At 38.9% G+C, this 144179-nt stretch overlaps 1 long non-coding RNA gene across 1 annotated transcript; it reads right to left on the reverse strand.

Annotated features, from left to right (window-relative positions):
- Positions 1 to 52000: 52000 nt before the first annotated feature.
- On the reverse strand, positions 52001 to 99979 carry LOC133260233 (uncharacterized). Its single transcript, XR_009740697.1, has 3 exons — positions 99847 to 99979; positions 89246 to 89373; positions 52001 to 52595 (listed from the first exon to the last, which is right to left on the reverse strand). It is a non-coding gene; the product is annotated as an uncharacterized LOC133260233 (long non-coding RNA).
- Between the last annotated feature and the right edge of the window lie 44200 nt (positions 99980 to 144179).

Here is a 144179-nt window from a genome sequence, read left to right on the forward strand (position 1 = left end):
TTAGAGATCTTGAGCTATTCAGGTTATCTATTTTTCTTTAGTGAGTTGTTTGAGAATTTCAGAGTTGTGTGTCCATTTCATCTGAGTTGTCAAATTTATTGGTATTGTATTCATAGCAACTTAATGTCAATGGACACATTATTATTCTTTTACTTTTTATAATATTTATAATTTTTATTGATCTTAAAGAACTAGCTTTTGGTCTAGTTGATTTTTTTCTATTGCATTTTTGTTTTCAACTTTATTGATTTTGGCTCTTATTTACATTATTTCCTTCTGCTTTGAGTTGAATTATCTCTTCTCTTTCTAGTTTACTAAAGTAGAAACTTAGATTATTGACTTAAGACCTTTCTTCCTTTTTAGTATAAGTATCCCTATAAGTTTTTCTCCAAACACTGCCTTAGTTTCATTCTACAAATTTTGCCTTCAAATAATATTCCCACTTCCCTTCTTATTTATACTGTTGTCATATATTTTCTTTCTACATATGCTTTAAATACCACAATACATTGCTTTATTTTTGGCTCATACAGTTAATTAATTCTTAAAGTGATTAAAAATGTGGAAACAATTTATTTTATAAATTTACCCATGTAGTTATCATTTTTGGTGATCTTATTCCCAAGTTAATATCCTAAGTTCGATCTGATGTAATTTTCTTCTGCCTGAAATACTTCTTTTAACATTTGTGTAGATAGAAATCTGATGACAATGAATTGTCTCAGCTTCAGTTTGTCAAAAATGTCTCCCTTTTTGAAAGAAAATTTTGCTGAGTGAAGAAACCTGAACAATTTTTGTGTGTTTTTGTTTTCCTTTCACCACATCAAAGACATTTTCCCATTATTTTCTGGCTTGCATGGTTTCTGATGAATAGTCTACTGTCATTTTATTTTTGTTGCTTGTACATAATGTGTCCTTTTTCTCTGTCTTAAGATCTTTTTCTTTAGCACTGGTTTTCATCAATTTTTTTTTTTTGTATGAAATGCCTTCCTATACTTTTTCTTAAAAAATGATTATTCTATTTGGAATTATTTGAGCGTTCTGAATCTATACATGTATAGTTATCATCAAATGAAAAAAAATTCCTCCATCATTGTTCTGTCTGTGTTCTCCTCTTTTTATGGGACTCCAGTTACACATTTGGAGAAGGAAATGGCAACCCACTCCAGCGTTCTTGCCTGGAGAATCCCAAGGACAGGGGAGCCTGGTGGGCAGCCGTCTATGGGGTCGCACAGAGTCGGAGACGACAGAAGTGACTTAGCAGCAGCAGCAGCAGCAGCAGCAGCAATTACACATTATCGGAGAAGGCAATGGCACCTCACTCCAGTACTCTTGCCTGGAAAATCCCATGGATGGAGGAACCTGGTAGGCTACAGTCCATGGGGTCACGAAGAGTCGGACAGGACTGAGCGACTTCACTTTCACTTTTCACTTTCATGAATTGGAGAAGGAAATGGCAACCCATTCCAGTGTTCTTGCCTAGAGAATCCCAGGGATGGGGGAGCCTGGTGAGCTGCCGTCTAGGGACACACAAAGTCGGAAGGACTGAAGCGACTTAGCAGCAGCAGTTACACATTATATTAGGCTGTTTGATATCTTATCTATATGCTTTCTTCATTTTTCCAGTCTTTTATTTTCTCTGTGCTTTATTTTCATGTTCACTGAGAAAATTTTTTTCTGCAGCATTTAACCTGCTGCCATTCTCATCCAATGTAATTTTTGTTTCAGATATTGTATATTTCATTTCTAGTCCACTTGTATTCTTATGTATGGTCTGTTTTTCTTCTCATGATTCTGTTTGTCTCAACCTATCTGAACACATGGACATGAATACTTATAATAACTGTCTTAATGACTTTTTCTGCTATTTTCATCATCTGTGTTATTTTTGTTTTTTGTAATTGATTCATTTTTCTCCCAGTTGTGACTCAAAATTTTTATGCTTCTTTGCATCCTTGGCATGATATTATAGAATGCTGGATTTTTTTGTGTCCTCCTTTAAGTAGTGCTATGTTTTATTTTAGCATGCAGCAAAATTTCTTGGAATTAGTTGAATATTTTCAATGACTGCTTTTAAGATATTTTAGAGTGGATCCAGAGTTAGCTTTAGTCTAATCCTAACTTAGCGCCACTCTTAAGGTGATGTTTTTCTGGAACTCTACACAATGCCACATTTATTTCAACATCTTTCTGCTCTGACTGTTGGAAATGCAAACCATCTCTAGTTTTAAAAGTTCCAGAAATTCTCCTGCCTACTGTTGTTCAATGTTGTTGTTTTTTTTTCCTAGCTTGAATAATTTCTTCTCTCATATGTTTAAATCAGAACTGAGCCCAAAACTTGAGAAGACCTCTGCATATCACTAGCGCTTTCTCTTTCTCTATGAGCAGACTCTTCCTCTCTAATATTCTGCAGACTGCAGCTCCCTGACTTCCCTCACCTCTAATATATTTCTCATTCATTGATCAAGCTCAGTGTGGGTGCTCCTTGTCTGCAATGCAGCCTGGAAACTATCTTTAGACAGCAAGCTGGTCCAGTCATAGAGACTGTTTTCTTTCTCTTCTTAGGAACACATTTCTGTTTTATATTTCCCCCAGTGTCTAAGCTGACATGGTCTCCTTCAGTGTCTGACACCGAGGACTTTGAGCCTCTGAATGCATGTAGGGCTTTAGGGGGCTTCCCTGATGGCTGAAACAGTAAAGAATACACGTGCAACTCAGGAGACACTGGAAACTTGGGTTCCATCCCTGGATCAGGAAGATTCCCCTGGAGGAGGAAATGGCAACCCACTCCAGTATTCTTACCTGGAGAATTTCAAGGACAGAGGAGCCTCTCAATCTACAGTCCATGGGGTCACAAAGAGTTGGACATGGCTGAAATGATTGAGCACACACAGTGTCCAAAAATTACAGTGTAAAAGATATTGAGTGGTGGTGAAGATGTGGAGAAAAAGGAACCCTTGCCCATTTTGGTGTGAATGTAAATTGGTACAGCCATTATGAAAAAAAGTATGAGGTTTCTCAAAAAAATAAAAATATTTTCTCTGGCATTTGTGACAACATAGGTGAAACTAGAGACATGATACTAAGTGAAATAAAGCAAAACACAGAAAGACAAATACCACATGATCTCATTTTTATGAGGAATCTAAAAATATTGAACACAGAGAAACAGAGAATAGAGAGAATAAAATGATAGTTACCAAGTTCTGGGAGCTGGGGTAGGTGGGATGGAAATGGGGAGATGTTGATCAAAGGGTACAAACTTTCAGTTGTAAGATGGATGTCTAATGGTGATGATAGTTAATAATAATGTATTATACACTTGAAATTAGCTCAGAAGATAGATCTCAAGTATTCTCACCACACATACACACACACATCCACATGCATTCCACAAAAGGGTAACTACATGAGGTGATGGGTAGTGAATTCGATTGATAGTGGTAACTATTTCAGAGTTTATATGAACATCAAATCATCACAAATATATACAATTTTTATTTGTCAAGCGTATTTTAGTAAATCTAGGAATAAATTAAGAAAAAGTAAGTACTTAAAAATGTCATTGCTTTGTGTATTTTGTCCAGATCTGTAACTGTTAAAGATGGGGAGTAAAATTTGTCCCTATTAATGCCTCTTGGCCAGAAGTGCAAGCCCCCAAATTATAAATATTTAAAAAGAAAAATAATCATTACAGATGCTATGATTATTTGCTGGAAAAACTTTAGGAGAAAACAAACAGAAAATGCTTTTAAAGCTAACAAGTGAGGTCATTATAGAGGCCAATTATAAAATAAATTTATAAAACTCAATTTTAAATTGTAATTTTTAGAGACTCCATCCCAGTACCTACAAAAATGCAGAATCACTACATGTAAAGTTAAGAAATATGGAGCAAAAGTATGAAGAAAAATATTAAATTTTCCTGAAAAATATTAAGTTAGGGAATATCATATTTCCAGCTGACAAAACCAATAGTATAAAATAAATTTTCTCTCCAAACAGCTCTACAAATTTTATTTAGCACTCAAAATAACAAAGACAAACAATCATCTTGGGTGACACTACAATGCCACATGGTAATGTTTTATATTCTTTCTGAAAAAATCTCTCAGAAAATAGAAATAAAATAATATTGCTTTACATGATAAACATATATCTCAAAACAACCACTATATGGTAGTAATGACAAACAATAAAAGTATGGCCATTAGTATCAGGGAAAAAAACTGGGATTCTGACTATTGCCATTATTTATCATTGTTCTTTTAGCTCTAACCAATGTTATTAGATTAAGAGTTGGGAAAGACCCTATAGGTTTAAATGAGAATTTAGACACTGGAAAGGAAAAGATAAATAACATAATTTACTGATGATATAAGAAAATTACTTCTTTAAAAAGGGTAATCAACTATAACATTGAACAGAGTATAAGCTAATGTATAAAAGTAACAAATCAATTGCATACGAAAATATAATTATTTTAATTCAACAAGAAGGAAAAGTGAATTATATATATTATATTTACAGATATACAGTTCTAACATAAATAAGGACATATATAGTTCTAATATAAGAACTATAAATAAGGCCAAGGCAATAATCATCACAAAAGTCAAGTTACTGATCATCATTGAGGACGAAGTGTCATGATAGGAAAGGGGCACATAATAGGTTTCTGGAACACTGAGAAATTTATGTCTTGACCTCAGTGGTGACTAAAAGAGAGAACACTTTATAAATAGTAGCTATGATTTCTGTAACTTTTTTAATGAATGTTTCACTTTTCAATGCAAAATTAAATATACATATATGGGCTTCCCTGGTGGCTCAGTGGTAAAGAATTCACTTGCCATTGCAGGTGATGCAGGAGACATGGGTTCAATCCTTGGATCATGAAGATCCCCTGGAAAAGGAAATGGCAACCCACTCCAGTATTCTTGCCTGGGAAATCCCATGGACAGAGGAGCCCGATGGGCTACAGTCCATGAAGTCCCAAAGAGTCAGACATAACTGAGCGACTGAGCATGCATGCATATGTATGTATATCTGTATGTATATATACAGAAAAGAAAACCTCATTTATAATAACAACATACACAAAAATCATAAGAATAAACAACAGTAAATGTGCAAAATATCTTTGTAAATGATGTAAACATATCATGAGAATTATGAAAGAAGCCTTGAATAAAATTCTTTTTTTTACATGAGGAAGCTCGATATAATGGAGCTAAAGATTTTCACTAAGTTTATAAATTTCATGTACAGTCTCTGAAAATCTTAATGGATTTATTGGAATGAGGCAAAAGTATTCCAAAATGTATATGGTAGGCTAAATATTGTAGAGACACACTCTATCTGCTATTAATATTTATTTTTAAACAGTATTGAGAGAACATATATATACATATATATAGAATATATATTATAAACATATAGTACAAGAAAATATTTCAAATTGATAGAGGAATTATAAAGGCTATAATGGATTTGAGAAAATGCAAGAAAAAGAAAAACTCTAAATGAGTTAATGACTGACCTCCAGTTTAAAAGAAAACACGATAAGAAAAATTTTAAAACAGCTCAATAATTTTAGGGTAAATAAAAATCCTATAACAGAAAGGACATCAAGAAAGATTTGTAGATTTTTCTCCATATATATTTTAAAATTTAGCTCAGTAAAATCACCATAGTCAAAATTAAAAGTCAAGTAGCATCATGTAGCAGACAAATGTTAATATCCTCTAACATTTAAAGAACTCTTCATTAAAAGAAAGATGAAGAGACTACTAAAAAATGGACAGAGTACATCAGAGGGCAACCTACAATTGAAGAAATAATAGTCAATAAATATTAAAGGATAATCAATCTCACTGAATCTAAGAGGCATGATTTATAATACCTTTCACTTATTTTGTTGGTAGAGATTTAAAATATGATTATATCTAGTGTTGCCTAGAGTATAGAGAAATGGGTATTTGTATATACTGCTAACAAAGACAGGTATTTGTATTTGTAAGAAACAATTTGACTGTATGCAGAATTTTTTGCCAAATAATTCCATTTTAAGAGAATAATATTAAGGAAATAATTGACAAGTGACCAAGACTCTATATAAGGGTGCTCATCACAGCATCATTGTATAATAACAAGAAGATAAGAAATATTCAACATTTGGGAGATTGTTGACTATAAATATTCAACAATAGGGAAATTGTGAAATACACACAATAGAATATCATTTTCTCATTAAACATTCTTAGTGAAATATACTGTTGGTGAAAAATAGCATGCAGTGTATAGTCCAATTTATTTTTTAAAATCATATGTATTTATGCATTATAAATTTTCAGAAGGCTAAGCAGCAAGATTTTAACATAGTTATCTCTATATGGCAGCATTTTTAGTGATATTTTCTTCTTTATAATTTTTCATTTACTATAAAAATTATTAGAAAATACAAATATAAAAAAAAATACTTTTCACCTACTATGCTGACAAAAGGTTTTTAAAATGTGAATTCAGTGTTGGTGGGAGAATGCATAGATATGCTGTGGCAAATGCTACTTGTGGAATTATAGATTGATAATTTTCAGAAAAGCAATTTCCACATGTATTGAAAACAGTATTGAAACTTATAGCAAAAAGTTGTATTGATAGGTTGGTTAAATAATATAATAGTCATACAGTGAAATTCTATGGAGCAGTTAAAAATCATGCTGCATATTTACCCTGAAACATGGTAGAATATCCATGGCACATGTGAGAAAGTGAAGTGTTAGTCATTCAGTTGTGTCCGACCCTTTGAGACCTCATAGACTGTAATCTACCAGGATCCTCTGTCCATGGAATTTTCCAGGCAAGAATACTGGAGTGGGTTGCCATCCCCTTCTCCAGGGGATCGTCCCAACCCAGGGATCGAGCCTGAGTCTCCGGCATTGCAGGCAGATTCTTTACTGTCTGAGCCACCAAGGAAGTCCCACATGTGAGAAAAGTCATGCATAAAAGAACACATTTATGGAATTTATTATTAAATATCTATCAGTATCAAGACTATTTTAATCATTATCTCTAGGTTGTGGATACAGATGGCTTTAGGTTTAATTTTTCATGTTCATACTGTGAAAATGAAATATATATAATAAAAAATTAACTAAATGTGAAGATCTTATTGTCTCCAATATCAACTCTGTTCTACTAACAGCAGAAGTCTTGAGTTCAGAATGACATCCAACTCACAAGATAGAACTTATTTCACTTGCTCTGTTTAATCAGTGTTAAGAAAGAGAACAGAAAAGGAAGAAAGTATGGCATGCAAAGCAGAGCAAGCAAAGAGGTCTGGTGACTTCCAGGCAGAGTTTTTATGTCTTGGTCATTCAGCACTCAAGTTGTCTGTGTTCACAATAGACAAGGTTCATTGTATGTGGATAATAAGTCAGAGAGCACATGGGCTCTGGAGTCTCTTTGGATTTTATACCTACTTAGCTATGTAGCTCCCTCAAAGGTGCAGAACTTGCATCCACTCTCTAGTGTGGCTCCAGCTTATCTGTCCTGGGCATGCATGTGTGCTAAGTTACTTCAGTCGTGTCCAACTCTTTACGACCATACGGACTATAGCCCACCAGGCTCCTCTGTCCACGGGATTCTCCAGGCAATAATATTGGAGTTGGTTGCTATGCCCTTGTCCAAGGGATATTCCCAACCCAGGGATTGAACCCCGCATCTCTTATGTCTCCTAGCATTGACAAGTGTGTTCTTTACCGTTAGCACCACCCGGGAAGCCCTAAATACTGGGTACTTGGTGCTAAATACTCATCTGGACCAAATATACAGGTATTTCTTCTGATACCGAACCCTCAATTAAATGCTCATTCATCTTAGATCCAACAAAGAGAAGCACCTAACAATTACTTGAGTTAACGTTTTAAGGGAGGTTCAAGCCCTCCTGTGTCCCTGAAGTTAGGGGAAGAGCCACAGCACCAACGGCCTGCCCTTCCCTTCTGATACATCATCAAATCATTTGAAAAATCAGATTTCACTCTTTCCCACACACTGCCCATGTCATGCATTTCAATATGTGCTTAGATTTTGCAGCTAGCCTCATGCGGACAGAATAATTTCATATTGTTCTCTCTCCCAAGAAGACTTTTCCATCCTATAATTAGCATGAACATCTGTCTTAAATCTAACCTCCTCTAAACCCACCTCACCAAAAAGATCACTTCTTACTCCATGTTCCCATCCTTCCATGTTTACACTTTATGTTAGAGGTTAATTCACATTTCCATGCCAGCATCGTCACACACTCGGGCAAACAGCTCTACCAATGTTTATTTTATAAATAAGGAAAGACAGTAGCAAAAATAATTCCATAAATGCAAGAAATAATCACTATAAATAGTGATTTCACGAGGATGTTGAAGGTTTTTTATGTTATTTCATGAACATACACACACATAAGTGTTCTTACACTCCTCTTCCCTCTGTTTTAATTATGAGTTCTCAAAAAAATGCAGTAACTGTGAAAGATACACTAGCTTTTAGGTCTTCAGCTTCACTTAAGCTAAGGGACATAATAAAAAATATAAAACAAAACAAAAACACCGTTGGCTTCTAGTCTTAGGCTGTGGTTTTGCAGTCATTGTTTGGCCAATATTTCTACTTTGATAGGAGTGAGGATTGCAAGATTAGGTCCAGAGAGAGAATATATTTAGCTGAGGTCTGGAGAATCACTTAATGAAGCAGACAGTGGAGGAATCAGGAAGATTTTGTGTTGTTATTTGGTTGGCTTTTTTTTTTTTTTTTTGCCTTTGGCAAACATTCTTGTAATAGTAATAGTAATGCCATGTCTCCAAAAGAAATTCATGATTATGGTTCACATTAGTTTGTATTAGCATCTGTAGATGACAGGTCCCTGCCTGCCAGTGCTCATACACTCATATAGTAGCAGCTGAGAGAAATCTTCTCAATATTTGTTACTTAGTGATACTGCCTCTGGCAGGGTAGAAGCAAGTCTCTCTCAGGGGAAATTGCTGATGTTACTATTTTAATTTGCAAACCACATTTCTCTGGATGATGATGAGATTGCAAATAACCTCGACAAAACAGACCCTAGTTTAACAAGCTGAAAAAATACAAACAAGAAAAGCAAGTGAAAATATTTTTAGCTTTTCTCTCTAATGACATAATTGAACATCAACTCTTCCAAAAGCATTTTGCAAGGGTAATATCATAGACACAGGCACTGATTTAAAATAGCATCTAAGGGTGAGTCCTAATCCATCCACTCTTTTGTTTAACCTCTTGCCACCCAAGACTGAAAGGTAAGTACAAAGGTGGATGATATTTAAGCATGATGAAGAAATATACATTTTAAAGAATAATCCAGTTCTAATAAATGTTTCATATGACACAGCTTATTTATGATGTCTGTTGACTGGAAGATGTAAGAGTGTTGAAACGTTTTACTTTTAGAATAAGAAGCAGTTTATGCATGAATTTTTATGTGTATTTTACATGCATATTATGTATCTGTATTATATCCACAAAATGCATATTCTACCAAAACCAATTAAACCATAATATGAAATAGTCCCATTTAAAGGAATGAAAAGCGTATCAAAAGATTGTTAAGTAAAAAAAAAAAGGCTGTTAAGTCCATCTGTCTAGACTTTAGATTGAATAATCTTTGAGATAATATAACTAGAAAATGTGCCTAACTCAAATAAGAAACAATACAATATGAAGTAATAGTTACAGAAACAAAATACTCCCCATTAAAGCTTTGAGTTACGCAAATTGTCATAATACACCTACAGTAAGTCCCCTACGTATGAACCTTCAAGTTAGGAGCTTGAAGGAGATGCACATATGCATTTACAAGTCCAGTCACATGTTGGTTCACATGTCTGAGGTACATTGGCGTATGCACGCATTCTCCAAAAGTGGTTGTGTTTTTGTGTACTTTACTGTATAGTCCTATACAGGATACAGTAGTACAGTATCTTTATTTCAGGGCTTCCTGGGTAGCTCAGCTGGTAAAGAATCCTCCTGCAATGCAGGAGACCCTGGTTTGATTCCTGGGTCAGAAAGATCCACTGGAGAAGGGATAGGCTACCCACTCCGGTATTCTTGGGCTTTCCTGGTGGCTCAGTTGATAAATAATTCACCTGCAATGTGGGAGACCTGGGTTGGGAAGATCCTCTGGAGGAGGGCATGACAACCCACTCCAGTATTCTTGCCTGGAGAATCCCATGCAGAGAGGAGCCTGGCAGGCTACAGTCCATAAGGCCACAAAGAGTCAGACTTGACTGAAGCGACTTAGCATGTTTGCAGCCCCCATTCGTGGACAACTTCCATCCCAATGACAAAGTAGCGTGTCTGCCACTGAAAACTACTTTCCAACCTACAGGCCAGGGAGTTAAAGTGATCTTTAAGAAATATTATTTACATCACACTTTTCGTTAGGCAGTAAATGTGAGTGATGAATCAGAAAGAATCTTGTGACAATTTTGGAAGGACTATAACATCTACAAGGCCATAACAAATGTCACTTTGCTTGGCATGAAGTTACAGCCATCACCATGAAAGAGGTTTGGAAGAAACTTGACTGCAGTTTGTTCACAATTTTCATGGATTTGAGAAGATGGACGAGGAGTCCAAAGAGACCTTCAGCAACTTAGTGGCTCTCAGCTAGAAGCTGGAGCTAAATCTACAAGAGGACAACTTCACAGAACTCCTTGACAAGCACATAAGGAGCTTATTAATGAAGACCTGATGGAATTGGAGGCCCATAGAAACAAGGAAAAAAGACAAGAGGAAGAAGAACTAACTGAATAACCCAAGAGAGTTCTTGATGCAGGTCATGGCAAGTGGATTTTCTTTATTTGAGGAGGCACTGTTAGATTTTGAGGCAGGGGACCCAAACATAGAATGGTACACGAAACTTGCAGCAGCCTTTAAGAATGCAATCTGGTGCTACTGTGTAATCTATGATGAGAAAAAAAAAAAAAGATCTTCTATCTAGACATCACTGGATCATTGTTTTCAAGAGGGTAGATAGAATAGACTTCAGCAAGGAAGGAACCAGAAAATGTGCCATCATGTCAGTCATGGCTGAAATTGCAGCTTGTCCTCCGCTTCCTATTGCTGACAATCCTTCCACTCTACCATCTCTCACCTCCTCTTTCTTCTCCAGTCAGTAGCTCTTCTTACCTATTTACTCAGTGCCAGCCCCTCCATGTTAGCTGTTGTATAGCTCTACTGTACTTTTCATGGTTCTGTACTATAAGATTAAAAATGCTTGGTTTTTGTTTTCTATATATTATTTGTGTGAAAAGTATTATAAACCTTTTTATAGTATAGTACTATATAGCTGATTGTGTTAGTTGTGTATGTAGGCTAATTTTGTTGGACTTACAAACAAATTGGACTTACGAACATGCTCTTGGAACAGAACTCATTCACATGTAGGAGACTTGCCTCAAATTTTATTATTGTAAATGCATACATACATACAAACACGTGGAATTGAATCTGCAATTTTTATATTTCAGAAGTCACTCATCATAATTCATTTTTGGTGAATTTAAGATACAGGCATGAAATAACTGCTTAATACAACTTGGCATTTACTTATGCTCATCATAGAAGCAAAACAATTAAAGACACCATTCCTCTATATTCACACCTCAACAGCCTGTGGTGAAGTTTGAGAGCCTGCTGTCTATCTGGGAATATGCATTTGATCAATTTTGTCTTGGTAAAGCAGATTGTTTCCCTACTGAGAAGAAACATTTACTACAGATACCTGTGTAGTATTTACTTGACTTATCTTAATCAGAAGTGCCCTGTCCATTATGGTTGGTTCTTCTTGGCTCTGTTTTGGGAAGAAACATTTCTCAGGTAGGAACGTCTGCCTTTTCCCAGATTCCCTTCCTGGTCTGGGCATATGTTCAGGTGAAAATTGCTTAGTTTCTTTTAGTCTTCTATAGTTATCCAACTCTTCAAATGCAACACTCTCCTGTCCTTTTCCCAGCCATCTATACCTACTATTCACTTCTTTCCAACTTATAAATTGGGTCCTCCTGGTATATCCAAAAATTTTCATTTATTTGATCAAATGACATGGATTTTCTCATTTTCTTTAGCTGAGTTTTTACTGTGGACTTGGAAGAGAAAGGAGGAAAGATGGCTGGTGTGTCTATGCATGTGTGTGCATGTTGGTGGCTATGAAAATGACTCAATGCAAAATTATGAAAGCTGTCAATCTTTCTTGCCTGAAATGTCTTACCCCATTCAGGCATTTTCTGGGAACTAGATTCCTCATTCCCCTTGGCTATTTGGTCTTACCACAAGGTCCCCATATCTAGGATAGCCTTCTTCAGATGACAGAGCCACACACTTTCATAGAAATTCTATTGTATTTTTTTGTTTAGAAATTTTACTAACTGAAGCAGAATAGCAAGGAGATATTTGTACGAAGGAATTTCCTTCCTCTATTTGCACGTGCTTGACTCTGAATGTTGTCTGGGAACAAAGAGGCGATCCAGGGTTTGAATGAACAGAAAGCCTAATCTTCCATTCTCTCTATTTTCTCTTGTATACCAACAAGCTCATCAATTAAATTAAATCCAGCTAAAACTGTTACTGAGCCTATAGTTCAGTCCCCAAGGAACTCGGTGTGAAAGGACTGGTAAAGACTAGAAAGTGCTAGTATGAGTTCCCCAGCAGGCCTGCAGAGACCTGTCCTGTGTGCAAGGAGTAGAAAGAAACTTCAGTCCATCTCCAGATTGGGTATTCAGGAGGAAAAGCAGCCAGTTCTTTTCTTAACCTCCCAAAATTGTGAGTACATCAAACACACAGCCTATACAGAAGCATTAAGTTAAAAATTGCTCCTGGATGACACCAAAGTTAATATAACGGAGGAAAGAGAGCACAGGTATGCATATTTACCACCCAAGGAATTTATAAACCCTTATGAAAGTTTCATGGAGAGTGAGACTCTTGGGAATTTCTATGTAAAAGCTCAGAATGTTAAACCTCTACATAGAGAAAAGGGTAGTGTTAAAAATGATTCTTCTCAATGAAAAAATACTTCAAAATGGGACTTCCCTGATGGTCCAGTGGTTAAGACTCCATGCTCCCAATGCAGGGAGCCTAGCCTTGACCCCACAAGCCCCAACAAAAGATTAAGATCCTGCTTGCTGCAACTAAGATCTGGCACAGGCAAATTTGTGTGTGTTATGGTAAATTTTAAGAAATACTAAAAAAAAAAAAAAAAGACAAACAGGTCTTTGGAGTCAAAGTGGTTTGAATCTCATGTTCACCACTTCTGGTTGTTTGACCTTAGATAAGGTAGCGTTAATCACTCAGTCTTGTCTGACTCATTGTGACCCCGTGGTCCATAGCCCACTAGGCTTCTCTGTCTATGGGATTCTCCAGGCAAGAATATTGGAGTGGGTTACCATTTCCTTCTCCAGGGAGGAAACCTGGGTCTCCTGCATTGCAGGCAGATTCTTTACCATCTGAGCCATTTATTTATATTTATATATATTTACTTTACTTCTGAGGTACCTATATATATAGATAATTCAAAGATATAAATAGAAGCCTGGATAATATTTAAAAGCACTATCTATTCTTGAAATAATATTGCAAAATAGAGGCATCTGAAGGAGGTATCTGAAGAAGATAGAAGCTGTGGTAGGAAGAGTAGGGAAGAAAAAAAAACACAATAGAAAAGCAACTTACTACCCCTCTACATTTTATAAAGGAAAGGTAGAAGATGAAGAATTCAAGCCATGAATGTTGGAGTCAACAGAGAAATGTCAGCAGCAAAGGGGAGCTCCAATTATTTGAGGCAAAACCTGGCTCAGAGAAAGTTCTCACAGATGTGCCAGAATTTGTTGCCCTGTCTCCATCTCCCTGAGAGTTAACCTCAAGTCCGGTTTTCCATCCATTGTCAGTCAGGATCCAATCCAGAGAGGGAACCACTCAAGCTATTTTAATCAGGGCCAGCTCCATGGACAAGTAACCAATGCACCCATACAGAGCCCCCACTCAAAAGGGTCACACACATTGGAGTTCAGTGCTCTGTTGTCACTATATTGAAGTGCTTAATAACTTTATAATTGAATTTGTGTTTTGTAAATGACATCCAGTGGATAACAGAGCAAGTTCCAAGGGCTCAGAGCATCAGCTCACACATGGTCCCACATCCTGCCATCTCCCAAGCCTGACTCCCCCTCCCTCACTCTGCTGCCCCAGACCATGTCTGGCCCTCCTCTCCCTACCACTGCCTGGTGACTGCTCCCACTCTTCACCCCCAGCCCGGGCCTGGCATAGGAGCCAAAATTTCAGGGTTGGACACAAGTATCCCACAAACTTAGGAAGCCAGGTATGGTGGCAGGCATCCCCTCCCTAGGCTGGCCACCCCTGTCTGGATGGAGTGAGCCTCTAACCCACTGTCGTCTGGGTACTGAGTGTGTTCCCAATACTGAAGTTTAAAATTCCTTGAAGCTGCCCATCTTCCAGGATGTGACACATTAGTTCATGGGCTCGCAAGCAGGGATGTCCAGGAGCCGTCATGTCCAGTCTTCCGTGTAGCAGGGCAGGTCCAGAGTTTCTGCATTCACCCTGTGAGCATCCCCTTGTCTGAAAGCTCTCCCTAAGCTGGCTCTCTACCTGGAAATATCTCTTCCTCCGCCAGTCTTCCTGAGTATTACTTGCATTGGTTCCTTCTGGCCAGCTCAAAGCACTCTCCAGGAATGAGCCACAAAACACAAATTGGACAATGTTGGGGATTCCACATTTTAATAAATGGCCTAATATTTATAGTTGAAATTGGCATTTTACACTATAAAGATACATGGTAAAATTCATATTAATATTTTAAAATTTGAATTGTATTTTTACCTAGAATGACAATAGGAAAAAACAAAACAAAACAGCATGACAAGTTTAGAGAGCCTGAAGAAGAAAGAAAAAATTTCTTATATATACTTTAATGGCACTTTTCCTCTGCCTTTTAAAAAAAATACTGATTGGAATATAGTTGCTTTACAGTGTTAGTTTCTGCTGTAGAGAAGAGTGAGCCAGCTCTGTATCCCCTCTTTTTGGATTTCCTTCCAATGTAGGGCACCACAGAGTATTGAGTAGCAAGAGTCCCCTCTGCCATACAGTAAGTTCTCATTAGTTATCTATTTTATACATAGTAGTGTACGTATCGGAGAAGGCACTGGTGACCCACTCCAGTACTCTTGCCTGGAAAATCCCATGGATGGAGGAGTCTAGTAGGCTGAAGTCCATGGGGTCGCTAAGAGTCAGACACGACTGAGCAACTTCACTTTCACTTTTCCCTTTCGTGCATTGGAGAAGGAAATGGCAACCCACTCCAGTGTTCTTGCCTGGAGAATCCCAGGGACGGCAGAGCCTGGTGGGCTGCCATCTATGGGGTCGCACAGAGTCGGATACTACTGCAGTGACTTAGCAGCAGTAGCAGTGTACATATGTCAAATCCATTCCTCAATACATTTCACCCCTTTCCCCCCTTGGTACATTTGTTTTCTACATATATGGCTCTATATCTGCTTTACAAATAGGTTTATGTCTATTGTTTTTCTAGATTCCACATATTAGTGATAATATACATTTGTTTCTCTATTTCTGACTTACTTCACTGGTTGAGAGTCTCCAGGTCTATCCATGTCTCTGCAAATGGTACAATTCTGTTCCTTTTTATGGCTGGGTAATATCCATTTTGTATAAGTGCCACATCTTCTTTATCCATTCCTCTGTTGATGGACATTTAGATTGCTTCCATGGCCTACCTATTGTAAATAGCCAACTGGTGCTGGTGACCCTAAGGGCATGGTTTCATGAGTGTTAAGAAAACTGAATAGGGAATCAAGAGCTGCAGCGGAGTGAACAGCAGCTGCTGAGGGAAGCAGCATTGCTATAGTGATGCTGACAAGAACAGGGAGTAACAGAAATGAGCAAGTCTAGTCTTCTTCCTGGAGTTTTCCAGCCTCCGTTTAGCACCCCCAATTGGGAAGTGTTTAAGGGCAACCACTGGGAAAGCAGAAATGTAATTTGCAGCAAGGAAGTGTGAATAAGCATCAAGAAGCAGAGACCGGAAGGGTGAGATGATGCTATCACACCAGCTCAGCATCTTCCACAGATTATAACTTCTGGAACTTCTTTGACAAAACTGTGTTTCATGGTACCATCGCATCCTCACATCTGCACTTCTTCTTAGACTATCCTTGTTTCCACTTGTACCTTAGGGGGCACCAACCTTGCTCAACTTTTTTTTTTTTTAATATTCTTCTTCTTTTAAAAACTTACTTGTTTTAGGCCACACCATGTGGGATTATTTCTCCAACCAGGGATCAAATCCATGTCCTCTGAACTGTGAAGGTGGAGTCTTAACCATTGATTGGAATGCCAGGAGAGTTGCCCTTCCTCAGTTTTAAGATGTATCTCTCCTCAGTCCCCAGGATGACAAGGTGTGATAAATAAATGAAATGAAACAGAAACAAAAGAAAAACTCACGAGTGAAAATCTTAGATGTGAAAGGGGAAAGCAATGATAGTAGGAAGGAGTTTAACTTATAATTACTAAGCTTATTTTTTCATCTCTGTTTTTCTTCCTGAATAACCTACTCTTGATTTCATACCCATAAATACAGTTTCTTGTAATTTGTAATACTGTAATTGCAGTTTCCAGCTTGAATATGGTCATTGCTAAAATCCACAAAGCAAATCGAGAAGTTCCTTGGAAAACTTCTTAATTGAACATTCTTAAGTAATTGAAGAGAAACTGGGCCCATATGGTATTGATAAACTCTATTTCCTACACTTGTGGAACTTGCAATATAGCAGGAAATTTATAAATAAAAATAGAAAGGGATTTTAGTTAGTAGAGACTTGACACCCTAAAGGAGGCCAGAACAATATTTTAAATTGTCTTTCATCTTGCCGATTCAAAACTAATCACTTGAAACAAGAAAAGCGTGAGGAGGTTATGTACCTGAACCAAGAAATGCCTCAGTTCATCTCAATTTGTCCCTAAAGGCCAATTAATTCCAAGTTTCCTGCAACTGGCATTTTAACTTCAAAAATGTACCTCAACAGCACCTGCTTAATAAAACGCTGTGAGATGATACTCAGGTTTATTCTGCTCCTTGGTGTCAGTTCTTTTCTGAAGTCAATAGCACTTTCCATCTTCAAAGTTGGCTATGCACACAGTCACATTACCCTTCTTTTCCAAAATGTGTCACGGCTCATGCTGCATCTCAAATGGTTAAATTAAACTCTGTTTCCTGTGTCAGACTGGAGAAGATAAGACAATGCTCACTGGGGGAAAAAGAAAAACGACCCGCCTGAACCACACGTCAGCTTCTATTGGTGTTTGTGGGGGCTGCACAAACAGGAGATGAATCCAAGCTGTGCCATTTCCTGAGAAATTAGCTTCATTATCATTCAGACATTCTACCAAGGGTCAAATACAACAATCAATTTTTCAGTGTATTTTTTCATAAAAGAATTTCTCCAAAATAACATTTTATTATATCTTATTATTTCCAAAGATCTTATATAAATTAAAATCTAGGGTTATAAGTGAGATATCAATTAACATAAGAATCAATTTAAGGCTTATTTAAATAGCTAACTGTTACAATTTTTGCATAATGAAGTGGCCTCTGGGCTTGAAGTCCTAATCATGTCTAATTAATTTAAAGGATGTTACTTTTTATTATCATTGAAATTTCTGACAGGTGATAAAACATTTAGGGTTGCCATCACAAACTTTTTACATCAGCTCTACCATAGGTTGGCAAGTTATAGATCATCATTTGAAAATGACTATTTAGAGAAAAAAAAACCTCAGCTACATTTGTAAAGTTATAACACAGAACTGCTATTTTACCCATGTAAAAGAAAGCAATTCTATTCACTAAATAATAAAAGAGTGGACTTCTTATTTTCATAATCTTAATAGTTATAATCAACCTTCATGAGGAAGAGTCCATTTCAATTTTAGAAAATAATCTTCCTAACCTTTTGAGTTTATATAGTACCTATATTGACAAAAACATTGATATATGTTCCATTGTTGATATTTTTTAAAAGTCTTGAACTTTTGAGGCTGAGAGAGCAAATAAATCTAAGTGCAAGGAGATTAGCTAAAGGATTCCTTTACAATAGAATGTTAAAATTATCTACCATTAAACTATATTCATTGTGAAGTAAGCCAGACAGAGGAGAAATATCATATGTCATATCCTATATGCAGAATCTAAAAAGAAAGGATTTGAATGGACTTATCTACAAAACAGAAACAGATTAATAGACTTAGAGAATGAACTTACAGTTGCCAGGGAGGAATAAAGAAACAGGGTGTTTGGGATGGCCATGTGCACACTGTTATATTTAAAATGGATAACCAACAAGGACCTATTCAACTCTGTTCAATGTTGTGTAGCATCCCAGATGGGAGGGGAATTGTGGGGAGAATGGATACATGTGTATGTTTGGCTGAGTCCTTTTGCTGTCCCCTTGAAATTATCACAACATTGTTAATTTTCTATACTCCAGTATAAAATAAAAAGTGTAAAGAAAAAGAAAGGAAAATATATATATACTCAGTAAGGTAAAATAATGTGAAGGAAATTATTTTTCAGAGACTACAGCTTCCGTGGTCATAGAAAAACCAAACCCAAGACACAGAGCTCATAGATAAGTCTAAAGCAGACATAGGTAACATATAATTCAAGTAAAGAGAGAAAGTGGAAGACTCCAGCCAGCATAACCCCAAGATCTGTTCTACTGGGCTGTTCTTTTAAGGGGAAATAAAAGAATTATTTTAGAAATCCTCAAGAAAGATTCATGTAAGTTAAGTACAATCAAAACAGAGTCAACAGTGAGTAGCTGTGATCTGAAGGCTAGTTTGCTGGGCAGGACTTGTCAGGATGAGGATAAAGGTGGAGGAAAGGAGCTGAAGAAAGCTCTGCAGAGAGGCACCATGACAAAGAGACTCAAACATGAACCTGGGCTCTGGCTATCGAACTTTGTCAGGTGATTCTACCTGTCTGTGCCCCATTTTTCCTATTGGAAGAGATAACTGATGATCACACCTACTCAGGTAGAATTAAACATGTTAAATGTTTAAAGCACTTTAGAAGAGTGTCAGGTACATAGTAAGTGGTTCATACATACTTACTCTAATTGATATCTTAGGTTAATCCTTTCACTCTAGCCCAAGAACTTCTGGAGCTCCCAACTTGAAACCTGTAGTAAAAATACGCTCTAAAACAAGAGACAAAAATTTTTTGACATCGGGGTCAAATGTGATCTGTCTAGGTTCAGGCAAAGTCTATTTTGATATCAGAAAGATAATAGAAATTTATGGTGATCACAAAGCAAAAACCCTTCACTGAAAGTGACAAGGCTGCTGATGCCTCACTTATTATTATGGTAAGCTTTAAGAGATACTAAAAAAACACAGGTCTTTGGAGTCAAAGTAGTTTGAATCCTATGTTCACCACTTCTGGTTGTTTGACCCTAAACAAGGCTGTTACCTTTCTTTTTTTTTTTTTTTTATCCAAGGCTGTTACCTTTCTGATGTTCTATTTCATCATCCATAAAACAGGGACAACAATTCCTAATTCATATAGCTCTTGTGAGTAATTCTCGACACAACATCCCAGGTGGCCATGACAGTTCAACTGTGTTTGTCAAGCTAAGCAACTTCCTTACCAGCCCATGACCAGAACAGAGGAGACTGAAGTGAGGACTCCAAGTAGTCAGTGGAGGTAAGACCAAAACCACGTGGCTGTGAACCATTCTATGGCCCCTTCTCTCTGGTTTTATCTGCATTCCTGTGACCTCCAGAACACTTACAGGCTTGCAGGATTGGTCAGTGGACCACATGACTGCTCAGCAAAGGTGAAAGTAGGTACAAGAATCAGGCCTAGGCTCATGATACAGGCTGACCAAGGCTTCAGAGAAGGAAGTACTCCTTCTTTCGAACCCATCCAGAAATGCTAATTGACTCTCAGTGGTGGTGCCAACCCTACATTAGTTCAGGAAATCAATGTTTCCCACGTAGACTATGGCAATAATATCCTAAACCTAAATCTTGGGATGGAACCCAAGCATGAATGTTTTTCTTTAAAGCTTTCAGATGATTGTTGTGTGCAGACAAGTTTGAGAACCGGTGTTCTAAATATTTCTTTGACTCTAAATTTAGTATCCCTGTGGCCCATTCTTATAATTATCCAAAAATAATGAAACTCACCTGCAAAATATTCTTTCAAAATCTTCCCATTGCCTACTGCAGCATTCTCAAAGTATAGACTGCAGAACAAAAGAATAACTTAGGTTGCTTGTTAAAATCCAGACTGCAGTCCCTCTCCTACTGCAGAGTAGAGGATGAGGGAATAATATACATTTTCAGTAGTCATAACAAATGATGTTCATGAATCTTGAATTTGAGAACCACTGATCTCCAGGACAAAGACCAAGTCCTATAGAATGGTGGATAGGCATTTCATATTATGGTCCTTGCCCGGCCTTCCAGATCCTACATTGTTGAATCTTTACTTTGCTCTCTTCCCAACACCCTATGCTCCAACAATTCCAAATTTGCCTCTCTATATGTTGTCCCCTCTACCAAGAATAGTGTTAGGTAAATCATTTAACCACTCTGAGCCTGTTTCCTCATCTGTAAAATGGGGATTGTACTATGTATCCTTGGGTCTGTTTGAAGATTAGCTGAAATAATATATTTGAAAACGTCCAGCTCTGGGCCTGGTCCAAAGTTAATGCTCAATACTCATTCATTCACTAATTCCAGGACCTATAAATTCAGAGTGTCTAGGCAAAGCTGTGACTAAATAATGCTGAAGAAGTATTGCCGGTGGAGCTACTGCCTGAACTCAGAAATGACAATCCTACTACACTAGAGTAAGCATATTTACAACATGAAAAAATGCGGGAGAGAAGCTGCCGTACTCTCAGGATTTCACAGGCCACCCATCAAATGTACTAAAAAATAAAATAATCCCTCAAAAAAATGCGATGCCTGATCTCCTTAGCTCCAAGGCAGCTTATTCAAGAGTGAAGTTTTAAGAACTGAATAAATAACTGCCCATATTAAACACTAGGTTAAATTCAGTCCCTGGCCTAAAGGTCCTTGCAATCTAAAGGAAGCAGCATACAAAGACAGACACTTGCGCAAGGAGGAATTTATAAAGTTATTTTTAAAGTTCTGCTATTTTCTCACACAATCCACTATTTTTTGCTTGATAAATGGAAGGAGAAAAAAATGGCAAAGGGAAAATTCCTCCTGGTCCCTATTGATGCCAAATACTTATTTAGTTTTCATCTGACACTTATTAATTTGTAATTATATCTATTGTTTTATATGCACCAAATAAGCACCAACTTTCTCACCACCAACAGTGTTGCTGATGCTGCTGTTGATGTGAGGGCTGACAGTTTTGAGCATTGATTAGATAATGGGCATTTAACTGATGCTTTAAATGTGATATATAATTTATAGACCATCAGTCAGAGATAGATTTCTCCATTTTTTTCAGATGAGAAAAGGGAAATGAAGGTAAGCTATCAGACTTTTCCTCATTTCCTCTATTATCCCTGCAGATCAAAGATCTAAAGTCATAAGTCCCAAGATTTTAACCACAACAAAATCCGTCACCTCTGGCAATATTGTTTTAATTATCTCCTTAACAGCAAAACAAGTTTAAGAAGAGACAACCACTTATCAACATGAGTAAATTTCTTTCTTAACAAGTGGTGACCCAACATAGATCTGCCCACTAATTTCATTGGCTATAGTAACACAGTTCTAATGTTGGAAAAAATCCTAAAAGTCTTCCAAAAGCTCATCAGATAGTCTGGAAAAAATTTTGTTCCCATTACTCCTTTGGGTGTATTCTAATATTTTGTTGAGATGTTGGTTAAGAGCTGCTCGAGAACAAGAGTTTGTGGCAACTGATAGCAACTTAGTTTTTCCCCTTAAAAGCTGATTAATAATTATATGTAAAATTTAAAAATTCTGCAGTCCCTTTTATAGCAAGAATATAGAATCTTGTCTTGTTTATCTTTGTTTAAGATACTGTACTGTGAAGTTCAAGGTGACTGTGATATGGCATTTTAAGTAGCTTAAAATTTTCATTAATAGCAGATAAATAAATCTTTATACAACTAATCATGCCTAATGTGAAAACTTTTATACTGATGCTTAAGACAATTTCTCATGTTACCAAAAAGAAAGCAATTATTTTTTCCCAGAAAAGGAATGTCTAAAATTATATAGAATAACAAAAGAACACCTGTGGAACACACATAGAAGAAATAAAATCGGATTTTACTTCTAAAATATTGGTATGATTGTGTCTTGCAAAGGTGATGAAAAGCATAAAAAGCATTCTAGGAATAAAGGACAGAATATCTTAGGCTCGTTTTGATGATGCAAGGCATAAAACTAGAAACAGCATATGGGAACAGGAAGTGAATGAACAGCACTGCTGTATTCAGAGGTTGATGGCTTCCGTTTGGTAGGAATGTTGCTGGGAAAACTCAACCATTAGATTTGTATTTCGACCAGATAATTCATTATATTTGTAAACCAGGCATTTATTCATGTGTCCTACATAAAGGAACAGGCAAAAGCATAAACCTAAAGGGAACACCCAATTTCATAACTCAGACTCATAATGCGGAGAAGGCAATGGCACCCCACTCCAGTACTCTTGCCTGGAAAATCCCATGGACGGAGGAGCCTGGTGGGCTGCAGTCCATGGGGTCGTGAAGAGTCGGACATGACTGAGCAACTTCACTTTCACTTTTCACTTTCATGCGTTGGAGAAGGAAATGGCAACCCACTCCAGTGTTCTTGCCTGGAGAATCCCAGGGATGGACGAGCCTGGTGGGCTGCCGTCTAAGGGGTCTCATAGAGTCGGACACAACTAAGCGACTTAGCAGCATCAGACTCATAATGTGGAGAAGAAAATGGCAAGCCACTCCAGTACTCTTGCCTGGAGAATTCCATGGACAGAAGAGCCTGGCAGTCTGTAGTCCATGGGATTGCAAAGAGTCGGACACGACTGACTAACACATACAGACTCAAAATGAAACACAACAAATTAAACTTGCAAATTTCCCAAATTATCATGCTAAGAATTAGCACTTAATTTACCCTCAAGGACATGACTGCCATGGTCTCCTTATTATCTATTTCTTTAGACAAAAGAACAGAAATACCAGCAACAGAAAAAATCAAGAATTCCTCAGTTAAGACAAAGTGTAAATGTTAGTCGCTCCATTGTGTTCGACACTTTGGAACCCCATCAACTGTAGCCCATCAGGCTCCTCTGTCCATGGAATTCTCCAGGCGAGAATACTGGAGTGTCTTGCCATTTCCTTCTCCAGGGCATCTTCCCAGCCTAGGGATCGAACTTTAGTCTCCTGCATTGCAGGTGGATTCTTTACCCTCTGAGCCACCAGGGAAGCCCTCAATTAAGACAAGCTTACATTAAAACAAATAAAACACAAAAGAAAAAGGAAAGATATAATCTCATACTCAGTTCCTCCTATCTGATTATTTTAATTTCTTACCTGGTTAAAGTTCATATTACATGAATTTAGGCATTTTTTATGTGGTCATACAATACACACCACAAACACGGAAAAAGTTTTTGATTTCTTTTTGGGTGTGCTACTTTGTTAAATATCTACTTCTTTTATCATTTGGAAGATTATAATTACTTAAAGAAGCTACATTCTTATTATGAGGTTAGTTACTGAGCATAATAAAATTTATATCATTTTAGAAAAGTATGGACCTTGAGTCAGTGAGCCTTTAACCTAGGCTGATGTTGGAGGAGCACACAGGACAGAGTCTAGATGCCATCGCCTTCCATCGCCTTCCATCCATGTCAGAATATTCACCTCTGTGTATAGTTTCCACCATGATTTATAATCTGAATTCTATATTTTTGTAGAAGCCCTTTTAAATTACACATTTGTAGTCCATCATTTTTAGTCATCTTTTCCCCACTTGTTCTAGAACTTCCTGGTGTACTCAAAAGTCCCATATATTTTTAACTTTTTAATCGTTCAAATATGAACAGTTATAAACGTTCATAGTTTAGAAACAACGTATCCACACATAAACACTATTTTAATTGTTAAAATCAATAAAAATTAAACATATCCAATTATACTTATTCTTATACTATTATCTAACTTTTTATACTCTATATTCTCTTTTGCATAAGAATCATTAAGGATCCATGACCTTTCACAGATTCAACTTGTTCCAATTAACCATAATAATGACATTAATAGTTACATTTACTATTTTATATTCAATTTTTCCACAATCTGACTAGTAGGAATCCATTTAAGTTAACAACTTTGTCTTTTCAGTACTGCCCTGATGCTTAAAGACTATCCTTGTTCTCATCCACTTAGTTCCTTTGTGAGTTCAGTTCAGTTCAGTTCAGTCGCTCAGTCGTGCCCGACTCTTTGTGAACCCATGAATTGCAGCGCGCCAGGCATCAATTATTTGTGAAACCCCACTTAAATGATGATAAAGGTATCAAAAGGGCAAAAAGTCCACAACAGAAAAGAATATGAGAAATGATGAGACATGTTAACAAAATGTTGAAACTGGGAAGCAGATACACTCAATCTCTCTTAGAAACTAAGTCTGCATTTGCAGAGGGGTGATGGTTTTGAACTATGGTGTTGGAGAAGACTCTTGAGAGTCCCTTGGGCTGCAAGGAAATCCAACCAGTCCATTCTGAAGGAGATCAGCCCTGGGATTTCTTTGGAAGAAATGATGCTAAAGCTGAAACTCCAGTACTTTGGCCACCTCATGCGAAGAGTTGACTCATTGGAAAAGACTCTGATGCTGGGAGGGATTTGGGGCAGGAGAAGAAGGAGATGACAGAGGGTGAGATGGCTGGATGGCATCACTGACTCAATGGACGTGAGTCTAAGTGAATTCGGGAGTTGGTGATGGACAGGGAGGCCTGGCGCGCTGCAATTCATGGGGTCGCAAAGAGTCGGGCATGACTGAGCGACTGAACTGAACTGAACTGAACTGAGGGTGCTGTGGAGCCAAAAAATAAGCCAACTCATTGCTCAGAGCCTTGAAAAATGGAACTTAGAGACACATTATGTTTCAAGAAGATGTCTGTTGGACTAACAGGCAGCTTGATTGAAATTTTGCATCTTAAGCATTTAGAGTCCTAGATACCCTCTTCACTGCACTGAGCAGCATTGCTGTCCACTTAGTTGTAGACAACTGACCAAATATTTAATCTCTTAAACAAGAGGGAGCAGGGCACAAATATTAGAACTAAGGGAGCCATCAGGAAAACAGAGGCCAAGTCAATGTTTATATCCTAATGTGTAAGAACACTAGCCTCTTCTTTCTTTGTCCAGGGAGAGATACTTCTAATCCTCAGGCAAGGGATAAAGGGGTTCTTTCCTGAGGAAAAGAATCTGCCTAAAAGGAAAAACAACAACTTATGATAACTGCTCCATAACTTTATAATAAACCCACTGCCTAACATCCTCATATCGGGTTAGTGCCTTTGTGCTTCATACTTTAACATGAGCAGACACTGATGGATCACCAGGCTTCTGAGAAAGAGACAAAAACAAACAAATAAGGCAAAAAAGAAAAAGAAAAGTGGAGGGTTCAAATAAGCGGAAGAAAACTTTAAAGGAAATAATTCAATACTGGGTTGGCCAAAATGTTCATTTGGGCTTTTCCATATGGTGCAACCCTAATGAACATTGCGGACAACACAGTAGTTTCAAAGATAAGATATGGCATTCCTGAAAGAAAATAGGAAGTCATTAAAAATAAGAAACCCTCAGAAATTCTGAAAGAGGTCTTTGAAATTAAAAGAAAAAGTGATATCAGAAATAAAATGTTAATAGAATAGTTGAAAGATAAAGTTAGAAAAATCTCTTACAAAGTAGAACAAAAATCCAAAATAATTAAAAAATAAGAAAGAAAAGATTTCTAAAAGAATATCTGAGTAATGAAAGTTCAGAAAAACAAGTGGGAGAAAGTTATCAAAGAACAGAGGAAAGGATTTCCTGAAACTAAAGACTTTGAGCCATATTTTCATGAAATGTCAAGACACTTGAAATTTTATCAATGAAATTTCAAGGATAAAGAGAACTTATAAGCTTTTAGTAAGAAAAAAACTTTAAAATAGTTTCTAATGGGAAAAAAATCATAGAAAAAGTATTAATTAAAATGATATCAGACATTCAATAGCAGTACTGGCAATTAGAAGACAACACAAAAACACTTTAACATTTCTGAGGGAGTGTTTTTATATCCTGGAATTCTCATTCCATCAGATTTCTAATTCGTAAAAATTTTTAGAAAATTGCAGATGATAAAAATCTAAAATATGAACTACTTGCCGTAGACATAATTTTGGGGGAAACTATTGGAGGATATCCTCCACAAAAACAAGAGGGAAAAGGAACAGAGTTATACAAGAAAACAAACGCGCCCACAGCATACTATATGACTTGGCTGTCATATGTAAATTATTTCATATACATTATTTTGATATGTGTTCTATGTGTGATAACACTGAATATTGTGTTAACTGAAAATTTTATGTGACTATCATAAGAAAGGGATGGGGAAAGGGTGAATGGAGCAGAAAAAAGAGAATTAAATCTAAGGTTCTCTAGCAGGAAGTCTAAACTAACACTAAAAAAAAAAAAATCAAGAAATAGTCTTGCTAGCATATTATTCAGAAATATGGAGTAAATTTTGAAAGGAAGGATGAAGAAAACCAAAATTGGTGACATCTTGGCTGAAGAATCAGAGTTAAGAGTGTTACTACTATTTTTTATTAAAGTGAAAGTCACTCAGCCGTGTCTGACTCTTTGAGACCCCATGGACTGTACATTCTCCAGGCCAGCATACTGAAGTGGGTCACCTTTTCCTTCTCCAGGGCATCTTCCAGGGATCGATCCCAGGTCTCCCATACTGCAGGCGGATTCTTTACCAGCTGAGACTCCAGAATACTGGAGTGAGTAGCCTATCCCTTCTCCAGCAGATCTTCCTGACCAATTAATTGAACCAGGGTCTCCTGCATTGCAGGCAAATTCTTTACTAACTGAGCTATCAGGAAAGGTTCTGCAGAAAAATTCACAAATTATTGCCCATTTAAAAAATTATTTTAACAGTGAAAGGATAGAAAAAAGAACATCCTTAACTACATGAAAGGTTTTTACTAAAGGTATGTTCAACATTTTGCTACATTCTCATTAAAGTTATAGAAACTATGTTAGCTCTTTCCCTTTCCTTAACATTATACTGGAGTTTATATTCAATCATGAAATAAGAAAAAGAAATAATTGACATAGAGTTTGATAAAGAAGTGATAATCTTCCATCATTTATAAATTATGCCATATCCATGTACACAAATGCAAGAGAAACTCGGTAAATATTTAAAATAAATGCTGGAGTACATCATTATTCCAAGACAAAACATCAGTATGCTGAGGATTTTTCTGTCTCAGGGCCTTCATATTTGCCATTCCCTTAGCCAGGAAACAGAGAAGGCAATGGCACCCCACTCCAGTACTCTTGCCTGGAAAATCCCTCGGACAGAGGAGCCTGGTGGGCTGCAGTCCATGGGGTCCCTAAGAGTTGGACACGACTGAGCGACTAAGTCTTCCTCGAAGATATTTGAACAGCTTCCTTCCTCACTATATTCATGTTCTTTCCCCTTGTTGTTATATTATTTTTATTCATAGCATTTATGGATACCCACTAATATAAGACATCTTTCCCCACTGGGTTGAAAGCTTCTATTTGTGAGAAACTCTAAATTTTTTTTAAAACGTATAAGGATATTATTATGCATTATTTTAAATAGTATAAACTTGGAAATAGCTTAGTTGTCCATTCAGGGGTTAATAAATAATTAAATCTGATATTAATGCATTAGATTATTATTCAACAATTAGATACTCAATAGAGACATAAAACCCATAAATTGAATAGCAAACAGAGCATCATGGTATCACACAAATGACGAAATTTAAAAACATATATGCAGTCAGCCCAACAGAATGTATTCATGGTAAAGGCTAACATTATGGGGTGTATATATATACACTGTCCTCTTGTGAGGAGGAGGGAGGGGGTCTAAAGAGAAGAGTATGAAGGATTTCAACACTGTCTCTGTTTTGTTTTAGTTTCTAAAGATGTTCTGAATCAAATATGACTAAATGCCAATGGCTATTCATTCTGGGTGGCACTTACACAGGTCTTATATAGTGCCCATTTGTTTGACTTGGGTTTGGTTTGATTTAGAGGATTTCTTTTGGTTTGTTTGATTTTGCTTTCAAAATTAAGTAAAGGAAAAAGCAGAATAACAATGACAGAACCTTATTCTCAAGAACAAGAGTAGTAAAAAAAGGTACACGAGGCAAAGAAGATGGACATTACAGAGGAGAACTGTTTTGGCAGATAAAAACCAACAGAGACCTGGAGTAAGATACAAATGTTCAAGAACCATTTGGAGACAATTTCTGCTACAACTCCCTTGTAATTAGCAGAATCGTATCACATTATCTCCATCCAACAAAACATGGCAGAATGGGGAGCTCTGGACCTTAGTTTTTAGGAATTGACCTTGAGATTCTAAACAGAGGGCACACTATAAAAAGTAAACTTCAATTGTAAACTGTTTTGTGGTTAAAAGCATGGGCTTCATAGGCCCAAAGCCCACAGCATGAATCCAAGCTACGCTCCTTCATGGCCGAGCGACTTTGAGATGGCTCTTGCCCTCTCTAGGCCTTTGTTTCATCATGTAATAATAATGTTAGTGTTGGAACTTGTCATCATTCCTTTATTATATGGGTATAATACTATTTTCCACACTATTGCATTGCTGTGAAAGTTAGACTTGATCATGATTATGTAGCACAAGATCTTGCTCAAAGATAATAGCTCAATATTAGCAGTTATTGTTATTATTTCACTGCATTTAGTGAAACCTTTGTCCCTTCTTTTTTCACTGTAGCATATTTGATTTTCATGTAATCTGAGGACATGACATTAAGCAGGCAATGTTCTTGGAAATACCTTTTGGCCATTTAAATATAGCATTAATTTGCATATGCTCATTTGTACATGTATGTAAGTAGTGGTTGGGAATGCCTGCTCAGAATTCCTATTCCTAGGAATATCTCTTCATAATCACAAATGTGCAATCAATCCATACGATTATAGAAGGAGCTGCTCTATTGGAACAAGGTGGCGCCACCCCTCCATGGCAACAGCTGACTGGACAATCAAAGCAGAACAAGGCAGAGTGGAAAAGAGAGGTGACTGAAGGAGAACTCAGAGAACAGAGAAAGAATCCAAATTAGATTAACTTTAGGTTCCTGGCCTCAATGTATATGTTAGTTTTTGTTGCCATATTATGTTTGAATTCTATGTGAAACCCCAAATTCCTTACACTAATTCATGTTTTCCAAAACTTGCTCAAAACCTCCAGTTGTGTTTCTGTTAGTTATCACTCCAAAAGTTCTCGTGGATACGTGACTACAATACAGACAAATATAGCTACTTTCCCACTTACCCAAGACTGGCAAGTAGTAAAGAGATTTTATTCAGTTGTCCTATTTGTTCAGTTCAGTTCATTTCAGTTCAGTCGCTCAGTGGTGTCTGACTCTTTGCGACCCCATGAACTTCAGCACGCCAGCCCTCCCTGTTCATCACCAACTCCCGAAGTCCACCCAAACCATGTCCATTGAGTCAGTGATGCCATCCAACCATCTCATCTTCTGTCATTCCCTTCTCCTCCTGCCCTCAATCTTTCCCAGCATCAGGGTCTTTTCCAACGAGTCAGCTCTTCGCATGAGGTGGCCAGAGTATTGGAGTTTCAGCTTCAAAATCAGTCCTTCCAATGAATACCCAGGACTGATCTCCTTTAAGATGGACTGGTTGGATCTCCTTGAAGTCAGATTTGTAAAATGATATAATTTATTTGCAAAGCAATATCATGCACACATCTCATCAGTTTAAAAATAATCACCACAAATCTGAAGATGGGGAGCTTTAGAAGATTTAGAAAATAACCAACTGAGTGAGGCATATGTCTGCAGATCTTCACCTTACCCATCTCTCTTTATGTAGACATCATAAAAGCACTTACATAAAATAAGACAGATTTCCTCTAGATTGGGAAAAAGGTAACAGAGAAATGACATGACTTGGCCTTAATACAGTTAAATAATACAAGGAGACAGAATGCAAATGAATAGATTTTGTGTTTGGAATAGATATGCTTCTAATTGTGTTCACTTATTATCATAGAAATGACATGTTTTCAGTTTTAGTTATATGCCACCACAGTTAATAATTGAAACACAAACACACGAAACAGTAATTTAGTGGCACACTTTGTAATTACAAAAGTATAGTAAGGGTTTGTTTTGTAAACATATGTGAAACTCCTTTGTACATGGTGTAATTAACATGAACAGAAAAATATAAGAAAATCTAAAAAAAAAAAATATATATATATAAGAAAATCTTAAAGAATAACTTCAGCTGTAGTCTAAAGCAATGGTCAAAATAAAATCATGTAAAGCTTCATGGGGCCAAGGACTTTCAAAAGCTCTTTCTTGGAACATAAATTTGTTAAAGCTCTTAAAAATAGTAGTATGCTTTGAAATATACAAGTAACATTTATTTTAGAAATAAAAGCTATGATTCTATATTTTAAGCAATGGTCTTTAGTGAAAATGAAACTCACTCAGTCATGTTGGACTCTTTGTGATCCCATGGACTGTATTCTCTGGGCCAGAATACTGGAGTGGGTAGCCTTTCCCTTTTCCAGGGGATCTTTCCAACTCAAGGATCAAACCCAGGTCTCCCACATTGCAGGTGGATTCTTTACCAGCTGAGCCACAAGTTAAGCCCAAGAACACTGGAGTGGGTAGCCTATCCTTTCTCTAGTGGATCTTCCTGATCCAGGAATTGAACCAGGGTATCCTGCATTGCAGGTGGATTCTTTACCAACTGAGCTCTCAGGGAAGCCCCCTGGCTTCTCTAATAAGTTGGCAATGCAAGATAGTGGCTAAGTCAGACCCTGGTTTTAAATTCTTGATCTGCCTTTAACTATATGATGATGCTTAAGGCCTTCACTGTCTATGAGCCTCAGTTTCCTCATCTATAAAGTAAAGATAAACATCTTTTAAAAACCAGTTACATTGGTTCCCACAAATATATTAGACACTGAATAAATAATACTTACAGGTCATATATGCCCCTTCTGAATATCTATATTAGTAGGCTAGAGGAAATAGATTGTTTTATATAATTAACTTAGAATTGTAACATATTCTGGTGCCAAATATGGATTAGTTTTTGTCCTTGTGAATTCAAGTAGTCAGAGGGCCTAGGTTGTAAAATGTAACTCTCCTGGGCTCTATGCTAAGCACCTTACAGATCATCGCACTGAATTTTCAAAACAACTGCACCAAATAACTATTCTTTTCCCCATTTTACAGACTAAAAGTAAGATTCAGACACACTCAATATCTTCAGTTCAGTTCAGTCGCTCAGTCGTGTCCGACTGTTTGCGACCCCATGAACCACAGTACGCTAGGCCTTCCTGTCCATCACCAACTCCCGGAGTCCACCCAAACCCATGTCCATTGAGTCAGTGATGCCATCCAGCCATCTCATCCTCTGTTGTCCCCTTCTCCTCCTGCCCTCAATCTTTCCCAGCATCAGGGTCTTTTCAAATGAGTCAGCTCTTCGCATGAGGTGGCCAAAGTATTGGAGTTTCAGCTTCAGCATCAGTCTTTCCAATAAATATTCAGGATTGATTTCCTTTAGAATAGACTGGTTGGATCTCCTTGCAGTCCAAGGGACTCTCAAGAGTCTTCTCCAACACCACAGTTCAAAAGCATCAATTCTTCGGCGCTCAACCTTCTTCACAGTCCAACTCTCACATCCATACATGACCACAGGAAAAACCATAGCCTTGACTAGACGAACCTTTGTTGGCAAAGTAATGTCTCTGCTTTTTAATATGCTGTCTAGGTTGGTCATAGCTTTTCTTCCAAGGAGTAAGCATATTTTAATTTCATGGCTGCAATCACCATCTGCAGTGATTTTGGACCCCAGAAAAATAAAGTCAGCCACTGCTTCCACTGTTTCCCCATCTTATCTGCCATGAAGTGATGGGACCAGATGCCATGATCTTAGTTTTCTGAATGTTGAGCTTTAAGCCAACTTTTTCACTCTCCACTTTCACTTTCATCAAGAGGCTCTTTAGCTCTTCTTCATTTCTGCCATAAGGGTGGTGTCATCTGCATATCTGAGGTGACTGATATTTCCTCCATTAATCTTGATTCCAGGTTGTGCTTCCTCCAGCCCGTGCTTCCTCCAGCCCAGCGTTTCTCATGATGTACTCTGCATATAAGTTAAATATGCAGGGTCAAAATATACAGCCTTGACGTACTCCTTTTCCTATTTGAAACCAGTCTGTTGTTCCATTTCCAGTTCTAACTGTTGCTTCCTGACCTGCATACACGATATCTTACCCATAATCAAACATAGAAACTCATGAAGGGGAACATGAAACTAGGTAAGTCAAAACCCCAATTATAAACATTGATTCTGTCCTTTAAATGCTAGCTTTAATCACTTCAATAGGTTGTTCATGTCCCAGGTCATTCAAAAACATATTTATTCTCATGTAAAATAATATGACCTGGAATAATATTTGCCCTAAAATAATAATAGAGAGAGGTTCAAGGGAATCATAGGAATTTGAATACAAAAAAAAAAAGCCCAGAATTTAGTATTTGGAGTTGCCCTCTCAGTGGCCCAAAGAGTATGACATCCAGTTTCTAAACAACAAACCTAAGTAAGCTCTACAGCATCCCAGGTTTATAGCTCAGAAGGTAGAGGATGGGATGTGATTCAGGTAGGCCAGCAACTCACTGGTCTGCCCTCGCAGATTTAGACTCTTCGCTATTCCTGGTCCAGCCCATTGATCCTCAAAAGCCAGCCTCAGAAACAGCATGTGAATCAAGATAACCTCAGCCTGGGAACCATAAGTGGGTTATCTCATCATAAGAACACAGAGAAAAGGAAAATCATCAAGAAAGGAAGACGATTTTTCAGCTAATCCAAGCAGAGCACATCATTATTTTTTGACAGAGATGAATATTAGCAAAGGAATATTTGGGGACCCTGAAAAACCCTTCATTTTCTTCAGTGGGCACATGCACACATCTTAATGCAAAAAGCACAGAAATCCCTATCTCCCAGCTCTCCATTTCTGAACAGGCTCAACAAAGGGTGCACTCGGATGAAACATCAGTTAGCTTTTTTCTTTCACTGGGAATGTGCTTATTAACTGTTGTTCAAATAGTTTGTAGACATAACAGCCCTGGGAATGAATGTGGCTTTGTATTTACAAGGTAGTCATTTGTTGTTATTTATAGTTCTTTTAATTTTCACCTTTTTACATTTAAATTTCCTTCCAAAGGTTATGATTAAAATAGGCACTATTTAAGAGAGGAAAAACTCCCTTTAATGTGCATTTTTTACACAAAGATTTTTCAAGCTTCAGAAAGAATCCAGGGGTGCCCAATTTGTTCCTTTGTCAATTTTATGGACATTCATAATTTGTTTTCCAAGAAAAACAATCATGGTGTCATTATGCAAAACTATGACAGAGCCTCTTTTAGCAGAGGTCATCATTTTAAACAGATGTTCTTCCTTTCATCTGCTGGCTAAATTGCTCCAAATAAGAGAAGTAAAGGGAATTAACATTTATTTAAAGTGTTAACAGTACAGGACTCTCTGCTGGCTAATAGATGTTCATTTTCATATGTAATTCTCAGACTTCTAACGTCAGTACTATGGGTTGTTGCACAGCAAAATGGTTAAGGGGATAACTTTAATGTTGCACACATTTGGCTTTGCATCCCAGCGTTATGACTTATCAGCTGTATAAACTTGATTAAACTTTTTATATCAAATTTGCTACATTATTTTTAAACACATAGAGAAAATGCCAGTACACATGGTGAAGGCGTACTATAAAAATTAAATGATAAAATGTAAGCAGAGCTCTTAACACAGTGTCTAACTTTTTTTTTTTTTAATATTACCACTTTTCACTTCTCAGAGGGACAAAGTGAGGCATAAGATTCCACCCAGCAAGTCAAGTAAGGAACCGTGTGGCTTGAAACTGGGCCTTTTTTTACTCCAAAAGTTAATCCCTTTTTTCACTATACCACAATAGCATAAGTGGTGACCAAATGAGATTTTGGGGAAATATGATAGAGAAGAACAATATTTTTCAGACTAGGGAGATTAAATTGGATCTTTTTTTTTTAGGAATTACCATGCCAAGTGCACGATATTTTCAACAGGAGATCATTAACAACTCTAGGAATTATTCATACAGTCATGTCTCTAAAGATGCTTGAGTATTCCCAAAAAAGACCCATACCACTGGTGGATAGCCTCTCTGAAAGAGTCAAGGACAGAAATAACAGCCCCCTTGAGAGCCCCCACAAAGCATTCATCCCATTCTAATGGAGGAGAAAATATCTCATCCTTTACCAACTCAGTATCAGTCATAGAAACGGTTGATAATAGTCAGTATTCCTGCAGTATTCCAACTAGCTAAAGGGGATAAAGAAACCAAATCCAGTAAAGATAGTATTGTCACTCATGATCCATGTACAATCCATGTCAAGTAACCATCATGTGTCTCCTGTTTCTGTTCCTCTCAACCATTATTAGGGCCAAAAAGCATGCAGCAAGGAAAACTACAAAAAGATCACTGGGAATTAACAGACACATTTATGAAATATCTAACATTGCCTATTGATTGGCTAAAGGAAAGAAAATTTATTTTTAGAATTGAAATACAGACATTTAGAAAACAATCACGTTAGAAATCATCATTTTTCAAGACGAGAATTGGACCGTCCACATCAAAGCTCAACCATCCGTGTTCAACGTAGGTCCACACACACCAACAGCACCCTCTACTGTCCAGCAACATGGCAAAAAGAGCATTGGTCACATTTTCTGAAGCCACAAGTAATTTACAGTTTTCAAAAGAAAACCTTTTGTCAAGCAATGAAATTCAATGATACTGTGGCTTCCCAGGTGGCACTAGTGGTAAAGAACCCACTGCCAATGCAGGAGATGCAAGAGATGCAGATTCCATCCCTGGGTTGGGAGGACTCCCTGGAGGAGGAAATGGCACCCACTCCAGTATTCTTGCCTGGAAAGTTCCATGGGCATAGGAGCCCTGGGCTACAGTCCATCCGGTTGCAAAAGAGAGGGACATGACTGAGCACAGTTGACAAAGCGCAATAAAGCAAAATTGTTACCAATTGGTAACTAACAAACCATTCCAAAGAGAGATGTTTCAAACTGAAGAGAAGCAAAGTGAAGCGGGAGGGGAGCTGATTACCCTCGATGATCCCTGTCTCCTGGTATGCACATTCTTGTGCCATTTCTTCACACACTGCACCAGGCAGGTCTGTGTGATCCACAGAACACAGGAGAAGTGATGATTTTTCATATCCTTTATAGGATTATAAATGACCCTGGCTTCCATTTCCTTTGTAACCTCCCTCAATCATTCCCTCTCTCTCTCTGACACACATGCACGCATCCTCCCCACTCTCTCAATACTTGCTCAGAGAAAAGCCATATGTGGGGAGTTCTATGGAGGGTCCTACACGATGAAGAACTGAAGTCTTGTGCAAACAGCCACATGAATGAACTTGGAAGGAGATCCTCTAACCCCAGACAAGATTTCAGATGACTGCAGTCCCCAAGGACCACTTAACTGCAGCCTCCTGAGAAAGCTTGAGCCGGAAGTAGGAGGTTAAGACTCTCTCAGAAATTATGTGAATTGATAAGCTCTTAAGGAGACCCTCCAAAGTGTTAAGATTGGGGATAACTTGTTACATAACAACAATGAATTTCCTTTGTTCATTGGGCTTCCCAGGTGGCTCTAGGGATTAAAAACCTGCCTGCAATGCAGGAGACTAAAGAGATGTGGTTTCAGTTCCTGTGTGGGGAAGAGTCCTTGGAGGAGAGCATGGCAATCCACTCCAGTATTCTTGCCTGGAAAATCCCATGGACAGAGGAGCCTGATGGGCTACAGTCCATAGCGTCACAAGGAATGGGACATGGCTGAAGCGACTGAGCATGCACACAACAATTAACTAATACAAGAGAGGAAAGCAAGATGAACAATAAAAGGAGATATGGTATTAGGATAATCAAGTTAAGACTGGAGAACATGAGGATTATTTGTTTCCCATTCCATTTATATGCTTTTTTAATTTGGATTTACTACCCTCCCTGCTCTCACATTGTATATTCTGATCTAAATGACAATATTTGTACCAAATGCTTTCTATCCCAGCCTTTCATTACAGTGGGACAAGCAACTATAAAGAATAACAACAAGAATGTTACTTATTGAAGAGAAGTGTTTATGCACGTTTGCATGTATGTATATGTACACATTTATACTCAGACATCAGAGAAGGCAGTGGCACCCCACTCCAGTACTCTTGCCTGGAAAATCCCATGGACGGAGGAGCCTGGTGGGCTGCAGTCCACGGGGTCGCTACGAGTCGGACACGACTGAGCAACTTCACTTTCACTTTTCACTTTCATGCATTGGAGAAGGAAATGGCAACCCACTCCAGTGTTCTTGCCTGGAGAATCCCAGGGATGGTGGAGCCTGGTGGGCTGCGGTCTCTGGGGTCACACAGAGTCAGACACGACTGAAGCGACTTAGCAGCAGCAGCATACTCAGACATATGTATATGTACAGGCATATGTGTATGTGTTCTACTCAAGTTTAGAAATGTAAAATAAAATTAATTTCACAACATGAAACTTTATTGTAAATTGCTCCACAGAACTTAGCAAACTTTGAGTCCAATTAGAAATCCCTGTTTAAACATATATTTCATCTCTGTGAAATGTAAATTTCTTAAATGAATTGAATGCGGGAAAAAAAGAGATGATAATAAGGCAGTGTATATAGATGGTCACCTAGAGAGTCATCTTTCATTAAGGATGAAAAGCCATGAGAACCTTGGTCTAGAAGTCCTAAGTCTTGGGCATCAATCCTCAATTATTATCATTACAGCCTTTGGGCAACAGTGTACTCATGGTTCAAATATGAACATTAAATAAAATAATTGTTGAAAGTCCATCCAAGTCAAGGTCTACGAATTTTTATGAAGGAGAGGAAAGTGAGACTACAATCTAGAAAATTAGCAAGGAAAAAATATATATCCCTTACTCCTCTGCAAGAAATTTATTCTCTTTTGAAGAAAGAAATTGTCCTGTCGCTTTAATGGACATTTTGTGTTATAAGAAATTTAAGAAGAAAAACACCAATACAGTATACTAACGCATATATATGGAATTTAGAAAGATGGTAACGATAACCCTGTATGTGAGACAGCAAAAAAAGACACAGATGTAAAGAACAGTCTTTTGGACTGTGTGGGAGAAGGCGAGCGTGGGATGATTTGAGAGAATAACATTGAAACATGTATATTATCATATGTGGAACAGATCGCCAGTCCAGGTTTGATGCATGAGACATGGTGCTTGGGCTGCTACACTGGGATGACCCAGAAGGAAGGGATGGGGAGGGAGGTAGGAGGGGGGCTCAGGATGGGGGACACATGTACACCCATAGCTGATTCATGTCAATGTATGGCAAAAACCACTACAATATTGTAAACTAATTAGCCTCCAATTAAAATAAATAAATTAATTAAAAAAAAGAAATTTAAGGCTAGTACTCTTTTTATCTCCTCATTGCACTGTTGGGTGTAGGGTTTCTCTGTGTGCTCAGCCACCCAATGTCCTACGGTGAATATATAAGAAGTATAAGGCAAGTTTCCTTTACTCAATGAAACCTTGATCTCATTTGGAAGCCACACCTCCAGGAAGTAGTCAAAGAACACATCAGATGGTATGTAATTTATTGCCTTAATTCAAAAGAAAAGGAGGTCATCGTTAGATCAGTGGTAACAACATCCTAGAAAAAGACAACTCAGGTAGCCTCTGAAAAATGAGTTGAACTTAGAGGGGAAATGGAGAAAGAGGTTATTTCAGGTTAACATAGCTTCACATCACCTCACATTCCTGTCTATGAGAGGTAAAGTCTCTGTGGAATCAAGAGAGTCAAGTTCCTCCGTCACTTTATACAGAAATATTAGAGCATTTTCTGATTGTCAAGCATTGTAGTTGATGGTCCTTTACCTCATTGTTCTCCATAATTCCTAGTTCATTTTTATTTTTTTCTACTATTTTATTTTTATTAATATTATTAATCCTACTACTGATAATAGCATCCATCGCCATGTATTAATCACCTACAATATGCTTTATACGTTTGCTTCATTTAATTCCCCCCAAATAACCTTGTAAATTTTACTATCCTCATTTCACAAATGAGAAAACTGAGATGCAAAATCATTAAACATCTTGCCCCAAGTTACAAAATCAGTAATTTCACATTGTTGTCTGATATCATAACTCATGCCCCTTCCACTACGTTAAAACACCTCCCGGTCTTAAGGTTCACTTAACTATGCTCCCTTTTTCTCTTCCTATCTTCTGTTTCCATCATCCCCATCGTGCAGAGCACCAACAGGCAAAGATACAGTCTGGAGAGGAGAGAGAGAGTTTGAGCAGGGAAACAAAACTCTTGCTCAAAACCGTCACCGTTGCTGGCTTTAAAATGGCAGCCAGAATAGAAGCTGGTAAGAATGAATAAAAGAGGGAACTTATTTCCAGGTTTTAAGGTGGAGTTACAAACAGACGTCAGCCTCGGATTTCCTCACAATGGTTAATTACGAGAGGGAAATGCTGGCAGAACTGAAGGGCTAGACGACCTTTACCTCCACCCATGGGGCCCGGACTCTTCATGGGAGTGAAGGTGAAACAAGGCATTCTGTGTCAGACTCCCTGCACTGTAGGGGCTGTGAATGGGGCAGCCTTCCATAATTGGGATTTCCTTAAAAATATTGAACATTTTTTTCACCATTAAACACTATCTTCAAAATCCTAGGGCAATGTTCCAAGAGCTTTGATTCACCCTGAAATGATTTGGTTCTCAGAATGTTTCAATTTCTGGATTTAGCAACTCTGAGCTGTGGTGCAGAAAAACATATTTTGAAAAATCCTTGAAGCTAAGGGCTCAGAAGAGCCAAGTAGCCAGCTAGAAATTGCAGAATATTTCATTTCATTTTCTGTTTCAGCATCAGGATTTCTACATGACGGGTATCCAAACAAATACTGAACAACAACAACAAAAAAACATTTTACAAATTAATATCAGGATTCAACCTTTTGACATATTTATAATTTTTAACAGATAATGAAGCTGCTGCTGATGTGTACTGATCATCAATTCCTGTATGAACTATATGATCATATATGGCATTGATATATATGATCAATATGGCGTTCTCATGGTGCATATAAGCCAGTCTGGAGCAGTCTCTGGCACATACCAAAGACTCCATAAATGTTGGTTGTCATTTTTATTATTAATATAAGGAAATAATTTTATAATCTTTGCTTGCATGAGAGAAACATATATTTGGTTGAAGAAGTGAACAAATCTGATTTTGAAGAAATCTAACTTGGGGAGCCAGTTTCTATTTCTGTAACTGACAAATTGGTTTGACCTTATTCACTTCCTTTTTTTTTTTAATTTGGAATTCACTTCCAACTCAAATTTGTCTTTTCTACTTTGCCATCAATTTATTATGATTATGATATTATCTCTGCTGCAGCTGCTGTCGCTTCAGTCGTGTCCGACTCTGTGCGACCCCATAGATGACAGCCCACCAGGCTCCCCTGTCCCTGGGATTCTCCAGGCAAGAACACTGGAGTGGGTTGCCATTTCCTTCTCCAATGCCTGAAACTGAAAAGTGAAAGTGAAGTCGCTCAGTCGTGTCCAACTCTTAGCAACCCCATGGACTGTAGCCTACCAGGCTCCACCGCCCATGGAATTTTCCAGGCAAGAGTACTAGAGTGGGGTGCCATTGCCTTCTCTGGTGGTATTATCTCTAACAGTTACTAAAACAGCTCTCTTAAAAGGTATCAAAAACTTACTACCTGCAAATCTAATATGCTATAGAATGTAGTACTTAGTCATAGAATATAGGCATTAGAAAATGCAGCATTCATGCTTCCTTCTCATTTCACTCACAAATAATAAAAACCCACCATTAACACACCACTACTCTCTGATTGGTGTGAAATATCTTTTGGGTTTGCCTCAATTCACTTTCTCCAATCTATTTCCTCCTTTTAAAGATCACTTTCTCAGTCCTAGTTAGACTCCTCTTTATCTCTCACCCAAACAATTAAGGTTGTTGCCCAACCTATGCCCAGTCTCTTTTCCTTTCAATCCATCTTGAGGATTATCATCAACATTATTTTCTAAAACAGAGCAAACCAGTGTAACTCCTTTGCTGGAAAAGCTTCCATCAGGTCTCTTCCACGTGCTCCATTATGTCCCATTTGCTCCATCTGTTATTTAAATTCCTTCACAGCACAGCCTTTACTTGCATTTCTAGACTGAACTCCATCTACAACAATTTTTCTCACTGTTCTTAGAATGTGAATTTACTTGATTATCCTAACATCTTGGTGGTTGGTTGGTTTTAATCTGTTAGGGATGACTTGCCTTCTTTCCCCAATTCCCCTCCACCATTCAATGTGTGTTAGTTTAGCTTCAGCTCCAACCCTTCCTCTTTCCAGAAGTCTTTCCAAATTTTTTTCTCCCTCATTCTCTTTCTTGTTCTCCCCAGTCCTTAGCTCCCATAACACTTTATATATTACTACAATGTCAGCTTAGGAATAATGTTAATATGCTTGAATTTGAGATCACATTATGATTGCCTAGAAGGGAAGAACCCCAGTGCATTCCATTCACAGCACTCAACATTGTATCTAGCACTGCCTATGAAATTACTGAGTAGATAACTCCTGAACACTTAATTGAAATAACATTATTCTTTTGAACTTGAAAGTCAAAAATGACTGTAATGCTGGTCAGGGAACCTGCTTGTTGTGTCCCCATTGTTTGAATTCCCAGAAGTGAGCACACTACCTGCCAAATAATAGCCAAAGAGTTGTTGAATAAATGACTGATGGAATGAATGAACAGATGAATAATTAAAGTGGGAAACTAAAATGAATCATTGAATAATTTTAAATCAACAAGAATCATCTCAATTGCATAGTTGAATGTACCTCCTGAATCAGGATTCAATGATTTTCCCAAAAAAGTCTCATTAAGAAAATGATGCTAAAAGGAAGACTCAGAGTGGTTTGTTTGTGCTGGTAACCACACTGGAAAATCCTGAACATCAGTTGGCAACTTAACAATTAAAGCAATGAAGGATATTGTAGTCTTCCCTAGGTGGTTGAAACCTGGGTCTCTCAGGAAACAAAAGCATGTATTGAGGGACAGTTTCAGAAACCAATATTTGGCATCACTTTGTTGAAAGAAGAAGAAGCTCATCCAGCTGTTCTCCTCAGAAAGAAGACCTTTGAGAATAAGTTGAGAGCAAGAATAGAGTATGCAGCCGTATCAATGCACCATATATACACCTCCTGGCAGCCTTCCCCAAAGCACCTAGTGTAATGTTCAGCACAGAAAGAGATAAAAAACGCTGTTGATTATTTGCCTAGCCCAGTTCTATGTGGCCAAGAAAGGTGGGCAGCCATTGGAAAGGATTCAAAAATGTCATTCACTGCCTGAAACTGTAGAACTGATTCCCCTGAGAAATACAGATGTTCAGTCCACAGCTGCCCGCATTTTATGATGGGGAAGGGATGAATCACTTCTCACATTTCTGTCTTTTGTTTCTTTCTATTTACTAAAACCATTTCAGTCCACTCAAATGTTTACGATTTGGAAGATTGGCAGATACTTCAAAAAGTTATTCCCTTGGTGACATTCACCAACTTTGGCACAAAAGTTTTGAGATAGAAAAAAATTAAGAGAATCATTACAAAGATATGTCAGTATGAAATGAATGAAAAAAAAAAGATGGTGAACAACAAACACGGGAAAAGCAAATATTTTTGTCATTCTTTTGCACACATAGTATGTAGTACAATAAAGCATGTAGTTCCCAAAGTTAATATTTTATTCTCCCTCATTTTTCAACTCCTTGAAAGTAGTATATGCATGGGCTGGTGCACCAATGCCTTAGAGCATGTAGCTAAAGGAGTTTTCTCTAATGCCTCACCATTCTATATTCTAAACAATATTTTACTTAATTTCCTCCTGACAATAAAAGTTTGTTTCCTACTATTTCCTCCTTTTTCTTGCCTTTTAAAAACAGAGCTACAGATAAAGTAAGAGGATGATAATAGTCCAGCCAAATAGCAACACTGAACAAAATCAGGGTCACAGTCATAAATAAATCTTCCCCTTAACATACTCACTGTTAATACTTATTAATGATGAACAAAGTCAATGAGCTTAGCTATAAATGCTCCCTCAGATCCAGCAGCTCTACAGATTCTCAAAAAACCTATCATTTCTTCCTAAGACATTTCCTTCTCTCTTTATCCTTTCCCACGGTTGTTACCCGGAATTTTTTTCCTTTCCTCAAATGAAAATTTCATCTTTCAGAAATAAAGCAATGGGAGACCTGACAGTATTTTAATTTTGATCTGCCCAGTTTTATATCCAGATGATATATACTCAAGAATAGAATTTTGAGATTCGTTGCCTCTCTAAATGAGGTGTTAGCTTAGATTTACATTTCCAGGGATTTTTCTTTGTTGCTGTCATATTACTGAGATAGATGATCACTCTAGCAACAAAGGTATAATCACCAGAGAAGAAAGATCAATGTGATTCAGAGAAATTTGGGGAAACTTCATGTTTCACAAAAGCGATAGGATTTGAGCTAGATCTGAAGAGTAAAACTGGGAGTAATGGGATCTGGTGTTCACGTAAGAGTGATACACGGTGAGGCTGAGTTTCCCATTATGGTTTAAGATGAAGAGATATGGGAAGATGCCAGGGAGGACAGTAAAAGCATAAAGATAAAACCATTTACATCTGGGATGGCAAAATAGATTTCACACTTCTGTCAACTTAAGTCAGTTCAAATAGCTGCCAAGAACCAATATCTGGTCTCAATAAAGAACTGGGCTGTGATCGTTTAACATCAGTGGTGCATATGGGAAGAGAACACAGCATGCCACCTACCACTGACATTTGTCATTCATATTGGATGGATCTATTGAGGTCGTTGATGTTGTTGTTCAGTCACTAAGTCATGTCTGACTCTGCAACCCCATGGACTGCAGCACACTGGGCTTCCCTGTCCTTCACTACCTCCTGGAGTTGCTCAAACTCACATCCATTGAGTTGGTGATGCTATCTAACCATCCATTCCTCTGCTGCCTCTTCTCCTTTTGCCTTCAGTCTTTCCCAGCTTCAGGGTCTTCTCCAATGAGTTGACTCTTCACATCAGGTGGCTAAAGGATAGGAACATCAGCTTCAGCATTAGCCCTTCCATTGAATATTCAAGGTTCATTTCCTTTAGGATAAAATTGTTTGATCCCCATGCTGTTCAAGGGACTCACAAGAGTCTTCTCCAGCACCACTGTTCGAAAGCATCAATTATTTGGCACTCAGCCTTCTTTACAGTCCAATTCTCACATCTGTGCATGACTACTGGAAAAACCATAGCTTTGACTATATGGACTTTTGTTAGCAAACTGATGTCTCTGTTTTTTAATATGCTGTCTAGATTTGTCATAGCCTTCCTTCCAAGGAGCAAATATCTTTTTATTTCATGACTGCAGTCACCATCCACAGTGATTTTGGAGCCCAAGAAAAGAAAAGCTGTCACTGCTCCCACCTTTCCCACTTCTATTTGCCATGAAGTGATGGAACTTGATGTCATGATCTTAATTTTTTTAATGTCGAGTTTCAAGCCAGTTTTTTTTTTTTTTTCACTCTCCTCTTTCACTCTCATCAGGAGGCTTTTAAGTTAACCAGGCTTTAATATCTTGGTAAGAATAATCTTAAAAAAATTAAACTTGATTCCTTGTAAGGCATTTGTTAATTTTATTTGATTATTAAAGGCAAGAATTAGTCAAAGATAACTTTTGGTGGAGGGTAAAGAACCCTTAACAAGAGCCTATACAAAATGACCCCTGTCATACTAGAAAAGTCGTTCTTGTAGAACATTCGTGAAAAAAGATAAAAAATTTGTGGAGAGAGGGCACAGACTGGCATACTCTGTTAAAATATTCATGTTGATAAACATTCATTTGTTTAGATTTAATATAAAGCATAGAAAATAGATTGTAGAAATAGGAAGGAAGCTGTGCCCCTAAGGTAAAATGCAGTTTTATAGTTATGAAAATTTAATTTGACTGCGTTCCCAATAATTGCTCATATTTGTAGCAGCAGCATGCCAGCAAGATAACGGTCAATCAAACGGACATCACCCTGTAAATGCTCTTTAAAAGCCTGTGCTGTGTTTCCTGGTGGGAGAATGGCAATGCTTCCAATTGTTAAAAGATGCCCAGCTGAAAAGCAGAATAAGAAATTGGACAGTAGGAAATCTTTATATATTGCCATTTCCCTCCCTCTCTCAAATTAAATTCCCGTTGGGAGCTGGAACAATTTTTTTTCTTCCTGAAAATGGAAAATCTGTCACATCATAAACCAAACCCTGAACATAGAATGTGTGAGGTTCTCTTTTTAAAATTCTGTTTGTGGTCAAGAAAAATTAGGATATGTTACGAATATGGGCTGGGCAAATATTTCTCTCATAGGTGAGTAAAGGACAGTATTAGATCCCTCAATGTATGAAAAATCCCCCTGGATCCTGGTGGAAGAACAGCAACAGAAAGCTTCCTCTCTGTCTCTGTCGCCCTCCATGCCTCGTCCAATTCCTCTCTTCCTTTTGTTCTCTTCCTCATTCCCTATTTCCCACACTCTTCATGACCGTTGAGAAAACGCCATTAATAACGGGTACAAAGAATCGTGCTCGGTGCATGGAGATAAACTAGGGATGACAAAATATCAACTTCCTGCTGCTCAATTGAAAGCCCTATCTGTACAACTGGTAATTACTTTTAATTTAATTAGGACTCCTGGTATTGTTTCTATCTCATAGATTACATTATAACGTGTAATGTGTTAAAGCAACAAGACAAATTGAGGCGAGAAAACACAGAAAATATTACCTTTTTTTGTCTATAAATAATACAACGGTTTAATTCTTCAAAAAGCCCTCTAGTAGCTTTACTATGGGCTAATTATTATTTTCCATAGTCCTTTGGCTTGAGCAAGCAAAAATCTTATATAATCTAGTAAAAAACTACATCTTGCGAGCCTTTGAAAAGAATTTTTGAACTCTACACTTCCTCCTTGCGTCTCTCAGGCAGAGCAAATAAATGATTTATGCTGTTGCCTGCTAACACAAAGTTCATATGACTGGAAAGAACAATCCTGGGTGCTGGAGAGACACCATGACATTGACTCTTAAATGTGGGGGCATGAGAGTGGCTCTGGAGAGGCACTGTATTTAGGCAGAAACACTGTGAGAAAAACAAGGAAGCCCAGCTGAGATCTTTGCTGACTCAAAGGTATATGAGGGCTCCATTTCTTTGTGAAAGATATATATTTTGGGTTTCTATATGGAAGTCAGTCACAAATTGTAAAGTACTAAATGACCCTCTATATAGTTAAATTGTATAATAAAGAGCATTGATTAAGACTCTGAAGATTCCTCTTTCCAAATTGTTAAACTACAGAACAGAGAGTGAAGGGAGGTGAGAGAGACAGAGAAACACAAAGCTATAAAGCCATAGAGAGAGAAAATATGGAGGCCTGTATGCAAGGGGAAGATGCCTCAGTTAGAAGAAGTTTCCCCATGCTGAACTTGCAATTGCTATCCAATTAAATGAAACAATCTGAATGAGTGGCAAGGTAAAATATGATTGTAAACTCCTCTAATAATATTTTATCTTTTCATCTTGTAAATTAGACATGGAGATTTATAAGGTGGATTTACTGGCTTAGCAAATACTTACCTGCAAATTTCACAGCACACAGAACACAAACAGACCTCCCATTCAAAAGGCTGCCCTTTTCTAAAATTATAGGTACATGTTTACAGATAATTTTAGAATTCAGATGATTTAATAATTTTAATTCAGAAGAGTAAAAAAAATTTAATTTAGATGGTTTAAAAATCATTTTGTACAATAACCTCACTTTAAATATGGTGAAACCAAATTCCCCAAAAGGAAATTAGAATATATATCCCAGTAATGCAGAACACTCTGAGGACTAAAATTCTCATTTTCAATCTAGAGATTTATTTTTCCCCCTACACAACATTGTCATCATGCACTGCAGAAAGTACAATTCAAACTAGTGAACTTCAGAGGCTTAGAAAAATTTTGAAAAATTAAATAATACCTATTTTTAGTCCTAATTTCCCTGCTATTCCAAGACATTAAAAACACTTAAGTTCACCTAGATGGCTGAGCTGATTATCAGAGTGTCTGGGTTTCTAGAACAGTGCCTCTGGCAGCCTTGTGTCCACAGTCTGGTACAGAAAGGACAGCTGTTGCCCTATTTGCAGCCCAAGAAAATAGCACTGGCAGTTGCTGCAAGATAGAAAAGTTTTGGCAAAATGGCAGGGTTCTCTTGCAAAAATAGCAAACCATCATCTGGGTAAATTCAGGAAAGTTTATGACTTCTGCCAAAGTGAAATTGTGCAGTGCTGATGGCAATACTGTGTTGGGATAGAGATCTAGATAAAGGTCAATTTAGATTTAAAGAAGATATGGAGAGTGTTGGGTGTTCACAATTGGAAACAATTCCTTAGGCCAGCTATGACATTTCTTCCATCAAACATTCAAATAATTCTTGTTAAAATAGACAACTCTAAAAAGTAATCTTTGCAAGTATAATAATATTTTCAAATAAAGTCACATCAGATCAGATCAGATCAGATCAGTCGCTCAGTTGTGTCCTACTCTTTGTGACCCCATGAATCGCAGCACGCCAGGCCTCCCTGTCCATCACCAACTCCCAGAGTTCACTCAGACTCACGTCCATCGAGTCAGTGATGTCATCCAGCCATCTCATCCTCTGTCATCCCCTTCTTCTCCTGCCCCCAATCCCTCCCAGCATCAGAGTCCTTTCCAATGAGTCAACTCTTCGCATGAGGTGACAAAGTACTGGAGTTTCAGCTTCAGCATCATTCCTTCCAAAGAAATCCCAGGGCAGATGTCCTTCAGAATGGACTGGTTGGATCTCCTTGCAGTCCAAGGGACTCTCAAGAGTCTTCTCCAACACCACAGTTCTAAAGCATCAATTCTTCAGTGCTCAGCTAGACACATACTTCTGGGCAAAGTTACATGCTGTTTTCTCAAGAGATAGGAAGGGAAGTGAGAGGAAAGGTAATGGGGAAGAGTGGCGGTTCAGTCACATATGACTGTGGCTTTTGATGTGTAGCATGGTATATGGATTGATGCCCTACAGATCTGTGGATCAAATAAATGCATGTCCCCATGATGCAGTCAGGCAGCAAAGTTGAGTAAGTAATACTGGGTGGGGAACAGGGGGGAGGAGGGTAATTATTAATTTAAAAAATTGGTTCCATAACTGGGAAAGGAGAGTCTCATAGAATATGATTCTAATAAAATCCCACAAAGCTTTATGGAACTAGAACATAACGTTGAAATACATCCTAATTTCTTCCTGTGAGATTGTGTACAAGTCATGCTAAGAATGAAAATGAAACTCTCGTAAGTTTCTTGCTAGTAGTTAGAAAGTCAGTGAGGTTTTTACCTCGCATGCACTAGGAAAAGAGCGAAATAGGTTTTCCCACCCAAAAATAAAGAGTAATATCAACCCTGGAGCAAAGCAGAGATGAGTAAAGTCACTCCAAGGAGAAAAGTGATTCACAAGTCAGGAAGACTGGACCGTATCCTGCTTGAATAAACAAGAATATCTGAAAAATAAAATATCAACTAATAAGGATTCAGTCAGCAAAGAGCACATACAAGAGGAGAATCACAGAGCAAACATTGGCTGTGCCTACTTAAGCACCGTCCAAAAGAAAGGGAGCTTTGGATGTCAGTGGGTCCTCTCCAGATGGTAACGGAAGGCCATCTCGAGCATGGGGATGAATACATGGAGTTAAAAATCGAAAGATTCAACAGATTTCAGATCCCATTTGCAGTAAACTGCTTACTCTGAAATGGATGCAACAGAAAGCCTTTTCTTTCTTTTTTTTCCTTTTTTCTATTTTAACTTTTTATTATGAAAACTTTCAAACTTACATAAAAGGGAGAAACTAGTATTGATATATGATGACCACCCGACCGCAACAGATTTTATAACTGTTTTATCATTTTTGTCATCACCAACACCTATTCCTCCTCCAATTGCAAAAATGCTTTTTCTTGATTTTTTAAATTTTAGTTTATTGTTGTTCAGTCGCTCTGTCACGTCTGACTCTTTGTGACTCCATGGACTGCAGCACCCCAGGCTTCCCTGTCCTTCACTCTCTCCCAGAGCTTTCTCAAATTCATGTCCATTGATTCGGTGATGCCATCCAACCATCTCATCCTCTGTTGTCCCCTTCTCTTGCCTTCAATCCTTCCCAGCCTCAGGGTCTTTTCCAATGAATCGGTTCTTCATATCAGGTGGCCAGAGTATTGAAGCTGCAGCTTCAGCATCAGTCCTTCCAATGAATAGTCAGGTGTGATCTCCTTTAGAATGGACTGGATTGATCTCCTTGCAGTCCAAGGGACTCTCAACAGTCTTTTCCAGCACCACAGTTCGAAGGCATCAGTTCTTCAGCTCTCAGTTTAACACTATATCTTCATCTTATTTTTCTACCCTCACCAAGTTACCTTTTGATACTCATTAGATCTGTCTTGAATGATAAACTATCCTGATATATGAAATCAAGTCTTCCCATTTGTGTGACCATTTTATTTCTTCCATTTTCTCTTTGGTCCTCATTGATCTGCTTGCTGTATGAGTGTAAGGAACTATGTGAAAGCAAGACCTACAATGGGAAAATGTGGGAGGGAAATGACAGTTTGATCTACTAAAAGTTGTGCTCTGTGGCAGTAGCCCAACCTTGTTCGTGCGTGGCTGCATGCTCAATCGCTTCAGTCGTGTCCGACTCTGTGCAACCCTACAGACTGTAGCCCGATAGGCTCTTCTGTTCATGGGATTCTCCAGGCAAGAATACTGGAGTGGATTGCCATTCCCTCCTCCAGGGGATCTTCCAGACCCAGGGATCCAACTCATGTCTCTTATATCTTCTGCATTGGCAGGTAGGGTTCTTTACCACTATCACCACCTGGGAAACCCACCTTGTCAATATATCATCACAATAATTTATATTCAAGAATCTACCATGGCTCCCTATCACCTAACATAGATGATTAGAATCTTAGTGCTGAAAATTACTTGTAATGATCTAGTAGGAACCCACTACTCAACAGAGAAACAAATTGAGGCTTAGAGAAGTGAAGTCCTTTGTCTACAATAAAGCTTTTCTCAGTCTAGAAACATAGATCAGTGTTCTTTCAGCACCGGATACTGCTGCCTTCAAAGCCTGTTTTCTGGAGTAGAACCTGAGCCAAAGTTGTGGCAAATGGGGGAGACCTAGAGAGGAGTCTTTGTATGAGATTTTAGAGGGTCACTTTGACCTTGGCTTCCAAGTCAGAAGAAAACATTTATCTTTTCTTCAGGAAACCAAAGATGCCTCTTTCCTGGGATATGTCTAATCCAAGAAGACACCCCCTCTGAAGTCAGCCCCTCACTACAACCTGCATTCATTGGATTAGTTGCCCCTAGAAACTGAGTTCAAACTTGACTATGAAACAGCACTCTGAACCAGGCAGGTGAAGCCCGGCATCTGAAGGTGACCAATTATTGCAGAGACAGGGACTGATGCATGAGCATCATATGCAGAGGCATATTTTGAGAGAAATTCAGCATGGCTGAAGCAGTAAATAATCCACCTGCAAATGCAGGAGACACAGGAGATGCAGGTTGAATCTCTGAGTCAGGAAGATTCCCTGGAGGAGGAAATGGCAATCCACTCTGTAGTCTTGCCTGAAAAATCTCATGGAGTCGGACAGGCTACAATCCATAGGGTTGCAAAGAGTCAGACATGACTAAGCACACGTGCAGCATCTTTATGGGAAAAATTAGATTTGGAGGAAAAAAACTCATCTCCTGGGGCTTAAAGCAAACGTTTTAATAAATGTGATAACTGGAACCACTGCCAAGCCTTATTTAGGAATAGGATGAACTCAAGAGTACCACCTATATGAGAAAATACAGGACCCAAAGAGATTCACTAAAAGAGTGGGATGGAATCTACCAACCAAAGGAGGAAGATGTGGATGAGGCTTTTAAACCAAACTAATAGATTGGTCTTGGGAGAGAGTATCATATAATAGAATCACAGTGCATTGCTATACATGGGTTGGCTTTAGGAAGATGACATACTTTAAGGAAAACCAAATTTCAAGCCAGAGTAATATTTAGGAATATACTGTAGATTTACCAAAATGGACATCAGTTTGTATGCAGGACTTCCAGAAATATCTGTAGTTGATGTTAAACCTCTCAGTTGGGTCTGCAACACATATGCTGAAAAGCATATGTCCCAGATTCACTCCTCATTGGATGGATATCATTGATAAGAAGCTACTAACATTCCCTGTTGCAAAGGCTGGTGCTCAGCATTCCACTGATGCTTCGTTATGGCACAGTTCTAAAGAGCCTGCAATAAGCAACAGGGAACCCCTAGCATGGCTGGGAGTCATCCTGCACCTCGGGTCACTCTTCTGCCTTCAAAGAATACTCACTCCCAAATCCACAGCTTCTTTCTCTGACCTCAGCTTCTCAACAGCAAGCACCATCTTTCCTGCTAGTCTGTATACTTTATCTGTTCTTCACTGGCCTAAATTATTTCTTCTTGATTTTATTAAATGTAGTAGTTAAATGAAAAAAATGTCATCTTTGTCATTGAATTAGTATACCCATATTAAATCCAAATAAGCTTATTAAAACTTGTCTCAAATCCTCTTTAAAAAAATATACTTCAATTTGGTAAATTGGAAAAATGCACAATATCTTAGAGTCTTATTTGTTTTCAATGAAAATGGAATGTAGACAAAACTGGAGGGGGAAAGGATCTTTAAGTCATATGGAAAATAACAGATTTTTCTTTTATTCTTTCAGTACAAAAAGATGAATAGGGCATTATTCCTGCCCTTCAGAAACATACAGTCTAATAATGAAGGGAGGGAAAAAGATTAAAAGCAGCCATAAAATTAAATATTTTGTACCTTAATTGAGTTGCTCATCATCTCTTACCAGTCAAACAAGAATAATGGCTGCTTCACTGAGTTGTTGCTAGGATTAAGGAAAATTATAGATTTGAAAATGCATGTGCCCGGCACATAGTAGATACTCAGAAAATAAGCTTTAAATACGTAAGAGGTCAAGTGTTTACTACAGTGTGATTTACCAGGGGCAATGCTAGAAGTTAAAAAAGAAGCAGGTGTATTTCCAAGTATGTTTTAGAAATTTAACTGAGACGCTTCCCTTAAATATTCATTTTGTCACCTTGTTTATTACAGCTTTCACTAGTCCTGAAGTAGTCATGAGATTAGAAATGCACTACCTTGTCTTAATTCTCTGGAACAGGTTTCATAAATGTAGAGACATATTACTTGGATAATTCTGCTACCTCACATTTCTATAAGTACATTTATAAAACTTAATTAGGAACAATATATACAGTTTGGCAGGTAGTTACTGAAACAGCTCTATAGTTTTGTGAAATATATTAGATTTGGTACACAAATAATGTAATCATTTAATGGGTCAATTTCAATTACACTTTTCTGCTCGGCACACTGGAAATCGATTTCTTTAACATGGGGACATTAGTCTTTTTCATATTCCTGCATGTATTTCAGTCCCATGAATGGAACTGAAACTAAATTTAATAAATCTTTTCTTCATTTCCAGCCAAATGTCCTCCATTTGATGGATATTAATGACAAAGCAGTTTATAACTCTCACACATGTTAAAAACTTAGGACAAAATACTTTGTTGTACATTCACAATATTTGAAAGGACTTTGAGATCCTTTGGAATACAGTTTGGAGGATGAATCAATTAAATACTTTGGTGAATCATTAAATACTGTGATAACATGTCTTAAAGGAGGGCCACGTAAGTCCGTGAGCGTCGCTCATGGATGTGAGATGAGAGCCACGTATGCTACGGCAGGCGGTTTTCCTTCGTTTCCAGCGTTCACTCCTTTGGTGGTGTGGAGGTGGCGGCGTCTTCATAATGGATCGATGCACAGCAGCACACAGGGTCTTAGGTGAATGAGCAATGATCGCTGTGAAAAAGAAAGAGAGATTTTGTTTTTTCCATTCAATTTCAACTTTTCTAAAACCAGGACACTATTCTTTCTTTCCTGCCATTGGGAGTAGGCCTTTGGATACAAATGTAATAGCTTAAAAACAGGCTACTTCATGGACTAAGTATGTGCCACTGTGTAAGTTCCACTGAGGGCCATGTTCCCAGTCACCTTTTTTAGAACACACTGGGAAGGATGCATTACTCAAGGTTCCCCATTTAACAAAAGAAAAGAAAAAAAATTGTTTACTCTGGCTTTTATTTTTCATCTTTATGAATGTGTGTGTAAGAAAAAGAAAGACTGTTTTTCCTCTCAGTCATACTCTGACATTGGAGGTAAATGTTCGTGAAAAAGCCTTGGTCCAACCCCAGGAAATCATTTGGGGGTAATTACCACTTGGCACTAAAGCGGCATTTAACAAGCTTGCCTTTTTCTGCTGAGAGATGAAATAGTCAAGCATAGCTTTCATTGAATGCCAAACTGGACTTTCCTGATTGAGAAGGTTTTTTACATTGGTCTTGGTTCAGATTAGTTGAGGTGGCAATTCAGGAGATAAGAAAAGAGACTTGGTAATTTAACAGAGTTGAGAATATTAATTCAACAATCCCAAACTGCTATTTTGCATACTTCGTGTGCTTGCCATTATATAGGAATGCCTACTCTCTCTGAAGCAGACTAAATACAACATTGAAACTAAGAAAGTTAACACATATCAATTAACTACATGTATTGGCATTTAAAGATGTCAGATACAGATGCATTTACACACACATACATGTCCTGTCTTACATGCGTGTGTGCTGTGCTGTGCTTAGCTGCTCAGTTGTGTCTGACTTCTTGTGACCCCATGGTCTGTAGCCCACCAGGCTCCGCTGTCCATGGGATTCTCCACAATACTGGAGTGGGTTGCCATGCCCTCCTCCAGAGGATCTTCCCAACCCAGGGATCGAAGCCAGGTCTTCCATATTGCAGGCGGTTTCTTTACTGTCTGAGCCACGGTGGTTTGAATTGGGAAGATTCCCTGGAGGAGGGCATGGCAACTTGCATACTGTACACTAATTTGAATACCTGAGTGTTTAGACAATTGGATTTCCCCCCAAATTAGCCTTTCAGGATACTTTTTTTTGCTATTTTGGGATGTGGCTCTTAGGATAGATAATAATAAAATAGAAATTGAGCTGAACATGTGAAAAAAAAAAAAGCAAAGAATCCTTAAATGTGGCAGGAAAAAGTAGAGTCAAAGGCCAAGGAAAGAAAATAGAAGTGGAGAGTAGATGGAAACCTGCAAAGGAAGGAAAGGTGATGGGAGGCGGCAGGAAGCGAACCAGTCAAGGTTACATGGTTTTCAAATGGACACAAAGCTCCAAAGAAATCCTGAGATTGTGTATTTCAGCAATTTTCAATCATGAGAATGGGAGGGACTGAGCCTTTGTAATATGAAGTATTCAAAATCAGATGCAGTTTAACAAGGACAATACCGTCCTTTGCTTGGTATTTATTTGCCAGGGAGAGGCTTCATAAACAACCAGGAACAATGTGTGACAGAGAAAGATCTGTGCTTATGCAAGCGCACATGCTTGTGTCTATGAGGAAATTGTTGTATCCTAGAGATTTCCTTCTTTGCATCCACAGCACCCCTCCCTTCCTATCTTCTGCATCCCAGCCAGATATGTGCCTTTTCCTTTTCCTGCTTTTTGAAAAACCAAGTTTGGGCAGCACAGCTAGTCAGTAAGCATTAATGGGTTAAGAGGGTTGGAAACTCATTTGATTTCATAGTTGACTGTTTGCATGACTACAGGTTAAGCTGTGATTAGATTTCCATTTACAGCTCCCTCATTTTCAGGCATTTAAAAATAACTCAGCCCTAAAAGTTCCCTCTAAATTGATTGAACTGAAGCTTGCCAATGAGTCATAGATAACCCTCAACCTCAAAAACACAAACAAAAAAGCAATACCAAAGTTGGGGGAAGGGTGTATATCAACCCAAAGCTAATTTTTTCCCAAGCTTTCTTATTCTGGAAAAAAAAAAAAAAAGAATCATTCTGGGAAGGCAAGCTAATAAATTTTTGTCACTTCTGTATAACTGTTTTTAAGTTATTTTCCAATCACCCAAAAAAAGGTAAAACATTCTGCCCTTGCAAAAGACAACATACACACCACACACACACACACACACACACACACATACACTTCTGTCTGCATATAAATAGATAAGAATTCAATGGCCTCTTGGAGGTTGTGTGAGACACATATTCAAAGTCAAAATGGGTATTTTGTGATGATCTGGTCTCTGAGGAAAAACCAAGTTTACAAGCCCTGATAAAATATCTTTTTCCTCCTTTCAGCCTTAAATTCAAGGCTATTCAAGACTCTTGCCAACTTGCCAATTCACTGCTGTAGAATTACCTAAGAGTGTAATTTTTTTTTTTTTTAAAGCATTCAGAAAGTGACATGGAAGTTCAGCAGGAGACCCCTGCTGGTGGTGTCTCCTTAGACCTCCAGCACAATGCAGCGATTTTTTGTTCTACCCAGGATCTTTAGAAGAGGAACTGGTCTCTTGACCCATCCTACGGCTTTCAGATTCCAATTTCCTAAAGCACTGCAGCCTCTTATTATTACATTTGAAAGATTTAAAGTATTACTTTTGCTCATGCCAAGGAATGCAATGAAAAAAAAAAAAAAAGGAATGCAATGAGGCTTTCAATAAAGTTAAGAACAATGTAAGCCACCACTGTTTACACTCATTTTTTTTTGCATATGCTGGTATTTCTGTCATTTGGGAAGGTCATGTGTTAAGTAATTTTCTGTTGTAATGAAGGGGTTGCTGCTGCTGCTGCTGCCTAAGTTGCTTCAGTTGTGTCCAACTCTGTGCGACTCTATGGATGGCAGCCCACCAGGCTCCTCTGTCCATGGGATTCCCTAGGCAAGAATACTGGAGTGGGTTGCCATTTCCTTCTCCAATGAAGGGATTAATCCTTACCAAAAATAAGATGAATAAACCTGAGAATAGTAGAAAACAATAATACAGGGATTTAGTCTGGTAAAATTTTATTAATTGGGCTTCCACTAACACATAATTTGTGATATTCTGTTCTGGGCCAGATTATAAATTAAGAAAATTCTTTCTATGCATGGGACTTCCCTGGTGGTCCAATGGTTAAATTCTGACCTCCAAATGCAGGGGCCCAAGTGTGATCCCTGGTTAGGCAACTAAGTTCTACATGCTACCGCTAGGAGTTTGCATTCCACAGCTGAAAAAAATCCCACACGCCACACCAAAGACCCAGTGCTCCCAAATAAGTAAATATTTTTAAAAAAGAAAAAAAAATCTTGCTATACAAATTACAAAAGAAACGAAGACTGGACTGGGGGAGAGGGATTCAGATCAGATCAGTCGCTAGTCGTGTCCGACTCTTTGCAACCCCATGAATCGCAGCATGCCAGGCCTCCCTGTCCATCACCAACTCCCGGAGTTCACTCAGACTCATGTCCATCAAGTCAGTGATGCCATCCAGCCATCTCATCCTCTGTTGTCCCCTTCTCCTCCTGCCCTCAATCCCTCCCAGCATCAGAGTCTTTTCCAGTGAGTCAACTCTTCACATGAGGTGGCCAAAGTACTGGAGTTTCAGCTTTAGCATCATTCCTTCCAAAGAAATCCCAGGGCTGATGTCCTTCAGAATGGACTGGTTGGATCTCCTTGCAGTCCAAGGGACTCTCAAGAGTCTTCTCCAACACCACAGTTCAAAAGCATCAATTCTTCGGCACTCAGCCTTCTTCACAGTTTAAAAACTCTCACATCCATACATGACCACTGGAAAAACCATAGCCTTGACTAGACGGACCTTTGTTGGCAAAGTAATGTCTCTGCTTTTGAATATGCTATCTAGGTTGGTCATAACTTTCCTTCCAAGGAATAAGCGTCTTTTAATTTCATGGCTGCAGTCATCATCTGCAGTGATTTTGGAGCCCCCCAAAATAAAGCCTGACACTGTTTCCACTGTTTCCCCATCTATTTCCCATGAAGTGGTGGGACCAGATGCCATGATCTTAGTTTTCTGAATGTTGAGCTTTAAGCCAACTTTTTCACTCTCCTCTTTCACTTTCATCAAGAGGCTTTTGAGTTCCTCTTCACTTTCTGCCATAAGGGTGGTGTCATCTGCATATCTGAGGTTATTGATATTTCTCCTGGCAATCTTGATTCCAGTTTGTGTTTCTTCCAGTTCAGCGTTTTTCATGATGTACTCTGCATAGAAGTTAAATAAGCAGGGTGACAATATACAGCCTTGATGAAATCCTTTTCCTATCTGGAACCAGTCTGTTGTTCCATGTCCAGTTCTAACTGTTGCTTCCTGACCTGCATACAAATTTATCAAGAGGCAGATCAAGTGGTCTGGTATTCCCATATCTTTTCAGAATTTTCCACAGTTTATTGTGATCCACACAGTCAAAGGCTTTGGCATAGTCAATAAAGCAGAAATAGATGTTTTTCTGGAACTCTCTTGCTTTTTCTATGATCCAGCGGATGTTGGCAATTTGATCTCTGGTTCCTCTGCCTTTTCTAAAACTAGCTTGAACATCAGGAAGTTCACAGTTCACATATTGGATTATTGGAGTACAAAGCATACTAAGCCTACCTGTGAAACTTGTGAAAACATAAAGCCTCTAAAATCAACAGTCTTCAAAACATTTGTTACATTTTACATGTGCCCTAAAGGGGCACATACTTTAGAATCTACTGAAACAGATAACGTGCTGGCGACTTTAACAGCAAGCATCCAGGCAAAACCAGCTTACCTGGTGGCTCCGTGGTAAAGAATCTGCTTGCAATGCAGGAGACCGAAGTTCAGTCCCTGGATCGGGAAGATGCCCTAGAGGAGGAAATAGCAACCCTCTCCAGTATTCTTGCCTGGAGAATTCCATGGACCGAAGAGCCTAGCAGCTTATATAGCCCATGAGGTTGCAGAGAGTCAGACGTGACTGAGCGACTAACACACACATGATAGCAGTTAGTTTGGGTATTAAATAGAAAACAATAATATGGGATTTAAACATATATGGAACATTAAATCTATGCACATATATGCCTATGTACACACATTCACACAGAGACATAAAGTGAATGCTCTCGAAGCTGTCTAGCAGCTGTAGAAATTATTAGGTGCTTCTCTGCAGCTTTGGCTTCCAGCAGAGTACAAATAAACCATGATCACTTTCAGGAGATGCTGCATTTGATCAGCTCTCAGTCCGCTAAGAACAAAAAATTCATTACTGAAAACAAGTCCCTTTATGAAATTGTTTGCCTGGCCACTGGTTTAGTCCAACCTCTATATTGACCAAGGAGTGGCATGCCATAGTCAGTAAAATAAGTTTGACAGTGCAGGCTCATAGTCTCCTTCCAACCTCTCCTACGTTGTCTGTGACTGTTTACATGTAAATTTGAAGACAAGTATGTTTTAGAAAGGAAAGGATCTACTTGCTTATTTTTACAGTTGCACATATCAGGTTCTTTTTCATTTTTAGATCTAACATTTTAGGCTGTCTCATTTAACAAGTTAAAACATTACTATGATTAGTTATGTTATTTCAAGTTTTTTTTGATATTTTTCCTTAGATAAACTATTTATTACATTGTATTATTTATTCCTCTAACCTTAAAAATGAAACAAATTTCTAACATGTTACCATTTTAAAAACTCCCAATCAGTCAATATATCTAGCTGGCTTACAAGCTCATAGTAAGAAACTCATAATAAGAAAAGTGACAGCTACAATTTCTTAAACATTTACCTTGAGCCAATGCCATTATGAAAGTGAAAGAGGAGAGTGAAAAAGTTGGCTTAAAGCTCAACATTCAGAAAACGAAGATCATGGCATCTGGTCCCGTCACTTCATGGGAAATAGATGGGGAAAGAGTGGAAACAGTGGCTGACTTTATTTTGGGCGGGGCAGCGGGGGTGGTCCAAAATCACTGCAGATGGTGATTGCAGCCATGAAATTAAAAGATGCTTACTCCTTGGAAGGAAAGTTATGACCAACCTAGACAGCATATTCAAAAGCAGAGATATTACTTTGCCAACAAAGGTCCATCTAGTCAAGGCTATGGTTTTTCCAATAGTCATGTATGGATGTGAGAGTTGGATGATAAAGAAAGCTGAGTGCCAAAGAATTGATGCTTTTGAACCGTGGTGTTGGAGAAGACTCTTGAAAGTCCCTTGGACTGCAAGGAGATCCAACCAGTCCATCCTAAAGGAGATCAGTCCTGGGTGTTAGTTGGAAGGAGTGATGTTGAAGCTGGAACTCCAAAACTTTGGCCACCTGATGCGAAGAGCTGACTTATTTGAAAAGACTCTGATGCTGGGAAAGATTGAGGGCAGGAGGAGAAGGGGATGACAGAGGATAAGATGGTTGGATGGCATCACCGAATCAATGGACTTGGGTTTGGGTGGACTCTGGGAGTTGGTGATGGACAGGGAGGCCTGGCATGCTGCAATCCATGGGGTCTCAGAGTCGGACACAACTGAGCGACTGAACTGAACTGAAGGCCATTATAAGAACCTGATATTGCCTGGAGAATTCCATGGACAGAGGCACCTAGCAGGCTATAGCCCATGAGGTTGCAGAGTCAGATACAACTGAGCAACTAACACACACATGATAGCAGTTAGTTTGGGTATTAAATAGAAAACAATAATATGGGATTTAAATGCATATAATATGTAACATTAAATATATGCAGGCATATATGTACAGGCATATATGTATGCCCGTTTCATAGATGAGGATGTTCACATTCAAATAACTAGTTATTGGCAAGTGCAATGTGAGAGCTCTGATCTGCAACACTGCAGAGGCCACATGCTTCCCAATGTGACAGATTCAGTCACTGTCTTCAAATCGCTCTCCCTGCTCTTCCTAAAGGGGGAATAGGATTGACTTCAGGACTCATGGTCTACCATTGCCTTTCAATTATCTAGGATCTATTTTCCAATTTCTAAGTTACCCGTGCTTCTTATTGACCTTTCTCTTTCATACTATTTGCTTTTCATATATCCAAAGGCTTATTAGTAAGTTTCCTAGGTGGGGAAATGCAGAAGTTAGAAACCAGTGAATATTCTTATTCAAAATTCTGAAGGAATTCTAATGTAGAAGTAAGGTCTAAAGTGAGCTCTGAGTGTGGCCTTTGGATTTCTGCCCTTGGTTCCTCCTTCGATTAAGTATGAATTTCTGCCATATATAGTTGTTGATTTAGCCCAAACGCACACATGCAATTTACTATATGTTAGACATTATTGTAAAAACTTTATAAACATTAACTTATTTAATCCTAACAACCCCAAATGGTGGGTAACTATTATTGCTCTCATTTTACACATGAGGAAACAAAGCTAGAAAAGAATAGGTGGCTTGGCCCATGTTACACATCCATTATCTGGTGGAGCTGGAATTCACATTCAGGCATTCTGGCTCCAGAGTCAGACTCGTTTTTAACTCAGGCAGAAAACTGCTGGTTGCTAATTCATTGACATCACTTCTTCTCAGGATATGTAATTCATGGACCCTCTTGGCTTTGGAATGAGGGTCCATGGGGATGGTGTTTTCTCCATCAAGTGGTGATATGTTTGAGTAATATTTTTAGCTCATATCCACTGTCCTTAAAAGTGGAAAAACACAGCAAAAATAATGTTATTTTCCAAATGTGCTTGTGCCATTTTTCAGGATATGCTGCCTACGAGTGGAGAAACATGCCTGACTTCATAGCTTCAACACATTTTTTTCTGGCTTTGGTGTTTCTCCACTATGCTTGTGAAAATTCAGGTTTATAGCTTCATCATTTGATGGAGATTGCCTTATTCATCTTTTGTTTCTAGTACCTAGCACAGTTCTTGGCTTGTAGTAGAAGCTCAATAAATATTGATTTGAAATAATGAAAGAAATTACATGAAAACCCAAGAAAGGTTATCGTTCTTAAACCTACTCTTCTGGTTTTTCATATGAAGTGAATTAATATCTCTCATTCACCAGAAATTAAATTCTATAATGTTTAATGAATCAGAAGGTATACCACATCTTGCCAAATTCTTGTACCGTTTTTCTCCTGTCCCTGAAATTTTCATTATTGCTGACATTTTACCTATGCTAATATTCTCAACAAAGAAAAACAGAATAGCCAAGCTGTTGTTAATAGCCTTTAAAGTGAATCAATTTATTGTCATAGCAACCAAAATTTACAAGACAGATCAATTTTAAAAAAGATTTAAATTCAAACTAGGAAGTGATTGTTCCTAGTGAAAAAGAGGTAAACTCTTCCATTTTTCAAAAAGTTACAATGATAGACTTCTCCTGCCTAGGACCAATTTTCCCAGGTAAAGAACACAAACTATCCAGTCGAGGTTACATATGGGAGTTAAGGAAATGTAAGGTTACATATGGGAGTTAAGGAAATGTAAAGACATAATAATGATACCCAAGTTCCAGCAAATCGGCAGCTATAGGTCCCTATACCCACTTAACTCCCATTCATCCGCTAACTCACAAATCATCCTACAAATTCCAGAAAAGCCCTTCCTGGCCTCTACCCCTCCCTGGATTAAGGAGGAGCCCCTTGTGAAATACTGAGCATGTCTTTGTTCCTACTAATTAATTTGTTATCAAATATTTATTTTTTTTGTCATTATTTGATTAATGATTGTGTGTCTTCTAAGATGGGTTCCATGAGCTCAGCGAGTGCTTCTGTCCTTATTCTCATTGTGTTCCCAGAGAATATCAGGAGATCTAAAACAGAAAATGCTCAAAGAATACTCAGCAACATTCATACAACATATGCAGTAAGAACTTGGCCGATTTTTTTCTCATGTTTCCTTAGAATTAAAAACATAAAGGGCAAAATGTTAAAGTGCAATAGAGGTGACTCCACAGCCAGCTGAAGTACTATGGTCCAGATACATAACCTCAAGCATAGGATGAGAAACTTTATCCCAAGATGGAATTCAGATTCCTAAAGGTAATGTAACCTCTCGGCTGGCCTTGTAGTAAGAAGTGATGGCCTCACTATCCTCTAGAAAGCAGTCAGTCCATACACGGGAAATTCCCATGCATGACACACTCCCATCTGCCTGTACCAGAGTTTGAATAATAACTACCAGTCACTCCAGACTTTTCTCCCCCACTTAAGAAAGCCTTTTCCAACTATGTGAGTGTGAATGACTTTATTATAAGAGAGAGCCTTGGATCTGATTTAATTTATAAGAAAACATAAATCATTCATAAACATCACTGCTTTCTAGAAAAAAATCATTCATGGGGCACCCAACACAATGGATAGTATTAGACAAATGTGTTAACAAAATTTGGTGGAGATTGGCAGCCCTGAGGTGAGCTCTCGGAAAACCCATAGGAAAAGTCAAATGTTCTTCAGAAAGCAGCTGAGGTCTGCTTCAAACAACTACCCAAGTACATGTCTGTGCGCCAAATTTCCTTTCTCCCAGCAGAAAATAACTTCCTTTTGGAAGGTTACACAATCAACAGGAAGTCAGGAAAATTAGGTTCAGAAAAGTAAGGACTTCAGTTAGACCTCTTTAGGGACCAAAATGAAAAAAAGAAAGTGATTTAACTGTATCATTATTTATTTTTTCATCTCATCTTGCTTAAAATTCAAAGCTTAGACAAAGTCCAGTGGCTTGGCTTGGGTCACATGCTCATAGAGGTTAGAGGTGGGAAGGTAGCCTGAATTCTAGTGTGTGAGAAAAAATTCCCAAATGGAAATCAGATTAATGCTGCCAGAAGAGATATGTGAATACTGCTGTTCATCACTGGAAATTCCAAGTTTAGGCTCAGCCAAATAAAAGAACAGCTGTTCTCCAAGGAGAGATCCAAACAGTGCTTCCCCATATTTACTCTCATCATGTACCTTTTCTCTCACCTCAACTGAGTTGATCAACGAAGGAGGTATCTAAAACTCACTCTGCTATTTCAGCCATGATCACAGTTTCTCAGGGGCTTCCCAGGTGGCGCTACTAGTAAAGAATCTGCCTGCCAATACAGGAGACACAAGTGACGTGGGTTCAATCCCTGGGTTGGGAAGATCCACCTGGCATAGAAAGTGGCAACCACTCCAGTATTCTTGCCTGGAAAATCGCATGGACAGAGGAGTCTGGTGGGCTACAGGCCATGGGGTCATGAGAGTCAGACATGACTGAGTGACTGAGTACTCCCAGTTCTAGTACTTTAACCCCACTCATGAGCACCTGTATGCTGGCTAGTTTTCAGTGTATTTCCTCTTGTTACACTTCCCTCAACAATCCTCTCTGCAGGAAAGATTTCTCAGAATCATGAACTGATGCTCTCTGGTTATTCTGAATATGCACACAGTGGTCAGATTTCTTCAACAGCTCTTCTCTAGTCTGTCAGGATGCCCAGGAACTGACTGGAATGAAGATTACGACTACAGTATTTCACACGTACCTGCACCTCCTCCAGAGATGATATCTAATGGCTAATAATTTTTAACCTCAACATTTTATGAGGCAGACATTGCCAATTGCATGCCATCAACAATAAAATCCCTTAATGGTGCTTCCATGCCTGCTATAAGACTTCCTGTTGAACCAACCTGAATAAATTAGTTTCAAATCCAACTCTCCATAACAGCATGAGTTATATCCAATTAAATCCAATCTTGTTAGATTTCAGTCTAATAACTTCAGCCTATTATTCTATTGGGTGGTTTTCCCTTTGATCCTGACTCTATCATCCTTTGTACTAAAGCTGTCTTCTACTCTCTTGTTACCTGAAAACTTGATCAGCATTCTTTGGTAATAAGGGTTTCCCTGATAGCTCAGTTGGTAAAGAATCCACCTGCATGCAGGAGACCCCGGTTTGATTCTTGGGTCGGGAAGATCCGCTGGAGAAGGGATAGGCTACCCACTCCAGTATTCTTGGGATTCCCTTGTGGCTCAGCCGGTAAAGACTCAGCTGGTAAAGAATCGGCCTGAAATGCAGGAGACCTGGGTTCAATCCCTGGGTTGGGAAGATCCCATAGAGAAGGGAAAGGCTACCCACTCCAGTATTCTGGCCTGGAGAATTCCATGGACTGTATAGTCCACAGGATCGCAAAAAGTCGCAAAGGACTGAGCAACTTTGACTTCACTTCACTTCACTTTGATAATCAAGTTGACTTAGGACAAGCCAAAGAGGAAAACCCAATTGAGCCACTGCAGACCTCTCCTCAGGCTGAAATTATTCCCCTGGATCCTCTGCTCTGAATACAGCCCTTCCATCAATGTCAGCTCCTCAAGCCGTATTATCATATTTCCTCACTTTGTCCACCAGAATATCATAAGAGATATGCTAGAGTTTCCCTGATCATTTCCTATGTTTCATAATCATGTTAGAAAATCACAACAATAAGAGGAAGGATGTGAGGTTGCTTTGGTGTGATTTCTAAATGATCACTGATTCTGTTTCTAAATTATCATAAATAATACATTTAATAACCTATTCCACTGTTTCCCTAGGCACTGAACAAACATACTGACCTTTAATACATGGAATCTGAATTCTTCCCTTTTGGAAACTTGGAAAAAGTGCTATACCAATTCTTCTATTTTTCCCTATCCTTTAATATTCAACAAGAACTCCTGCAATGCTTAGGATGAATTCATTAAAACCAAAAGAGTTGACTGTTAAAACATCTTGGCATATGTTTGGCATTGCATTGTTTGTTTAACCTCCTCTTTGCTAGGGTTGCTCTATTATTTTTGGTGCAAAGAGTACTTACTGTTCTTGACAGAGAGATAGAACTAAAATAGTGCTGCTCTATCCACTTCATCAGTTATCCTAATGCAAACTGTCCTATAGAGAAAATTTGCTCCTTCTCAATGCTTTTCCTCTGAATATAGTGTAGAAACCCTTTAATTAATGTGACTCAGCTGTAGTAGTTGATGGATTAAATGTGTGTGTTTTACACTTAAAACTCTCTAGTGTACATCGTTTCACCATTTCTTCATTGCTAGTAAAGGCTTATTCTTTGAGTATGAATGCCCTGTTTGGATTTCTGCACAACTTTTGTGCATATACGTACCTCTAAAACATAGGCTACAATCTTCACTTTTGTTTGCTTAAAGTGAAATAAAAATTTAGAGAACTGGTAAAAGCATCTGAACGCAGTAATCTTCCAAATTTCACATTTTTCTCAATCTGTTATAATGTAATTTCTAATTATTATTTTTAGCTATTCATCTTTATAGAATCTATAAAATATTTAATTTTTTATTAATTAAAAAAAAACCTTTCCCAGTCATTTCATGAGTTTGCACAATGCTCAACTACCACAGCGTATAAAACTGACATAAACTGAAGAGAAACACAATTGAGGCTTGGGATAGACGCAGCTCCAATAGCAGGTTTTGCCTGGTACTCATAGTCCTAGAAAGAGCCTCGAAACCATGAGCCTTCAATGGCTTGCAGTCTTTATCAGGGATGTTTTAAAAACAGGATGGAGAGTGTCTGTTAATCTGACATGCCATTAGGCAAAGGTCAGTTAGGAGAGTTTATTCTATAACTTTTAGAAACTCCTTTTGATGACTCGTAGCAGTTTTGACAAACCTCGGCCTCTTAGAGCTTTGTTCTATATTATAAGAGAATTCTCACACACTGTTGTTTTCCTTCTGGGCTGTGGTTGCTCCTTTCTCCTATGAATGCTTAAAGACTGAGAATTTCCTATAGCAATCATCTCATCTTCCTTAAAAATGTCCTCTTAAACCCTCCTGTTTGTCATAACATGGATGAACCTTGAAGGCAGTATGCTTAGTGAGATAAATCAGACAGAGAAAGACAAATTCTGCATGATCTTATACATGGAATCTTACAAAAAAAAAAAAAACTTATAGAAAAAGAGATCAGCCATGTGGTTACCAGAAGGGGTGAGGGGAAGGGGCACTGGAGGAAGGTGGTCCCAAAATGCAACTTCCAGTTATAAGATAAATACTAAGGAATTAATGTACAACATGATGATGATATTTAATGCTGCTGTATAATATATAGGAAAGTTGTTAAGAGAGCAAATTCTTAAGAGTTCTCATCACAAGGAGAAAAATATTTTTCTTTTCTTTCTTTCCTTTTTTAATATTGTATCTATATGAAAGTGATAGTGTTAGTTGCACAGTCCTATCCAACTCTGAGACCACATGCACTTCAGCCTGCCAGGCGCCTCTGTCCATGGAATTCTCTAGGCAAGAATACTGGAGTAGATTGCCATTCCCTTCTCCAGGACATCTTCCTGACCCAGGGAATGAACTCTGGTTTCCTGCATTGCAGGCAGATTCTTTACCATCTGAGCCAGATGGATATTAGCTGACCCTGTTGTGATGATCATTTCACAATATATGTAAATTACATCATCACACTGTACACATTAAGCTTATACAGCAATGTATGTGTCAACTCTCAATGAAACTGAGTGAAAAAGGTATCCTGTTTACTATAGCAGCAGATTTCCATTATTGGTCAATTTAACTCTATTCAATGAAACTACTGTTTCACTATGTGAAAGTCACTGAGACTCTTTTTTTTTTTTTTTTGCCACTTTCCTTTCAGGTTAGGCTATGGTAACATGCTTTCATTTCTTGTTACTAATTTATTTATTTTTTCTAATTTACCATCCCTAATGGCTCAGATGGTAAAGAATCTGCCTGCAATGCAGGAGACCCAGGTTTGAACCCTGGGTTGGAAAGATCCCCTGGAGGAAGGCATGGCAACGCACTCCAGTACTACTGCCTGGAGAATTCCATGGACAGAGGAGCCTGGCAGGCTACAGTCCATAGGGTCACACAGAGTCGGACATGACTGAAGTGATTAAGCAGCAACAGCAACCATCCTAAAATCGGATATATACCTGGCTTCCTCTTCTTTTGTTTTTTTCCCCCTTGGTATAGAATCCATCTGGTTATTAGTGTCAGAACTCTTTAACTGGTTTAAATAAAAAAAAGATAAGTGAGTGATCGTGCCTCTGTGTGTGTGTGTGTGTGTGTATGTGTGTGTGTGTATGTGTGTGTGTGCATGTGTGTGTGTGTGCGTGCGTGTGTGTGTGTGTGTATGTGTGGTGTGGTGCTTCTAGGAAGATCTCTTTCCTCCTGTAGCTGGAAATCCAGGGAATTTAATCCAGACTTTCACAGTGTCACAGTGTCATCAGGCCTCTGGCTCCCCCTCCCTACAATTTCCGTGGCTTTGACCTCATCATTGATGAGTCAGGTTGTGTCCTAAGGCTGGCTCCCTTCATGAAACTAAAAATCAGTTGGGTATTTACTATCTAATATGTCTCTCTCCCTTTAGGTAACCTGCACAAGCACAGGGGCTGCATCTTGTTATTACACCTCACCATGCCTGACATCTACCATGGGGTCTGGCACAGGGCAGGTACTCAACAGACACATGCTGAAGGAATAGTGATTGCCTGCCGTTAGCCATTCACTGAACTGGGTGCTTTGTACTTTCACCGCCAAAACATGTATGAAGGTAAGACGTGAGAGTTTAAGGGTGTCACTTTTTTCTTTCTCTGAAATAAACTGTATCTGCTCCAAGTCTCCAACCTCTGGGCTGAAGAGGATTTCCATCTTAGTCATCAGGGCACTGCCACAGTTTTTTTTGTACCAGGCAAATCTACTGAACACGTGCAGTACCAGAAAACTGGATGAGAAGCAACTGCTTTTACCCATAATTACTGCAGTCCTCATATTTTTTGGTCCATGTCATGTGTCACACAGGTGAATATTTGCCGATGTTCTCTGACTTAATCACCAACATTCTAGATGGACTCTCAGAGGTCTGCCTGCCTGACTGTTGACTCCATTTCTCAGATGATCCTCTGATGCTCTTTGTGCCTCTGGCCTTTGTGATACCACCCTCCGTCCCCAGACTGGAGAAACAGACCCCCACCCCTGCCCCCTGCCACGGGGGTTACCACTCTACTGCCAGCACTCAAAGAACTTCCCTACGCTTCTGGGACAAACCATATAATTCCCCTCAATGAGCATTCTTGGATGGCAGTGGGCACAGGCGATGTTAATACAGCTATTCCTTTATTTTTGATAACTCATTCTTATATTTCATGAGCATGCACTTTGTATAAGATGGTTCTCAAAATAAAAAGTAACAAGCAGGAAAGTTGGCAACTTTAACCCCTATCCTGCAGGTTCATGTCAGAGTCTTCATCAGTCTTGAACACATTCTCCACATTCAAGTTCAGAACAAAATATGAAGTGGTCCCCTGACCTTATTTGCTGGCTTTTACACCTTTTTCCTGTCTTCACTACAGGAAGCAATACCAAGTACACCTACTTAATTAGCTGAGGATACAAAAGCTTCTCAAGAGGGCTCTTCACTCAAAATGTATGCCAACACTAACACACTTCTAATCCCAATGGGCAGAATTTGACTGATATCTTGGCTGCCCCATGTTGTGCTTTTCTCCTAGTCCAGTTGTTATTAAAAATTTTTATTGTCAATTTTGTATTGTTCCTCCAATAATGTACCAATATCAACTGCCAGTATGATATCACTACAGACAACAGAAGAATCCTGTCTGTTCAGTTACAGTTCTAGCCACAAAGAGATTGGACCCTTCTTTTTCAAGAAAGACATTAGCATGATCACTTCTCCCATAGCAGCATTCCCTAAATCCAAAACAAATATTATACCTTTAAGTCAAAATAGGTAGTATACAAAACCAAGGACAAATGATAGTGATATGCTATGCTATGCTAAGTCACTTCAGTCGTGTCCGACTCTGTGCGACCCCATAGACGGCAACCCACCAGGCTCCCCCGTCCCTGGGATTCTGCAGGCAAGAACACTGGAGTGGGTTGCCATTTCCTTCTCCAATGCATGAAAGTGAAAAGTGAAAGTGAAGTCGCTCAGTCGTGTCTGACTCCTAGCGACCCCATGGATTGCAGCCTAACAGGCTCCTCCATCCATGGGATTTTCCAAGCAAGAGTACTGGAGTGGGGTGCCATTGCCTTCTCCGAGTGATAGTGAATCTTTTTTAAAAATGAATTAGGGAAATAAAGAGTCTTTGCTGTTTTTATCGTCTTGACAGGTTTACAAAGCTAATGAGACCTGGGGGAGTGTACGCCAATCTGGTCAACCCAGGTCAGTCTAGACAGCTGTGTGAATCGTCTAAGCACTTGTACTCAAACCACCTACACCACCTAAATGAGCTGGATAATCAATGCAAGCTCAGGTCCAGTTAGTGACAGCCTTGGCTGACTTGCATCCTGGAAACAAAAAAGAAAGGAAACATAATGATGCTCAAGTTCACAAAATTGGTTTGGACTACTCACAGACATTCTTTGAGATTGGCAATGCTTTCTTCCCCTGATGCTGGAAAAAGCTCTAAGAAAAGCTTTCCCACATTATCCTGGTCCTTATGGCCTAGAAAAATATGCAGAGGAAGACAAAATAGGTAAATAATATTTTTAAGTTCATCCAAACTTTGAAATTCCCAATCAATCTACTTTTGAGCTAAAGAAATAACTGGTCACTCATATGATCGATTATTGTTTTCTCAGCTCTGGTTCCATGCACATAAATATGTTTGTATTTTTAAACACGGAGCAATCCTTTGGGGTGGATTCTAGCAACTTGGGTAATACTTTGTATCCAAGGTTTCTATTAAAGTTGGGTAAGTACCATTGCAAAGGAAAGAGCCTTCCCTGTGTGCTCCTGCTAAGACCTTCAGTCCTCTTAGATAAGATGCCTGCCTTCACTAACTCTCTTCTTCTCCCTTGCAGGTTTAGAAAGGTATGAATAGTCTTCATCCTGTCTTTAAAACCCATTCAAAATTGCCTTGCATAAAGTAAGGCAACTACATTTGAAGTTTAAAATAAGACAATCCTTCCAGGGAAAATCAGTCAGTTATCAGTAGAGTTCCATGCAGCTCATTGGAAATTCAGAATTTGGAACACAAATTTAGAATATTGAACATGGCATTATTCATTGCCTGGCACAGAGTCATACAAGGCAGTTAGCCAAACAAGCTATCTCTCTACTTACAGGTGAAACAACGGTTTGGAGAATCTTAAAAATTTGAAAACATTCATAAATCAAAATAGGAGGTTTTCTAAGAGGGAAGTTAACACTGTGCCAAGTTAAGCAAACTAAAGAAGAAAACAAGTTGGCCGTTAAAATGGTTTTCATGACAGATACTTACACTTCCTCACACAATATCAATTAGTGTCTTTAGAACAGACTTCCCAAAGATGATATTTCAATCAGTGTATTTTCTGAATGTAAAGAGCTTTCGTTCATTGTTTCAGATGGCAGAAAATAGGACGATGGGTAGCACTGTTGACAATGGTAGAGCTGGGGTTTCCTGTGTATCTAAATGCCTGAGCTGATGTGGATGGAGGAGCCTGGTGGGCTGCAGTCCATGGGGTCACGAAGAGTCGGACAGGACTGAGCGACTTCACTTTCACTTTTCACTTTCATGCATTGGAGAAGGAAATGGCAACCCACTCCAGTGTTCTTGCCTGGAGAATCCCAGGGACGGCGGAGCCTGGTGGGCTGCGGTCTCTGGGGTCACACAGGGTCAGACACGACTGAAGCGACTTAGCAGTAGCAGCAGCAGATATAAAAATTACAGCACTTCTAGAACCTCAAATGAAAACTTTTCCCTACCGATCAACAACTTGTTCATGTGTATGTGTTCTCAGCTTACACGTGTACTTCCCTCTTCACCTGAAAGAACTTTGTCTTTCAAAGATCAGCGAGATTTGTCCTTGTTTTCTAAGGTCTGGTTTGCTCGAGCGTGTGTGTTAGTCACTCAGTCGTGTCCGACTCTTGGTGACCCCATGGACTGTAGCCTGCCAGGCTCCTCTATCCATGGGATTCTCCAGGCAAGAATACTGGAGTGGGTTGCCATTCCTTTCTTCACGGGATCTTCCTGACCCAGGCATCGAACCCAGGTCTCGGGCATTGCAGTCAGATTCTTTTACCATCTGAGCTACCAGGGAAGCCTATCTGTGCTCTGTTCTTACCAACTTGTTATGAGGCTAAATAAAAAAAACTTCTCTTCTAAAGGAGAGAAAAATGGAAAACAAATTCTTTACTGAGCCAGATACTGAGTTCTCTTTTGTTGTTGAAAATCTAAGCAAGTGAATTGAGCCAAGGGACCTAAACGGATCTACAGACTTGAGGAAGAAAGGTAACCAGGGTTGTAACAGAGAAGCTTCCTGGACTGGGTTTTGGGGAGAATTTTAAAAGTCTGATGTTTGAAAAGCTCCCTAACTGCAGAATTAAGGAAGAGAGAAGAACACAATGAAGATGTATAGATGCATCATGAATTGAACCCCTTCAATGTGTGAAAGATGCAAGTAAAAAGCAAAGTCTGGTGTTTATCTGTTTCTTTGATGTTACTTTATGAAGTCTTTATGTAATTACTTTATGTAATACAGTGCACTGGTTACATCTACACTACAAGCTCATTCAGTTCAGTTCAGTTCAGTTCAGTCGCTCAGTCGTGTCCAACTCTTTGCAACCCCATGAATCGCAGCACGCCAGGGCTCCCTGTCCATCACCATCTCCCGGAGTTCACCCAGACTCACGTCCATCGAGTCGGTGATGCCATCCAGCCATCTCATCCTCTGTCGTCCCCTTCTCCTCCTGCCCCCAATCCCTCCCAGCATCAGAGTCTTTTCCAATGAGTCAACTCTTTGCATGAGGAGGCCAAAGTACTGGAGTTTCAGCTTTAGCATCATTCCTTCCAAAGAAATCCCAGGGCTGATCTCCTTCAGAATGGACTGGTTGGATCTCCTTGCAGCTCATTCACTCATGTCCAAAAAGCATGTGCTCATTACAGGCCCTCAGTAAATTGTTGTTTAGTTGCTAAGTCATGTCTGACTCTTTGCGACCCCGTGGACTGCAGCATGCCAGGCTTCCCTGTCCTTCAACATCTCCCAGAGTTTGCTCAAACTCATGTCCATCGAGTCGGTGATGCCATCCAACCAGTTATCTATGGAATAAAAGCATAAAAATCCTCCTTAAGTGGCAATAACACCAACTATGACCAGGTTGTAAGGCTTGGAATTGCATTTGAGTTCATTATGTGAACACACCTCTTGACGTGGGTTTTGACTAAGAGCAGCAGTCACAGTCAGAATTTTGTCAGTAAACTTCGACGGCTGCTGCTGAAAAGCCTAAAGTCATTTTTATCCCTGCTCCTTTCCTTATATGTGACCGTGTGACCTATTCATTTGTATATTTCTCTGTGGAATCTGTTAGGATTTGTTCTTTATCTCTGCTGTTCTGAATGTCATAAATGGTCCTGGACATTTTATATTTTTATGCGTCCCTGCTATGGTAGGCATTTCACTTGGTAAAACTTTTAAGGCCAGAAATGGGTATCTTTTGATTCTGGAAAAGTTCCTTGTACATTTATTTAATGATTTATTTCCCACTATTTCCTTTGTTTACTTCTGTAGTAACTTCTGGTTTTTTGAATATTAGAACTACTAAACTGATCTTTTTTGTTCCTTTTTCCTATACATTTGTATATTTCACTTTTTATTACTTCTTCTGGAAGATTTGCTCAAGTATATTATTCAACCCTTATGTTGAAGTTTAATATCTATTTTATATTTGCTTTAAATTTCCCAAAACTTTTTTATTCTCTAATACTAAATCATTTTTTATGCTTCTTACTGAATTTTTCCTGCTTATAGCATCCTGGTTTCATTTTCATGAATATACTATCTTCTCTTATCTCTCCGGATAATAAGCTTCTCTGAGATTTCTTTAGCTCCCTGTATGGTCTCTTTATCCCCTGGCTTCCTTTTTCCTGTTTGTTTTGGTCGTAGTCTATTACATTAGAATCTTATCTCAAAAATCAGGTACTCTTTTGGGTCCCCTTAAACAGCAGCAAAGTAGTAAAATGCTGTTTGGAATCAGTGTTCATGGGTGGGATTTGTCAGATAGTGGGTTTTGGTAAAGGAAATTGGACAGAGGTCATTCACCAGACTGCAAGTGTTCTGGGGAAGTCTTAAATATCCCTTCTTATAAATCTACAGTTTGCAGACACTAGGCCCTCTATTGTGTATCTCCTGAAATCGAAGCTCCGGTCTTCAGCTTGGGTGGAGGAGGGAGAAGAAGGGATTTCAACACCTCATTGAAATAAAGCAGGCAAGGCCACCAGTACTGGCCTCATCTATAACTCCTGAGTCTCAGGGATTTATAATGTGAGCAGCATGCTATCCCTTTGGGGCATTCCATGCTACCCCTCCAAGCACTTAGCTGTCAACTTGTTCTGTTCAGCACCTTCTCTTGCCATTTACTTAACTGCCTTCCACTTTCTAACTTTTTTGACATGAACCATCTATGCTCACCTCCTCTCACAATCTCTTTCCCTCGTGTTTTTATGGCTTTCCTGCCATTTAATGTGGTTTGTAGAGAAAGTGTGACTACACACGTGGTCAGTGGCTGTGTTAACCTGGAAATTTGTGGTAGCTTTCAAACAATTTTGCCTTCTAACAACGTAATGGCTGCAAAGAGATATGAGGGTTCAGAGTCAAGAGGGATGCAGCCTTGTGTGTGAGAGAAGTCCAGATGTGGTCAAGTTAATTTCTGTAGCTCTAATTGATATTGATATTGATATTAATAACAATGACCTTTAGAGATGCTGATGAAGATGTGATTGAGGAAATGTTTGCAGAAATGTTACACAAACGGTAAACTCTGTTCCTCCTCCTCATCACCCTCATGGGTAGAAATTAAATTTGTATCGACTCTCTGGTCATTCCAAGCTAAAACTTTTTTATGACTTTTGTCACCAGGCATCAAACTTCTAGTGGCAAAGATAATAACATTCATGTAGCCAAGGAAAAAAATTGTTGTTGTCGTTCAGCCACTAAGTCATGTCCAACTCTTTGCAACCCCATGGACTGCAGCATGCCAGGCTTCCCTGTCCTTCACTATCTTCCAGACTTTGCTCAGATTCATGTCCATGATGGAGTCCATGATGATATCTAACCATCTCATTCTCTGCCACCCGCTTCTTTTGCCTTCAGTCTTTCCCAGCATTGGAGTCTTTTCCAATGAGTTGGCTCTTCGCATCAGGTAGTCAAAATATTGGAGCTTCAGCTTCAGCATCAGTCCTCCCAATGAATATTCAGGGTTGATTTCCTTTAGGATGGATTGGTTTGATCTCCTTGCAGTCCACTATATCAGAATCTGAGTTTTGTTTTGTTTTGTTTTTAATACATCAATTTAATATGGTAAATACGCATACAAACTTACACTATTCCCATTATACAAATAATTTAGAAGCAAATTTTTTAGCAATTGAGTTGACAGTTCCACAGGTCATTACTTAGTAACTGAAATGAATGTTTCAGGGTCCTAGGCACAACATGGCAGCCAAAAGCATTCAGGTGATGGTCTGTGCGTCCCTCACTCCTCTGTGATGGGCTTAAGTGGAACTGTCTTCTGCCATGGAATCTGAGTTTTTAATTTTCTGTATCCCACTTCTCACCTCCCAGGGGATAATGAGCCCTGAGAGGGCAATGATTGAGTCTATACTCTTTAGTGCTGTATTTTACCACTTAGTACAGAGCCTAGAAGGTGAAATGTACTTAACAAGTAGTTGTTAACAATGAGAATCAATGAATGAAGTCTTGTAGGAAGCCAACTCCTTTGGGTGAGTTTTACATGTGCAGAAAATAAACGAGGGTAGAATACTCAATTAGCTTCTGACAGAAACACAGTCATTATAAGGAACAAAGGCAGATCTAACAGTTCTAACGTGGAATCAGAAGGGTAGGTTCTAAGGACCCTGTTCTGGATTTCCTGATCATGTGATACTGGGCAAGTCAATTAAATCCTCTGAGCTTCATTCACCAAATAGGTTGGTGCAAAAATCAAATGGGATAATGTACATGCAAGCATTCTGTAAACTGGATATCCCTGTAAAGAGTTACTATAAAAGATTTCTCCCCAGACCATAACAATCCGGAAATAGAGTTGGGATATTAGTTTAATAAGCCTGTCATTCTCCAGGGGGTGTTTCATGAACTGTTGCCATTCCCACCATGCTAAGTGCCTGTTAGATTCCTTGTTGATGACGAATACATTGTGTGAGTGGGGAGAGTTGGGGGGGTTGGGTGGTGGGGACAGGAAGTAGAGGCCATTTGTGCTTCACTTTGCCCCCAAATTCCTAGAGGACAAATAAAATTGAAATTCTCAGAAAAGCTTTAGAACTGCCAAAAGTACATAAAGTCAGCTACAGAAACTATAAAGCATAAGTAATGATTCTACTCATTTTGGCAATGGTGTTAGGAGAAGAGAAACCTCAAATTGCTTAATAAGATAGGGAAAAAAGAAATACAAATAGTTTCATCTTATTTAGAGGCCAACTACTGCCTCCTCCCACCAATCAATTTGGTTGGTTGATTTATTATTAATTAAATAATTTATTGGTTCAACCAATAATCATAGATATATACCACTTAATATGTTCAGGGCCTTGTGGCTATACTGGCAAGCAAAAGGGAGCAAAATGTTTCATCTCATAACTCACAGCCTGGGGGACACACACTGGGCTACCCTTATGTTTCAACTTCCAGTTTGGACCAACCCTAATATCTGAACTGGAGACAGTCTTTCTTCATTAAAGAAGACACCAATGGGAGATGGTGTCCTTTCTATAGAGAAATATTAGACATTTATCAGAACACATATTCAGTTTGGAATACCATTTCTGAAAAAGAATGAGTTCTGGAAGGAAGGATATAAGTAGTTAAATTTTAAAAGACATAAAGAAAAATTGGGACTTCCCTGGTGACTCAGACAGGAATGCATCTGCCTACAATGTGGGAGACCCATTCGATCCCTCAGTTGGGAAGATCCCCTGGAGAAGGAAATGGCAAACCACTCAAGTACTCTTGCCTGGAAAATCCCACGGACGGAGAATCCTGGTAGGCTACAGTCCATGGGGTCTCAAAGAGTTGGACACGACTGAGCGACTTCACTTTCACTTTCACTTCAGAGAAAAATTAAATCACTTTTAAAACCTAAACAGCAGAAATCAAAGTTTGATTTCATTTCTACATTCAGTAAAAGGTTTCTTGTAGGAAATAACCTTGAATAATGTAGGAGAATCGTAGTCCTAACCTAAGAAAGACCTTCCTGACTCTGGATGATAAAGGACTGGACTGGGAAACTGAGGAACCTAGAGACTCTCACTTCTACGAGATCCACAGATTAAACATCAAGTTGCTTCATTGCAGAAGCATAAGTAAAACCATCTCTCCTGGTGCGTTTCAGCTTTGTAGATAAGTGAGAGGCCAATTAAAATAGATGGCTACTAATTCCGTATAGAGAAAATAGCATAGAGAAAATGTATTTGTTTGGGTTCTATTGCAAAAGCCAGACCAGCTCCTATAAATCACTTCAACATTAGGGGACCCTTTTTATGCATCAGGCACTGTACTAGGTGATGGAAACCTGCAAAGATTCTTCTATTTTCAGTAAATGTTTAATTTACTGGGGAGATAGAGCCCATAAATAGTCACTTTCAAATACCCCTTCCTATGCACTAGGTATTTTGTTAAGTATTTTAAATGACTGATTTTATTTAATTTTTATAACAGTTCTTCTGCTGCTGCTGCTGCTAAGTCACTTCAGTCGTGTACAACTCTTTGTGACCCCATAGACGGCAGCCCACCAGGCCCCTCCGTCCCTGGGATTCTCCAGGCAAGAATACTGGAGTGGATTGCCATTTCCTCCTCCAATGCATGAAAGTGAAAAGTGAAAGTGAAGTCGCTCAGTCGTGTCTGACTGTTAGCGACCCCATGGACTGCAGCCCACCAGGCTCCTCCGTCCATGGGATTTTCCAGGCAAGAGTACTAGGAGGTATCTATTACCATCTGCAGGCACGACATTCCAGAACCTTTGAGAAGTTAACTAAGTCACCAAGGATTCAGAGCAAGTCATGGAGCCAGGATTCAAACCAGGTCGATCTGATCCAAAGCCTGTATGCTCTTGATTATTACTCCCCACTTTGTGCTACATTCCAAAACAAACATGATGGTGATGATGATAGTAAAAACCATGGCAATCACAAATGAAAGTAACCATGATAGTAACAATGGGTGTAATGATAATAAAACAATGCTTATTGTAAGAACGGTATAAACAAAATTATTTAGGGATTAGAGAAAATGGAGAAATTAATTTCCATTGGAGATAACTAGAAATCTTAGACAGAGGCCATTTTAGAAAGACAATTGTCAACCAGTAAAGGCATCCCCACTTTTGTGACAGAACAGTCATTTCCAAGGAGGTCCCTAACCAACCCACATTCCTTAGCCCTCTGGCATGACTAGTTCTCCTCGGTGGAATCTGAGTAAAAGTGATGTGGGTCCCTCCGTTACCAAGGCAGTTGTGTTTTTCCCACATTCTCTTTCTTCGTGCTGATTGGGATATCTATACAAATGTTATTGTTGCTGTTTAGTCGTTAGGTTGTGTTTGACTCTTTTGTGACCCCATTGACTGTAGCCTGTCAGGCTCCTCTGTCCATGGGGATTCTCTGGGCAAGAATACTGGAGTGGGTTGCCATGCCCTACTCCAGGGGATCTTCCCAACCCAGGGATCGAACCTATGTCTCCTGCACTGGCAGGTGGATTCTTTACTGCTGAGCCACCAGGGGAAGCCCACCTATACAAATGATGCATAGGCAAAATGTAAAAATTTATTCTGTTAAGCCACTGACATTTTAGGGGCTTACTTGTTGAAGCCATTGACATTACACTGAATAATATAGAAATTATTCTGAGCAAGGAGTAGAAAATAAGCAATATCATAGAGGCATGGTGTGTGCAGGAAGAGTGAATAATTCAGTTCTTTGGACGATGGATATCGAGAGAAGGAGAATGGCTGGAAAGGTCATTTAGGACTGTGAATACCAGGCACGAAGTTCCAGCTCTCAGCAGTGGAGATCCCCTGAGATGAGGCAGGTGACAAGTGAATCCTATCTCATTTAAAGCTAATGAAATGTTTGTAGTTCCCATTAGAAATATGAGCAGAAAGAAGTTCGGATCATGGAAGGTTAATTGCTCTCCTCTGTTAAACAAATAAGACTATGTTTGGTTTTAGGTGGAATATACACACTCCCAAAGTCACACATATGCATACACACATGCATGCCTGCAAAGCACAGACGTGCACACACAGGCCAGTGAATACATAAACACACATACATGTATTCACACACATGTGCACACACATATTCACACGTGTGAATTCACACACTCACCATTTTTCTCCTCAAGCAGTGTCAGATGTTTTCTAAATAATCTCCTAACTGTAAGTTCACATAGTTCCCTCTTCATTTCTAGAACTGCATGTTTGGACTCCTGGCTTACATATTTTTGTGAGGAAGAAAAACGTCAGTTTATAAAACCAAAGTGCATGGCTGAATACTTGTGTTCTCATTGCCTCTGTGGTCTCCCTTTCCTCTTCTTTGCCTCGTGGGAGTAAATCAGAAATGGAAAGGGCGCAACTCAAGAAAAGAGAGAAAGCATATCTTTCTCATTTCTCTGTCTCCTTGTCTTCTTATTCTTTAAACACTTTCTTCTCTGGGTCTCCACAAACTCTCCTCAGGTGGGTTCAGAAGGTCCCGAGAGCTGCCAACACTTCTCCTTCAGTAAGAAACTTGTGCAAAAGGCTGGCTGCTTCCCAGAGGGATGTGACAGATGGCAGGATCACCGTGCCGAGCTCGGATGGTTCACCCAGGTGGAGAGGCATCAGGGAGCTGGAAGCACAGCTCTGGAAATTATTCCTGGCCTGCTTCAGCTCCTCATATTAACAATTCCACACCCTTCTAAGCTGTGAATTTTGGAAGTTGTAGAGCCCAGAGGCATGTTTTTTTTTTTTTCTTTAAAAAAGCAAGTTTGTTTGATTTTCCAAAGCCACCATGTCACTGGGGATATTGTCTTTACTGCATTGTACTCGGCTTCCCTGGTGACTCAGTCAGTAAAGAATCTACCTGCAATGTAGGAGGGTTTGATACTTGGGTCGGGAAGATCCCTTGGAGAGGGAAATGGCAACCCACTCCAGTATTCTTGCCTGGGAAATCTCGAGGACAAAGGAGCCTTGTGTGTTCCAGTCCATGGGGCTGCAAGAGTCAGACACAACTTAAGCGACTAAACCACCACACTATTTAGTAGTATTCACTGATGGCTAATTCAGCCTAATTTTCCCTCCTGGGTGTGATGCTGACTAACTAATGGTAATCCCAGAATAACCTCAACCAGCTTATTAAAGAGGCTCCTCAGTGCAGTCAAAAGCTAAGAGGCCTTATGGGATAACATGTCTGGTGTGTAGCCTGCGGAAATCGAGGCTCTGCAACTGGCCTGATGGAGAAGTGGCCAGTGTGGAGTGCTCAGAAACGGCAGCTTAGCTAGAGGTAACAAACATTTCCCCTATAGGACACACTGTTTGTGGTTTTTCCTTCCTCCCCAGGGCCACGAGGAATGCCAAGCAGGCAGCTTTACTCTCAGATACCATCACTGGATGAGAAAGCCTGACAAGGCAGAGGCTGAAGCTCCACCTCTAAACTTTACCTTCAAATAACAGGAAAAAGTAGCAAATGCCAACCCCCTTATCGCCATAGGGTTAATTAGGCTAACGTTAGCAAGTTGTTAGATTGAAGATGTTTATTGCCAGAAAGCAGGAATTCTGTTTATCTGTTGCTTTCATGTTAGTAAGATGCTGACTATCATAGTTTTGCTGTGTCCAATGGTTGTGGCCTGTTCCTTTGTCACCAAAGGAACATCAGCAGAAAAACAAGGGACTAATGCTCTCAGGGGAGCATCTGGAAGCTGTGTCAAGGTGATGAGCACCTGTGTTAAATTTCAGAAATTGGTACTTGGAGAAGTTCCACAACAGAGCCCTGATGTGCTTTTTTCCCCAAAATTGAAGTGACCTTGAGCTTAAACAGTGTACTGTATAGACGTGAGTAGATTTTAGTAATATATGTTCCAAGACACCTGGCAATGTTGGAGCACAGTTCACAGACTTGGAAAAGTTCTGTTTATGTTAGACGCTTTAATGCTCAGCTAAGTGGCCTCCAAGGGGATCAAACCCACAACTTTGGCAGCAGTATAACTGTATCCTGCCTAAAAGACTTTCATTTTTTTTTTTTCTGCATAGATGGACCTGGAGAACTTGATAAACTACAGATACCAAGGCCTCCCTGCAGAGTCTCTGATTTAGCAAGTCTGAAATGGGGAGTAAGAATCTGCATCTTAATAAGCTCCCCAGGAGACTCTGATGCAGTAGTCTAGAAACCAAACTCCAGAAATGGAGTTAATTGAGCCAAATGCCAATTTGAAAGTTTGCACTCTCCTTTGAAGTTATAGAGAGGACAACATGGTAACTGTCATCATGGAATCTTATTTGCTATGATGAGAGTGAGAAAGAGAAAAAAAGTAGGAAAATGACAAAGAGAGAAATCAGGGATGTTTTATGTTGGGTTCCCTGGAGGCCGAGGCTGACACAAAATTCTTGTGCAGGTGAAAGGGGTGAAGGACACAGGCTAGGAGGAGAAGGAGCTAATCAGAGAATGAATGTCTGCTGGAGTCCAGCTTCAGCCGGACCCCACAGGGAGCTCTAGAGCATGAATCACACACACAGTTTGAGGTCAGGCATCAGTTTTTTGTAACTTCATACCAGTTTTTGTCTTTGGCTAGTGGAAACAGTGTCAGACTTTATTTTTCTGGGCTCCAAAATCACTACAGATGGTGACTGCAGCCATGAAATTAAAAGACGCTTACTCCTTGGAAGGAAAGTTATGACCAACCTAGATAGCATATTCAAAAGCAGAGACATTACTTTGCCAACAAAAGTTCATCTAGTCAAGGCTTTGGTTTTTCCTGTGGTCATGTATGGATGTGAGAGTTGGACTGTGAAGAAGGCTGAGCGCCGAAGAATTGATGCTTTTGAACTGTGGTGTTGGAGAAGACTCTTGAGAGTCCCTTGGACTGCAAGGAGATCCAACCAGTCCATTCCGAAGGAGATCAGCCCTGGGATTTCTTTGGAAGGAATGATGCTAAAGCTGAAACTCCAGTACTTTGGCCACCTCATGTGAAGAGTTGACTCATTGGAAAAGACTCTGATGCTGGGAGGGATTAGGGGCAGGAGGAGAAGGGGATGACAGAGGATGAAATGGCTGGATGGCATCACTGACTCGATGGATGTGAGTCTCAGTGAACTCCGGGAGTTGGTGAGGGACAGGGAGGCCTGGTGTGCTGCGATTCATGAGGTCGCAAAGAGTCAGGCAGGACTAAGCGACTGATCTGATCTGTGGGCCAAAGATGTGGGGCTTAAGCTCCCAGGCACCTCTGTTTGGGGTGGTTCCTTCCAGCAGGGAATAATATTCTGGAGAAAGAAGCAGCTGTGAATTACTCAGGCAATACTTCCAGTATGCGGGGGAAGGATGCACCAGCCCAAGATAGGACATTTTGGTGGAGCACCAACAGCATCAGATCCAGGGAATAACAGAAGTAGGGGAAAGGGAGAGAGAGTGGCAAACACTTCTCAGCTAAGAATGGCCCAAACAAACAGAAGTTCTACTGTTCAGGCAAAAACTCACATGGCACCAACAAATCAACAAGTGACTTTCTGTGGGATGTTTCACTGAGCGCTCACTGTTTTAGCATTCTTGAGCACCTGCAGATTAGAGGCTAATGTCTAGATAGCTGTTTCTAGAGTAATCTGTATTCATGAGATTTGAGGGCACGAAGTTACGAGAGGAGATAAGACTACACACCAAATCATAGAATCCTAGAGTTCAACAGTTGAGCAGTTCAACTATTCCTCTCCAAAGCACAAGTCATCATACTCAACTTGGTATCATCTATAAATCTATTAGTAGTAAACACACATTTTCACCATAATTAAATGGAAAGGCAGTGTATCAGTCAAGACCACTGATTTAATCAAAATTTCAAAACCCTTTGTGTTGGATAAAGCACCACTAGCATAAGTTGGTTCAAGTCACATTTTCCATCTTACCCCAAATTCCATGCATTATTTTGTCCAATAAATGCCTTCTGAAATTAAATATGCCTTTACTATGTCATTTCACTATCATTCCAATTGCTTCATTTGAGAAGGATATTAATTGGATAGTATCACTGATAGTATTAGTTAATAGCAAATGAGTCAACATTTGCTCCAAGTATCAATGTCTCTTAAAATAAATAAGTATTAATGAACCCTAGATATGATCACTTCTTTCAAAAACATTGTCAGGGTTTGATGGTATTTTACTGAAAAAAAAATTTTTTAGAAATTCCACCATTTACACCTTTTAAAAAGCATGTCATATACCCATCTGTAGTGCTTTGGTAAGTCTCTCAATCACCATGACTTCTAAAAGGGCACTATGGTGTTCTCTGTGTGATCTCCCAGTACTCTACAATTTAATTTATCTTTACTCACATAAAGCTAATAAATGTTTCTTTACAATTCATTTGCTCATCTAACGTGGGCCTCTATATCCTTTTAATGATCTTTGTTCTGACTTGTCAAATTTGATGATGGTCTTCCTTGCTGGTAAATATATAATCAAAGCAGGGTCAAAATAATTTTTCTATTACCTTGGGCATATATCTATCAGAGCATTCACAGATACACTTATCTTTTTCTTATTCTCCTTACTCTCCAGAGGGAAACAAGGCCTTTGGGTTATAAGAAACTGTTACTGAAGCTTATTTTTCACCTTGGACTTTAGCCTTCCTGATATTCTTTTCCAGATCCACTCTGCTCCTGTGCATCTGGGCCAAGGCCTCCCTCCATTTTTGAAGATACCCTTGTACTAGATGACTTTATCAGAGAGCTTCTTTTTGGCTGCATTTGTTAACTTTAGGTATCACATTTCTGTTTCTTACTTACACTCATTTGTGTTGTTACAAATTCTACTTTTCCAAGAATCCTCTCGAGCCATGTGAACTTTTGACTTTCCTGACCATGGAACGAGGCTTGCCCTTGTTATAAACTCTAGGCAAGGTATTTCCTAAAGCCTCAGATACAGTATAGAGTGTCTCCTGTGATTTTTTTTATTTAGTATCTCAAATGATTTGACTACTTCCTACAAAAGTCCCTATCATGTCTCTATCACAAACAGTTCTTTCATAATTTTGTCCAGAATATTGTTTTCTTTCCTTGTTTCTTCATCTTTCTGAGCTGTCAGCAAGTCTAGAACTTATCAGATGCCCTGCCTTGGGTAGAATAAGACTTCAGCAGACATTCCGACGGTTGTATTTTCCCTTCTCTTCAAGGCCAGTTTTGTAATCTGCGTTCGGAAACCTTTATCCATATCCTCTGTCTGGTCTGTTGGTCTGCAGAATACTTCAAGAATAATATCACTTCTAATTCTCTTTTATCTTATCCTCCCTGAGAGGAAAATTTGCAATGTCCATTCTTTGTACAGAAGGGAAAAGAACTTTTTGAGTCATAGCTGTCACCTGGGTTTCCATGTGCTGTTGAAAGTTTGAATGCTCAAAAGAGAGGGAACTCAAAGGCCAATAAAACATATATTTTTTGACAAAAGAGCAAAAAGATCACTTGTCATTTTCTCTTGAAAGTTCCCCATACCAATGGCAATCTCTGTCCCACGTTGTAGTAAAACATACATTTACTGAATGAAAGTAGGATTAATTGAAGTATTATGTAGGGGAAAACAGAGAGTTGTAAAAAACAGGAGCTTTGAGGTCCTGAGCAGAATTGATGTTGATTCCCAGCTTGCAGTGCCTACACTGTATGTCCTTAAAAATTTCTCTAAGTCTTAGACGTTATCTATTTAATGGATTTATTATTAGTACCTATCTCAGAGGATGACTGCGAAAATTATTTTTAAAAGGCTGACCACAGTATCTGGATTTCAATAAATGTATTTATTTAATAAAAAAACAATTAACAACTGCTTAATATGTGCCAAGAAATAATCTATATATTGTTATTACAACAGTATTAAAGGGTATTGTAAAATTCTTGACCTCACCAGGAGGGAGTCAGAGGCAAACTACAAACTACATATACAATTGTATATGTATATGTATATATATGTATATATATATAAAATATATATAAATTATATATTATATATATTATAATTATAAATCATATAATTTAATTATATTAATTAAATAATATATTAATTAATTATTAAATAGCATATTGTTTATTTATTAAATTATATAATTATAAATTATATAAATTATGCCCAACAATAAATGCAATGAAGTACACAAAAATACATTTAAAAAAGAATCAGAAATAAACTACGCTTATGTGGGGTGGGTGGGGGACAGCTACTTTAGCTAGAATGATCAGCAAAGGTTTTTAGGCTTCTCTAAAGAGGTGATATTTTGATTGAGCCAAAATGGTGAGTAAGCATCAGCATTAGAGAAATCTGGGAGAAAAGTATTCTAGACAGAAGGATGAGCAAGTATCTATAATAGTAAACTACTTCTCGGTACGTGTGTTTCCCTTAAGTAGATTTTGGCCAAGTGTTTGACGTGATTTTATTTATCTGTTTGGGCATTACCAATTTTCATTTCAAAATGAGCAGATTCCTCTTGATCATCCTCTGCCATGCCATTCAATAAATCACAAATATTTTAAGCTTTTACAAAGTGCAAGTTGATGTTTTACACACCCATGTTTTATCACCAAGAGATGGGGGCCGAATGCCATGTAGATGAATTTGACTCTGGAAAGCATGTCCCTTCAATTATCTGTTAAATGCCTCATTTTACACCCAACCTGCTGACAAAAATGAGAAAGCAAACAAATGAGATGAGTTGCAGTGAGGATACAGGAAGCCAAGAGAGCAGAGGATCTAATTGGAAGAGCACAGGAGAATGTTTAAAATAAGTTTCAGAATAGCGATAAGGATGAAGATGATGTTATCTCTTGGATAGAAGAAGCTATTAAAATACACCAGAGTGTTTTCAATCACTTAATCAGAAAGTCCTTTTCCTGAGAACTGTCTTTTGTCCGTGTGCCATGAACAAACATAAATATTTTGGATTTCCTGCATCCTTCACCCTGATAATGGGCTCTTAACTGTAAGCTCTTCCCACCTCAAAGAAAAAGCGAAAAACAATGATAAAACATGAAAGATATAATGTCTTTTTCAGAAGAATTATTGTATCTCACAAATGGTTTTTAGTGTTATTCCTTTCTAGCTTTTGCTTTTTTTAAATAGGAGATTTTACATTTCTTTTACATATAACAGAGGATGCATCCTGGATTTAGAGCATAACACACAAGGTGAACATGTACATAAGAGCTGAACTTAGGGAAAAGGTAAGTTTTTTGAAAATTTTATGTGAATTGCTTTTCAGATGACATATAATTGTAACATTTCATTTGTATTTAAATTTTCATCTCACATTTAATATTTGAAAAAATCTTAAAGAAATAATTTCATAAGATATTGATATAAAATGTTCATTTAAGGCTTAAATATTATTAAATTCTTAACATCAATATATGTAACTATGTCTACATGTTTTTTAACAAAATAATTTATGTTGAAATCAAGATACCAGAAAAACCCTATGTTAACAGGGCTATTTAGGAAAAAATTTAAACTATGGATTTTTTAAAATGATAATTAAAACAAATAATTTGACAGAAAGCTCTTTTGTTGTTATGGGAATAAAGTTTCATGAGATGTTTACACACTTATGAGATTTTAAATAGCATTTTCTGGATCCAAATAGAGATGTGTCAATCATTTGAATCATAATAAACCAGAAGTTCTCTTTTGTGTTAAACAAATAAACCAAGTGAAATTCTACTTGGGTAAAGGGTGAAATTAAGTTGAAGTGACCGTATTCATGAATAAAATCACTATGAGGTACAATTAAATGCATTTTTGCTGCTATTATAAATGACAAATTTTCCCATTATATCTATATTTTAATTTATAATTGGAAATTGAAATCCTAGTACTCCAATTGATCCCATCCCGAGTTTTGCTTTGAAGTCTGACCTCAGAATTTGCGCAATAATATCAAGTAGATGATAAAATTTCAGGGGAAATTGTGTAATAATAGCACTCCTGTAGAACTCCTTACTCACACAGCCCTGAGTCGTGTATACCAACCTGGCTGTGCTTTCCATAAGGATATAATACCCCTATCTATTTGAACCTCATGTTACCAAGGCACTAAAATACAAATCTGGTTTAATTAAACAGCCAAGTCCAACAGAAAGGATCCAATCAATATGAATAATATTCCTGCTTCTCTCTCCAAAACAAAATAGACTGCTTGAATGTTTTATGTCCAAGCACAGTAAGCCAGTGAGTGCTGGGTTCTGAGTCAGATGATAAGTCAAGGGTTAAAAAGGACAAAGTTATTATTCGCTTAAGAGGAAAACTGCTATCTGCTTGCTTGCTGACTACGTGTGCTCTTGGGTAAGATGCACTTTTCTTATAATAAGATGAGCAATGGATTTATCTGGATAGACCCTTAGAGGAATCTGATGGTCTCATTAGTAAGGTGGCTTCCTGGCCATCAACACTGCCTCCCTTTACTAAGGAAGCCCCTGCTAATCAAAAGTGCTTCTGGAGAACAACAACAGGATTTGGCACTAAATTTCGAGATAATGATGGTCAAGTAGGGCTCGATTTCTCCTCTGCGGTGCTTTTATTCTCTTTATTGATTCCTACAAAATAAAGATGGCCGGGCCTGTTACTGAATCTGAAATAACTGGAACTGGTGTTATTTACATATGATTTCATTTTTTGCAGAAGTTGGGGAGTGGGTGGAGAAGGGGTGGCCAGCAAGGGGAGAAGTGTCCTTTGAACAGCTAGCTGCCTTTGGAAGAAATGTTCCAGTAGAGAACTGCCTCCAGCATTTGTCTAAAATAAAGAAATAAAGAAATGCGGCGTCGGGTGAATCACATCAAAATCTCAAGACAATTCCAAGATGAACCAACTCGGAGAGTAAATGACCTCTTCATCTGGGTGATAAAGTTCCAGCCAAAATATTCTCTGGGCCCGAGACGTGATTCATTAGAAATATGTGCATGGTGGGGCGCCCTTCTCTCTATCTGGCAGAGTCCGGTCTGCACACTGATAAGAAGCAAATGCAAATGTCCTGATAAGAACTGAATGCAAATATTTATGATATGATATTCCCAGGGAATTATGTGCAGATAAAACAAAGTGTATTATTTTCCTGCTTCCCTTTCAGGTTTGCCAAAATGCCCTTTTTCGCTTTTGGAATTTGCATTTCTTCAAAATTGATTCGGCTTGCGTATTATGTTAAGCTATTTGTTTGCTAAGGATGGTAATTAGTTACTGTAATTACAGCAATGACAGTTGCTAAATTGTTTTTAAAGCATTACAGTGGGCCTGTGCCAGAAGATTGCAGTATTTTTTTGGATTTAAGCAGAGGCTGGAAAAACTCCCACTCTAGGGCCAGCATGGGATTTTCAACTACAAAGCTGCTTTTCCTGATTGAAATTTTTTTAAAAAGTCATTAATTTGCATTGATTGCAAGTGCTAACTTTACATGTAGGTTTATTCACATATCACAGAAATATTAGTGATAGTGGACTTTGGTGTGAAAGAGACATGGGGGACACCCATCGTAAATAAAAGTGAAAGCTGATAGCAGAGGAGAAATGGTATATTACTTGGAGCCTGTTAATTAAACTTTTTAGCCTGTTTTTAGATAAATTAAAAACAATTAAAAATGTTTCTCTGAAAGTCATTCCCAAACTTTTCTGAGTGCTCCTGGTTAAAATGAGTAATTTGGAAAAAAATAATTTGGCCATACACTGTTCTTGACATGTGGAAAGTAAAAGGAAAAAGAAAAGGAGAAAGGTTATTTACCCAAATACTTCTTACAGATTTAGTTTAAATGAAAATCATTGATGAGGAGAGACTTGAGCTGTAGTGCATGTCTAAGATGGTTCAGATGATTGATGTTTTATATCAACATCCCCTAAAGACAGAGGTTAAAAGCCAAGAATGTGGTTCTCTCTGCTGCGTTGTCCTAATGCATACATGTATGCATGCTAAGTCACTTTAGTCGTGTCCAACTCTTTGCAACCCTATGAACTATATAGCCCACTAGACTCCTCTCTGGCCATGGGGTTCTCCAAGCAAGAATACTGGAGTGGGTTGCCATGCCCTCCTCGAGGGGCTCTTCCTGACCGAGGGATTGAACCCTTGTCTCAGTCATTTCCTGCTTTACTAGGCGGGTTCTTTACCACTAGCGCCACCTGGGAAGCCCATTGTCATAATACTACCTCCTAAAGTCTAGAAAATTCACGTGAGCTCATAGTCTGTCCCCTGCCAATTGAAGTCAAAATAGTCCAAAGCATGACTGCACACTCGAAGGTTTCAGGGTTTTATACTCATATATTCCCACTCACAAATGTTACATAAATAATAAATTCTATATTTTAAATGTTTACCTTCCTCTACTGGAGAAATAACAATAATAATAGCAACCAACATTTCTTGAGATCTTTGCACATTCCAGGCACCATGCCAAGCCCTGTAAGTACATTCTCTCAACAACTTATGGGGCATTATTATTACCACTTCCAGTTTACAGGAAGAGATTCTGAGACTTAGAGATGTTAGAACTTACCAAAGTCACACTTCTGGTAAAAATCGAACATGGAATCCAGTCCCCAGGCAGCTTCCATCCACGGCCTGCTCTTAATTTGAGAGGATGTGACTTTGTATTTGAATGTAAATAAATAAATAGTATTTGAAAGCCATGACCCCCTCCTTTAATCAAAAACTAAACTGAAAGCTGAAGCGCCTAGTGTCGGACATCAGAAATCGAATTCTCATCTCAAAGCTTTTTGTCCTGACATTTTATCCTTATTATAAGTATAAATATGATTTCCTTGAAAATGACTCCATAAGTACTAATACTTGATGAGAAGTTTGAAGTTTTACACAAGAAATAGTCTCCTAGGAATTGACTACTTTTGCTCCGAAAAAGATTCAATGACTTAGTTTGTATATTTATCATTATTTAAGAACTATAAATCCCAGTTTGTGTAATGTGGTTCTTATATTTACATGAATACAGATGAAATTGATAAATAGGCATTTTATGGCATTTTGAAATTGTTTTGAACATTATCTTACGCTGTGCATATTTATGTATGGTTCTCATTCTCATTACAGAATGAGAACCATACATAAGTATGTATGTACATTCTCAGCTGTTTCACACATGACCCCAGGTATATATCCCCAGTGTGGGATGCACATATCTCACTTGGATACACACATGTGAAAGCATAGATCAATACAACTTATGCAAGTGATGTCTCCAATTAACACATTCAACAATCCCTGTTTATGAAGTCATTCCTGATATATTTTACCTCCTCCAAGCTATACATTATTTCTTCAATTTTCCAACCACATGACACTAAATTTTAGCCCTTATAGCACTGATTCTTATATGAACCTGGTTCACTGTATATCTATCTATCTCCTCCAGTAACCTAGAGGCTCTCTGAAGGTTGAGTCTTTTGTATCTCCTGCATCTAGCACAAAGCTTGTTACATAGTAAATACCCAAAAAGACTTACAGAATGAGGAAATTCCCTCATGGTCCAGTGGTTATGACTTGATGTTCTCACTGCCAGGTGGTTACGACTTGATGTTCTCACTGCCAGGCCTGGGTTTGATCCCTGGTCGAGGAATTATTAATGAGATCCTGCAAGGCACGTGATGTAGCCAAAAAAGAAAGAAAAAAAAAAAAAACCCAAGAAGAAAACTATGAATAAGCACTGAACCCATTCAAACAAATAAAAAATTCAGTGGACAGTCTTGATATCTCTCCCATGGGCCTACAGAGCAGTGAGGATACCTCTGCTTCAGACTGGGGCTTAGTTGGGTCTGCATACTTGTCTCAATTTGAGTCCAGGCTAGGTTGTTCAGCAGTAAAGAATCCGCCGACAATGCAGGAGACACAGGAGACGGGGGTTTGATCCCTGGGCTGGGAAGATCCCCCTGGAGGAGGGCATGGCAACTCACTCCAGTATTCTGGCCTGGAAAATCCCAGACTGAGAAGCCTGGCAGCCTACAGTCCATGGGGTCAAAGAGTCAGACACAAGGGAAGTGGCTGAGCACACATGCACAGGAGCACAGCCACCCAGGGCAAGTTTTTCTCATGTAAGTGTCAGAAGATGCCAGATGGGTAAATGGAAATATGTGATGTCTTTTAAGGCTTAGACTCAGAACCTGTACCTTTCATTTTTATCCACATTTCAGTCTCCAAAGCAAGTGAAGAGCCAAGCTCAAAACCAGTGTGGGGGCCAAATACACTCTTCCCATGGAGGTGTGGAAGGTAGATGGTGGAAGAGGAATAAATAATATACAAACAACAAGCATCAAATATTCATATAGTAAAAGGATTCCCTTTCTTTAATTTTAAGAAATCTAAAACATCTAAAAGAGATGAAGAAGATGGATAATTGCCTCATTATCAAGACCCTGGAAACCATTTCATGATTTCCATTGCTAATTATATTTTAATTCAATAGTGACATGAATTTTCTTTGCCGATTCATCATTAACATTATGAGCTACAGCTTGGTGCTTTTCTCATTTTATCTTTTGTATGCCTAGAGAAGTAATCAAACCTCTTCTTCCATACCTGAGGACTATTAGTCAATCGTCTGCTAGGTTCTCTCCTCCAGGCTGACATTTCTTTCAACTCCCCCTCTATATTTCACTTGCCAAATCATATCCCACTTTTGGGGCTCTTCTTTGGGACTCTCCCCAATCCATTTTGAGCCAAAAGCTATATCCAAATCTCTTCTTACTATCGATCAATCAAAACTGGAAAGGGAATCTAATTTCCTTAGAGAAAGATATTGGCAAATTTCCAGCTGAAGAGAAACACACGGTTCACACCCCGACTCCCACATTTTCCTAACCCCCACTCCAATCTGCAAACATATCAGAGTCAATTTGACTAAACTGTATTGGATCAAAGAGGAGCTCCAAAGAGTGTGAAGTCAGGCTTCAAATATCAGCTAAGCTCAGTTTGGTTACAGAAAGGAAAACATCCCTCCTGGAGTGAGACATCTTTCTTGTCCAGACGTTCAAAGAGTGTTATTCATTACGAAGTTTATGGTACCCACACAGGGAGCAGAGTTCATTACTTCAGAATTCCTGCCTGGTTTACAAGGAAGGTCTCCTGTTAGCTGCCTCATGCTTTCCATGGCAGATTCAGCCTCAAAAAATCTAAAATAGATCATTGGACACTCTCTAGCTGGCCTTGTTCATATGGTGACTGTAAACATTTTCCCTAGAGCCTGAAACTTTCAAGATTTTCATTTAAGTTTTAAAATTAGAAGGGTAATTTCTTTTGCATTCTAGAAAGTAAGATTTAGGGTCACACTTTTTTTCATTTACTTTACCTGTTTAACCAAAGTCTACTAACAAAGTCTCTACTATAGAGAGATGACATGTTAATATTAATGTACAGAAAAATCATACTTTGTAACCTAATTTAGTATAATTCATAGTGAGCTGCAACTAAATGAGAGGGCATCCCAAATTCTAACTTATATCACTCATTTACATATTTAAGTTCAAAATCACAACATAAGGACCACAGGGCATATTAGTCAAGATTCTCCAGAGAAACAGAATCAATAGGATATGTAAATATATATAGAGAGAGATTCATTTTGAGGAACTGAATCATGCAATTGTGAGAGCTTGGAAGCCTGAAATCTGTAGGGTAGACTAGCAGGCTGGAGACCAGATGATGTTGCAGTTCAGACCCAATGGTGGTCTAGAGGCAAAATCTTCTCCCTTACTCAGGAGATTTGAGTCTTTTTTCTAAGGATATGGACTTCTCATGTCTTGGAGAGTAATCTGCTTTACTCAAAGTCTACTGATCTAAGTGTTAATCCCTTCTAAAAATAAACAATAATTTCACAGCTAAATCTAGACTGGTTTTTGACTAAATATTTTGGTACCTTGGCCTAGACTCATAAAATTAACCATCACACATGGGTTATAATTATCTTTGCTCCATCACTTACTTGATCAATAAGGACCTACTGAAGATTTACTACATACTTGGCAGTATTCAGGATTCCCGGGCACATTGCAAAGTCCATGATTCTGAATTATTGTTCAAATGTATTGATTTTAGGGCTTCTTGGGTGGCACTAGAGGTAAAGAACCTGACTGCCAATGCAGGAGACACAGGAGATGAGGGTTCTATCCCAGCATCGGGAAGATCCTCTGGAAGAGGGCATGACAAATCAATCCAGTATTCTTGCCTGGAAAATCCCATAAACAGAGGAGCTTGGTGGGCTACAGTTCATAGAGTCACAAAGATTCAGACATGACTGAAAGCACCTTAGCACACTGATTTTCAGGAACATCAGGAAATGACTTGGAATCATATCTAAATTTGGTCTTTCCTGAAACCTAAAATAAATTAGCACAAACTAAAAAATTAGTTCTTACCAAACACAAACCTCCTGGCACTTTGATCTTGAACTTCTTAGCCTCCAGAACAATTAATGTTTATTATTTAAGACACCCAATCTATGGTATTCTTCTTTTAGCAATCTGAACAGACTAGGACACTATGGGTATGTATATATGTATGTATGTGAATTTGATAAAATGTTCAACTGAAATTTACCGAAGGACTGCTATGTTTGAGATACTTTTTAGGCACTGACAGCCTAGTGGTAGAGCAAAAATCATAGTCTTAGTTCTCATGAAATTAATAGTCTAATATGGGAGAAAGGAAATAATATTTATATTATATTTAAAATTCTGATAAGGCATCTGAGAGAGGAGGAGTAAATGCTAAAAATGTCTTTAGCAGGGAAAGCTAATTTAGCCAAGTTAGAATAGACTTCCCTGGAAAAGCAATATATTGATTCTGTCTTGAAATTTAAAGAACAACTGTCAGATGGGGCTACTCTGTTGGCTCAGATGGTAAAGGCATTTCTGTAATGCAGGAGACCTGGGTTCAATCCCTGGGTTGAGAAGATCCCATGGAGGCAGGCATGGCAATCCATTCCATTATTCTTGCCTGGAGAATCCCCATGGACAGAGGAGCCTGGCAGGCTACAGTCCATGAAGTCACAAAGAATTGGACAAGACTGAGCGACTAAACACAACACAAGAAAGTCTGGAGATAGTGTATTCCAGGCGGTGGGAACAGCATATGAAAAACACATTTGAGAGACATACAGAAGTCTAGTGTATCCTCAAAAGACACTTTAGGTAGCAGTAATAATTTTAGTGCACAAGTCCAGGATTTTAGATAGGTGAGTAACACGATAGTATTTGCATTCTTGAGTGACCATTCTAGCTGCTGTATAAGGAATGATCTGACAGAAGCAAAGATGTACACTGGGAGGTCAGAGAGGGCAATATTGTAGCAGTTTAGATCAAAAATGGCGGAGCAACAGAAATAGAGAAAATAAAGGAATACACATGAGATGTATGTTGTTGGTCAAATTCACTAAAAATAGGTCATTTTTTAGTGAGGACATAATGTGGATGAATGTGCTAAGTTTGGCTTTCTGGATTCTGGCATAAACAGCTAAGAGAATACAGGATGAGGATCAATACTAAAGATATGGGTTCGGTTTTTTGAAAAAAGTGTTGAGATGTCTGTGAGACATCCTAGATGAAATGAGCAATCATTAGATTCACAGTTCTGGAGGTAGTTAAGACATATGAGTTACAATTACAAATTTAAAAGTCATCAGATAATATGTGAAGGCATGAGAAAGAATGCACTCATGCTGAGTAAAGAGAAAGAAAGGTCCAGGGAAATCTCCATGAAATTTAGGTCTAAAAGGAAGACTTTTAGATAGGAAGGGGAAAAAAAGAAAAAGCAAGAGTGTAGCAACATAGAAGCCAAGAGAAGAGTGTTTCAGAAGGAGGAGTGGGCAAGCATATCAAATGATGGTAGGGAGCCAAGTAGTGGTAGTAGATGACTTGCTGTGTCACTACATACTCCTTCCAGGACTGAGCCTCTCATTCCTCCAGCTTCTGGGAGGTTGGGCAGCAAAAAAATTTCAGCTGACCCCTCCCTGAGAATTGACTTCACCCGTAGGAGAATTACGGGCTTCCCAGGTGTTTGAGTGGTATAGAATCTGCCTGCCAAGCAGGAGACGCTCGTTCGATCCCTGACTCTGGAAGATCCCCTGGAGAAGAATATGGCAGCCTGCTGCAGTATTCTTTCCTGGGAAATCTCATGGAACAAATGTGTTTTCTTTACATGCTTAAGAAAGTCAAGCAGCTTTATTTCCCTTAGATAATTTAATCTTTATAATACTGAAAGCTTATTTAAGGACATATGTTCTCACTGCATGCAACAACTATATCTAGGGTAAATGTGCTCAGATAGTTGGTTTTCTTTTTCAAAAAATACAAATATAGTTGGTTTGGGGCTTTGTAGTTTTCTTTCTTCTTCATTTATTGAATGTATAGAACCTTATTATATATGACTCATAGTGCTTTTGCTTCTCCAAGAAAAAAGAACAATTATAACTGATATCCAGTATGAATGAGGTGACTATGTTAAGCACTTTGCATATATTTCAGTAATTAATGGACAAAAATTCTGTGTGGTCTTTTGCCTATTATTTCTGCCCATTATCTATGCATAAGGGTGTTGTATGAATTGAAAAGACCAGATCCTTACTTTCCCGGACATATCTCAGCATGGCCATGCAACCAAGGCTTAGTCACCTGGCTTCTCCTGCCTGGAACTCCAGGTTTGGAGTGTGTGATCAAAGAAGCCATTCAACCTAGAGATCATGCAAAGAGTGGAAGGGGCACCCTGGCCAGACTACTCCCACAGAGGACTTAGTTGTGCTCCTCCTCCAGCATAACATGGCTCTGGCCCAATTTCTGAGCTCAGTTCTCCAGATTTCTCATGAATTCTATGAACTCTCCTATAAATATACTCCTTTTTGCCTAACTTTGGAACAAAAAAAACCCTAACCAGTAAGCAGTTACAACTATTACCTATATTTTACACATGAGGAAAATTAAAGCTCAGAGAAGTATTAATAAATTGATATGCAGATATTTTCAGATTCAAAGCCAATGATCTTAGCCAATTTTCTATGATGGCTCCCTTATTTACTTATTTATTGTGTTTGATTCTTTGATTCTTTATCACTTAGACTCATTCTTATCGGCTCCACTTTGAAAAGCAAAATGTTAATACAAAAGCTACAAATATAAAATATATACATAACAGACCATCTTCCCCTGTAAATCTATTGAAACTGGTATTTACTGTCATTAAATAATCATGTACTCAATAGTTATTTTCATTGGGTTTAAATTTCTAAATGGAAGTGACATTATCTTATTGAATTAATGTAGAAATTTGGATCTTACAAAATATAAAATAAAACAAACCGAGCAAAAACATTCATGCCACACTAGTCCTATTTCTTAACATAGTTTTTCAAGAACCATGATTAGCTTCTGCTACATCATGCGGGAGTATACACACTGCCAGGAAAAGTCTCTGCTTTCTCTCTTTCTTGTGAACATTTGCAGCCCTAAATAGAAAAGCTGAGTGACTTAGGGCACAGGTGGTGTATTCATCTCCAATCCCTGTATAAGGTCATGGCTTTGGAAAGGAAGAAAGCGGACCAGCTGGACATGCGGATGGTGCTGAATTTCAGAATCTGCTCTCAGCACCTGGCTTCTAGTATGAGAACGATGAGCTCCAGGCAATGGATTCAGTGCCCTGTCTTCTGAAGATAGCGAAGGATGACTGGCAGCTGCCTAGCTGAACTGACCGAGATAACTCTGATCAGAAGGGGCAAAGGAGAAAAATTCACTGATAACACTCTAAAACTACTATCATGCATGCATGCTAAGTCACCACAGTCATGTCCGACTCTTTGAGACCCTGTGGACTGTAGCCCACCAGGCTCCTCTGTCCATGGGATTTTCCAGGATCCCTGGAATGGGATACTGGATTGGGTTGCCATTTCCTACTCAGGGGATCTTCCTGACCCAGGGATTGAACCAGTGTTTCTTACATCACCTGCATTGGCAAGCAAGTTCTTTACCGCTAGTACCACCTGGGAAGCCCTAAAACTACTATCATGCAGGTCAAAACTTTGTAGAGAAAATGCAATAATATTAGAAAGGCTACAAGTCCATTTTTAAGAGAATAATTCAGAAAAGGAGATGTGGAGCAATATTTAGATTTCATATACCTTTTATCAAATTTACAAAAATGAGCTAGGCCACAGAATCTGTCAATAAATTTAAAAGGATTGAAATCATACAAAGTAAGTTTTCTGACTACAGTGGGTTGAAATTAGAAATCAACAACAGAAGGAAATTTGGATATCTGCAAATATTTGCAAATTAAACAACAGATTTTTAAATAACCCATAGGTCAAAGAAGAAATTACAAGGGAAATTAGTAAGTATTTTGATCTGTATGAAAATAAATTTACAGAGAATGAATAATAAAGTGAACTTGAAATATTAATAAAATAATATCACAGAAAATAGCTGACTTGCTTTGAGTATTTGCTGTATGTCTGGCATTCTGCATACATTTTCTTTGATTCTCCCCACAACCCAAAGAGGTAGGTATTAATATCCTCACCCTTCCTCTAAAGATGTGGACAATGAAACTTAGGAAATGGTGGGATAAGGCTTCAACTCAGGTCTGTCTGACACCCAAATCTTGCTTCAATCACTAAATTATGCTGCCAACACAAGATTAATGTGGGCTATAGTAGTTGCTTAATTTTAACCTAGTAATTAACTGAAAATATACAAGAGGAAGTGGCATTTTGTTTCAAGAGTTACCTTTGCATTTAGAAATCCATGTTCTTGAGCATGTAGGGTATGCTGAAGAGCATTCAGTGAAAATAAGAGGAGGTAGACAGAGGAGCCTGGGGAACTACATACAGTCCATAGAGTCACACAGAGTCAGGCATGACTGAAGTGACTTAGTACGCAAACACTCGCACACACAGAGGCATTTTATGGACATGTGTTTTGCGCTGCTCAACTGGAGGGAAGATGGGCAATTTGGTAAGAGTCTATTTAAAGCTCTCACAAAGTAAGTTATGGAAACATTTATTGAATAATCACAGTTCTTGGAATACAAAGAAGAATAAAGCTGATTCTGTGCCCAGAAGGTGCTGACAATTTGCTAGAATTAGATGATGAAGATGAAAATACTAATGATTTAAGTAGGGTCCCCCAGGAAACAGACCCTGGGATATAGATTGGAGTATAGGCAGTTTATGGAGAGTGCTCTCAATAGTGAAGGCAACAGGATTGGTGTCAAGTTCGTCCTGTCACTATGACTTGTATAAAAGATGGGGATGATAAAATTTAGGAGGCCACAGGCTAAGAAAGCTGTGGAATAAGGTTTCAATTCAGCTCTGATGGATACCCAAATCTTGTTTTCAGTCACTGCACAGATAAACATATATCCTCTGTATAGGATACACAACGATTGATACGTTTCACCTTTTGTAACTTTTCATTCCATTTCACTAAATGTTAGCAATTTCTTTTTACAGGAAACCTGAATCTGTCCCTAGCTTTAAACCACTGGTCTTTGTACTACCTTCAGAAGGTCTGTAGAATTTAAAGCCTCTTTCTTCTGTATCACAGAGTTTCAATTATTTGAAGCTATCCTTCAGGTCTTTCCTAGATTGCATCTGACTGAAGATGACAATTCTGTTTTGCCTTTCCACATATCAACTGCTTTCCAGACCTGCCACCCTTCTGATTCTCTTGCTGGTTAAGAACATGGATGATATCCAGATACATGTTTCAGGGTGAGTCAATCATGAAGGGTTCAGCCTGCAATGTTACTAGCCCACCAAGAGGCAGCAGGTCCTGTAGACAAACCTTGGGAGGAACCCTAGACTGTAAGATACAACTGTGTTCAGATAACTTAGAAACAGGCAAGATCTAGAGTGACGTTTTAAACTATCAATTAAACAAGTGGTTGACAAATGCCATGGACAGAGGAGTCTGGAATTTTCCAGGCAAGAATACTGAAGTGAGCTGCCATTTCCTACTCCAGGGGATCTTCCCAACCAGAGCTCAACAGAGGAGCCTAGCGAGCTAAAGTCTATAGGGCCGCAAAGATTTGGAGATGACTGAGTGTGTGCACACATGCGTGCATGCACACACACACACACACACACACACACACACACACAGAGGGAGGTGAGCTGATATAAAGTATCAGGGGAATCCTGATAGACTAGAAGAAGGAAGCTTTAAATTCTATAGACCTTCAAAGTGTTCACACCAAAAAAAAAAAAATCAACATGAAAGATTATCTCTGCAATTGAATATGGTTCCTACATTATAAAAGTCAGAAAACCAATTAAGAGTAAGTTTACTTGTGAGCACTAAGTAACTAGTATTTTATCCTATTCAAAGAATTTATAAGCTACAACCATTGAAAAAATACATGTAGCAATGCAAACATATTTTTTTAAACACCATATTAGGTCAGAATAGAATCCATCCAATACACTTTTCTATCTTTGGAACGGCTCCTTGGAAAATGCATTTTTAGAAATGAAGGTTTTATAAAGCTCAGTTTCAACAGCACTGATAAAAGAAACAAATTTGTTATAACAAAGACAGACTATGGAAGGCAAAAGAATCTGGTGAAGGCTCTATAAATTCATATGTCAACTGAATTTTTATTCTATTTATATTACAATTGGAGCCTGAATATATGAACAGTTAAATGTGAAATTCCCCAAACTGTGTATGATTTTTAATACTTTCTGCTAAATTAATCATCTCTAGTTACAACTTCTTCCCTAAACTCTAGACTTGTATCTTCAGTTAGCTATTGAACATTTCCACTTAGATGTTTCATAAACATCAGAACTCACTGAAGTCAAGGATAATGATCATGTGGTTTCCATGTCTGAACTCAACCATCTTCCTGTGATTTTTCTGTGAATGGTCCCACTATACCCGAAAGTCAAAAATGTTCCCTATTTCCCACATTCTCAGCAACAATTAAAGATCTGACATCCTTATTATTGTCTTATTGAATCCTATTCTCTTTATTCTCACTGCTACCACTTTGATTCAAGCCCTTATTTTCCACATCTGTATTATATCTATAACTGCAACAGTCTCCTCTTGCTCTTCCTTCCTTATTTCTGGTCCAGTGTTTTTCCTTCCAGACTGAGGTTTTAAGCTTCCAATATGTTTTAAACTTTGAGTACTCCTTAGCCTCCTTCAATGGCTTTTACTGCTCACAAAATAAAGTTCGCTTCCTCAAGACATCACCCACTGGCCCCTATTTTCCAGTGATATTTGCTACCTCTCCACTTTATTATCTACAGTGCAACTATTCTAGAGTATATGTGTTCCTGGAAATATCTTTCTTCAAATATTTGTTTCTTTTAATGGAGTATACTTTATCCTCTTCTTTTACCTGCATAGTTTGGGTTTATCCTTTAAGGCTGACTCAGCTTAAGTCCCAACTGGCAAAGAAGACTACTGATGCATTTTGTAGACCAATAATATAGTACTATCACTATTTCAACTTTAGCTTCTTTTAAAGGTGCTTAGGGGAAGGACAGGAGGGAGGCTCCAGGGAGAGGGGATATATGTATGCATATAGCTGATTCACCATGTTGTACAGCAGAAACCAACACAACACTGTAAAGCAATTATACTCTGATAATAAAATTAAAATCAATCAATAAATAATTTTTAAAAAGCTGTCTAATCCCCTCCGTCTCCAAGATAGGCAGCATTATCTCAACAAGGAAGTCCGATTTTTGCAAAGACAGCAATAACTGTTCATTCCCAGTAGCTTCTATTTTCTGCTCTGCAAAAATACCAAGGCAGTGAATTATTAAGGGCTTTCCTCTCATGCAGGAGAGGAAATTATAAAGAATATTATATATCAAAGAATTTTCCTTCATAGTGGCATTAATGCAAAAAACGGAAAAGAGGACATGGGATTTGAGTAAAAGAAATTGTAATGAACAGCTTTGGTATGTTTTCCTGGCATATAAATCAATGCCTTCTTCTGTTCTCTTTAATTACCCCCACCTACATCACCAAAGGGATGAGATTCTAGTAGCCATGTGTGTAGGGCATTACCTCATCTCTTGGTTGATTACTTCAAAAGTGGGAATCTTACCAGAGTGGAGCCAATTGAGATCTCTTCCCTAAGAATCTGCAATTGAGATGGAGACTTAATCTGTAACTCATGAACTCAAGGAGTTGTAGAACAGCTGTATTTTCAGAACACAGGTCTGGAACTCAGACAAAGCTGGCCTGAGAAACAGGTTATAAAAAATGAAGCAAACACACAGAAAAAGAGAGAGAGAGAGAAATATTGTCTTAGCTGACCAATGCTTTCCTGTTTTCATTTTCATTTTTAAAGACCTGAACAACTTTCATGACTTTAGGTTCTACATATTTATAATAATACCTCTACGTTTTGTTTATTTCTGTTGCCTGCAACCAAAAGAGCCTTAAATAATAAGAAAATAATTGGGTATAGTTTCAGATCTTATAAGCTTCAACCACTTTCATTCTTTAATAAACATTTTTGAGTGTCTTCTACGTGTCCAGTGCTATGCTGGGTACACAAAGATAAACTCATAATCATCCTGCAACAAATCTCTCAGTCAGAGCCTCAGTTTCCTCTTCTGTTTCATAAGGAGATAAATGATGATAACAGTAATATCAGACTCAGGAGGGGTTCCAGTCAAATCAAATATATGAAAGAACTTTATAAACTATAAATGAATGGGTTTTCTTTACATTCATTATAATATATTTTGGTTTTCTCCCTTTTTTATCATGTTTGTCATCTCTAGGATGAGACTGTTCCCAGTTTGATTTTTGTCTCCAAAATCTGTTCTTACTAATAAAGGCATATGCTAGCGTATTTCCAAGTTGACTCCAGATCATAAAGCTTCTTTACTATAAGTATGAGGGACTCCTCAGAGGTCAGGGACACAAAGATCATCAAGGTGGACCACAGACGAAAGTTGCCAAAATCAGTTTCATTTAGTTTCAGGTAAGCTGGCTAAGCTCTCCTTGTCGATAATCAAGCAGATAACCCTTTCCTGTTTTCCAGGTCCTGTCCTACCTTAAAATCCAAAGTCACCCCAGCACTGAGTGACAAGATTCTCTGAGAGCAATTCAGCCACTTACACCTCAAAATTTCTCTACTATTTATTCCCTTCTTCCTTCTTCTTTACTATTTGCTTTAGTATGCATGGGGCTTATCACCATCATTTTCATAAATTTTGTAGCATGTTTTATTCAAGTAATGAAAAGCATGGGGTTTTACTTATGTCAGGTAATTGTCTATATTTAGCACAGGGATGGTTAAGGTGATAGTTAATGTTAGGGTGACAGTTTTATAACTCTGTTCTGTGATTGGTTAATGAAAAGTATGAAGACCTCACTGAGTCGAGGCTTACTGAAGAAGTTCTCAAAGAGTTTCAACTTCTAACAGCATTGGATGAGTCTAAATCTTTGTAAAAATGTAACTATATGGTACTTATACAGTAAAATTACTAATAGACACCCCATAATCCTTGTCCATTTTTCAAATATCACCCTATAAATCAATAATAATCAAAAAGCAAATCAAGGGTTTACTAGGCTGCTAAGCAACTTACTTACTAATGGCCTAGTCCTCTCCTATGGAGGTTATCGGTCTTCACTTTTCTTTCAAGTCTTACGACTTTTATCTGTGGAATACATTTTAGCCACAGCATTAACAAAAAACATATAGAAGACTCATATAGATTTCAGATTACTAATCAACACACATAATTCATCACTAAGTACTAACCTAGGCTATCTTCTTAATGTACAACTTAGTTAAAACAAGAAGGACTATATAGTGTACATTAACTCCAAAGGCTTACTACATCTCCAGAGAAGGATGGTTGTACACAATTTATTAACAGTAGGTTTCTGAGTCCCAAATGGCGTGTTACTGATTATAAAACAATTTGACTGTGATCATTCTGTTGCAGTGCTTAAAGCAATGCACATTAACAGAAGAGGAATTCTTTTTCTTTCTAGTAGAGTTAAACAGTACAAATGTAAACACTGAAAATTCCCCAGGCTGATGCAAAGTAAATATCACACTGGGTAAAGATTCTCCATATGGAACTTTGATGTGCAGGGAAAACTTAAGTGCCACCATGTGACACGTTTGCTTTCTGGAGAATACATCAGAAGGCAGGGTAAGGCATAGTGTTGAGTGAAAAATCTCTCATCCTATTTACTCTGAAAGTACACAACCCCACTGGTTTATACTGCATGAGAGAGATCTCTTAAGGCAAAGAAAGGGTAAATCACCTTCAAATAAAAATGATTCTGTAAAACTTGACCATTGTTTTCTAGAGACTTGGGATATTATATTTGGGATACCATGGACTGACACACGTCAGACTTTCCTGCCCTTCACCATCTCTTGGAGTCTGCTCAAACTCATGTCCATTGAGTTGGCAATTATATGACCATAAATCTCTGTCCAGCACCAAACAGAAAATCAGCAGAGCCATTTTTCTCCTATGGAGTTTCCTGTTGATCCTAATCTCCAGGAATCTCCTCTGTCATTGGCCCTGCTAGAACCCTGGGTTCCCTGAGATGCTGCAAGGACCGTCAGAGAAAGTGGATCAGGGCAGATGCCAGGTTTCTCACTTGCCCTTCAAATAAAAAATCTCGACTTTTATTTTCCAAGAATTTGCAGTCTGTTTTCCAAGAATGATTCCTCTGCCAAGTAAGTTGGAAGCCTGTTGCTCTAAGCAAAATAGCTGATTGACCCAAAATATCAGACCCAATATATGCCCCTTTATCTGGGACCTCTAAAGATGTGACCAGGAAAGGAAACCCTATTAACACTTGCCCATCCAGCTACTTCTTCCCTGGTAGCTGAGCTGATGATGAATCCTCCTGCGATGCAGGAGACCCCAGTTCAATTCCTGGGTTGGAAAGATCTGCTGAAGATGGGATAGGCTACCCACTCCAGTACTCTAGGGTTTCCAGGGTGACTCAGACAGTAAAGAATCCGCCTGCAATTCAGGAGACCTGGGTTCGATCCCTGGGTTCAGAAGATCCCCTGGAGGAGGGCATGGCAACCCACACCAGTATTCTGGCCTGAAGAATCCCATGGACAGAGGAGTCTAGCAGGCTATAGTTCATAGGGTGCAAAGATTCAGACGTGACTAAGCGACTTTCACTTTCACCCAACTACTGCACCAATTATGCATCAACATATGTCTAAAATTTCAGTCCTCCACAAGATTATAGCACTTCACTTTTATGGCTTTAGTTTATTTTAATACATGCCTTTAAAAATAACTTGAAAATGAGAACATCTTTCTGCATGTGAAAAATAATGTGAAAAAATATTATATTTAATATTTTGTGTTTTATATCCCTATCTACTTCCAAAATGATTATGGAGCAGATGATCAGAAAATGGGGAATTAGCTTAAACACTTCAAGTCTTTCTCCCCCATTGAAAAAAAGAAAAACTAATGGCAGAGGAAATACATATTTTAAAAATGTGAAGCACTCAAGAAGGACTTGTTTGATTATGAGATGGGTGATGCTCAAGTATAAAATAGTTGAATGATTTTCCAAGCTTATAATAATAATAACATACCATTATTAAAAACTGAGTTACATGATATCAAACAGTATTGAAGATATGCTAGAGGGGGAAATTCTCTGAGAAAAAGCAGATGTTCCTTCAACTGTTTTAGCTATTAATATTGGCATCTAGGCGTGCCCACATTTTGATCACATGAAGTATTAGTTTTATCAAAATTCTATCTTGAGTGAGGGATGTCTTCTAATCATGTCTTTGTTCACTGGAATAGCTACATCTGGTTCCTTCTCACCCCAGCTTGCCCAGGTGTGGGGATATTCCTCTCCTGTTCCTACCACCTCCCTTTTCGTCCAGAACCTTGAACACTGGTCTGAGACTAATGAAGGTGTTGTCCATTCAGAATAGATAATGGAGGGAAATGAACGCAACAGCAGGATGTGAGCAAATGCCATTCCTGAAAGACAGTCAAGGATGCTGACAAGACGCTGTTGAGAGACTGTTCTCACTCTTCTGCTGGCTGTGACTCAGGCAGTGGACGGGCTTGCTATTAATAATATGGACCCACGAAACTTTTGAATACCAAATCAGTGGACATGCACTTCAGAGTCTTTGCCAGTTGGAGAGTGCGTGCATGCATGCTCAGTCACTCAGTTGTGGCCCACTCTTTGTGACCCCATGGACTGTAGCCTGCCAGGCTCCTCTTTCCATGGGATTTTCCCGACAAGAATATTGCAGTGGGTTGCCATTTCCTCCGGAGGAGGATCTTCCCAACCCAGGGATTGAACTCACATCTGCTGTGTCTCCTGCACTGGCAGGTGGATTCTTTAGCACTGAGCCACCAGGAAGCCCCTGTCAGCTGGAGAGGTATAGCCAAATCTTTAACTGACTCCATTCGATAATTATTCTCACTACACTTTTCTAAAGAGGCCTGGCATTAGAACCTCTTGTAGACTTTAGCGTTCTCTTTAATTCAATTTTCATGCTTCAGTACCCAAGAAATTTTGGAATGCCTTCCATACTTCTGGGAAATTCAAGGCTGTGTCTTGCTTTCTTCTTTCCAGACTCTTAATTCTACCAGTTTTATTATATGATACTTACAATTATACTGTGGTTGCCTTCTCTCTGGGCCTTATAAAGCAGGTGAAATAGATCCTCCCTCCTCTTGGACTGAGGGTTGGAATGTCTATGATGCTTCCCACATGGTACAAGGGGGAAATTCTACATCAAGAGACAGGGGCAGGATGGAGAACCTCCCATATTAACTCTGTTGCATTCAGACTACCTTTTCTCTCTCCTCTCCTCCCAAATGCAGAGGGCTAACCTATAATGAGTTTGGATGGAAGGTGTGTGGACACGGATTACATCTGATTTTGATCATTCTTACCACTTCCTGCACCCTTGAATCTGTTACTTTTTGTATTAGTTAAGATTCTGCTGGGATTTCTCTGGTGGTTCAGTGGTTAAGAATCTGCCTTCCAGTGCAGGAGACACAGGTTTGATCACTGGTCAGGGAACTAAGATCCCATGTGCTGCAAGGCAACTAAGCCCAGGCACTACATTCACAGAGCCCACATGCTCCGGAGCCCGTGCTGGGCAAGGAAAGATTCTGCATGCCACAACTAAGACCCGACACAGCCAAAAATAAATACATAAATACTAAAAAAAAAAAAAAAAGATTCTCCAGAGAAACAGAAGAAATGAGATGTGTATACACACTGAGACTTATTGTAAGGGGTTGGCACACGTGATTGTGAAAGCTTGGCTAGTTCATAATTTAATGACAAAGGCCAGCAGGCTGGCCACCCAGGAGAGTTGCAGTTCAAGCTGAAGGCAGTATACTGTGAAACCAGGAAATACTGATGTTGCAGATAAAGTCTGAAGGCCATCTGCTGAATAATCTTTTGCTTAAAGAAGGTCAACCTCTTACGCTATTCAGGCCTTCAACTGATTGGGTGAGGCCCATCCACATTATGGAGGACAATCTGCTGTACTTAAATCCACTAATTTAATGTATATCTCATGCAAAACCACCCTCACAAAAACATCCAGAATGTTTGATCAAATGTCTGAGCGCTGTGGCTCAGACAAATCAATACTTATCATGAACCATCACACATTTGACCCTACAAGGAGAAAATGGCCTTTTCTATTATTTCAGGTTTTAGTTTCAACAATTGTCCGCCAGGGCTAATGATGGACCTATGTCTCTTAGAAAAGAAAGAAATGATGGCCGTGGTTGGAGAGGTTAAGGGAAAAAAATAGCCTAATTAATAGACATTGAGCAAATATTCAGCATTTATATACCACATACCAAGCAGTATTCTAGACTCTATGTTTCAAATGATTATTCTGTCACATTAGCAAATATGAAATGTGGTTTTCTCTCCCTTAAATTGTATTGATCTCAAATCTTAGACCATACCAAAGATATATATGTATATAAGTTTTAGTTGCTCAGTCATGTCCAATTCTTTGCGACCCTATGGACTGTAGCCCTCCAGGCTCCTTTGTCCATAGAATTCTCCAAGCAAGAATACTGGAATGGGTAGCCATTAACTTCTCCAGGGAATCTTCCTGACCCAGGGATCGAACCCAGGTCTCCTGCATTGCAGGCAGATTGTTTACTATTTGAGCCACCAAGGAAACCCATATGTATATATGGGCTGACTTTTAGTTGCACAGTGCAATTATATATATATATATATATATATATATATATATATATATTATTATATATGTATTTGTTTATCTGAAGTTTTCTATCTCACTTCATAGATTCATGGTATGAATTAATTCAAGCTCTGTTGAGAGGAAGTTGAAAGGCCTCTAATATTTCCCCGTATTTATGTAACTTCATTCCTAAACAGGACCTCTAGTTATAGAATATTAACAAACCAAAATTCTGCCCCAAAATATAAGACAGGATGAAAAATCTATAAACTATATGAAACAAGAGTTTCTTACCCCAGGAAGTAAATTCAAATTGAAACCTGTGTCCCTCATTTTCTTTGCTGTAGTGAACACTGGAAGTACATGATAATTGCCCCTCTAGGAAACATCAGCTCAGTCTTTAGACTCAAATGCTTGCTTAGTAAATTGTTCTGAGATACCTGAAGAGGTATTTTATAAGTAATCTCTCTAAGTAATTTCTTGAACTTACATCTTTATGTGGGAGAAAATGGACTCCACCTAGGACAGATTTTGCCTGTAAGTCTCTGCCAGACACCCCTCACTTTGGAAAGGTTCTGAGCCCTTTCTCCTATCAATAAGGAGATATTGTCTTTTCAGGGTTGTTAGAACAAAGAGATTGTTTTCTCTTCCTGGGAAGCCACTCAGACAGGATTAAGTAGCACAATCCAATGGCCATAACAGAGATAGATGTGTGGATCACAGGCAACCGATGAACTGCCTTCGTGCCTGGAGATACGGTGTCTATCACTAGTGACAGAGAAAGCTTGGCTCTTCTCAGAGGATAACTAGAGATACTGACCACTACTTCCATTAAGAAAGCCTTAGGCCACTTTCTACTATACAGGCATGTTGATGCCATGCTGGAGGAGAATTTCTCAAAATACTTTGCTGGCAAGGCTAAATCCATGCACAAAATGCTAATAACTTGTACTAATGGTTCTTACACACTAGCAATTTTCGAACATTTCCATTCATGAAAATGTAAAAAAAAAAAAAAACCTCCTTACTTAAAATCTTTCTAAATGTAAACTTTTTACTAAACAGATTGTGTCTTTTAGAGACATCAATTTTGAACATTCATTTTTTTTAAAACCTATATTCCCAAGTATATGGAGTAGATGCTCAGGAATTATTTGTTAACTTTCTCCAAAATCCCTCACACCTTTTTGTAACCAAGCAGAACCCTATGGGGCCTTCCAGGGGCAGACCCCTCCCCCATACCTCTGCACTGGCTCCTCTCTGAGGTACCTAGACAATATTATCTGAGGCACATTTTCTGAGTTGTTTTACAGATGTGAAAACGTTACTCACTCATTCATGTATGATTCTCTGCGACCTCATAAACTGTAGCCCACCAGTCTCCTCTGTACATGGAATTCTCCAGACAAGAATACTAGAGTGGGTTGCTATTTGCTTCTCCAGGGAACCTTCCTGACCCAGGGATCGAACCCAGGTCTCCAATATTGCAGACAGATTCTTTACCATTTAAGCCACAAGGGAAACCCTTTACAGATCTGAAAACCCACACCAAATGGAAGATGTTAACCACCTGATGACCATCAGCACAAAGCCCCTAGGCCTCCTGGATCCTAAGGATTGATAATGTTAATCACTATGACATCACCCTGTTACCTCACCATTGACCAATCAGAGAATTGGGCATGAGCTCATCACCCATCCTAAGACCTTTGCGACCCTCATCTGGCCTTTAAACACTGCTTTCCTGAACCCTGTCAGGGAGTCTGGGCGTTTTCAGCACTAGCTGTCCCTGCAATAAATGTTGTACTCTTCTTCACCACAATCCAGTGTCAGCAGATTGGATTGACTGAGGACGGGCAAGTGAACCCAAGTTTGGTTTGGTAACATTCTCCGCCATGTTGTTGATTTTCCTCCATTGGAATTTTGACTTCCTCTTTGTAAATTCTTCTTATCGTTTTAGGATCAAGGGGTTTATTTCAAGTTATTGGAGTTTCAGGCAGTCAGAGGCCGAACTACTATGGTTTAAGACATTGTCTCTGCAAAATAAACTAGTATCTTGTCGTCTGAGTTGGAAGGGAGGTAAGAGTTAAACACCAAATACATGGAATTCAAATCATGAAAAGTGTTAACATTGTCTTCTGAAGGTAAACTTTCTGTAAAGCGTCTTCCTTGGAATAAATCTGAATCTAAAAATGTTATAATAGAATTTCTTAGTTGTGTTAAAGAATTTTAACCTTGTAGTTGTATGACTCATATACACTGGACAACTTAACAAAAGGCCCTAACTCCTTTTCTAAAATGTAAATTAAAATATCCATTAATAATATTTCTCTTTTCCAAAGTGTCATTACATAAATTAAATGCCCTGATCACTTGTTAAGAAAATTGATTGTGAAAGCTGACCTTTTAGTGGCACCATGCAATGTTGAACCAATTTAAATACTAAATGTTTGAAACAGATTAGATTGATACTCTCAATATCTGACTTGATAGCTAGAGGAGTTCATGTGTTAATGGAACAAATGTTTATTGAGCAGTTATTATATAAAGGCATAGAGCTAGATGCTACATCAGTTATGATGATCAATTTTTAAAAATAGCCTTTGTCCTCAGTAATTCAACATTGCAGAGTTGAAAGACAGGAAAAGCAAGCAACTATATAAGGTCATATTTAATGTACTGAATAGAGATACAAGTGAAGTGTTACTACCGCAAAAATGAAGAAAGAGATGTGGGGCTTTTTTAAAAAGAGATAAAATTGTGAAAAGTTTTATAGACTAAATGACTTTTAAACTATACCTTGAAAGACATGCAGCAGAGTGTCTAGCACATAGTAGGAGGTTAATAATTATAAATGAATGAATGAGATTTTGAGAATGGAAGTTTCTAGGCAAAAGGAATAGTATCAGAGCTCAGAAGCCAGAAATGACAAAGTAAAACTGGGACACAGAGAATAGTTGAGATTATATTTATGATCTATAAAAGGAGTAGAGTATATAAATCTACACATGGATGCTTTTGTGACAGTATAACCCAGAGCTTTTAATAATCATCCAAGGACTTTTTATTTAATTTGAGAGGAAATCATCACAAGAATATTAAAATAGAAAAAATGGAAACTATTTCTAAATCTTTCAACTTTCCCAAATTTGTTCATATTTAGTATTGTAAATTGCAAAGTCTATCTGAAAATATTGTGGCGTAAAAACTCTCTGAATGTTCTTAAACTCAAGTGTCATAACTTTTTCATGATGCCCCAGCCAATGATTTTCACTGTGCTCCTGAAATGTTTGTTCACTTGTTAAAACCCATGTCACAAATCTTCAGTGTAGCAGCTAATATTTTACAATTGATCAAATAGTCTTGGATATATATTCCAAATATGTGGCTTAATAAAAACAACCTAAAGATTTATGCTTCATTTAATGTACTTAGCTAAACTCATGGGATTTCAAAAGAAGATAAAAAACAAAAGGCAACATGGGTTAATGCTTAGTTATCTTTTGGTTAACTCAAATAGCTTAGCAATCGAAGAACATGAAAGAGGAATCTTTGATAAAGCTCAGTTTTGCTTTTTAAAATCCATAAAAGGCAACTGCTTTTCCAGGAAGGACCATATTAACACTGGAATGCACAACTTTTAAACAAAAGCTCTTGCTAAGCTTCATTTGTAATTGACAGTCAAGATATTAATACAATTTTTTAAGCTATTGCCACTCAATGACACTAGGAAAATGAACCTAGAGTAGGAAGACTTTTTTAAAATAAGCAAAACTTATTGCATAAATGAACCACCAGGGCCTTCCTTCACATTCCTTTAGGGACTTTGGGGTTGATAAAGAGCAGGCTTGACTTTCTAAGGGCACACTGATGATAGGTACAGACTTGATAGAACAGAGGTCATGAAATTGTCTAAGAGTATCCATTTTTTCTTAGGGTTCTTCCTGAAGCTGCTGCTGCTGCTGCTAAGTCGCTTCAGTCGTGTCCAACTCTGTGTGACCCCATAGACGGCAGCCCACCAGGCTCCCCCGTCCCTGGGATTCTCCAGGCAAGAACACTGGAGTGGGTTGCCATTTCCTTCTCCAATGCATGAAAGTGAAAAGTGAAAGTGAAGTCACTCAGTCGTGTCCGACTCTTAGCGACCTCATGGACTGCAGCCTACCAGGCTCCTCCGTCCATGGGATTTTCCAGGGCAGGAGTACTGGAGTGGGGTGCCATTGCCTTCTCCGCTTTCTGAGGCTAAAGTAGGCCAAATGTTGGGTTAGCCAAAAAGTTCATTTGGATTATGGACACCCTTGAATGAACTTTTTGGCCAACCCCAATATTACAGTTTTCATCATTTTCTCAAGTATATGATCCAAGATATATGGATCACTGAAACAGGGTAACAGTGGCTGATAAGATAGAGGATTTAGTCACCGACCATCAAAGAACGGGGGTCCCTATCCCAGGCTATTAAGATCTTATTCTTATTCTGGGGAAATAAAGGAAGCAGGGAGCCATAACAGCATTAAGCTAATTTGCTACTTAGTCTTTGGATGGCAGCTATCTGACACACCCTGACACATCCCTCAGCACCTTTGTCTATTGCACTTCCCAACTATACTCTTAAAACTACTTTCCCTGGAAGTTCACCCAAGGTCCAAAGTTCCTTTCATTAAATTAGATCTTAACACAAGATCTCTAGTGGAGATGCCCAATGTGGAAAAAGCCACTTGTCTAAAGGACCTCTAACTAGTGCCTCTTAGAAACTTCTTTTAAAGTTCCTACTTGTATTGCTTCTACCTGTCTTGCTCAGAGTCCTTGCTAGGTATCTGGCACTGCTTATTTTTGTTGTAAATGGTTCCCAAGACCCTGTGTCACTTGATGGTCTTCCCAAATTCCTCACCTAATCCTGATGGCTTTGTCTCTTATTTGTCTATGGGCCCTAACCTCCACTGTCTGGGCCACTCTGAAGCTCATCAACTTGCATTCTATCTACATAAGTGATATGCCCTCTGTGAACACACAAATGGTTAAGGCAGGAACTGGAGACATCACCGAGGGTCAACACCAGACTTGAACGGTGCCAAGAAAATCCCATGGATGGAGGAGCCTGGTAGGCTGCAGTCCATGGGGTCACTAAGAGTCGGACATGACTGAGCGCCTTCACTTTCACTTTTCACTTTCATGCATTGGAGGAGGAAATGGCAACCCACTCCAGTGTTCTTCCCTGGAGAATCCCAGGGACGGCGGGGCCTGGTGGGCTGCCGTGTATGGGGTCGCAGAGAGTCGGACATGACTGAAGCAACTTAGCAGCAGCAGCAGCAGGAGACTTTATATAGATGGGACTAATCCGTGCTTGTTGAGTATGAATTTCCTAGTCATACAATCAACAAACTGACATCTGCAAAAAAAAAAAATTCTTAATCCTTATTTTTCGAGAACTTGAGCCCCTCTTTTGTCTGATACAGAAAACTTAATCTAGTCATTTCTAAACAGGTTCAACAACTTCAGTGTCTTTTCAGTCATTTTGGCTTTAAAATTCATCTATATTCAGTATCCCCCAAACTCACCACCTTGTACTTGAAATTGGTGCTCTGCTCTGGTGATTTGTGTGAACACAGACCTTGGGAGACTTCTCTGTCTGTTTCTCCAGACTTGGTCTACCTCAGCTCTACGCGGACCTCCATCTCCAGTCCAACCCTTATGTGTGTCCTTTCCCACAGGAGCAATCATTTGACAAATAGCCACATTCTAAAGTAACCCCCTGGAGAAGGAAAATGTAACCCACATCAGCGTTCTTGCCTGGAGAATACTATGGACAGAAGAGCCTGGTGGGCTACAGTCCAGGCATCGGCCACAAGAGTCAGACATGACTTAGAGACTAAACCACCAACCACCACTAAAGCAACCCCCAGCTTGGCTTCCTCTGCTCTGAGCTGCTCTGGCTGGATACGGAGATCCTCCCCACACCCATGGTGCACTCAGATTTGCTCAGGCACACGATTTCTCCATCTTGGCTAATCTCCAAACACTTTCTCCCAAGCACAGGGAAGGCTGATGCTCTGTCCCTCCTCCAACTGAGGCCACAGGACCTCTGGGCTGTCCAGGAGATGCTCATTGGCTCTACCAGACTCCACAGACATCCCTGCTCAGTTGTTCTTGTGTCACATCTCAGTACATTTCTGTGGAGCTGCCAGAGCTCCAGGGAGAGGAGCCATGAGACTCTCCTCTCTGTCCTCAGTGATTTTTCTCAAATCCATCTGGGATCACATGTTTGCAGGAATGCTAAGTTGCTTCAGTTGTGTCCAACTCCTTGCGACTCTATGAACTATAGCCCACCAGGCTCCTCTGTCCATGGGATTCTCCAGATAAGAATACTGGAATGGGTTGCCATGCCCTCCTCCCAGGGATCTTCCCCACCCAGGGATCGAACCTGCATCTCTTAAGTCTCCTCCATGGACAGGCAGGTTCTTTACCACCAGCACCACCTGGGAAGCCCACCTGGAATCACAGAAATAGGCAAAACTTCAATTCTTCCTTCCTTTCCTTTTTCCTTTTACTCCCTAGCTAGTGATTCTTTAGCTGATCTGGAGATTTTAAAGGGGTGGGTGGGGGAAGTCACAGAAAGCCAATTCTGAATCCTTGGTTTCAAATTTTTCTTCTCTCACATCTGAATCAAATAAAGAATTTGGAATCTTCATTCTCTGGCTCTTCTGTTGACAAACTTAGGTGGCCTCTCATCTAGCCACTTGAACCAAGGGTGTTCACTTAGCAAACAGGGATTTCAAAAATTCTCATATTTTGTCACAAATTCTATGGGAGTTAAAAAGCAACACTTTCTCAAAGGTTCAGGGTCATCTTGTTGAAGTGATTGTGGAGATGGGGAAGATGGAATATTTAATTCAGGTCTTGAATGGTTTCTAAGGCTAATGGGTGGGGAAGTTGGATGCAAAAAACATTTTAAAGCCCATTAAATGGACGTCTTGGTCTACCATGTTCTGGGTATGTGTGTGTAGGTGTGTGTGTTTTACCATCATATTTTTACCCTGACTTTACATATTTCCAGTCACATTAGTGGGCTTCCCTGGTGGCTCAGTGGTAAAGAATCCCCCTGCCAATGCAGGACATGCAGATTCGATCTCTGGGTCGGGACAATCCCCTGGAGAAGAAAATGGCAACACACTCCAGTATTGTTGCCTGGAAAATTCCTTGGACAGAGGAGCCTGGGCTATAGTCCATGGGGTCACAAAGCATCAGACATAACTGATCATGCACGCACATGCACCTATATAAAGAGAAGCCCCTTTCCTTCTTCCTCCCTCCCTCCCTCCCTCCCTTCCTCTTTCCTTCCTTCCTTCTTTTCATCCTTCTTTCCCTAACTATTTATTGAGTGCCAATCTCTGTTCATGGTACCAAAAAGAGAAAAATTAGAAAAATAGACTAAATCCTTGTCTTCGTGGAAATTAGATTCTTACTCTTCCCTCTTCAGTTCAGTTTAATTCAGTCACTCAGTCATGTCCTACTCTTTGCGACCCCAGCACGTCAGCAGCATGTCAGGCCTCCCTGTCCACCACCAACTCCTGGAGTTCACCCAAACTCATGTCCATTGTGTCGGTGATGCCATCCAACCATCTCATCCTTTGTCGTTCCCTTCTCCTCCTGCCCACAATCTTTCCCAGATTCAGGGTCTATTCAAATGAGTCAGCTCTTTGCATCAGGTGGCCAAAGTATTGGAGTTTCAGCTTCAACATCAGTCCTTCCAATGAACACCCAGGACTGATCTCCTTGAGGATGGACTGGTGGATCTCCTTGCAGTCCAAGGACTCTCAAGAGTCTTCTCCAACACCACAGTTCAAAAACATCAATTCTTTGGAGCTCAGCCTTCTTCACAGTCCAACTCTCACATCCATACATGACCACAGGAAAAACCATGGCCTTGACTAGATGGACCTTTGTTGGCAAAGTAATGTCTCTGCTTTTTAATATGCTGTCTAGGTTGGTCATAACTTTCCTTCCAAGGAGTAAATATCTTTTAATTTCATGGCTGCAGTCACCAACTGCAGTGATTTTGGAGCCCAGAAAAATAAAGTCTGACACTGTTTCCACTGTTTCCCCATCTATTTGCCATGAAGTGATGGGATCTTGGTTTTCTGAATATTGAGCTTTAAGCCAACTTTTTAACTCTACTCTTTCACACTCATCAAGAGGCTCTTTAGTTCTTCTTCACTTTCTACCATAAGGGTGGTGTCATCTGCATATCTGCGGTTATTGATATTTCTCCCAGCAATCTTGATTCCAGCTTGTGCTTCTTCCAGCCCAGCGTTTCTCATGATGTACTCTGCATAGAAGTTAAATAATCAGGGTGACAATATACAGCCTTGACATACTACTTTTCCTATTTGGAACCAGTCTGTTGTTCCATGTCCAATTCTAACTGTTTCTTCCTGACCTGCATACAGGTTTCTCAAGAGGCAGGTCAGGTGGTCTGGTATTCCCATCTCTTTCAGAATTTTCCACAGTTTGTTGTGATCTTCCCTCTAACAGTTCTCAATTTCAGCCAAGTTTCTTCATCCCTCATGTAGACAGGACTGAAGTGACTTATCACACATGCAAGTCCAATCTTTAGAATGGATGATGTCAGCCTAGAATAACATCCCTAGCCCTCCTACTGATGCTTCCTCTACTTTATTGGTCTTGATAAGTCCCTTCTTGTAAAAACACCTTCCCCAGTTGCTTTCTTTAAATTCTTTTCCTGTTATCTAACATTTTACTGAACCTAAATCTTTCAGTTCTTGGATTATATCTTACATTATTTCTTATTCTTTAATGTACAGAGCCATCCACCCATTAGATTCTAGGTTCTTTGAAGGCAAGGACTATGAATTATGCCTTTTTGAATCCCAACATTTAGCCAAGGGCGCTGCACATGCAGTGTTTATGGGACAGAATGGCAAGGTCCTTTCTACTTGTGCTCTTTCTGTCGTCCATTCCAACAGGATGCTAACAAGCTAGTTACAACTCTGAGATTCTCAATTCCTTCTCAGATAAACTTCAGATGTCTTATCCAGTCTCTCCACAATCTGGTCCTAAATTCCCTTTCCATGGAGAACTCACACAAACTTGATTTTCTTAAGAATATTTAAAGTTGTGTGCTTTTTTTCTTTCCCGCTAGAGTGGGAATCAAAGTGCCAATTACTTTGAGAAATTTTGTTTCTGTGTTTGTTTTTGTCCTTAAAGCAAATAATTCTTGATAGACACATTTGGACCACTTCATTTTTGTGTGTGTATGATGACCTGTGTACTTGGCTTCATGATTGCTCTGTCATTTTATATGATCAGATCAGATCAGATCAGTCACTCAGTCATGTTCGACTCTTTGCGACCCCATGAACCACAGCACTCCAGGCCTCCCTGTCCATCACCAACTCCCGGAGTTCACGTCCATCAAGTCAGTGATGCCATCCAGCCATTTCATCCTCTATCATCCCCTTCTCTTCTTGCCCCAAATCCCTCCCAGCATCAGAGTCTTTTCCAGTGAGTCAACTCTTCACATGAGGTGGCCAAAGTACTGGAGTTTCAGCTTCAGCATCATTCCTTCCAAAGAAATCCCAGGGCTGATCTCCTTCAGAATGGACTGGTTGGATCTCCTTGCAGTCCAAGGGACTCTCAAGAGTCTTCTCCAACACCACAGTTCAAAAGCATCAATTCTTCGGTGCTCAGCCTTCTTCACAGTCCAACTCTCAAATCCATACATGACCACAGGAAAAACCATAGCCTTGACTAGACGGACCTTTGTTGGCAAAGTAATGTCTCTGCTTTTGAATATGCTATCTAGGTTGGTCATAACTTTCCTTCCAAGGAGTAAATGTCTTTTAATTTTATGGCTGCAGTCACCATCTGCAGTGATTTTGGAGCCCCCCAAAATAAAGTCTGACACTGTTTCCACTGTTTCTCCATCTATTTGCCATGAAGTGATGGGACCAGACGCCATGATCTTCGTTTTCTGAATGTTGAGCTTTAAGCCAACTTTTTCACTCTCCACTTTCACTTTCATCAAGAGGTTTTTGAGTTCCTCTTCACTTTCTGCCATAAGGGTGGTGTCATCTGCGTATCTGGGGTGATTGATATTTCTCCCGGCAATCTTGATTCCCTTTTGCGTTTCTTCCAGTCCAGCGTTTCTCATGATGTACTCTGCATAGAAGTTAAATAAGCAGGGTGACAATATACAGCCTTGACGTACTCCTTTTCCTATTTGGAACCAGTCTGTTGTTTCATGTCCAGTTCTAACTGCTGCTTCCTGACCTGCATACAGGTTTCTCAAGAGGCAGGTCAGATAGTCTGGTATTCCCATCTTTTGAAGAATTTTCCACAGTTTATTGTGATATACACAGTCAAAGGCTTTGGCATAGCCAATAAAGCAGAAATAGATGTTTTTCTGGAACTCTCTTGCTTTTTTGATGATCTAGCGGATGTTGGCAATTTGATCTCTGGTTCCTCTGCCTTTTCTAAAACCAGCTTGAACATCAGGAAGTTCACAGTTCACATATTGCTGAAGCCTGGCTGGAGAATTTTGAGCATTACTTTACTAGCATGTGAGATGAGTGCAATTGTGTGGTAGTTTGAGCATTCTTTGGCATTGCCTTTCTTTGGGATTGGAATGAAATCTGACCTTTTCCAGTCCTGTGGCCACTGCTGAGTTTTCCAAATTTGCTGACATATTGAGTGCAGCACTTTCACAGCATCATCTTTCAGGATTTGGAATAGCTCAACTGGAATTCTATCACATCCACTAGCTTTGTTCGTAGTGATGCTTTCTAAGGCCCACTTGACTTCACATTCCAGGATGTCTGGCTCTAGGTCAGTGATCACACCATCGTGATTATCTGGGTCATGAAGATCTTTTTTGTACAGTTCTTCTGTGTATTCTTGCCATCTCTTCTTAATATCTTCTGCTTCTGTTAGGTCCATACCATTTCTGTCCTTTATCGAGCCCATCTTTGCATGAAATGTTCCTTTGGTATCTCTGATTTTCTTGAAAAGATCCCTAGTCTTTCCCATTCTGTTGTTTTCCTCTATTTCTTTGCATTGATAAGATAAGAAGGCTTTCTTTTCTCTTCTTGCTATTCTTTGGAACTCTGCATTCAGATGTTTATATCTTTCCTTTTCTCCTTTGCTTTTTGCTTCTCTTCTTTTCACAGCTATTTGTAAGGCCTCCCCAGACAGCCATTTTGCTTTTTTGCATTTCTTTTATACTATAGAAGTCCTTAAAATAGAAACAATTGCTCATTTTTTTCCTTACTTATATATTATGAATGAGAGGAAAGAAATGGAACTCTGCAGGGAGGAGAGAATGATGAAATTGCAATGTTGCATTTATTTGAACAGCAATTTTTGTATAAGAAAGACTTTGAACTAAAGTTAGTGTATCTCACTCACTATTTGGTATGTGAATCCCTACGTAACAAATTATCATGAATTTGGTGGTTCAAAGCAACACACATTTATTATCTCACAGCTCCTGTGGGTCAGGAGTCTGGGCAAGGCCGAGCTGGTTCCTCTGCTCAGGATCTCATAAGACTGAAACAAAGGTGTTGACTATGTTTTCTTATCTGAAGAATTGACTGGAGAAACTCAATTCAGGTGTTGACAAAATTTATTCCCTGTGGCTGGTTGACTGAGGGCCCCATCTTCTTCCTGGCTGTCTGCTAGAGGATGCTCTCAGGCCCGACAGGCTGCCTGCCATTTCCTGCCAAGGGGCGGTAGCAAGTCAGTAACTTACAACATGGCCTTTTACTTCTTTAATGCCATCTGCTAGATCTCTCTCACTCCAGTCTACTAAAATTAACTCAAACCAAGAAGTAACATCCCATCTCCTTTGTCACATTCAGTCAGTTAGAAGTAAGTGACAGTTTTTACCTGTACTCACAGGACGAGGAATATGGGGCTTCCGGCGGCGCTAGTGGTAAAGAATCTGCCTGCCAATACAGGAGGCTTCAGAGATGTGGGTTCCATGGGGAAGATCCTCTGGAGTAAGAAATGGCAACCAGCTCCACTATTCTTGCCTAGAGAATCCCATGGACAGAGGAGCTTGGTGGGCTACAGTCCATAAGGTGGCAGAATCAAACTTGACTATGCGTGCATCCCCCACAGTTTGCGAAGGGTCAACTAAGGGTATTTCTGCCACCGTGGGCCTTTGTGCAAAATTTTAAAAAAGAAAACTGTGAATATACTTTGAAAATTAAGAATACTGTAGCAAGCAAAGTAACTTTCACATTGTGATTTCGAAGATGAAACTATTGCATTGTATAAAAAGGAATATATACTATTAGTTCAACTGGTTTACTGTGGCTGAGAATGATGAATGCCATCTCATATTTAATTGATCTAATTCTTTTGGCTGACAGTATTTTTACTGCCAATTTTTAATTAAATTGTTTCTCTCAGGTCTCCTTGACCTCTGGATGCTCTGTTCTGAGGAGCTATCTGGAAGCCCTCATCTAACTAATAGTGTCTACCAAATGCAGAACTTTTACTATGTACAAGCTCACATACTATGTATTTATTGCCCTATGACAAATATTTATTTATTTGTCCTATGACAATAAATTCAGGCAAAATGTATTAGAATCCCCAATATACTGACCCAGTCAGAATTACTACTTCAAAAATAGAAAGTTTGTTACCCTATTCTTGGATTATTTCCTTACAGAAGGGAAAATAAGCCTTAAGAGGACTGTGTTTTATAGCATCAAGAACCGCACTGGGACTTTCCTGGTGGGAGAGTGGCTGGGAATCTGCTTGCCAATGCAGGGGACATGTGTTCGATCCCTGGTCCGGGAGGATCCCACATGCTGTGGGGCATCAAAGCCCATGCACCCCAACTATGGAAACCCAGGTACTCTAGGGTCCGTGAGTCACAGCTTCTGAGCTCTCATGCGGCAACTACATAAGCCCATGTGCCTGAAGCCTGTGCTCCAGAACAAAAGGAGCTGCGACTATGAGAAGCCCACACACCACGACTAGACAACGTCCTCTGCTCTCTGCAACTAGAAGAAGCCCACGGGCAGCAATGAAGACCACCACAATCAAAAATAAAATAAACAAATTATATGAAACTGAGAACTACACTGCACTCAAAGAGAGATTAAGAAATCTATTGGCATAGTTTGAAGACTATTAAAACATTTCTGTCAGTGGAGATACTATACTAAGTTCTGCTATTCAATGAACTCATAGGCAAAGAGGTAAATGAAGAGTTAAATTTAAATGCCTGGTGTGCCTTCCCCTAGAGTATGCCCTTTTTCCTTTTTTTCAGGGATAGGAGGATAATAAGTGTCTTTTTTTTTTTTTTGTAAAATTTTCCTATGTAATTAAATATCCTTCCTGAGAACCTATTCATAGTATCTTGTTTATAGAATCCTATTAAATAGAAAGTATGGTATTCTGATTATACAGCCTTAGGTTGACTATTAGGAAAACATTTTACAGTTATATCTTTTCCTATCTGACTACTCAGAAACTTAATTATAGACGTGGCATATATTGTCCTGATCAAGTACTTTGTCCTGTAATATATAACACAAATTAATATTATAACCTTAATTTCCCTATCATATTTTAAGGGTTCTCACCTCTGGCCCTTTTCATAACAGAGATCTATATAGATATTGAACAATGTGCTTCTTTTTGGAATAGAATAAAAATTTTCATGAAATTTTGTTTTAAGAACTTCAGTTAAGTAATATATTCTTATAGCTTAACTTTCCTCTATGACCTTGAAAGTTTAAACACACTTAGTTTACTGCTGTGGGTATAAAACCCTAATTGATAATTCTGGATAATTATGCAACTAAAGCCATCTCTGACACTTTTCTCTGTTTTCCTTTGGGTTAAAATTTTCATCGTTTATTAATTTACTGATAATCATGATGATGATAATGATAGCTAATATGTATTGAGCACCGTTCTTGACATGAATTATTTCACAATATCCTATAATGATATCCATTATACAGATAATAAAACTGAGGTTTAGAAATTAATAGCATGCTCAATAGTCATATGGGTGGCAGATCAAGAACTCAGACTCAGTTCATTCTGTCATCAAAGTATATTGGCATCTTTCCCCAATCTAACACCATGCATTTTTAGTGATTGAATTTTATGAATTGGTGATATGTTATTCATAGGAAAATATAAGATCTTCAACACATTTAAAATGGAAGCATTTTAACACTCTGTGTATGGTTGCTACAATATCAGTTTTCCATAAATTTAATAAAATTTCCACAAATATGGCACTATATTTGATAATGAACCAGGTTAAAGTAATTTTAGCATCGAAATATTTGTGTAAGATATAATCTTGTTCTCATAGCTAGTAGAATGTGCATATCCTCCACTTCTTTAAAGGTGTTAATATATATCATGGCCATTTTATAGGAGTCTCCCTAAAGAACATAATAGCTAGATACAATGACATGCACGTTACCAGTAAAGAACATATATATAATGAGACACCTATTTTGCAATATAAACTGAAGAATGAATATTGACTGTCACAGTATCAATAATACTCTTTCCTTTTTAAGATTATAATCTTCTTTAATGGATCAATGAAACATGGATGCAAGACTATATTAAAGGCTGTATTAGTTTTCTAAGGCCATCATGACAAAATATCATAGTCTGAATGGCTTAAGTGATAGAAATTTAGTTTCCCAAAGTTCTGGAGGCTAGAAGATCATGATCAACATGTAGGCAGGTTTGGTTTCTTCTCCTTGGCTTGTAGATGGGGGGCTTCTTCCTCACATGGTCTTCCCTCTGTATGTGTCTATGTCCTAATTGCCTCTACTATAATGATATCAGTCAAATTGGATCAAGACCTAATTTTATCTTAATTATATCTTTAAAGGCTCCATCTCTAAATATAGTTACATTCTGAGTACTGAGGGTTGGATTTCAGCATGTGAATTAGGAGTGGGGACGTAATTCAGCCCACAGCAGAGTCATACTCTAATATCTGTCTAGAAAGTAATAAAAATATTTCACTGGATTGTTGCCTAGTAATCCTTCCCTTTTCTTGGTGTGATTCCCTAACAACAATTGTCAATACGTTATTTCAGGAAATAAAAACGTGCAAATACTCATAATAAGTAGCGATTTCCACCCCCAAAAGAAAACAAATCACAAAACAGGTAATTCACAAAAGGCAAAACAAATTCTCCTGAATTTGTTAAGTACTCTAAAACCTCCAAGCTAGGTTTCAACAGTATGTGAACCAAGAACTTCCAGATGTTCAAGCTGGATTTAGAAAAGGCAGAGGAACCAGAGATCAAATTGCCAACATCCACTGGATCATATAAAAAGCAAGAGAATTCCAGAAAAACATCTGCTTCACTGACTACACTGAAGCCTTTGACTGTCTGGATCACAACAAACTGTGGAAAATTCTTCAAGAGATGGGAATACCAGATCATCTTACCTGCCTGCTGTGAAACCTGTATGCAGGTCAAGAAGCAACAGTTAGAACCAGATATGGAACAACAGACTAGTTCCAAATTGGGAAAGGAGTATGTCAAGGCTGTATATTGTCACCCTGCTTATTTAACTTATATGCAGAGCACATTGTGTGAAATGCCAGACTGGATGAAGCACAAGCGGAATCAAGATTGCAGGGAGAAATATCAATAATCTCAGATATGTAGATGACACCATCCTTATGATAGAAAACAAAAAGGAACTAAAGAGCCTCTTGATGAAAGTGAAAGAGGAGAGTGAAAAAGTTGGCTTAAAACTCAACATTCAGAAAACTAACATCATGGCATCTGGTCCCACCACTTCACGGCAAATAGATGGGAAGCAATGGAAACAGTGACAGACTGTTTTTCTTTTTTGGGCTCCCAAATCACTGCAGATGGTGACTGCAGCCATGAAATTAAAAGATGCTTGCTCCTTGAAAGAAAAACTATGACCAACCAAACCTAAAGGCATATTAAAAAGCAGAGACATTACTTTGCTGACAAAGATCCATCTAGTCAAAGCTATGGTTTTTCCAGTAGTCAGTTATGGGTGTGAGAGTTGGACCACAAAGAAAGCTGAGTGCCAAAGAATTGATGCTTTTGAACTGTGGTGTTGGAAAAGAATCTTGAGAGTCCCTTGGAACGCAAGGAAGTTAAAGGAGTCAATCTTAAAGGAAATCAACCCTGAATATTCATTGGAAGGACTAACACTGAATGAAGCTGATGCTCCAATACTTTGGCCACCTGATATGAAGAGATGACTAATTGGAAAAGACCCTGATGCTGGAAAAGATTGAAGACAGGAGGAGAAGGGGATAACAGAGGATGAGATGGTTGGATGCCATCACCATCTCCATGGACATGAGTTTGCACAAGCTCCAGGAGTTGGTGATGGACAGGGAAGCCTGGCATGCTCAAGCCAATGGAGTTGCAAAGAGTCAGACATGACTGAATGACTGAACTGAACTGACTCTAGAATCCACCTTAGCCAACTCACACTGTCTAGTAAATGATTTTGACAAATTGTTCAAAATAAGTTTTGATAAAAGAAATCGCAGTTTCTTCTATTGAATTTTTTATATGCAAATACAATATTGTTTTAACGTGAGTGCTTCCCTGATAGCTCAGTTGGTAAAGAATCTGCCTGCAATGCAGGAGACCCTGGTTTAATTCCTGGGTCAGGAAGATCCACTGGAGAAGGGATAGGCTACTCACTCCAGCATTCTTGGGCTTCCCTTGTGGCTCAGCTGATAAAGAATCTGCCCGCAATGCGGGAGATCTGGGTTCAATCCCTGGGTTGGGAAGATCCCCTGGACAAGGGAAAGGCTACCCACTCCAGTATTCTGGCCTAAAAAATTCCACAGTCCATGGGGTTGCAAAGAGTGGGCCATGACCGAGTGACTTTCACTTCATAAGAGGAAAACTTTAGGGTAAAATATTTGTAGAAATTATAATGAGAAAACATTATTATCATATATATTTTCTCAAATTCAGTAATTAAAATATTAATAAATTACATAAGCATATGACATAAAATGACTGTTTCCACAAGTCTCCTATTGAATTTTAATATAAAAGTGAGATGTGTCTCATTGGCACCAGGGACTCCATTACCTTTATTTTCTGAGAGAACATCAGGACCAGTCATAACTGTTGTATTTGGATCAGTTCCATCTATTTCAACCTGTCAAATAACCAAGTGATACGTAGCAGTGACCCATGTGGCCCTACATCGCATAGTAATTACATATTTGTTTAGTTTTGCAATTAACACTTAGTATAGAGTCCCTCCCTGAAATTTGTGATTGGAACTCCACAGACTTAATTATTTGCTAATTCAGCCTCATTTCTCACTTTGACTAGAATTTGGCAAAGAACTAATGGTAGCAATTTAAGTTTAAAATTGGGAATTTTGATAGCATTAAGTATTGATGAAGAGTAAGATGCATATTTTTGAATATCATAAACCAGGGATTATTGTTAATAATTTTTAAAAATCATAGACCACTGTGAGGAATTAATGAAAGCTACAAAACAGCATTTGCTTACAGTAAACAAAATTTTACACTACATTTTAAAGTTTAAAGATTTCTTGGAAACCAGTGGAACTCAGGTTAAAATCTCTGATTTGGAGGCATGAGTCTCATCAGCTCAGGGGCACAGAGAGTTGGAAAGAAACCAACTCCTGATTGGATTAACATTAACTTCACACTAATGGTCTAGAAGATGGTCAAGTGTTCATCAAAGCATGGAAGTTCTCCAAGTATAAAAGCCATTTATCTCAGTCTCTACTACTATATAAGATGTTTGACCTTCAACAGAAAATGACAAAGTATACAAAATGTTAAAAAAAAAAAAACCTTTCAAGACATGAAGTAATCTTCTAAATCAGACCTAGATATGACACAGATGTTAGAACTAACTGAAAGGAAATTGTTAAATAACTATAATTAATATATTAAAGAATCTAATGGCCAATGTGCATGAAATGCAAGATCATATGGGCAATATCAGTAGAATGATTAAAAGTATAACAAAAAAAAAATTAAGCATAAGTGTCAGGTATGTATAATACAGTAACAGAATTGAGGAATGTCTTCCATAAGCTGATAGATAAACTTAACACAGCCAAACAAAGAATAATTAGATTTAGTTAGAGCTATAGAAATTAACCACCCTGAAAGACTTAAAAAAAAAAATATGGGGGCGGAAACATAAGGGAGTACATGAGAGCTATTTTCTATTCGTTCTATTTCTTGTTTCCGTTTAAAATATTTTCAGTTTTCTTAAAGGTTTTCTCTCACTTATGCATTATTCAAAATGAAAGGTTTAACTTTTAAATATTTGAATATTTTCAAATAACTTTCTGTTATTGATTTGTAGTTTAATTCCAATAGGTCCAAGAACATACTTTGTATAATTTCCTTTAAGTTCTGTAAAGTTTGTTTTATAGAACAAAATCTGGTCTATATTGCTGAATTTTTCCATGCATGTTTGAGAAGCATGTGTATTCTGCTGCTATTGGACAGAATGTTCTAGAAATAAATATCAGGTCACATTTGTTGATAGTGCTGTTCAGATCATTTATATCCTTCCTTATATTCTGCTTACTTATTTTTCAGTTGCTGAGAAACATGTTTGTGACTCCAGGTATAACTGGATTTATTTATTTCACCTTTCAGATATATCAGTTTTTCTTTCACATAGGTTGAAAATCTTTGTTATTTAAATATACATTTATACTCTTGGAGAATGCTTTCTCAAACTTCTTGAGATTGGCAAAAATTTGAGACATGAAACCAAAACCACCAGTCATAAAATAAAAAATCAATATACAAAACTTTATAAAATTATAAAACTTTTTCTCTTCAAAAGATACTCTAGGAAATTTTTTCCAATCCACAGAGTTGGACAAAATATTTGAAAACACACCTATCTGATACAGGATCTGTATCTAGATACAGATAACAAAAAAAATGTTCAAAATTCAACAATAAGAAAGCAAATAACCTGATTTTTTGCAAATGGGTAAAAGATATGAGCAAGCATGTCACCATAAAAGAGATGCAGAAGGCAAATAAGCTTATGAAAAGATACTCAGTTTCTTTTATACTGATAAAAGCAAAATAAAACCACAATGATTTTTCACTGCTTATCTATTAGAATGACACTATAGATAGTATTCAAATATATAATACTATTCAACCACCAATCTAGGTATTTACTAAAGTGAGTTGAAAACGTATATTCACTCAAAAACCTGTGTGCGAATGTTTATAGCAACTTTTTTCATAATATCCTAAAACTGTAAACTCTAAATGTCATTCAACAGAAGAATGCATAAACAAACTGTGGTATATCCATACAAGGAACACTACTCATAAATAAAAAGAAATGAACTACTAATTCTTATGATAACAAGGATGAGTCTTACACACATCCAAAGTGAAAGAAAAGGCTATATATTGTATGTTTCCCTGCAATTCCTACATTCTTGAAAAGGCAATGTAAAGGAATAGGAATCAGATCAATGGTAGTCAGGGACTGAGAATGGAGGAAGGGTTGATACAAAGTGACAGCATAAGGAAATTTTTCATGCCGTGGAACCATCCTGTATGGTGCTATGGTGGTAAATATACAACTATGTATTTGTCAAAGCTGTGGTTTTTCCAGTAGTCATGTAAGGATGTGAGAGTTGGACAATAAAGAAGGCTGAGTGTCAAAGAATGGATGCTTTTGAATTGTGGTGCAGGAGAAAACTCTTGACAGTCCCTTGGACTTCAAGGAGATCAAATTAGTCAATACTAATGGAAATCAACCCTGAATATTCATTAGAAGGACTGATGCTAAAGTTGAAGCTTTAATACTTTGGCCACCTGATGCGAACAGTTGACTCATTGGAAATGACCCTGATGCTTGGAAAGATTAAAGGCAGAAGGAGAAGGGGCCACAGAGGAAGAGATGGTTAGATGGCATCACTGACTCAATGGATATGAGTTTGAGCAGATTCTGGGAGATAGTGAAGGATAGAGAAGCCTGACATGCTGCAGTCCATGGGGTCACAAAGAGTCAGACAAGACTTAGTGACCAAACAACAATGATATATTTGTCAAAACCCATAGAAATAAACACCACAAAGAATGAATTTTACCATAGGCGAATTTTTTAAAAATCAACCACATTTTCAGGAGACCCCAATATGGGATGCAGACCGTAAAACCATACCATGTAAAATGCTAACATTAAAGGAAGCTTGGAGAGGACTCTTTGGGAACTCTGTAATATTTGGCAACTTTAAAGTTATAAAAAAATTAGAAGTTAAAGAAAAGCAAACTAGCTAGTAGCATCACATTCACTTAATACAATACGACCTCAACACCAAAAAATAAAGAAATATATAAGCTCATAACAAAGTGAAGTTCCTACAATTCCTAACTATGAAGTTTAAAACAAAAAATTTTGGTAGTCATTTAGAGCTCCAAAAGCATCATTTTTCCATTTTGTTTCCTGGCACATTTTAAACAATGATTTAAAGGGCATTCATCTAGGAAGTGCTTAAGAAAGATTTTTCAATGAATTAATGAGTTAACAATATTCAAAATGAACTCATCGTCTTCCCCTTAACCTCAGCGCCTTCTTCTAATTTCACAATTTTAGTTAATGATGATTTTATCATCTCAGTGCCCCAGACTTGAAACCTTGGCATCTTTTTAAACTGTAGGCTTTCATGTCAACATTTCTCCCCACACTACATACATCAAGGAAGTCATCAACCATATCATTTCTATCCTTGCTTTTCATTTGCTACTCTCTGCCACAGTAATAAATATCCCAGATATTTTCATATGTGTGACTACAATATGACTTTGAATGGCCCCCTTTTATAAAGTGGTTGCCAGGTAGATCTCCCTTCCTTACTTGGACTATGGAATGATAGTGCTCCAAAACTTTCAATGATTAATCATTTTATACTAAATAAATTGTACCCTCTTTAGGGCATTTAGTGGCTTCTAGTATTTACTAACATGGGAAAACTCAACTCTTCATTGTTTCCCGAGGACAATATCATTGTTCACAGTGTTCGTGCCATTCTTGCTTCTGTTTCTTCCACTGGAGCCTGTTTTTCCTGTCTGTACATAGAAATCTGGCCATTTTAGTTCACATTTCATATTCTTCATAAAGTTTTGCCTGATTTCTTCAAGAGTGAATGCAAACTCCCTTGCCCTCCAAAACTCCATGCCATTTTGTATAAACCTCTCTGATGAATTTTATCACATTTTTACCTTGTATTATGATCATTTAACCATCTTATTTCGATCCTCTTTTAATATGAAAATGGGGGCTGTGATTCATCCTTATTTTTGTTTTTTGTGCTGAAGCAGAAAAAGTGCTGATATGTGACCATAAGATGATAAACACAGAATAAACAAGTAAATAAAATATCAATGAATGAACAAGTGAATGTTAACTAAATTGTGATGAAGGAGGAAGTGAAATTTGGACTAGAAAATGACAGTTGTTTCTTTTCTCCTATGATGAAGACTACTGGGAAAGAAAACCAGCTTAACGGCAAAGAACACCACAAGCTATTCACAATGTCTCCTGGCTACTGAACCTCCTATTTTAGCCACAGGCACACTGGTGACTTTATGACTGTTTCTAGAACTTCCATGATAACAAAAGAGACAGTCTCTTCAGGCCCTAGAGCTGACTGTGAACTCAGGCAATGGCTTTCTTGATTCTTAGGAATAGAAAATCTTCCATCGGTTTTCATGTACTGAAAAAAAAAAGTGTTATAAAGACATTTGATTTATCTCCTTTACATGAAAGAAACTAGGCCATAGAGAAAGAACACTAGAGAATTTACTCAGATAATAGCAGTCTCAGTAAAAAGCACCTGCTGACCCATACAAAATTAAGACATAACATGACACATACATTAAAGATACACATCAAATTAAATTCTAATACTCCAAATGACACTCTTCTTTATTAAGCACGATGGAAAGCAAGAGCCTGTGAGTGACAGGTATTTTCCTACACAGCTATATGTAAAGGATATTTTCTGGCTGAAACATCTTTTAAACATCACATTGAAAGTTCTAAACAAAGCATGCCTGCAATTTTTTTCTTAAAAAGAATACAAGTCTTTCTAACTGCTGTTTTCCTGCTGTGAAATATTTTGCATATTTACACAAAATTACTTAAAAATGTTCACTTAAATGGGCAGTTGTTGTCTAAAATCATCCATAAACATGAGAAAAATAAAGAAATCTTCAGTTATTTAGTTATTTCTGCTACTTTGTTCTTAGGACACATGTGTTCATAGGACAATTAATATAGATAAATGAACTTTATGTGGTGGCTAAAGTTTTAGAAGACTCAAGCATTAAAATGTGAATAACTTATATGTGACTCAGTTTGGCCTTTAAAACATTGGATTTAACATGTCCGTACTCACCTCTGACTACTTACATTTTCCCTCGAATAAAAAACAACAGTTGAAAATTTTTAAAAATTCAACTATGCATGGAATTTCTTTGGATACAGATTCTGTGGAGAACCAACCTCTTTATTCAAAACTCATTATCTGGTATCATTTAGAGAAGCTATTTTTTATAGCTCTGGGTACATGCGCAAAAACTGACTTTCCATGTCTGGATTATAATATATTTAGCTAGCTCTTTTGATGGTTATCTATGTTGTAGATTTCTCCAAACTCTGGATCACTGAAGGCTATGTTAGCATCCTCAAGGGTTTTAATATTTTTCACTGATAAATCTAGACTATAAAAGTCTTTATATATCTTCACACAAATTTTGGATTAATTTACATTAAATATTTAATAACCTTTAAACCCTTATTCTGAAAACTGCTGAATTCTCACTTTAAGAAAAACTTCCTTTTATGAAAAAAAGAGTTTTAAAAGGAAGTCTCTAGGGAATCCTTTGGCAAAGTGAGTAATCACATTCTAACTTATCTGTTTTGCAAGTTGAGAAACAAGATTCTGGTTTCGGTATCTCTGGTAGAGGAGATGAGAATGAGGGCAAAGAGCATCTCTTGGATGGCCCAAGAGGAAAGGGTGAGATGAGAGGAGAGGGCAGCAGCTCGGGGTCTCTCCCTGGAAAGTGAAATGTCAGCAGGGTTAGGCCTTGCCAATATAAATACAATCACAATGATGGTATAAAAAGACATGCATTTTCACCTCTATTGACTTTTCACGTTCATGGGATAATTATTGTAACATTTTCTTAAAGGGCAAAAAGCTTTTGATGATGAATACATCTCATTACATGGAATTTTACATGTAATCCTTACATGAATCTCATTGTAATTCAATGGATGAATTACGTGTTAATGCTAGCATAACAAGCCTTTAACCTATTTGACTTAATTACAGGCATATCATCAGATTTACTGGGGAAAGGTTTCTTCCCTATGCTCTAAAAAGTCTTTTCACTTTTTTAACCCTTTGCTTAAACCTTTTGAAGGCAATATCAGCCTCTGTCATGAACAACCTGTTTCTTACAACCTCATCCTATGGATTTCACCTATAGAAAAAAGAGGGACAGAGCAGAGAAGACATCATTTTACTTAAATTTGTGAGTGTCTGTATAGATGTTGGGGTCTGCCAGTATGCTAGGTCTTTTATGAGCAAGATCTTTTTCAAATTAAGAGATGTGGTGAAATAGAAAGAATTGGGCTGGAAATTGGAAACCGACTTCTGACACTCACTAGGAGGGTAGCTTTAGAAAAGTCAATTAACCAGCATGAACCCTGGCTTTCTTTTCTGTTACATGGCAGTATGATGCCCACTTGCACACTTGGTGAAGATCTAAGGCTATAATGTATGTGGTATTTTGAATACAGTTGTGCAAAAAATAAAACACAATACAACTAAAGAGTATAGAAGAAGAAGAAGAAGAGGGATGAGAAGAAGGAAGAGAAAGGAGTAGAAAAAGAAGAAGGGGAGGAGAAGGCGGGAGAGTAGAAGGAAAAGAACAAGAAGCCTGTCAACAAAAATACAACAAATCAGCACTTTAAAGAGCATTAGTAAGTGTCCAACACACATGCATTAAAAAAACAGGGAATGAATAGAACACCCAAGGAGCACACAGCAGGGATACCTAACTCAGAAGGGTTCGCAGAGCAAGTAGTAATGAACCTGAAACTAACCTGAGGATAAACAAGAAAGAATTAGAATGGGAGTTTTGTTGCGGGTGAAGTGGGTATGGAGGTAAAAAGATAGAAGTCTTCATGAAAGAAACTATAATTTGTGCCTTCCTACAAAGTCAGGGCCCAGCAAGCATTTTGTTGAATGAATGAAAGGGAGAGCATATCTGAGTGTAGAGTACAAGATGAGATGTATTGGAGATGTGATGAGGAGGTGGAAGTATGACTAATGGGGCTCAGTTTTAAAACAGTGACTCTGGTTACTACATGAAGAGTGCTGTAGAAAGGGGGTGAGCCGAGAAGCCAGACAGCATATGACTGCAGTGAGTCCATGGCCTTGAGGAGTCGGAGAAGGACTTGACTGTTGATCAGGTGTGGGGTGTGGGGTGTGAGGATAGTTGAAGAGAGGGTTAAGGAAACACTGGCATCCTAGATTTAAGGAGAAAGGAAATCCTAAGCCAGAGATTCTAAATCTTACCCCCCAGTTACAGGAACATATGGGAAGAAAGCCTTCCCAGGTCACACTAGTGGTAAAGAACCCGCCTGTCAATGCAGGAGATGCAAGAGACTTGAGTTCAATCCCTGGGCCAGGAAGATCCTCTGGAGGAGGGCATGGCAACCCACACCAGTATTCTTGCCTGGAAAACCCCATGGACAGAAGAGCCTGGTGGGCTACAGTCCGTAGCATCCCAAAGAGTCAGATACGACTGAGAAACTAACAGTTATCCTCTTTCATCAAGATGAAGAAAATACAAAAAAAAAATTTGAATTCATTTCAAATACAACTGAAATGACTTAGCACATGGGAAGAAAGGCCAAAGTCTTAGCATGTCAGTTAGCACACTTCCTGAATGAAGGTCCCTTAGCTAAGTCCTAACAAACAAGGAAGAGTCCACCAAGTGAACTGCAGAAAACAGCGGAAGCACTTATTTCTCATGTGTCTGCAGTCACCAGGGGCAGCTGCGTTTCAGGCTATCTGGTGGCAATAGTCTTCTTGCTGAAGCTCTGCCCTTCAGCCGCTTTCCTCCACTTGTGCTTGTTCCAGAGCCTGACGTGAAGAGACAACTCCACCTCGTGGTAAGGACAGGAGCACAAACGGGAGGGTGGAAACATACAAGGCTTGGAATGGGCACAGTATCACTTCTGTCCATGTGCCATCAGCCAAAGCAAGTCATACATCCGACACATAAATCAAGGGACCAAGAAAGAGGGAGCAACATTCTGTCTTTCATGTGAGCTGATGCAGAAAGTGATATAGCAAAGGGCACAGATCCAGGGGCCAGCATGAGAAGCGATGAAGAAGGGGCTCGATAATTCCATCTGACCCAGAGGACCCTGCATGAACCTCACGAGAGAGACTTCCTGAATGTAGAGAATACGAGATGATGGACGAGAAACCAGTTAAGTTTCACGTTAGCGGACACTGGAGGGGAGAAAGGGAGACAGAAATTGGGATGAAGAAAGGTGGGCATGGGCTCCATGAGGAGCTTATTGTAAATCATGGAAGGTACCAAAGTGCTGAATGCCAACAAGCACAGGGAATTCTGGGAACAGTTAAGGAGCAGATGGGCTCCTAACCTACTCTTAGAGGGGTTGGAGGGAGACCTACCGGGCAGAAAGAGTGGAATGAGCCAAAACTAGGACTACAATCCCTTTGACAAAGCTAGGCTCACTGATCCAAGGCACCAGTGTCTTTGCGATGCTATAAAACATATTTCAGAGCTTATAAAACTCAAGGTTTCTACCTGAGCAAAGTAGCCAAGCTCTTCTGTCATGATTGGTGGATCCTGGGAAATGTCCCTTACCCCAAATTTAGAGAGCCAAGAGAGTCCAGAGTGTGCTGCCCAAGAACAGAGGAGAGGGTGGGGAGTCTGGTTCCATGCTGTACTGAGCCCAGCCCAGCCCATGACAGGTGCTCCAGGGGGATTAAACTGTTTGTTCTCCTGTCAGCAGGCTAGTTAATCCTACAAACTCGTGCCAGGGATATGCACACAGCAAACACTCTGCTCTGTGAGAGCTGTCCTGTCAGAAACCAAGAGAGCTGACTCCCCTGCAGATCTGAACATCCCTCTTAGTCCTCTTTCTCTGCAATTACCAGAGGCGAGAAATGATCTCCCAAAAGGATGCCAGATTTTACAGAAGCCTTACGAATTCCTCCCCTTTTTACTGGCCAACTAAAAGTTGCGTGTGTTATGCATGTACGTGTTTGTCTTGGGTGGGGGAGGGGGAGGGTTGATTGAGTGAGGCCAACGAACTCCAGAGAGGTCACACAAAGTCAGTGGCTCAATATGGATTAGCAAAGCCTCATGCCCTGTCTGGTTCCCAATCCTTTTTTATCTAACCACAGAACAAGTGGCCATATGAAGAAAACATAAAAAGCATTAACCTCTGATGAGTTACATTTATTTTTCTTGTGCATTGGCATTTATTTTGGTTGTTTCCATTTGTGTGGCTTAGTATATAGAGTCCTGTGTGTTGTCCTCTGAATTCTGGGTCTTTCATTTCTGTTGGCATTTCCCTTATTCTTTCATTAAAGTTACAGTTTTCCATTTCAATAAAAGTGATCTCTTGGTCTCAAAACTGTCCTTGGCTTTCATGTCATGGCAATGTGGAATTTAGCAGGATTCTCTCCCCTCCACACTAAAAGTTATTTTCTCATTAGCCATTAATTTTTTTTCTTCCAATTTTATTCAGATGTAGTTTACATGCAGCACTGTGTTAGTCTAAGGCGTGCTGCATAATGATTTGACTTGCAAACAATGTGAAATGATTACCACAATTTGATGAACACCCACCATGTCATCAGTTCAGTTCAGTCAGTTCAGTTGCTCAGTCGTGTCCGACTCTTTGCAACCCCATGGACTGCAGTATGCCAGCTTCCCAGCCCATCACCAACTCCCGGAGCTTACTCAAACCATAAAGATACAACATTAAATCAATCCCAACACATTTAAAATTTAAAATTTTTAAATTTAAATGCAAAATTAAAAAAATAGAAAAATGTGGTTTATGGTCTTCCTTGTTATGAGAACTCATAGGATTCACTCTCTTAACTTTCACATGTAACATACAGCAGTGGTAGTTATATTAATCATGCCGTGCATTACGTCCCTAGTACTCATTTACCTTATAACTGAAAGTTTGTACCTTTTGACCACCTTTTTCCAATCTCCCCAAACACCATAAGCCATTCTTGATCAACTGATTTGAATGTTTCGTGGGAGAATAAAATGATATTTTCTCTGGTTGTTTGTCTCTCTGGTGAAAGTCTCTAGCTTTAAATATGCCCTAACATTGTCCACACTCAGAGTTTAAATCTTTGGTACATTTCATGTCTGGGCACGACTGCAACTAATTCTCTTTGAAATGCAGAGTTGTTGACGTCAGTGTGGCAGCACCACAGGCTGGACGCAGTGGTGTCAGAGCCCCCAAAAGGCCATTTTCTGAAAAGACAGGAATGACCCCCCCCAAAATAAAAGGCTTCCCTTGATGCAATCTAAGCAGCCCATGCTTATCTGTTTTGCACTATCAAGAGTATATGGTGAGATCCATAGATTGCCCCGGTGCAAATGAGCAGAAAGATGAACTCAATTCCCTTTGCTGCCATGTTTTTCCAAAGACTGCAATCCACTTGAGAAGTAGGGACAGTTCTCTGTAAACTATTCTAAAGATTACTGTTTAAGTAAACACATCAAGCTGGAAAAAAAATAGCATCACAATTTCCATTAAGATGTTTTATCATAAAATAATCAGGTTTCTAAATTGGAAAGAAAGTCATTACATTTCATTGTGATGGCAGAGTATTAATGAGCTTCAAGGCTGTCCACATCTAAGGACATTCTTGCCTGCTGTGCTTACAGGGCTAGACCTAGAGTGTGGTGACTGCCTTGGCATAAAATTTAAGAGGGTGCCAGAAACTCAGTAGTCAAGATAAATATTTTAATGCAATAGTTATAAAACCAAAATTAGGGCAAAAGAATTCACAGTGAACAAAATATCAAAATTGATTGTGAGCAAAGTGGATTGATTGTTAGGTTTCTGCCATTCAGATGGGTATAACACCAGAAGACAGCCAGAAAAGTCAGTCAGTTGGAAATGTGTGATTACTGGAGCGATGACCTATATGTTCCAGGAGACTTCACAGAGAGAGAGAAAAACAGAGAGAGAAAACCTATGCATATTTAGTGTTGTGTTTTATCCACCTTAGATTAAAGGAGACTTGAAAAATGGAGAAAAGAAAGCTTACAGGAAAAGGAAAAAGAAGCTGTACAGCTATTCAAGACAGTCATTAACCTTGATCTAGTCCATCTACTTAGGGCTCCCCGCTTTGAAGAGGGGATGGTATTCTCTGACTTCAATCTGTGCTCTGCAATTGGCTTCATTCTTTTATTGGCACCCTGGGAACTATAGTCATGTTCATTCCATAACTCTGCGCTCTCTGAGAGTCTGGCTTTCAAGCCAAAGGGACATGGAAATCAGCAATAGTTCAGGTAATTAGGCAAAAATATCTGACCTAAATTATCCTGAGAACCATCTTGTGAAATATATTAATCACTAAAATTGTATTTGGAGATGGTGGAGAGAAAAATGTTTCGTATGAAAAGACTGGGTGTTCTAATGCATGGTGTGTAATGTTCAAGTGTGAAGTGTTATCCATCGCAATCATTAGAATGGGGAAAGTGATACACCAAAACGCTGCTCAGGGAGGGGAATCTCTGAGCAAGTGGGCAAGCATGTGTCCCAGGCAGGGCAAGATGAGGTCACAGTCTGGGTGCCACTTGATATTTTATAAATTTCCACGGTGATAACTTCAGATCTTTTCATTATTGTACATTTTATTGAACTAATGCCTCCCAGTCTTTTTAAGTAAAGGGCACAATTCTTTTTAAAAATTAAGTTTAAATTATCATGCACAAAAAGCTGTTCTTATCATGAATATATTTTAAAATGGGTGGCTGAAGTTATCACATAAATCTCCCAAATTGAAGTGAGGTAAAGAGAAGATTATTTCTGAAAACAGGAGACACTGGAGAAAGAAGTCAGATGAAAGCAGACAAGGTCCATGCTGCTGCTGCTGCTGCTAAGTCGATTAGTCGTGTTCGACTCTGTGCGACCCCATACACGGCAGCCCACCAGGCTTCCATGTCCCTGGGATTCTCCAGGCAAGGACACTGGAGTGGGTTGCCATTTCCTTCTCCAATGCAGGAGAGTGAAAAGTGAAAGTGAAGTCGCTCAGTCATGTCCGACTCCTAGTGACCCCATGGACTGCAGCTCACCAGGCTCCTCTGTCCACGGGATTTTCCAGGCAAAAGTACTGGAGTGGGGTGCCATTGCCTTCTCCAACAAGGTCCATGTTGGTCCTTCACTCCCATGGAGCTTACTATCCTGTGCAGAAGACAGCCTTTAAGAGAATCCTCATGTGAATAGATGTAGTGCTGTGTTGTACTTAGTCACTCAGTCATGTTCCACTCCTTGTGACCCCATGGACTGTAGCCCACCAGGCTCCTCTGTTCACAGGGATTCTCCAGGCAAGAATACTGGAGTGGGTTGTCATGCCCTCCTCCAGGGGATCTTCCCTACCCAGGGATCAAACCCAGGTCTCCCACATTGCAGGTGGGTCCTTTATCATCTGAGCCACCAGGGAAACCCAAATAGATATAAAGGATAACTATTATCTAAGCTAGGGTTCAGAGAAGAATTTTCCAAGAAACTGAGATGTCTCTTCAGACCTGGATGGACATATTACAGCTAACTTGGTGAAAAGGTGTCTGCATGGGAATAAAGGAAGCACTTGCAAAAAGGTGCAAAGAAAGAGCCTTTGACAGTGGAAAAGCTATTTTTTAAAAATTGACGTATAGTTTATTTTAAATATAGTTACACAAAAGGAAAAAGGGACAGATTAGGAGTATGGGATTAACAGAAACTGGTCAATTTTTTAAAGTTTTAAAGCCAATGCAGAGAATTAGCAAGCAATGTAGGCAGGTGTGGGTCAATGCAGGAACTAGAGTTGAAAAAGTGAGAAAAGTGAGAATTGGTGGACAAGTGGAAATCTAGAAGGATAACTGGAAAATCTGAGAAAAGTTCATCAACAGCTTCAGTTTGGGGGACTGGAGTGCAAATGAGGGAACAAATTCTCAGGGAAGCTTGCAAATCCGTCTCAACACAGAATGAGAATATCCAGAGGGGTCTGTGAAGCTCCTGGGTGTAACAAAACCTCCTCTCTGAACCTCACAGCTGCTTGAGAATAATTTCTTCAATTCCCCTTGCCTTTCAAATTTCATATCAGGTCCTGTGGTCAGGAATTTCTAACTCAGGACCTGGAAGGGACGGAAGAGTCCAGAAATCATGGCTCCCAGTCTTAGGCAGAGGAGTGGTGATGAGAACAGGAAAGAGGCACAAATCATTTAGAGCTTGTTATCCAGCTTAGAATTGAGATTCAGCCTTAAAATCAATGGGAATCCATTGTTGGGGAAAGTGTAAATTCACATCTTGCATTTTATGCTGGCTGTACAATATAGTACAGGTGAGAAGGTAGCTGTGCGTGTGTGCGTGTGCGCGCGCTCAGTTGCTTCAGTCATGTCTGACTCTTTGCAAACCTATGGACTGTAGCCCTCCAGGCTCCTCTGTCCATGGGATTCTCCAGGTGAAAATACTGGAGTGGATTGCCACTTCCTTCTCCATGAGATCTTCCCAACCCAGGGATCGAACCCCTCTTACATCTCCTGCACTGGCAGGCAGGTTCTTTAACCACTAGCGTCACCTGGAAAGCCTAAGAAGGGAACCTGGAGAAGGAGAAATACAGGTTAGAAGACTTGTAAAGCAAGAACAATATAAAAGATCAAGATGTAAGATAGGAGTTTGTTATGAATTGAACATGAGTGGTAAAGAGGAGAGAGGAAGAGTAGGAATACACATGGGTTTCATCGTGGGTACTATTTTCCCACTATCTTTAGATTCAGAGACCTTCAGGTCAGTTTGCCTTGCCCAGTCCCTAATTCTGACATTACTGTCTTTATTCAACACTTCTGTCTTTGATTAGGGGAAGGGTGAGTGCATGCTTGTTTCAAGAATTATTGGCAGTCCGTGTAATTTTCACATCTTTGCATGAAAAAGTCACTGGAACAGCACAGATTTAGGAATTACAGTGCAAACATTGTCTCTTTTTATGGCACAGGGGTTGTAGCAAGAGCAGCAAGCTAGACAAGAACTGGGACAAGTGAAGTTCGGCGTTTGGTGAAGACAGATCCCTCCTTTCTGAAGCTGTGTCTGGATCAGTCATCAGAAGATCGAGTTTAGAGATGGGTAAGAGTGGAGCTTAAAGGGGATTTGAAGGTGATGAGAAGAAACCCTATCTCTATATGGATGGAGACAGAGATAGCGCAGACAGCCAAGCCAATGCTCCTCATCATCTCCTTTATCTGTCTTGGAAACTCTGTGGATTGGCAGGAGCTGCTTCACTTCAAGAGGAGTGCTGAGATAAGTTAATTATGTGTTTGTATTTGATACCATTTGTTAGAAAAAAATGCCAACTTTTTACCATTCGTAATGCAAGTGTGCCTTTTTCTAAGTAAATTTGAAGGTAGACTTTCAAGTTTTATAAAATCTTATCCAATTAGTAGGAATTTACCACCTTCCTGAGACCTTGAACTTGGGGATTTTGTGAATCAATAGTGAGATGGTGAGATCTCCTGGCAAATTTCAGGGTTACAGCCTAGTATGTGTGTGTACACTGAGCTAAGTCACTTCAGTCATGTCTGACTCTGTGTGACCCTATGGACTGTAGCCTGCCAAGCTCCTCTGTCCATGGGATTCTCCAGGCAAGAATACTGGACTGGGTTGCCTTGCCCTCCTCCAGGGGATCTTCCCCACCCAGGGATCGAACCCACATCCTTTTTCTCCTGCATTGGCAGGTGGATTATTTCCCACTAGCACCACCTGGGAAGCCCTGCAGCCTTGTATACATACAGAGAATAATGACCTAAGCTTGGTTTTAACTTTTATACCAAGCAAGGATGCAACAGGACTTCTCTGGAGGTCCAGTGATTAGGAATCCACCATCCAATTCAGGGGACATGGGTTTGATCCCTGGTCAGGGAAGATTCCACATACTGCAGGGTAACAAAGCCCATGTCCCACAGCTACTGAGCCCGTGCTCTAGACCTGTGTTCTGCAACAAGAAAAGGCACGGACAGTAATGAGAAGTTCATGCACTGAAACTAGAGAGTAGTCTCCACTCACTGCAACTAGAGAAAGCCCACTCAGCAATGAAGACCTAGTGTAGCCCAAAGTAAATAAATAAATAAATACTTTTTTTAAAAAAAAAGAAAAGATGCAACAGAGTTTTGCTGGGTTTGTGTGTGAAATCAAGGATTTGATCAGAAAGAATAAAAATATGCATGTGTCCACCTGATTCAAGAAGAAAATAAAAGGGAGAGGGACACTAACATTTGGAAGAAAGGATATCTTCAAGTTAAGAAAATGTCTTAAGGGCAAAGTGAATTTTTAGTTAAAACTTTCTTCAGCCAATAAATATTTTATAATCCGGAGATACACCATGAGGCCATGTAGCTCTAGAACTGCTGCTGCTGAGTCGCTTCAGTCGTGTCGGACCCCACAGATGGTAGCCCACCAGGCTCACCCGTCCCTGGGATTCTCCAGGCAAGAACACTGGAGTGGGTTGCCATTTCCTTCTCCAATGCATGAAAGTGAAAAGTGAAGTCGCTCAGTCGTGTCCGACTCTTAGCAACCCCATGGACTGCAGCCTACCAGGCTCCTCCGTCCATGGGATTTTCCAGGCAAGAGTACTGGAGTGGGGTGCCATTGCCTTCTCCGAGCTCTAGAACTAGCAACAGCTTAACCACTTTTTGGCTTCCCAGGGGGTGCTAGTAGTAAAGAACCTGTCTGCCAATGGAGGAGATGTAAGAGACACACAGGTTCAATCCCTGGGTTGGGAAGATCCCCTGAAGGAGGGCATGGCAACCCACTCCAGTATTCTTGCCTGGAGAATCCCATGGTCAGAGGAGTCTGGTGGGCTACAGTCCATAGGGTAGCAAAGAGTCAGACCTGACTGAAGCATGCATGCATGTAACCACTTTTACCCTCAAACACTTTAACTTTCTCTATTTGTGAATTTTCCTCTGAAGGAATTTATTTTTAAGTTTATAACAAACTCCAATCAGAAATGACATTTGCCTTCAAGGAATATGTTTAATAAAAAACTTCATTATAAGATATATTAGAGTTTTATAAATATTTTATAGGCGTGTTATAGGAGATATGTGTTTATTCTTACAAAAAGGTCTGGAATAATCAATCTTCCCTAAAATATCTCAGAACTATAAAAGCATTTCGATTTTAAAATAAAAATGTGATGATATGCAGTTACAAAAATTGATTCTTCATCACTGTTATTCAGACATGCAATGTTTCTCTCGTCTTTATGACTCCTTACTTAATATATAGTTGTCAACCAATGAAGCGTTGAATAAAATTACTTTCAAATATAAAATAACAATGTATTTGGAAAAATTAATTTTATTTTCTCTACTGAAAGAAAATTTTCAAAAATTGTGATGTATTATTCAAACCCGGAAGGACCAATAGTGAAGATTTGAAAAAAAATTACTGGAAGCATCTAAAACAACAATTTTCAAGTTGATGAATGACACAAAACCATTTGAGAGGGTCTCCTTTGCATCCTGAGTGGGATGGGAGTTTATAGCACGTGGAATGATAGTGCAGTAATGCCCTAAGGTAGTCTGAGATCACCAACCCTCACGGACCTCTTAACAACTCTCCCAGGTCACACTCCTGCTCCGTTTCTAAGGCTGTATTATATGAAAATAGCAAAATGGAAACAAGCTCTCAAGTTTTGCAAAGATTATATAAGATAATGCATGTAAGGCTGTAACAGGATACCTAATATAAAGGGGATGCTTAATAAACAATTACCATCATTATTTTAAACTTCCTGTCAGCCAGGGAAATCCCATTAGACAGAATGACAATTTTTCAATTGGGGATTAAGGTGCTCTCAATAGTTTATACTCTGTCATCTTCATCTAATGACAATAAAAGAGAATCACCTCCAGACCAGCTAATTATTCCTTGTGAGTGAATTTCAGGGAGGGAACAGGTAAGCCATACAAATGTCCCAAATCTGGGAGAATTTCATAAAATGCCTCCAGGTTCTAAAACTTCAAAAACTACTTAAAAGTCCACAATAATCGGTGCTGCCTGTGTGAGCTGAATCAAAGACAAGGTTCAATTCTTAATTTATAGAGTAACTCATATGGGACCATGAGACTCACCAGCAGATGTGTTTCAATCTGTAAAACAGGGGCATTAATCATATATTACCTTGTTTAAAAAAAACTTCACAAAGGGCTAGAAATTCAGAAAACCATTGCTCTCTTCCTTTGTCTTTTCTCTTTTACTTCTTTTCTATAACTCAATATGCCAGAATAGTCTTCACCATTGAGTTTGGCCAAAATAAGGAATACCTTTATCCCACAATTTTAAAGTAAATCAAAGTGGTTTGCATGGTAAAGTCACTGTGTAGTTTGTGTAATAGAAAAATCTAGAAGTAGATCCACTTCAGGCCTGTTCTGATCAGGGCTCTACCTCTGGTTCTGCACAAATGAATTGTCTCTCTGACCTTCTTCACAGTCATCCTTACCTTCAGGCTAGCTTCCCAAATGGGGCCAAAGAGCATCATTAAATTCAGGTGTTAGTGAAGAGGAACTAAAAAGCCTCTTGATGAAAGTGAAAGTGCAGAGTGAAAAAGTTGGCTTAAAGCTTAACATTCATAAAATGAAGATCATGGCATCTGATCCCATCACTTCATGGCAAATAGATGGGGAAACAGTGGAAACAGTGTCAGACTTTATTTTGGGGGGCTCCAAAATCACTGCAGATGGTGACTGCAGCCATGAAATTAAAAGAAGCTTACTCCTTGGAAGGAAAGTTATGACCAACCTGGATAGCGTATTCAAAAGCAGAGACATTACTTTGCCAACAAAGGTCCGTCTAGTCAAGGCTATGGTTTTTCCTGTGGTCGTGTATGGATGTGAGAGTTGGACTGTGAAGAAGGCTGAGCGCTGAAGAATTGATGCTTTTGAACTGTGGTGTTGGAGAAGATTCTTGAGAGTCCCTTGGATTGCAAGGAGATCCAACCAGTCCATTCTGAAGGAGATCAGCCCTGGGATTTCTTTGGAGGGAATGATGCTGAAGCTGAAACTCCAGTACTTTGTCACCTCATGCGAAGAGTTGACTCATTGGAAAAGACTCTGATGCTGGGAGGGATTGGGAGCAGGAGGAGAAGGGGACGACAGAGGATGAGATGGCTGGATGGCATTACTTACTCGATCAACGTGAGTCTGAGTGAACTCCGGGAGTTTGTGATGGACAGGGAGGCCTGGCATGCTGCGATTCATGGGGTCGCAAAGAGTCGGACACGACTGAGCAACTGAACTGAACTGAACTGAACATCCACACGTAACTTCCAGAAAACAGGATTTTTCCTCGCTTACTCATCAAATGCAAGTCCTGAGCTTTCCTTCAGCTGAGCCACTTTTGCTGTGTGCCTTCTTGCAAATCAATCCTTATGGCAGAGAGATGAAGCAATGCTGAGTGACTCAACGGGTGGAGGCAAAATTACTGCTACACTCAGAGGGCTTCCCTGGTGGCTCAGATGGTAAAGAATCTGCCTGCAATACCTGGATTCAATCTTTGGGTCATGAAGACCCCCTGGAGAAGGAAATGGCAACCCATTTCAGTATTCTTGCTTGGAGAATTCCATGGACAGAGGAGCCTGGCATGCTACAGTCCTTGGAGTCACAAGGAGTCAGACACGACCAAGCAACTAACAAGCGTACAGCGAGGCTATGAGACAGTGAGGAAGTGACGGATGTTGAGACAACCAAAAGTTGTACCACTTGTTAGATTCTATCAGAGGGACCAGAAAGTATTGGATTGGCCAAAAATTTCATTTGGGTTTTCATTACACTTTATGGAAAAACCCAATCCAACTTATTGGCCAACCCAGTAGCTTCAAAGAACTTACCCAGATTCTATTGTTATCCAACTTGGTTATATTTCCCACTCCTGAGGTCTACTCAAGTCCCGGATTGCCAAAGAACAATCTGAAAAATACATTTCTTTCTCTGCTAAAAAGTGGCACTTCTCTGACAACACTGTCCTGGGACGAAGCTTGTGTATTGTTTCTATTTCCTTTTCTCTTAGGATGGATTATTTTCATAAAATGCCTTGGTCTTTTTTACCTTAAATAGACTGCCAGCTTTTTCTCCAGCAAAAATTCGTTTATTTGAGATCAGCAGAGACTTGCAATTCAAGGTCTGCAGCCACAGTGAACCATGTGCAAGTGCCGCAGGTTAGGGATAGGAAAACTCTTTTATAGAAGGGGAAAGGAAAGTGAGAGCGCTGTGGTAAACAAAGAGTCTGTGGCTTTTCATTGGCTGAGTTTCGACAGCCTCTTATTGGCTGAGCTCTGGCCAGGCAAGAAAAGGAAGTCTTTCTTCTTCTGGTTGGTCTCTGCTAGCATAGAGCATGAGAGCTCCCCCTTTTGGACTCCCAACTCTATTTTAATTGAGTTTTCTGTTTATTAATTTTCATAGTCCCTTATACAAATAGGCCGTTGGTTAATCTCTCCCAGACCGTGGGGTATGTGGTTTAAATTGGTGTCTAAGAACTCTGATGTTCATTAATACTAAAACCTTTTATGGAAGTAAATAATTTTATAAGAACAAATTGAGATCCCAAGTCTCTAGATAAAAGTCAATGAATGAGTAAGAAAGTGTAAATAAAAATCATATGGATTTGTCCCTGGATGGATTTTAGCACACAGCACCATGCGTCCATATTTTTAAGCCTATGATGTAGGAAATGCTGTAATGTCATACTGCACTTTGTCTGACCCTCATTTTTTAGATTGAAGAAAATAACCCAAAGACCTTCAGATCATGAAATTTTCTCAAGAGTTTTCAAAAATGATTTAGAACTTGAATGAACTATTTTAACACATTTAAATCCTTTTCTTAAGAATTGCTTTCTTCTGTGGAGTTTAACAGAAAAGGTAATAAGACACTTCTTTTCCGTGTATTTAATGTGTCAAAAAGTATCATTTTGCTATTCATCTTGAAAGAAATAAATGCAAATCAAAAAGAAAGACAAACACCAAAAATGCAGCTTATTGAGAATTGAGGGAGGAAAACAGAGATTTTTTTCCCCAAACTTTCTCAGGCCACCCAGGCTATCCATTATGTCTCTGTGTGTATGTGTTCATGTGTGTAGATAATTTTGAGTTTTCCATAAAAACTGCATAACCTTTTTGAGCTATGAACTACTTTGGTTCTCTGATGAAACCTATGAAATCCTCCTCAGAAATATAAGACTAGTAGAGAAATGAAGTATATTAAAACACAGTGGTCAAAATACCAAATATGTGAAATAAAAATGTATGTACTTCTTTATTAATACATTCAATAATCAGACTGTTATGGACTGAATGTTTACGGTCTCCCCAAATTCATATGTTGAAATCCTATCCCCAGTGTGATGGTATTAGGAAACGGGGTCTTTGGAAGGTAGTTAAGATTAGGTGGGCTCACGAGGGAAGGGTCTTCATGAATGGGATTAGTGCCTTTAGAAGAATCACAACGATGTTTCCTTCCTCTCTCTGCTCTCTACCATATGTGGATACAATGAAATGTCAGACTTCTGCAAGCCAGAAGACACCCTCCCCAGAAGCTGCCCATACTGCCATTCTGATTCTACAATGGTCTGTTACCAAGACTAGGTGACACAGATGAGATTCACATTTCAGACTGTCTGATTCTAGAGTCTGCTGTCTCAATCATGTTGCCATTCAGCCTAAAATATACCTGCAAGATAATTTAGCTCAAATCAATGATTTTGTAAATAAGGTAACTAAGGTTCAGAGTGCAAAGAAAACTTACATTAGCAGCTACAATTAAGGAGTGCTGGATTTTGTTTTGTGACCTTAAAATATACGGAATT

Source organism: Bos javanicus, chromosome 14 (genome assembly GCF_032452875.1).
Source record: "Bos javanicus breed banteng chromosome 14, ARS-OSU_banteng_1.0, whole genome shotgun sequence".
Lineage (NCBI taxonomy): Eukaryota > Metazoa > Chordata > Mammalia > Artiodactyla > Bovidae > Bos > Bos javanicus.